Source organism: Prionailurus bengalensis, chromosome A2 (genome assembly GCF_016509475.1).
Source record: "Prionailurus bengalensis isolate Pbe53 chromosome A2, Fcat_Pben_1.1_paternal_pri, whole genome shotgun sequence".
Taxonomy (NCBI): Eukaryota; Metazoa; Chordata; class Mammalia; order Carnivora; family Felidae; genus Prionailurus; species Prionailurus bengalensis.
Genome location: NC_057348.1, coordinates 57,086,004 through 57,228,814, shown reverse-complemented (window position 1 = coordinate 57,228,814; position 142,811 = coordinate 57,086,004). Strand labels below are relative to the sequence as shown.

General features: G+C 45.8%; 2 protein-coding genes, 2 long non-coding RNA genes, 1 other non-coding gene and 1 pseudogene across 6 annotated transcripts; 5 read left to right on the top strand and 1 right to left on the bottom strand.

Annotated features, from left to right (window-relative positions):
* Positions 1-19,221: 19,221 nt before the first annotated feature.
* On the top strand, positions 19,222-20,492 carry LOC122487579 (serine/threonine-protein kinase MARK1-like). Its single transcript, XM_043588268.1, has 2 exons — positions 19,222-19,886; positions 19,989-20,492. Exons 1-2 carry the CDS (start codon positions 19,524-19,526, stop codon positions 20,451-20,453), a joined length of 828 nt encoding a protein of 275 aa, XP_043444203.1. The 5' UTR covers positions 19,222-19,523; the 3' UTR covers positions 20,454-20,492.
* Positions 20,493-46,922: 26,430 nt separating this feature from the next.
* On the top strand, positions 46,923-55,575 carry LOC122487578. The gene is made up of 2 exons (XR_006298408.1): positions 46,923-47,111; positions 55,110-55,575. It is a non-coding gene; the product is annotated as an uncharacterized LOC122487578 (long non-coding RNA).
* A 793-nt stretch (positions 55,576-56,368) lies between these two features.
* On the top strand, positions 56,369-128,096 carry RAB7A (RAB7A, member RAS oncogene family). Of its 2 annotated transcripts, none has more exons than XM_043588265.1 (6): positions 56,369-56,617; positions 108,154-108,214; positions 109,738-109,864; positions 119,754-119,972; positions 121,547-121,675; positions 126,618-128,096. In XM_043588265.1, exons 2-6 carry the CDS (start codon positions 108,162-108,164, stop codon positions 126,711-126,713), a joined length of 624 nt encoding a protein of 207 aa, XP_043444200.1. In that variant the 5' UTR covers positions 56,369-56,617; positions 108,154-108,161; the 3' UTR covers positions 126,714-128,096. The 2 variants fall into 2 exon arrangements, with proteins under 2 accessions (XP_043444200.1, XP_043444201.1); XM_043588266.1 differs by lacking the exon at positions 56,369-56,617 and adding an exon at positions 88,511-88,591.
* On the top strand, positions 109,871-115,206 carry LOC122487576 (annotated as a pseudogene).
* Positions 114,160-114,266, top strand: LOC122488901. Its single transcript, XR_006298789.1, has one exon. It is a non-coding gene; the product is annotated as a U6 spliceosomal RNA (small nuclear RNA).
* Positions 126,858-138,334, bottom strand: LOC122487577. The gene is made up of 2 exons (XR_006298407.1): positions 138,185-138,334; positions 126,858-126,911 (listed from the first exon to the last, which is right to left on the bottom strand). It is a non-coding gene; the product is annotated as an uncharacterized LOC122487577 (long non-coding RNA).
* Positions 138,335-142,811: the final 4,477 nt, after the last annotated feature.

Here is a 142,811-nt window from a genome sequence, read left to right as displayed (position 1 = left end):
TTGCTGTCGAGAGGTCTATATCCATGATCAGAGAGCCCCAGAGGGACATGTTGGCCCTGTGACCCCTGAACTTGGAGGAGGCCACACCCTCCCGACCTGTGTCCTGTCCATTGTCACTCACATTGACCTTCCAGACGTTTCCCGACTCGGGGGCTATCACCTGCCGGCTCCTCTGCCTCAACCCCAGCAGAGGGGCTGTGTGGTCCAGAAGTTACCGTTTCATTTGTGGGCTTTGCACGAATTCTATCAGACGGCACTTACCTATTTAGCACCGTGCCCTGTTTGGATCCCTGTGGTGTTTTCAAGCTTTGGCCGCGCTAAGAACGCCTGGAGAGCCTACACGCACAGGCAAAGGTGTGTCCCATGGCTTCTCGACCTTGCAGCCATTCGGCTCAGGATTCTAAACTCAGAGGGCTATGTGTCCACCCTGAGCTGGTCAGGGAGGCTCCCACCGAAGGCTGAGTCAGCAGAGGAGTGAGGACATTCCCTCAGAAGGGGAGTGTTTGCAGGAGGGGAGATGGCTGTGCGTGGCTGCCTGGTAACACAGGGAACACGCTCATCACAGCCTGGGGACTGCAGACCGGAGGGCGGTGTGGGCATTTGTAACGAAGGGGCCCCTGAAGTGTCCACAATTCTGACCCGTAATTCTGCCTCTTGCAATGCTCCTGAAGGATCTGCTCGTCGACGGAAACGAGGAAACGGCTGACAACATAGCTCCCGCAACTCCAAGTGTCAGCAAGAACACTGCTCTCTGAAAATAGGGGTGTCCATTCATGATTTACATCCCAGCCACATACTGGTGTTGAAGGGAGTGATTAAAACGGAGAACGCCTGGGTGGCTCAGTCGGTTGACATTGACTCTTGGTTCTGCGTCAGGTCGTGATCCCAGTAGCGCAAGATCGAAGCCCCACATTGGGGCTCCACGCTAAATGTGGAGCCTGCTTAAGAGTCTCTCCGTCTCTTCCTCTGCCCCTCCCTGGCTCCTGCTGTCTCTCTCTCTCTCTCTCTCTCTGTGTCTCTCTCTCAAAAAACAAAAGTAGAGTTTTTAAAACATGAGGCAGAAGGATGCTCATGAAACAGAGGTCACAAAAAAGCTAACACAACATGCCTTGAAAAAACGACCAGTAGAAAATTCACAAAAAGGCCGAGTGGTTCATTCCAGGTGGTGAGATCATGGGTGACTTTCGTTTCGTTTGTACCGTGCTGTGATTTTCTAGGTTTTTAGAATTTAAAGGCTGTAAGGTATCAGTGGCAGCATGAGGGGCTGGTCCCCTGGGCTCACTGGGTGAAGGACCCGGGAGCTTGGCTGCAGGCTGTGACAGGCCAGGCAGCCACACAGCGTGGGGAGGTACGGGTCCCTCGCGTGTCTTGCTGAGCCACATTCTGAGGCCAGCTGGCAGCGAGCCAAGGGCTCCATCATCTCGTCCGTGGCCACGGGGGCTTACCTGGAGTGACAGACCCAGCGGCTCAAAGTTCTGGGAGATCAGGCAGTCAGAGGCAGAGTCCTAGACCTTGAGTGGAGGTCCTGGCAAAACCATACTGTTAAGAAAGCACTGACCACCCTGAGGCCATATTTGGGGTTCCCTCTTGATGTTGGGCAATGCTTCCTCTTGGAACGTGAGTAATGGAACCCGCTTTGGTCCTAATCCTGTGATATCTGTCACCTACCCGCTGTGCGGCCTTTGGTGAGGCACTTGACCTCTCGGAGCCTGTTTAGTTCCTTCGTGCATAAAATGGAGACAGTAAGTCTCACCTGAACTGAATCCTGGGAAGATTAAACAAGTAGGAAGCATCTAACTGCCGCTGCCTTTACTGATCTGAATGATTCCTAGAGGGCCTGGACTTTGCCATTAGAGTGGGAAATGGTGTTGCTTTTCTCTAGCCACTGACCTGATCAGCCCTGGCTCATCTTTCTTCTGGCTCCTGGATGACCTCTGGGGTCACACGGAGGCCCCGAGGCCTCTGTTCCCTGGTGGTCACCTGAGCCAAGCCACACCTTCTTCACATCGAAAATGACAAAAGCAGCGAGGAGTGGCCGGGGATCTGCCAGCTTTGTGGCATCTCACATGTTCACTGTTGCTTTGGGCTGGCATTTCATTAAGATGTAAGTCTTCCCATAAAACCACCCGACTCTTCAACTATTTTCATCATTTCTGCTAACTCCGCACGGCTGGTTAGCTTTAATGGGCCACGGAGCTGGCATTGGACATCTCTTCTCAAGCAGATCTGAGATGATGTATTTGGGAGAAGTGGAGGCACACGTAGGATTGTGAGGGTGTGAACTCCAAGGCCTCGAACTTCCATAATGGCGGTTCCCCCCACCCCCCGACGTCTGTTCGGTCACTGGTTTTATGAATGTGTTTGGAGTGCGTACTCGGGGCCCAGCCACGCTCCATGAGAGTGAGAAGGGGACGTCATCTGATGCGGATGAATCGGGGGCCCATGGGCCGTAGCCCCCTGTAGGAGGCACCAGGCAGTGCAGATCCGTGCATTCTCCCCCAACACCCACTCATGTGCTCACAGCGGGTTAGCCCGCTGTGCCACAGGGAAGCAGCGTTGCCCCAGGGTTAAGGGCATGGCGTGGTGAAGGCTGAATTCCCTGCCCAACTCCTGCTGCTGTGTGACTTTGGGCACATTACTTGGCCTCATTCACCGGCACAATTTCGTGGAGCTGTGCTCAGGATTAAATGCGTAAAGAGCTCAGAACCATACTTGGCATACAGCAAGCGCTAAAGAAAAAATGGAGGCTGATTACCCCAGGCCAGATGCTGGGTTCCAAAATAAGAAGGGTCCTGTGCCCCAGGAGGTGGCATGGGGGTGGGGAGCTGGGGAGGCAGACACATGATGCAGAGTCACAGTGGAGGTAGGGTAGTGGGGGGAGGTGACAGGGTGGGTCACAATGGGGTGTGGGCAGCGGGAGCCCCGGGGGTGGGTCACAATGGGGTGTGGGCAGCGGAGGCCCCGGGGGTGGGACACAATGGGGTGTGGGGAGCGGGGGCCCCGGGGGTGGGTCACAATGGGGTATGGGCAGCAGGAGCAGCAGGAGCCCGGGGGGTGGGTCACAATGGCGTGTGGGCAGCGGGAGCCCGGGGGTGGGTCACAATGGCGTGTGGGCAGCGGGGTCGCCGGGGGTGGGTCACAATGGGGTGTGGGCAGCGGGGTCGCCGGGGGTGGGTCACAATGGCGTGTGGGCAATGGGAGCCCCGGGTCCCCTTGCAGGGACTGCCCACCTGGTGGGGAAGGAATGAGCTGGGTGGAAACACTCTGGATATCACCCTCTCTTTCCTGTGCACCCACTGGGGACCAGACCTCAGCCGGTGGATGTCCCAGCTCTCCCTCCCCCACCCTCCCCCCTGCTGTCCCCCTCCTCCCTTCTGCCCTGGCTCCGGACTCACCTGCTCTCACTGGCCACAGGTGCAGGGTCCATCATGGCCCCCTTCCCTTCATGTCTCACTTTGGCCACCTCCAGAAGCTGACTTGGATGACCACGCATAGCAGGCTCTTTTTGCCCAGAGGTTGGGTCAACAGTAATCCACTCATCTCACTGGAAAGTCTTAAGACACCACATAAAACCCAATCATGGCTCTGTGCCCTCTGTATACATGACACAGAACCCCAGTATAACAGACTGGTGAGCAAGGAGGTGGGGTGAGATCAGAGGGTCCCTAGTAATGGCCCCCGAGTTGTAACTACTGAGAGGCTTGTCACCTCTGGGTCCCCCAGGAGATTCACTCCTCTCTCCCCTTCATCCCCGACCAGAAACACTCCAGATTTGGGCCAGCAGACTGCTTGACTGTACTGTGTTTTAAAGGACAAGGAGTGCATAATTCACTCATTTGTTCACTCAACAAACACGTTTACATGATGGTATATATGGTGGAGGTTCCATGGGGCACAGGACCCAGTTCCTGCCCTTGAGAGCTGAGGCCACCGGGAATAGGTAAGGGAGCGTGGAGTGCAGTTCCAGAGTCAGGTTCAGATCGCAGCTCTACCGCTGACTCGCCGTGTGACCTTGGGGAAGTCACTTAACCTCTCGGGGCCTCAGTCTTCCCCCCTATAAAATGCATACACTAGTGATGCCCGCCTCGAGGACAGCTGTGAAATTGAAATAAGGTCATTTAGAGAAGCTCTGGGAACACTGCCCAGGGCAAAGTGCGGCAAGTATTTACTGCTCATTTAGCGGCCATTACTGAGCACCTACTGTGTGCCAGGCACCAGGGATGCAGCAGTGATGGAGACACTGATGGGGTGCTAGGCCCCGGAGGGGTAGACAGGTGAGCAGTGCGGAATACCCAGGAGACCCCAGGTGTGGGAAAGCAGAGGCTCCTGGGGATCACACTCCCTCCACCTTGTCCTGCCCTGAACCTACAGCTGCTGGCCCCTCCTGCTCACCTGCCAGCCAGACCCCATTGTCCTGCGGCATCTGGGGAGCGCTTTGCCAATTGCCTGCCTCAAAGGTGCACTTGTCCTAGCTCTTGCCAGCTGGGGGGCCTCAGGACACTGCCTTGGCCTCTCATCACGTGCTTTGTTTCTGTGAGGGAGGACCCAGCCCCTTCCACGGGGGTTCAGCGAGGAGCAGGGGACAGAGTGGATGGCATCCAGCCAGCAGGGTCAGCTCCTGCGGTGACCGGGAAGCAGCTGGTCAGCTTTAAACACACCTGCAGCTCCCCTGTGGCTCGTGGAGCCTCGTGGTCTGTGGTTTGCAGAGGTGGCCCAGGGTGGGTGATCTATCTGTGCCCCAGGTGTGGTGGAGGGGGTTAATTAAAAAGGTGGCTGGGAGATGAATTTCTGGAAACACAAATTGGAAACCAGTGGAAGCTACTGATCTGCCTAATGGGAAGCCAATGGTTTCTGAGCGTGCAGAGAGCTCCGGCACAGGCAGGTGGCAGGAATCGATGTGGCCCCTTCCCCCGAGCTGTCCCTGAAACCTGGATCCATGGTGGGTCTGGGCCTGCCCTGGGCCTCCTTGGCCCTGGAGGGTGCCCTCCCCGGTTTCTGAGGCTGAGCCAGGCCAGCCGGTGTTGCTCCTGTTTGCGGCCGGGGAGTCCCAGCCCCAGTTAGAGACTTCTCTCTTTTGTAGGCTCTAGAAATTCTGAGAAGGGCCCTAAATGGTGGGCCCTCGATTAAGGGGTTTCAGAAGGCAGGAGCCCCAGGGACGCCTTGCTTTGCGAAGCCCCTTGTGTTCCAGGGAACTGCTCTCTGTGGCCACCTCAAGATGAGGTGTTTTTGACAAACATGTGTCACCTGCATGACACTTGTAAGCAGTTATGCCATGGCCATAAATCTGGGCTTGTGCTGCCGAGTGCGATACCGGCTCCTGCATGTGGCTGAAGCACTGCCAACAGTGTCTGTGCTGGTTTGTCTGGCAGTGGGGGGTGCCAGGCTGCTTCAGGACACATCGGCTCCCAGTCAGTGGCTGTATGCTATGAAGGTCCCAACGCCGACGTCTTTCTCAGCATCTCACTCCCCTTCCTAACCTTCCTGGCTCCCACTGGATGTCTCACAATGTCGACACTTTTGCACCCAGTCATGCTAATTGCTCTGAAAAGAAATAAAGCGGGAGGAGTGTGCAGGGAGTGACACAGGCCATTTGTAAGAATGATCTGTGATCTCCGGTTTGTTTAACAAACCTACTGGGTCAGAGCCTGAAGGAAATGCGGAGGGCGGGTGGGGAACCGTGCGGGTATCCGGGAAGAGCATGCTAGTCAGGAGAGCTGCACATGCAAAGGCCCGGAGGTCAGGTTGGGTCTTATGGGTTGGAGGCAGGTGTGTCTGGAGTGCAGTGAGAGGCGCAAAGCTGGGAGCAGGGTGGGAGTAGGGAGCATCGTGTGGGATGGTGAGGCATTTGGCTTTCACCTGGAGTGTCATGGAAAGCGGCTGGAAGGCCCTGGGTAGGTCCAGGAAACCGCAGAGGAGGCCAGTTGGCTTAGGGGCAGCCACTCCCGGGCCAACTATACCTTGGTCGTAACTGTGCTGACTGTAGATCCTAGCTGTAGAGCAGAACCCAGGTAACAGCAAACATGAGGGCCAGGTGACGGTCCCGAGGCCAGCCAGTCCATCTGTCTGCAGCCAGGCCTCTGCCTATAGATCCTGCAGCCTGTGCATCCTGCCCAGAATGCTGGGATGCCGGGATCAGTTAGTTTCTGCTGCGGAATAACCACCCCGAAACGTAGCAGCTTGCACCAACTGTTGACTTGGCTGAGCAGCTAGCTGGTCGGGCAGGTCTTCCAGGCTCCCTCAAGCATGTGTGGTCAATGGCAGGGGTCGGCTCATTGCCGGCTGGCTGTTGGCCGGGGCGACTAGGGGCGGTGGTGAGTAGGCTACACGTGTCCCATTCTTCCAGGAGGCCATCTGGGCTTCTGCACATGGTGGTGCCAGGGTCCCGAGAGGGTGGGCACGCAAGGCCACGAGGCTCTTTGAGGCCTACGCCTGAAATTGGCACGGCATCATTTCCACCACATTCTGTCGGCCAGAACAAGTCACGGAGCCAAGGCAGATTCAAAGCGGGGGGATCTAGACCCCACCCCTGATGGGAAGAGCTGCCCCATCATAGTGCAAAGGGTACGGAGACAGGGGGGTGGAGGAACAGAGCTGTTTAGGGGTCAACCGCAGTGTCCCGTGTTCTGGAGAGAGGAGCAAGGCAGGAGCCAGGGCCCCAGAACAGTCAGCCATGGCTGTGTCTCTGTCGCCCTGAAGAAACCAGACCCCCAACAATCCAGGACTAGGCAGAGGAAGCTCGGACCATTTGTTCCTTTGTCACCAAATGCCACCTAGCCAGTAGCGATAGACTCAACAGTGCCCATGGAGGTGTCTTTTCTCTGGGATGCTTACGCCCAAGGACTGCGGAGATCATATGGAACATCGCACACCTTTGGCACCACCTCTTCCAGGAAGCCCTCCAGGCTTCTTCTGGGCTCTCCCAGGCTCACCACCCTGCCCCCGTCACAGAAGACAGTGTACTTGTGTCCCTCATTGGCGCATGTTTGTGTCAGCCTCCTGAGTCAGAAAGGCCAAGGCCTGAGGATGGGGCTGTGTCTCACTCACCCCGAATCCCTACTCCTAGCTGGGAGTGTGCACTGAGGATGAGGCTGGCAAGGTATGGGTATACTGGGGACATGCATTCAGTGCTGACTCACAGTTGATGTCTGCAAGGGAAGGGGAGGGTCACTGTACCTGGTAGCAGGCCCCAGATGAGCTTGGCCTGGAGCCGGGACGGGGGGTGCTGGGAACGGATGCTGGATGCAGGCGGCAGCCAGAGCTCAGCGGAGCAAGGGCAGAGACCACAGTCCTCTTGCAGACAGAAATGGGTCTCAAGCTCTGGGCGCCAGCACCAAGGCAGGAAGGCAGCCCACAGGAGAGCATGCAGAGAAGCCACTCCGGGTGTTCAAGGCCAGCACTGGGCAGATGGAAAGGCAGGCAGAGCCTGCCAACCCTGAGGAAGAAAGAAACATCAGCCACGTTTGGCTATAGTCAGCTTTTGTTTACTGGAGTTTCCCTTGCCTGAGATCCACTGTACCCAAAATCAATATTATTAGCATTAAAAAAGAGAAGCCAACTAGGATGTAGCAACCCCGAATGCACTGTGGTTTCGGTGCCATCACAGTGCAGGAGAAAAATCTTCATCACCTTCTCATGCATACCAGAGACAAGGGAGGGAAGAATGGAGGCGGGGGAATGGGGGGTTGCTGTCTTCACGAGGCCTCCAGGAGTGCCTCCCTGGGGCTCATAGTGAGTTAAGCCAGCCAGGCCTGCTAGTGTGCCAGCTCGTCCTGCCCACCTGGCGTCAGCACCATTGCCCCGGGCTGGGCCGGGCCGTCTCCCTTGGGGAGAGAGCTTGAAGCTTTTGCAGTTTGGAGTGGTCTGTTGTATTTAGAAACCCGAGCATCCCAGGGTCATAAATTACCTTGAACTAGTTTGCTAACCCTTGTGACTCGGTACAGCGCCTTCTCAGAGGCGGCCAGTTATGTCACGGACTGAGGGAGGTGTGGCCCAGTCCCCGCAGTGAGGCAGCGTGTGCCAGGCCTGGCGTGGATGGTAGCCACCCAGGACCACGGGGACGATGCAGGGAAGTGCCGCAGGTCTGTGCACGGCATTTCTGTGGAAATGCACTCCAGAGGGGAGAAGGGTCTGTGAGTCCATGAAGTGGGATTCTCACTCCCAGCACGTGGTCGTGAGAGCTGTACCACATGGAAGAGGCAGAGCGCACCGTGTAGTTCAGCATTCCTGTTACGTCCCTGCTGGAGGATCAGCTCCTGCTTGCACCTTCCCAGGGATGGGGGCTCATCGCTGCCTGAGACATTGCACACTGACAGGGAGTTAGCTTCCCGCAAATTCCAGCTCCATCATCTGGGTACATGTTCTGAATCCGTGCTTGCAACGGCCTGGACAGAGTGGGAGGCCGTTGCAAGGCTGCTGGCCAGCTAGGACGGCTCTCCCAGCCTTTCCTCCATTGCCACAGCCCTCTGGGCACAACAGGTGCTAAAGGGCCCATCTGGTTACACATTCCGAGTGTTACCCCTGCACTGCAAGTTCATTGGCCACGGCAATGTTGACATCAAGAGAAACACGTGTCATTTTCTCATCTCTACAAAGAGCTCCAACCCCCTCCCCGTTGTTGTATTCAGAAAGCAGAGGGGCGACCCACACTTTCTGGGGTCATGGTCTGGGGTCATGAGATTCAGGTGTGAAGGGAGCATCTGCTTGTGATGTGGGATCCAGTTCCAGGATCCCCTGGCGTTCCTTGAAATTTGCTGGAGAAACAGAACCCATTTGATGTTCAAAACCAGGCTTCCAACAGAATGGGACAGCTGAAACACCCCAAAAATGGACAAGCCACATGAAACAGGTTTTGAAGGCCGCAGCCTTTCTGGCAGTCTGAGCCTCCCCGAGCAGCAGGGAACGGGTTTTGCCGGGAGACGCCCGTTTGCGATGGCGCGCGCGCTCCTTTTCCCCCGGCCGAGACAGGTGCAAACTCAGATGGATTCATTTTCCACAAACGAAACGACTCGGTTTTGACCATGTTGCAGACTTAGGACTTGGCTCCCTTGTTCCCGGGGGGTGTGCGTCTGGTTTTCACTCCATTCCGAAGGAGCCTGTGGAGGCTCCCAACTTTGAACCTTCTAATGATAATGATTTACTGGTTTCAGGGGGTTTGGGGTGGGGTGGCGGGGGGGGGTGGGACAAGAAGAGTGATGGAGAGTTTGCAGTCTGAAGGAATGATTAGCTGCGTGGAGGGCCCGGGGCCAGTGCTGATGCTGTAGTTAAGGCACAAGGACTTTCTGCAGCGCCAAAGCATCACCTTTTGCTTCTCATCAACCCCTGGAAACGAACTCAGTCATGTTCACTGATAGGAATCAGTACCACGTAATGAGTGTCCGCCATGGGTCGGGGCCTCACCGCACCTGTACAACCAACCCCACCCGTTCAAGAGGGTTATGGTGCGCCCCAGTGTTTGAGCTCTGGGAGACTGGGGTAGAGAAATGCTGAACAGCTTCCCTAGACAACACGGCTTTCAAATGCAGATCTGAGACTTCCCACCCAAAGCCTTTCCAGGTCCTGTCCTTGGTGCCTGTGGAAGGTACAGATTTCCAGGCCCTGTCCTTGACGTGTCTGACTCGGTAGGGTCGGGGGCGGGGCCCGAGACTCTGAATTTTGCCCCCTTCCCGCGTGATTCCAGCAGGCAGCCTGGACACCCAGCCTCTGTCCAAGCAGGCCAGCGTCCAGTATTCGGCTGTGCCCAGCTCACCAGTGTGAGCTCAGAAACACCGAACCAAGCAGTTCCCGTAGATCCCCCCACCCCTGGCACAAGAATCCTAAACCCTGACTGGCATTTTCCAAAGGTCCCAGCAAGCTTCTCGGGACCCTGAGCAGCCAGCCAGTGAAACCTGAGGACTGCTTGTTTGGGGAGTGTGGGGGCTGCTTCTGGAGCAGGTGGGCTTGGTTACAAGTGTTGTCTTGATTGGAACGAGGACGTGGAAGGGAAAGCAATGAGTCCAAATTAATCCGTTTTCCTGTGAACATCTCCCACCACCCCGTGCCGAGGCGAGGCAGCCTTTGTAATTAACCGACTGGGCCTTTGCTCCCCCCAAACCCAAAATGGGAGCGTGCGATTTATTTTGTGTGCGAGGTGGTATGAAAATTGCCAAAGTTGGCAGATGAGGCTGGGATGTTGGTGGAGCTGGGTAAACAGGGCTGAGCTGTCTGTCACCTCCAGGTCGGAATGGGGAGCTGGCTCCAAAGCAGGGACAGGGGCTGGGGCCACGGAGGTGCTGTGCCCAGGGCTGAGCAGGTGGCCTTGGGAGGAGAGCAGAAACTTCTTAGCACTGTGGATGGGAGTAGAGGCACTACAGTTCTGAAATCAAACCCTTCTCCTCGTCCTACCCTGTGTCACCACGGACCAGACACTGACCTCTCCAAGCGTCAGAGTCCACGCGGGTTCAGCGGTCTTTACTGAGTGCCTGCCGTATGTAGTGGACCCAAGTTCATCTGCCTGATGCGCATAAAGACCATCACTGAGACACGGGGTATAAAGCAAAGCAAGAGTTTATTCCAGAGGCAGGAGGGCGAGCCTCACATCCACCTCCCTAGAGGAGGAGAGTCAGGGGTACTTAGTGGCGAAGGAAAAAGGTCAGGGTACAAAGTTGCGGCTGCTAGCCCTTTGGTTACCCTTTTCAGTCCGCAGGGTCTTTTGATCCGCCCTCATTCTTGTGGGTATTGGGACCACGACCCGGCCGCGGCCGTTACTTCCTGCTGAGGTGGGGTGGAGACTGGGGTTAGACAAGTGGAAACTTTGGGGTGGAAAGGAATGTCCTGCATTACCGGGATTTTTGTACTTTGGTCAATAGTTCCTGTACCATGTTGTGTCTAGGGTTTTAGGGGTACTGGAGAACGACAGGCAGCATGTTGTCCTCAGGGCTTGATTCCCTTGGACCAGTTCCCCCGCGTCGGAGGTTCAGGTCCGGCAGAGGCTCACTGGTCTGAGCCGGGTCCCTTTCGACCTCCTCCCTGCTGACAGGGTGTAGGGAACCTGTGGATTCTTGTCATTCCAGTGTGAATCCACGGCTCAATTCCCTGTAGTCTCGGGGGAGTGGGGGGTCAACGGCACCTCGCAGGGTCTGACGTGTCCAGTGAGGCTGGAGCTGGTCCTCTGGGCTCCCGCTCTTCAGGTCTTTAGTGACATCTTTAGTGACACCTTTGGATGTCACCAAGGGATTCAGGCAGCGTGAAGACACATCTGTGAGGTACATCAGCCTGCCGGAAGCAAACTCAGGCCCTGGATGTACCTGATAGTATCCAAATCGCTGGTGGGAGCCCCGCCAGCGACTCCTAGGTCACGAAAAGAACATAGAAAGTCTTGCATATAACATTCCACAGGGGCTTAAACCAAGCCCTCTTCTAGGGACCACTCTTTCCCAAAGCAGGGCAGATGGCACAGGTTGTTCCCAATGAAGTGGGTTTCTTGGCAGAGCTTTGCCAAAGTTCATTTTTTCCCCTTTTTCCACTCTCTCGGTGTCTCCAGGAAGCCTGTGATTTCCACTGAATGCCCAAGGCCTTGGACACTGTGGTTGTCACTCCATTGTCACTCTGAATTATTAGCGGCACTTCAAACCTAGAAATGATCTCGCTTCAAAGCATTTTGACCACTCCCGAGGCCTTCCCTGAACAGCAGGGAGGAACCTCAACCCCGTTGATAAAGGTGTCTGCAGATACAAGCAAACCCCGAGAATTTCCCATTGTTCTTTGCATTCTGGGAAAGGCTGCGTGCCGGTCTTCCCCAGGTTTGGGGCGTCTCAGTTGTATACCCTTGAGAACTTGTGGGCACCCAGTCTTAGGATTGGTTTTAGCACAAGCGTTGCCTTTTGTAGCATTTCGCCGAAATCGGAGCCCGCAGTATACTTCTGGATCCACTGGAGAGTGGCATCTTTCCCATAACGGGTGCTTCGAGGAATGTGGCTAATTATTTCTTTCATCAGATGCCCTAGGGTAAGGATTCATTCTGTTTCCAGCCGGGGTCAATGCCAGCACGGTGTCCAAACCCCCACTCCTTACTTAACTCCTCTTTGGTCCTCCAAGGGACGTTGGGGTCGATATGTAGTTAAGTCTATCTTTGGCACTAAAGCTCTTCCAGAGGGTCTTGGAGTCTTTGACGGGCTGCCAGCATGGTTCCCTTGGGCAGTCGGTCCACTGTGTGGCGTCTTCCGCAGTGGACGATGGCTGATGGGTCACCGCTGCACCCAGCTCTTCCTTGTCTTTGACCCGTGACACCGTCCCCATCCGTGAACACGTCCACGTCTGGATGCTCCGATGGCAGCTTGTCCAGTCGGGATGGCTGCGATCAGCTTGTTCAGCTTTCCGTGTGTCTCTGGTGATCTTTCTGAGTGGCCCTCAGATCACCGGGCCACTTTTCTCTCCCGTGTACCTCGGGTGGCCTGGCTTCGGTTTGCGGGGCTTCAGGGAAAAGCAGTTTCCGTTCTCAGTGCTTCCAGTCAACACGGTGGGAGAAAACTGGAAACCTTAGTTTGGAGAGTCAGGGTCAGACATTCAAGGAAACCAGAAGAATTCAGGACCCAGCCCAGGCGTATAGACAACCAACGAACCCTCCAAGACGGTTTTCCAACTCTGATCTTACATTTTCACAGGCGTGTTACTGGAACAGTCTCTCTCTCTGAAACCACCCTCATTTCCACCAAAGACAGCCAGATTAGGACACGTTTGTTTGTAAAATTGTCCAGTTGAAGCTGGGCCCTGTTTACACAAGCGCCATCACAACGGTGATTGGTCATATAGGTGTTTGGTTTTTTCAATCTGCTTCGCTGGAACTTTTCGTAAGGAATGTCAGATTGAACTTTTAACAGCCTTGTCAGGCTAAAGAAGCCAAGCCAGATACTGGCCATCAGCCTTTGCCTGCCATACCTATAGGTGTGGGTGGCTCCCTCTCTTCTCGAGATCCCCCAAATACCCTGAGGTTCCTGCACCTGCCAGGAAGTGACGACCTTCCTTATTCGCCTGGTAGGGCTGCTGGAAACTTTGTAAGCAAGGTACGAGGCAAGTTTTCCAAGGGGCTTCATTGGCTCGGCAAAGTCAACCTTAATTAGCTCCTTAAAGCTCTCTGATTGTAGCTGAGTCTAGGCATATCTCCCTCAACTATGACATTCCAGTCAAAGCCTTGGCAACATGACCAATGTTTCCAGTGGCGTCCTGTTGCAAGGAGAACGGATTCGTATCGAACTTCTGCAAATACATACACTGCCGTGAAAGTACGAGAATACTCCCTGAGAGTTTTGAATTCTGGTGGTACCAGGTAGGGAGAAAGGGATAAATGTTTCCTATCTGTTTATGAAGAAATTAGTTACCAAACGTCTGCCAAATGTCATGGGCAGACTTAAATTTAGAAGAGCAAACATTAGAGGACCAGCAATGTTTACACAAGTGTCTGTTTGAAAGCAGGTTCCCCATTAGTTCTGGGAATTCTTACTAAGCTTAGCTTGATGATCCTGAAGGGATCAGAGAGCTGTATTTGTCAATGCAGTGCAGCTGGCAAGGAGATTCTGTGACACACGATACTTCAGTAGTTAGTATTACAAGCGATGACGCTATACCAGGACATATCAAAACCTTAGGAATCTTATAAAATCTCTAGGACACTTAGAGCAATCACCCATACAACAAAGCCTAAGAAGGTTCCTCATCGCTTATTTGACGATGCCTCCCGTGTCATTTGACACACCGGGGAATAAGCCTAATTCGTCAAAAAGACTTCCATTCACAAGCTGGGTTTTTGGAAGTTGGTGAAATACCAGAAGGTTTCAAAACACGTGCCTAAATAGGATTACAGATCATTACAAAACAGGATACTTATTTAGCCGGGATGGCGAGAAGAGATTCTCAAGGTAAATGCAGACAGCAAGGTAACTGGAGCTGTGAGCAAACCTTAGCTCTCTTCACACTGAGCAGATTCAACTTTCTTAAGTAAGCAAAGACCTAACAAAGACAAGACATAGGAACTTTGTTTTTCTAGGCAGATTAAAGATAAAGAAAAACCTCTGTTGATAATGTAGACCCATCATCTAAGAAGCCTCTGTCACATGAACAGCGAGAAAACCCAAATTCCAGTCTTATACCGCTGTACTTTGGATATTAAAACTCATTCGTTGCAACAAGATGAATTTTTAAAAAGATATGCAGTCCGTTCTTTCTTCCTCCGTGTCACCTCCCACGTTGATACATACTTATTTGGACAAGGACATCCAGGGCACTGCATGGGTCTGAGTTCTTGGGGCGGGTGTTGGGATGTGCTGACCAGAATCTCCGGCAGGAACCCGGGTCTCCCAGCCATAGCAATGCTGCCTACAGCCTTCGACGCTCAGACATCATCAGGGATCGCCTTGACTGTAGGCAGCGGCCTTGCCAAGGGCATTGCCCGCTGCCCAGGTGGTCACATCCAAAGACGCTTACGAAGAGCCAGCCCCTTTCACCTAAGTTTGGATGCTTCCGAAGGGCAGTCCAACTTTCGGGACGGCTCAGAGAGTCGGCTAAGGCTTCCGTTGAAGTGTCACTGCTCAACTTCTGCCTGACATCGTTCTCTGCCTCCCCCTTCTCTTCCCCGGGGGTCGATCGCTGCCCTCATAAACTTGTTTCTTACATGCGAAACTCCAGAATCTCGGTCCCGACCATGCATAGCATTTCTTTCGAAAGATTCCCTTCTCGCAAACCTTCTGCAATTTTCCCTTTCGCATTCCTTCAGATTTTGTCCTACGTTTTCCCCTCTTTGTTTTTTTTTAAATTTTGTTTGAGAGAGAGAGAGCACAAGCGGGGGAGGGGGGAGAGAGAGACACAGAGAGACACACAGAGAGAGAATCTCAAGCAGGCTCCACTTGGAGCCTGACACGGGGCTCAATCCCACAACTCTGGGATTATGACTTGCGCAGAGGTCAGGAGCGGGATGCTCAACAGACTGAGCCACCCAGGTACCCCAAGTTTTCCCTCTTTGAATAACCAGTCTCACTTTCATTAAATACAGAATTTTTTCCCTTATTTTTTCAAGTAGCCTTAATTACATTTATTAAAATTATTTACATCTGTCTGTCTGTCCTTCGCTTGCCCGTAAAGCTTCAGAAGCCATTGGACAGGGCTCTAACGTCTTTTTCTTTTCCATCACATTTTGTGACAGTCACAACGCCAACAGCTGGTTTGACTTACAGTAAACACAAGCAGAGTGAAACTATCATATTTAATGTTGGCAATTCTAAAGACTAATGTCCATTTTCACTAAACAAACAACGTTACATCAGCTTTCATACCAAATATTTTCCAAGATCACTTGAACTTGAAAGACACCTGGGGTTAGTTTCTATCTTTCTGAGTTTTAGAATGCCCAGTTCTTTTTTTTCTTTTAATTTTTTTAATGTTTATTTACTTTTGAGAGAGAGAGAGAGACAGAGAGAGACAGAGTGTGAATGGGGGAGGATTAGAGAGAGAGGGAGACACAGAATCTCAAGCAGGCTCCAGGCTCTGAGCCCTCAGCACAGAGCCCTACGTGGGGCTCGAACCCACAGACCACAAGATCATGACCTGGGCTGAAGTCAGACGCTTAACCGACCGAGCCACCCAGGCGCCCCTAGAACACCCAGTTCTTACAAGCACTTGCCTTCAAACCAGCTAAGTAGAGCACTTTTACAAATTAATTTTCACAACCACCACCCGGAGGTAGAGAAACTATCTCACATTTACAACATACATAGACACACGTACCATTCCACAAGCAGGGTGCAAGCAAAACCTTAAAGGCCCAGTTTCCTAATATCTCCCTTTTACAAAACACAGCTAAGTGCGAGATGGTCTTACCATTTACGGATCCCTTCATCGGTCGTCTTTCTCAGGAGTCTGATGAATATTGTGGTGGAGCAGAGTTGCCAAAAACAAACGATGGCCTCGTTTGGGAGACACCAGCCCATAGGGCTGGATGTGCAGATAGATTGTCCTTTCCCAGTGTCCAACGAGGACATGGCTTGTTGTATTCAAAGATGCCCAAAGCAGTCAAAGCAGCTGACAGACCAACTGAAGCCCAGGTTACCTCCGTGAATTCTCCCCTCCCCACCCCACCCCCTGCCCCGCTTCAGCTGTGTCCAGTCTGCGGTGTGGCCCATCCGTTGTGGACGGAGGCTCGCAGAAGAGGTCCATAGATGTTCAGCCTGATTCTGGAGACACTGCTGGTCCTCTCTTTCCACAGACAAGAGAAAGGTCTCTTTTGTCGCTGAGAAAATAACTCATCTGGCTGGATATTTTAGAAAACTCCTCTGGTGACTGTCTGGAAGGTGGCCCAGAGATATTTAGGGTGCATCAAAGCAATGGCGGCCTGATAGAATTAGTTAGGAAGTGTTCTTTCCTGAATTTTTTGGAAGAGTTTGAGAAGATTGGTGTCAATTCTTCCAATGTTTGGTAGAATTCACCAGTGAGGCTGTCAGATCCGGGGCTTTTTTTTGTCAAGTGGTCTTCGATTACAGCCTCAATCTCCTCCCTAGTTATGTACGAATCTCTTCCGATTTTCTCTTTCTTTGTGATTTAGTCTTAGTAGGTTTTCTAGGTCTAGAAGTTTGTCCATTGTATCTGGATTCTCCAATTAGCTGGAATACACTTGCTGATAGCACTCTAACCCTTTCTACGTCTGTAAGGAGTCAGCAGCAATGCAGTCATTGAGTCTTCTCTGCCTCCACCGGCAATCCGGCTAGCAGTTTGGTGTTTTCAAAGGACCAGCTCTTGGGTCCATTGATTTTCTCTTTCGTTTCTCTAGCCTCTGTTTCATTTATCTCTGCTCTAATCTTTATTATTTCCTTCCCTTTGCTACCTTTGGCTTTTTCTAGTTTCTTAAGTTGCACGTCTATGGTGTTGATTTAAGATCTGTCTTGATGTTTACTGTGAGCGTTTACAGCTATAAATTTCCCCCTCGCCACTGCTTTGTTGTTTTCCAGGAGTTTTGACGCGTCGTGTTTCATGTCCCTTCACCTCTACGTATTTTCGCATTCCACTGTGATTTCTTCTTCGACACATTGGTTCTTGGAGAGTGTGTTTTCAGTTTTCACAGCTTTTTAAATTTTCCACTCTTCCTTCTGTTACCCATTTCTGACTTCATCTTCTTGTGGTTGGAAAAGATACTTTGTATGCTATCTATCTTGTAAAATCTACTGAGACTTAACTCGTGACCTAATGCAAAGACTGTCTCAGAGAAGGTCCCGCGTGCCGTTATTGTTGGGTGGCGTCCCGTGCCCGTCTGTTAGATCTGGTTGGGCTATCGTGTTCTTCAAATCTTCTGTGTCCTTACTTAACTTCTGTCTGGTTGTTCTGTCCATTATTGACAGTGGGATATGGAAGGCTCCAACGATTATTATAGAACTATTTTTCCCTTCAGTTCTGTCGATAATGGCCTCTCATTATGTGTGTAAATGTTTATCTTGCTGTACTGAACCTCTTCATTCATATAAAATGTCCTTCTTTGTCTCTTGTAACATTTTCTGATTTAACGTCTGTTTTGTCTGGTATTATTACAGCCACTCCACCCTTTCTTTTGGCTACTATTTGCATGGAGTATCTTTTTCCTTCCTTTCATGTTCAACTTTTTTGTGTCTTTGGATCTGAGTCCCTTGTAGGTAACAGATAGTTGGATCCTATGTTTTTATCCATCTCACTAATCTGTTTAATCTGCTTACATTTAAAGTCATTACTGATAAGGAAGGAATTCCTTCCGTGGTTTGCTCTTTGTTTTCTATATGCCTTAATTGCTTTCTGTCTCAAATTTTCTGCATGACTATCTTCTTTTGCATTTAGTTGATTTTTTTTTGTAGTGAAACATTTTAATTCCCTTCTCATTTCCTTTTGTGTATGTTCTGTGGCGTGTGTGTGTGTGTGTGTGTGTGTGTGTGGTTGCGTGTGGTTACCATGGGATTGCTTTTAACATCCTAAAGTTACAACATTGTAGTGTCAATTTATACCAGCTTAACCTCAATAACACATGAAAACTCAGCTACTTTACAGCCCTGACCCCACCTTCTGTCAGTTGTTAATGTCACAAAATTACATCTTTATGCATCTTGGGTCCAAAAGCATAGATGAATAATTAGGTTTTTAAATATATCAGTCTCTTAACATAGAGAACAAAAAGTAGAGCTACAGACCAAAGTCATAACAGTACTAGCGTTCATAATTGTCTGTCTGTTTACTTTTACCGGAGATTATGTCTTCAGAAGGCTTCGAGTTACTTGTTCAGTGCCCTTTCATTTCAACCTGAAGGACCCCCTTCACTGCAGGGCCGGTCTAGTCATCAGGGCAAGGCTTTCAGCTTTGGTTGATCTGGGAAGGTCTTCATTTCTTCCTCATTTTGGAAGGACAGTTTTCCCAAATGTAGGATTCTTGGTTGACAGCTTTTTTCCTTCAATGCTTTAAACACATCAACCCATGCCTTCTAGCCTCCAAGGTTTCTGATGAGAAATCTCCTCACAACCTTATCAGTGAACATATGATGAAAAGCAATCTTCCTCTGAGCTTTATAGATGTTAATAATGAGCCTTATCGTGTTTTACACAACACAACATTTCCTTATACGTTGTAGCACCATTTTGAGACCAGGAACTGGGTATTTTAAGTGTAGACATTACGAGGTCTATACAAGCCAAAATTACAGTTTTCTAAACTTGAAGTGAAAAGGCCACTGAACCATCTTATAGATGTTTATTTCTAACAAAGTAAATATCAATCTTGAAAAGCCCACACAAACAAACAAAAAGCCCATTGGGGGTCTTTTTTTTTTATTGAGTAAAGGGGTTTTGGGAATAAAAAGTGAGGAAACCACTGTGGTCTCAGACATCCCAGCCATGATTGCCTAATTGGCCCATTTCTTGCTGTGCCCTCACAAAGCCCCATTGTGAAGTCATGGCAAGACCTGTCTATATAAGACCCTGGCTCGGCTGGGTGTTTGGTCTTACAGCCCAGGAAGCTTTGGTGACCTGTCGGCCTTTGACCCTAGCTAGTTTGATTTCGACTTCTCTTTTTTTCATTTTGTTTATTTTTTTATTTTCATTTTTCTTTTTTCTCTACTCCTTTTCTCTCCCAATTTTTTTTGCCTTTTTCTGTTTTTACTTTTTTCTTTTTTTCTCCTTTTTTAGTTTTTCTTTTTCTCAATTTTTCTTCGTTTCCTCCCTTCATTTTCTTTGTGTGTGTGTGTGTGTGTGTGTGTGTGTGTGTGTGTGAGTGTGTGTGTGCGCGTGTGTTTTTCATTTGTTTTTTTTGTGTTAGCGTTTTAGTACAGTTAGTATAGTTCATATTGTTAGTATAGTTCATATTGTTAGTATAGTTCATAAGCATAGTATTGTTAGTATTGGCAAATTTTGTAGGTTGGTATTGTTGGTTAGCATAGTCCGTGTAATTAGCATTATTTAGCGTTAGTATAGTTAGTAGGTCACCATCCTTCAGGGGCGTAAGGCCATTACCGCATCTGTATTTACGAGACCACCAGTGAGGGCAGCGTCGCCACGATGAAGCTGACCCCGCACATCCTAACCGGGAAGCAGTCTGATGTGAAGTTCATCAGGAAAACCCAGAAGGACCCCACTGGCCTCCAGGGACTTTGTCGTGAAGCCCAGAATATGAAGACCTCAAGTCACCCAGGTATTGTCAAGTCACTCGAGGTGATCAACACCAAGGAAACGTTAGTCCTCCATGCAACATATGTAAGCAGAGACAACCTGTGTGACAATTTTACACACCGTGGCCAAGTGACGGAGGAGGTTCCAGAGAAATTCTGCCAGCTGTTATCGGTTGTGGAGTACTGCCACCAACAAGGTATGATCGGCGGGTATCAGAAGCTGGAGACACTGCTTTTTGGCAAGAAGCTGAAGGTAAAACACACGGGGGTTGGACTGAGCATCCGGTTTGCTGGCTACAAACTCCACACTTTCTGGGACAGCCCCCCTTATTCTGCCCCGCGACTCTTCCTGCAGCAAAGGGAGGACACCCCTTCCGCAAATGCTTGGAGCCTGGGGGTGGTTTGGTACTGCTTGGCCACCGGGTTTGAGCCGTTTGAGGGGGAAGTCTTCTGGGAAGCAGAACGAAATATGGAAAACAGGGAACAGAGTGCCCTGATTTTCATGTCCCTGGAGAGTGAAAACATGTGGTACACGTTAACCACTATCCAGCCCACGATCTACACACCAACCAGAGTCCGCTGCTGGAGCTCCATCGCAACCTGTTCCAGCACAGGCCTGTCCTCAGAGCGGAGTAGTCTGACCTCCGAAGGGACCAGCATCGTGACCACGATTAGCGGGCCCAGATACAACTCACCAGCCACAAACTCCGACACCAGCAGTGAATACAGGCAGCCAGGGAGGATGTCCCTAGAGCCAAAAAATCAGGTTCTCAAACCTCTTGAGAAATTCAAAAATTTATTCAAAAAAACAATAAAATAGAACCCCAAAAAATGGCAAATAAATGAGAGCCATAAGAGAGCCACGTGTCCGTGCCTTTATTTTATTTTGTTTTTGAACTTTAACGGGACTTAAATGTTTGTTTTGAAAGAGAAGGGACAGTGCGAGTGGGGGAGGGACAGAGAGAGAATCCCAAGTCTACTCTGTGCTATCAGCTCGGAGCCCGACGCGGGGCTCCAGCTCACAAAACAGATGGTGACCTGAGCAAGACCAAGAGTGGGACGCTTGGGCCACTGAGGCCCACCCAGGAGCCCCGTCCCTGCGTTTTAAGTGCAGGGAACGATGCTGAGCTCCAGGAAGCCCGGGGACATGGCACAGGAGATTGGCCAGGGCGACGGGTGGGACCAGATCCAGATCAGCTTCACAGGCTGGAGGAGTGTGGTGGGATAGTGACCTGCTGGATTTGGAGTTGTAGGAAGCACAAGGTGGAGGTGGTGAAGTTTTGGAGTGATGGGGGGTTCGTGGGTCTGGAGCCGATGGCCAAGGAAGAATTCGTGAAGAAGTCTTTGGTGCAAAAAGGTGATTTTATTAAAGCACGGGGACAGGTCCCATGGGCAGGGAGAGCAGCACTGGCGTCGTGACGGGTTAGGGGGAGAGCCAGAGTTCCTTGGAGACGTACTCTAGGACTCAAGGTTCCAGGACCTTGAGGGGCTAGCTGTTGCCAGGAAAATGCCATTTCTTGCCGTTTAATGAAACCTCAGCCATGAGACCCTTTAGATGGATCTGGGCAGGCCATAAGCGTGGAGGATGATTGCCAGCATATATGTTGCAGGGGTTGAGATGAAGTAGATTTGTCATTATTTGTCATAGTGGCGTGTGGGCAGCGGGGGCCCCGGGGGTGGGTCACAATGGGGTATGGGCAACGGGAGCCCGGGGGGTGGGTCACAATGGCGTGTGGGGAGCGGGAGCCCCGGGGGTGGGTCACAATGGGGTATGGGCAGCGGGAGTCCGGGGGGTGGGTCACAATGGCGTGTGGGTAACGGGAGCCCGGGGGCTGGGTCACAATGGCGTGTGGGCAGCGGGGTCGCCGGGGGTGGGTCACAATGGCGTGTGGGCAATGGGAGCCCCGGGTCCCCTTGCAGGGACTGCCCACCTGGTGGGGAAGGAATGAGCTGGGTGGAAACACTCTGGATATCACCCTCTCTTTCCTGTGCACCCACTGGGGACCAGACCTCAGCCGGTGGATGTCCCAGCTCTCCCTCCCCCACCCTCCCCCCTGCTGTCCCCCTCCTCCCTTCTGCCCTGGCTCCGGACTCACCTGCTCTCACTGGCCACAGGTGCAGGGTCCATCATGGCCCCCTTCCCTTCATGTCTCACTTTGGCCACCTCCAGAAGCTGACTTGGATGACCACGCATAGCAGGCTCTTTTTGCCCAGAGGTTGGGTCAACAGTAATCCACTCATCTCACTGGAAAGTCTTAAGACACCACATAAAACCCAATCATGGCTCTGTGCCCTCTGTATACATGACACAGAACCCCAGTATAACAGACTGGTGAGCAAGGAGGTGGGGTGAGATCAGAGGGTCCCTAGTAATGGCCCCGAGGTGGAACTACTGAGAGGCTTGTCACCTCTGGGTCCCCCAGGAGATTCACTCCTCTCTCCCCTTCATCCCCGACCAGAAACACTCCAGATTTGTGCCAGCAGACTGCTTGACTGTACTGTGTTTTAAAGGACAAGGAGTGCATAATTCACTCATTTGTTCACTCAACAAACACGTTTACATGATGGTATATATGGTGGAGGTTCCATGGGGCACAGGACCCAGTTCCTGCCCTTGAGAGCTGAGGCCACCGGGAATAGGTAAGGGAGCGTGGAGTGCAGTTCCAGAGTCAGGTTCAGATCGCAGCTCTACCGCTGACTCGCCGTGTGACCTTGGGGAAGTCACTTAACCTCTCGGGGCCTCAGTCTTCCCCCCTATAAAATGCATACACTAGTGATGCCCGCCTCGAGGACAGCTGTGAAATTGAAATAAGGTCATTTAGAGAAGCTCTGGGAACACTGCCCAGGGCAAAGTGCGGCAAGTATTTACTGCTCATTTAGCGGCCATTACTGAGCACCTACTGTGTGCCAGGCACCAGGGATGCAGCAGTGATGGAGACACTGATGGGGTGCTAGGCCCCGGAGGGGTAGACAGGTGAGCAGTGCGGAATACCCAGGAGACCCCAGGTGTGGGAAAGCAGAGGCTCCTGGGGATCACACTCCCTCCACCTTGTCCTGCCCTGAACCTACAGCTGCTGGCCCCTCCTGCTCACCTGCCAGCCAGACCCCATTGTCCTGCGGCATCTGGGGAGCGCTTTGCCAATTGCCTGCCTCAAAGGTGCACTTGTCCTAGCTCTTGCCAGCTGGGGGGCCTCAGGACACTGCCTTGGCCTCTCATCACGTGCTTTCTTTCTGTGAGGGAGGACCCAGCCCCTTCCACGGGGGTTCAGCGAGGAGCAGGGGACAGAGTGGATGGCATCCAGCCAGCAGGGTCAGCTCCTGCGGTGACCGGGAAGCAGCTGGTCCGCTTTAAACACACCTGCAGCTCCCCTGTGGCTCGCGGAGCCTCGTGGTCTGTGGTCTGCAGAGGCGGCCCAGGGCGGGTGATGTATCTGTGCCCCAGGTGTGGTGGAGGGGGTTAATTAAAAAGGTGGCTGGGAGATGAATTTCTGGAAACACAAATTGGAAACCAGTGGAAGCTACTGATCTGCCTAATGGGAAGCCGATGGTTTCTGAGCGTGCAGACAGCTCCGGCACAGGCAGGTGGCAGGAATCGATGTGGCCCCTTCCCCGAGCTGATCGGCCCCAGGTGCACTGGGAACATGGGTCGGGGAGGGGCCGAGGAGGTGCCCACAGCCTCCCAGTGGGGCCCTGGGGTACTGATTCTGGCTCAGAGCTGGGGAGCCCGCTGCGTTTCTGCTTGGGGTCCTCATCAGAGGAGCTCCTATCCTGCCTCAGTTTCCTCATCTGGAAACTCCTGACCCCTGGTATTATTGTCAGGTTAAGTGGGTTGTGACAAATACCGTCCTCAGTGCTGGGTACACGGTAGTAAATACCCTGGCCCACGTCTCAGCCCTCCTGGAGCTCACACTCTAGTGGGTGCGACACACAATGAGCAGATACAGTTTCAGGGAGAACTGCCTGTGCAGAAGCCTTGAGGGGGGAGGACCCGGTGGCCTGCAGTTGGCAACAGTAGCCTGTGATGTGAACAGACATCACCGTGGCAATCCACAGATACCCCCCAAATTTCAGATCCCCACACCCCCAGGGGATGCGGCCCCATTGCGGAGAACCAGTGATGTGGATCTGCTCGTTTCCTTTTCACGGAGTCCCTGCGGCATACACGTAATTTTATGCCCGTTACACAGATAAACAAAGTAAAGCTCAGAGACGCTTGGCCAGGGCTGAAGGCCACACAGCTAGGAAACCGAGCCCCCAGTGCAGGGCTTTGCCACAGCTCATGGAGTGGGCGTGGCTGTATTCCTTTGGTGTCCCCTCACTATCACAGCAGGGCTGGGCCCAGGGCCTGGCTCGCCAGCCCCGGCCCATCTTGGGCTGCGCTGCTCTAGAATGCAGGCAGGTGACTGTTCACACTGCCCCTGGTGAGTGGATGCCATTGAGGCGTGGGCAGACTTTATCAAGCTCCGGCTGGTGCCTGGGCTCCTGTCTCACCGCACCCCCTCCTTCCCTCCCTAGACCAGAGTCATTTTGAAAGCACTTACTCGTGAAATGCTCTCTCAGGATTTGGGTGGGGAAGATGGCCAGTGTTAGTCTGCTTATTGATCGCTGGGCTTTATAAGGGTTTATCTCTGAAATAATAAAACTGAAAGATGGCCTCTAAGTTTATATCTCCAGCCTATATCTCCACCGCCTCCCCCCCAATTCCAGGCTTTTTAGCACCAGTGGCCCTTCAGGCATCACACTGCCCATCCACCCAAGGGCCTCCTGGGTCTCCGTTTCCTTTCTACTGTCTCAGCAGGGGGAGCTTTTATAAGCACAAACCACATCATGTTGCTGGTTTGGAACACACGATGCTTTGCACTTTGCCCAAAATCTAGATTCCCCATCACACCTGCCCCGCCTCCCCCTCTACCTCCCCTGAAGGGGCACTCCCCTTCAGACACTCCGTTCCCCTTGCAGCTCTTCAAGTACACAGGGTGTTCTCTGGCCTCAGGGACTTTGCACTGGCCACTCCCTGTCTGAACCACTAGTATCCCAGGTCTTTGCATGACTGGTGCCTTGTCACTATCCAGGTCTCAGCTCACAGGTCACCTCCTTGGGAAACACTCCCGGACCATCCCCAGACACCTTCACGGCGTGTAGTGCCCTCTCCAAGTATTGAGTGTGCACCTGTGCACAAGCTTCCCGTCTATCCCTACCCCCATGGTAGCAGGAACTGTCTTTCCTACTTACCGCCCAATCCCCAGGGCCTAGGCCGGGGTTCGGTAAACATTTTTACAATTAATCAATGAACAGAGTGTGAGGCCTTGCAAAAATTCAGCCAGAGACACAACCTGACTTGGCCCGGAATTCTGGGCTTTGCTGGATTTACCCGCACTTGGTGGCATTGTGCTGAGTCTGCCCGCCACCCCCTCCACCAGTCCCAAACCACTGACCTGAGGATAGGTAACCCTCAGGGGCTGGTGTCCTCAGCCCCTGGCTCTGTCCCAGCTCGGAGGGCGGGCCTCAAGGGGATGTCCTGGAGGCCGGTCTGCACTGAAAGTCCAAGCCCTCTGTGTGTGTTGAGGGGAAATGCCTCACCCTGGGCTGCCAACCCCAGCAGAGGAAACCACCCCAACACCCAAGGGGTTAGGACTTGAGGATGAAGTTTCACCAGGCAGATGAGGAGAGAGGGAAGAGTGTCCTGGGCAGAGGGAACAGTGTGTGCAAAGGCCTAGATGTAGGAAGAGCCTGGTATAAAGACAGAAGAGGAAAGAGCCAGCCAAACCTCATTTTGGAAGGAGGACTATGGTCTTCGTCTGCCTCATTGGATCTCCCCCACCACTCTATGCTAAGGAGGAGTCGGTGGAGCTTCCCTCAAGGTCATGGGGAAGTCTTCTCCCATAGCCCCTTGTACCAGCCTCCTCCCTGCCCTCCCTGTTCCTGCCCTTGCCACCCTGCTATCTGTTCTCAGCACAAAGCCAGAGGGGCCCTCCCAAAGCTCCCACCTTAGAGTAAAGGTCAAAGCCATCCAAAGCCTGCACCAGCCAGTCCTCTGACCACCCCTCCTCAACTGTCCCCATCACTCCCTCTGCACCAGCACAGCGGCCTCCTCGCTGATCCTGGAACACACCAGGCCCACTCCTACCTCACTCAGGGCCTTTGCACGTGCTGAGCCCTCTGCCCAGAACCACCTCCTTCATTGCTGGTTCTGCTTTTATAGGGAGACAAGGTGAATTGGGCACGAACAGGAAGCACTTTGAGGTTGAGGGGACTTTCCTGGTATCTAAAGCTGCCCCAAGGGAGACCTTTTGGGGAACACTGATGGCTGTTTTCCTAAAACTTAGGGCCAAGAAGCCCTCCCAGAGCTGGAGCCCCAGGGTGATCTGGGAGAAGTCCCATTTACCTTGGCCTGCTTCATTCCTGTAAATACTGACTTTGGCTTCCCAAAAGATCGAGCTCTGCCAGTGATGTGACTTAAGCGGGGCCTCTAAGGGCTACGGATGCCTGGGCCAGCACTCAGGCACAGAATGGCCACTACCCGTAAGCCCTACCTGGTGCCGCCTCCGCTCTTTCTGAACAGAGGACGGTAGTGACCTCCGTGACCACCCGAGGGACCTGAGCCTGAAAAGCGTTTGTCCCACTAGCTCTGAGAGGATGCAAGTCTTAGTGGTTTTAAAACATCAGATTCTCATGAAATGCCATCCAGCACACCTGAAGCGGCATCCCTCCCACCCCACCGAGTACTTGTCAGCACCCCCAGGCCGGAGTCTGACACACCCACGTGCCCAACTCTGGCATCAACTTCCCCAGGTGGCAGACACAGGCAGCCTAGTCCAGCTGCACCCATTCCTGGACCTGAAACTCCACTCAGGTCTCTGCTCAAGTGTCCCCTCCTAACCCCCCTCCCCATCTTATCCCAGTTCCTTCTCCTTCAGGGCACTGTTGGCTACCTGACATGTGACATAGTCATTGTGCAACAGCTTCGTTGGTAGGTAATTTACATATAGAAAGCTCACCTGCTTAAAGCACTCAAGGCAACGGTTTTAGTATATTCAGAGTTGTGCAACCATCACCACTGTCTACTTTTGTGATGTTTGCATCACCCATAAACCTATACCCATTAATAGTCATTCCCCGTTATTACCCCCATCTTCCAAGCCCCTGGCAACCACTTACCCATTTCCTGTCTCTGTGGACTCACCTGTCCTGAATATTCCTATAAATGGGACCATGCGCTCTGTGGTCTTTTGTGACCGACTTCGTTCTTGGAGCAAAGTGTTATTTCTAATCATCCATTTCCCCCTACCTCAGGGCCTTTGCACTGCTGCTCCCTTTGCCGTGAATGTTCTTCCTCAGATACCTCTGCGGCTCCTTCCTTCACTCCCCTCCTCAGCAAGGGCTTCCCCAACCCCTATTTAAATGGGTAATTCTCGCCCTCTTCCTGGCCCTTCCAACCTTACCAGCTTTGCTTTTCTTCAGAGATCTTAGCTTCCCCCCCCTCCCCGACATTGCTGCACTTCCCTATGATTCTGTTATCAGCCTCCCCAAAAGCCAGGGACCTTGTCTCGCTCACTGCTCAGTGCCCCCGAAAATGGCTGCATGTAATAGCTGCTCTGTGTTGGTTGAATGAAGAAATTCCAGGGTCTTCTGGGATCCTTTTGACCTTATTCAGAGCCAGCCTAGGGTCTGGTGAGGCCATGAGCCACCTGGGGGCAGGCACGCATCAGGAGCGCTATCACCCTGGGATGCTCAGTTTCGGCCTCTAGATGCCGCCACAGTGCTCAGGGTTCCAGGGGCCGAGCTCAGCAAGGGCCTTAAGTGTCCGGGGCCTTCGGTGCCCACGAAGGGCAGCTGGGCATCTCCCACAGTGCCATGGAGCTGGCCATGAGGACAAGGTCTGCAAGCAGGGCTCAGGCCTCAGCCTTCCCCGGTGACAAATGGCTGATAATTAATGTTGGACCCGCACGTTATTAATCAATTTAAAGTCGAGTGCGCAGCCAGAAGCGATTCCGAGGAAAAAAATGTTCAGCCCCACATCCTCCTCATTCTTACTCATCAATCACCAATTTTGCAGGCAGCTTATTAAAATGTAGAGAAAAGCGTGGCTGGAGAAATAAAAAGCGCTTAAAGGCCCAGAGATGGTTTATCAGGGTTTTGCAGATGCGGAGGCAAAGGGTGGGGAGAGGGGTGTCAGGAATGGCAGAGCTGAGGGGCCAGGCCCCATTTCACAGAGGGAGGGGCTGAGGCCAGATCCTCAAAGGTGAAGGGCGATGGTGTGAAATCCAGAAGGGTTCATGCCAGCCCAGGAGCATGGCCAGAGGCTCGAGCCCCCAGGCCCAGGCCCAGGAGGGGGGGGGGGGGGGGCGGAGCTTGCATAACATGCCAGCAGACAGAACGAAGATCCCATGTGGAGGACTTAGTGACCGGAGGACAGCGGATCTAGGTCCAAATGCAGGGCAGGGGAAGACCATTGCTTTGGAGTTAGGCAGATCTGGATTCAAACCCCAGCTCTTCTCCCGACCAGTGGTATTAGCGGGTAAGCCGCTTTCTGTCTTGGAGCCTCAACTTCCTCCTGAGCCAGGAGAAAACCAGACCACTCTCAAAGGTTTGCAAGCATGGAAAGAGGCCACGTATACGAAGGCCTGGGAGACTAGGCAGAGAATAGATGCTCAGTAAATGAGAACTATCTCTGAAGGCCCAGAACTGGTCACAGACCACAGCTGGTGTTTCTTCCGTGTCTCCGGAGGGCATGAGGATGTATTTTGAGTCTAGAGCCAAGCAGGTTTGCCCTCTGCTAGGACAGTCTTTCCAAGTACCAGAAGCCTGCTATGCTTTTGCTTGTCCTGTTTCTTTTCTGGGAGTGTGCTTTCTTGTCTCCTTCCCCTAGGGAACTCTTACGCATCCTTCAAAACCTAGCTCATACGGCACCTCCTCTGTGCTGCCTTCCCAGTACTGTCAGTTGCTTGACTTCTGGGTTCCAAACATACTGGATTCTTGCTAGATTGTGAATCCCTTGTGGGAAGGGCCTTGCTTTGTGCCGCCTCATAGGCGGTGACATAATACCTTTAATTGGATGAATAACTAAAGGGATGAGCAAATAAATGAACGGCCATTTACCCCTTCCCTGATGTCACTTAGAGGCCTGTCCCTCGCCATCCTTTGCCTCCATGACTGTGAACTTCTCAAGAGCCAGAGCCTGGTCTAGGGGTCTTGCCTTTGTCTGTCTCCCACTGGCCAGGTCCGTTCTTGATACATACTAGCTACTCAAAAGATGTCAGAATGACCGAGAGGGAAAAGAGGAGACGGGAAAGCTGAGCCCATGCTTAGTAAGCACCTACTAAGAGTCAAGGGTGGTGCTGAGCATTTTTACCCGTATGATCCTTTTTTTAGCGTCATACCAAGCTCATGGCGCAGATGTGGGTACTGGGGCAGAAGGACCCAGATATGTGCAGGAGCCAGAATTTAAACCACAGAGTCTGAATGGCCCTTGAGAGCTGTTGCCATTTCATGATGATGCCTTCCAAAGGCGTTCATGCATGCATGAGTGACTTAATGAGTACACAGGTAAATGAATGAATTACAGAGTTCTCAGGAGAAGCCTGCTGCCTCCTTCCTGTCTCACGCCAGTCCCTCTGCCTCCTGCCCAGGCCTTTCTCCGGTACAGCTGGGTCGGCGCTTTTATTTGGGGCCGTAGAATGAGACCTGGCCCGCCCCATGCCTTTGCAGGACTCCTACCTCCCTGCAGATTTTCCTGCGCGCCGCCCCCCTCCTACACCCTACCTTTCCTCGCTCTGCAGCTGCTGGCCCTTCCTGCTCCCCTGCCAATCAGACCCCCATTGTCCTGCCACATCTGGACTGCTCTGCAAATTGCCAGCCCCGAAAGGCTCACTCAGCATTCTCTGCAAGCAGACGTCCAGGCTTCATTCATAAACACGCGTTCCTAAAAGGCTGGTGATTGTGTCCTCAGCATCCCCATTGGGGCCTACCTGGAGCCTTGGAGTGGCAGAAAAAGCCCCAGATGGCTGGGGAGGGAGGGGTGACGGAGCAGGAAGGGAGCTTGGCCTCTGGGAAGTGCAGGGCATGCATTACAATATCCTTTGCTCCATCGGCCCTGTGTTCCTGCCTCTCAAGAGGTAGCGTCTCCCTAATAGGGCTGCAAGGATGTCGGCGGGAAGGCTGTTAACACCCCGAGGGCTGGACCTGCCCCGGGGTTCTGGTTCAAGAAGCCTGGGGTGGACATTTGATGCTTTGGTTAGGGGAACCATGAGGAGGCTTCAGGAAGGGCGAGACCCTGCCCAGCTGGGCTCGCCTCTGGGGAAGGCAGTGACCATCTGGACCGGGTCACACGCAGCCCAGGGGACCCCAGGGACAGGGATGGTGGCAGTCTCTGGCTCATTCGCCTGTGCAGTAAGCCTAGAGCAAGGTGAGGAAGAGGGAGGGTGCTCAGAGAGCAAGATCTGACTGGTGCCAGCTCACTGATGACCATGGTCACTACCATGGTGAAACAGCAGCAGTGGCCCCTCTGAACCCCTACCGTGCGCCAGGTACAGAACACCTACCTCGCTTAGGGTCTGATTTGACATCAATGAAGTCTTTGTTCGTGAATAATCTGAATGTGCCCCTCTGCTTTCCAGGGAGGTAAGGATTGAACTGAACTCCCACCCTCCCTGAATTTCCAGTAGAAGCCCAGAGAGGGCAGGCACTCTACCCCAGGTCACACAGCTTAGCAGGTACAGGACTCACTGAGAGAAGGCCCTCACGAACATGTGGTTGCTGGAATCACTTGGCCTGGGTTTGGCTCCTGAGCCCCTCTGCTCAGCCGTGTGGCCAGAGACAGACCCCGAGCTTCACTGTCCTCAGTTTCTACTTCTGTACTATGGGCCCGAGGAGAAGAAAGAGGCTGCTGTGACCACTCACGCTCAACCCCCCATCAGTGGACGTGACTGCTTCTCTGCCACCACCTCCTTATGGCAAACCTGAGAGACGAGGAGCCTGAGGGTCAGGGTGAGGCAGTTCCCAGGGTCACACAGTGCAGTCCCCTCCCTGAGACATCGCTCCTCCTCTGGAAGCTGCTTTTAGAGGCTCGTGGCCTCCTGGGAGACCGTGTGCGGGCTATGCTCACCCTGAACCTGGTGTCAGAGCCGGGGTGAGATCTTCCTGAGCACAGGCAGGGCAGGGCCAGGCCTATAAGCTCCTCACAGGGCTGTGGGAGGCAGGACTCAAAATGCCTTGGGTTAAAATACATAAGAAAAACGGACAGTGGAAATTGATAAATGCAAAATTAGTGTCCTCAAGGTAGGATATGGCAGCTGACCAGGCACAGCCCGGCCCACCTCCCCGGGCTCTCAGAGCAGACTGCCGAGGGACACCTTGTGACTTAGGACCTGGGTGGGTCACTGAGAAGTGACAGTATCTGAGTGGGACCTTCAAGTCTGACTTAGTGCGTGGGTGAGGCCACTGAGGGGTGACTTTGGACCTGGGTGGGGCTAAAACAATCCCACCCACGGAGATGTTGCCAAAAGGATCCAATCTAGAAACAAGATGCTAGGGACTGGCGTGGGTGTGGAGGTGGCGAGTGGTCTCATGGGCAGGCCTGGGAGGGAGCCAGGTCTGTTGGGCCTCTCTGGACCTCCTTGAGTCCCAGAGGTTTGGGGTTTTGCCAGCAACTCTTTCCAGGACTGTGTGGCAGCCACATGCTGCCCTCTGCTGGGACATCGTAGTATCACACCCCATGACATTGGGCTTGGGGCAACACCAGGGCTTCCCTGAGAACTTCATGGGGACATCCCTGGGATCCAGAGTCCTCAGGGCTGGCAGAGGCTCCCAAGGCCTTCTTCTACCCCTGATAGATCCTTGCTTTCTTAGTCACGGAGACGGGGAGCTCACTCCTTTTTGCAGTCAGCTTCAACCCTGCACAGTGTGGATCAGCTTGGCCCCAGAAGGCGTTGCAGTTGGCTCCCTCCTGGTGTCATCTCTGCTCTCTGGGTTTCAGGACTGCCTGTAGAGCCTGGGGGTGCTGAGCTGCCCTCCACCAGGCTGCCCTGCTCCAGACCGGGCTGTCCGGTTCCTCCAGGCCCTGCCCACCCTAGCCCTGCACAAGCTACCTTATGCCTGTTCATCTTCCATGGGGGAGCTCCAGACCAAAGAGACCTGGCAGGAGCTCCGAACAGCTGAGCAACCCCCCCTCCCCTGGAGGGTAAGGCTTTCTCAGGAAAATCCCTGCAGATCTCTCAGACGTGCCTGTGTCTTTGTTTCTATGCCAGAGACGCTCAGTGTCCCTGGATCCAAAGGGAGGCTGACAATGGGCCAGGAGTTGAAAATGGCTGGATATGGACAAAGGGGTGAGTGGCCGGCTCAGAGAGGCCAGCCAGGGTGAGGCCGCAGCACAGCCGGGAGCTGGGACTTCTCTGGAGCATCATGGGCAGGTCCCACAGGGGGCTCTCAGGACCTTCCACGCCCAAGTTCCTGCTCCTGCAGGAGCCACAAAGGAGGGTATTCGCAGGGAGGCCAAGGAGAAAGGAGAGGGGAGGGGGAAGTTGGCAGGCTTGGTGGTGAAGGAAGAGGACCGATCACTTGAGTAAAAAGCCCAGCGACTTAATCCGTCATCATGTAAGCAGACTCGTTCATTTGCTCGTTCCTCAAATATTTTTTGAGTAAAGCACACCTTCCCTTATTGCGCTTTGCAGATACTGCATTTTTTTTTTTTTTTTTTTTACCAGTCGAAGGTTCGTGGTGACCCTGCTTTAAGCAAGTCGGTCGGCGCCCTTTCTTCTGCAGCATTTGCTCGCTTCGCGTCCCTGTCACATCTTGGTAATTCTCGCAGTATTTCAAATTTTTTCGTTGTTAATCTGTTTGTTCTGGCGATCCGTGCTCAGAGATTGTTGAATGTTGCTGCTGTAACTGATTTGAGGTGCCATGAACCGCGTCCATAAAAGATGGGGAATTTAATCGAAAGATGTGCCTGTTCTGAGCCCCTCCCCTTCCCCCCTTCCTCTCCTCGGGCCTCCCTGTTCCCCGAGACACAATAATATTGAAATCAGGCCAGTGAAGAGGCCTGCAGTGGCCTCTACGTGTTCGAGTGAAATGAGGACTCCCACGTCTCTCACTTTACGTGAAAAGGTAGGAGTGATTCCGCTTAGTGAGGCAAGCGTGTCAAAAACTGAGAAAGGCCCCAAGCCAGGCCTTGTGCAACAAATAGCCAAGGAACGTGGCTGTGATGCCAATGCGAAGGCAAAGTTCTGGAAGGAAATCCAAAGTGCTCCGCCAGTGAACACAAAAACGGTAAGAAAGTCACGCAGCCTGAACGCAGATATGGAGAAGGTTTTAGTGGTCTGGATAAGAGATCAAACCAGCCGCAACATTCTCTTAAGCCAAAGCCCAATCCAGAGCAAGGCCCTGACTCTCTTCAATTCTGTGAAGGCTGAGAGAGGTGAGGAAGCCACAGAAGAAACGTCTGAAGCTAGCGGAGATTGGTTCATGAGGTTTAAGGAGAGAAGCTGTCTCCCCAACATACGAGGACGAGGTGAAGCAGCAAGTGCTGATGTAGAAGCTGCAGCGAGTTATCCAGAAGGTCAGGCTGAGATACGAACGAAGGTGGAGTCACTAACCAGATTTCCAGTGTAGATGAAACAGCCTTCTGTTGGGAGAAGATGCCGTCTAGGATTTTCATAACGAGAGAAGAAAAGTCAATGCCTGGCTTCAAAGCTTCAAAGGACAGGCTGCCTCTCTTGTTAGGGGCTAATGCAGCTGGTGACTTTAAGATGAAGCCAGTGCTCACTTACCATGCAGAAAATCCCGGGCCCTTGACAATTACGCTTTATCTGCCCTGCCAATGCTCTCTACGTGCAACAGCAAGGCCTGAATGACAGCACATCCGTGTACAACATGGATTGCTGAATATTTTAAGCCCACTGTTGAGACCTACTGCTCAGAAAAAAAGATTACTTTCTAAATATTACTGTTCACTAATGATGTATCTGGTGACCCCAGAGCTATGAAGGAGATGTTCAAGATTCATGTTTTCATGTCTGCTAACACAACATCCATTTTGCAGCATGGGGATCAAGGAGTGATTTCAACTTTTAAGTCTTATTATTTAAGAAATACATTGTGTAGAGCTATAGTTGCCATAGATACTGATTCCTCTGATGGATCTGGGCAAATTCCATTGAAAACTTTCTGTAAAGGATTCACCCTTCTAGATGCCATTAAGAGTATTCGTGATTCATGGGAAGCGGTCAAAATATCAATATGAACAGAAATTTGGAAGAAGTTGAGTCCAACCCTCATGGAGGACTTTGAGGGGGTTGAAGGCTTCAGTGGAGGAAGTCACCACAGATGTGGTACAAACAGTAAGAGAACCAGAATTAGAAGTGGAGCCTGAAGATATGACTGAGGGACTGCAATCTCATGATCAAACTTTAACAGATGAGGAGTTGCTTCTTATAGATGACAAAGAAAGTGGTTGCTTGAAATGAATCTATTCCTAGTGGAGATGCTGTGACGACTGTTGAAATGACAACAAAGGATTCGGAATATGACAACGACTTAATTGATAAAGCAGCAGCAGGGTTTGAGAGTTTGGACTCCAGTTTTGAAAGAAGTTCTGCTGTGGGTAAAACGCACATCAAACAGCATCACATGCTAGAGAGAAATGGTTCATGAAAGGAGAGTCAATCAACGCAGCAGACTCCATTGTTGTCTTATTTTAAGAAGTTGCCCCAGCCACCCAGCCCTGGGCAACCTGGCTACCCTGGTCAGACAGCAGCCATCCACATTGAGTCACGATTCTACACCAACAACAAGGTGATGACTCCCTGAAAGCTTAGGTGATGGTTAACACTTTTAGCAATAAAGTATTTTTTACATTAGGTATATACATTGGTTTTTTTTCTTAATTTTTATTTATTTTAAGTAGGCTTCATGCCCAACACAGGGTTTTGAGCTCACGACCCTGAGATCAAGAGTTACATGCTCTACCAGCTGAGCCAGGCACCCCCCATACATTGGTTTTTTTAGACATAATGCACATTTAATAGACTGAAGTGTAGTGTAAACATAACTTTTACATTCGTTGGGAAACAAAAATTCATTTGACTGACTGGATTATGCTATTTGCTTTATTGTGGTGGTCTGGAACCAACCTTGCAATAGCTCCAAGGAACGCCTGTGTCTTGTCAGTTTTCAGCCAGGACAAACAGTAATATTTCTGGCAGTATTAAACAAATTCCTTCCTTGGATGTGAGAGGGGTCCCCAAGAGGGTGCAAAGGATATTACCTTCCCAAGATCCGGAGTCACTCCCAAAGGTAGCCAAAAGAAAGGACTGACAACCTGTATGCTCCAGGCAGGCAGAAAGCCAAGCCAAGTTCTTAGGACACAAAACTAGGCAAGAAAGAAGGCAATAGCTATTTCTGGGAGTGAAAGGATTGAAAACCAACAGGTCTGGGTTTGCAAGGGAAGGGACAAGGCGAAATTTTATTTCCCGCCATGTAGGAGACGTGATTTCTTTGGATGGGGATCTAGAATTTATCTGCAAAGGACATTGATAGGAAAGCCTGATGCTGGCAGAGCCTGATTGTAGAGCTCAGCAAACCAAGCCCTATTCCCTGTCCAAGGTGCTTCTACTAACTTCATTTCCTGACTTTTAGCACTTAAATGAATAACCTATATACCATGGGCCTGAAGATCAGGCCGGAGAGCTGTCTGTAAATCTTGTAGGGAAAAGGAAGTCAAAATACACAGACAGGGCTAGATTTTAAGAAGGAGAATTCGGGGCACCTGGGTGGCTCAGTCAGTTAAGTATCTGACTTTGGCTCAGGTCATGATCTTACAGTTTGGGGGTTCAAGACCCACACAAGGCTCTGTGCTGACAGCTCAGAGACTGGAACCTGCTTTGGGATTCTATGTTTCCACCTCTCTGTGTTCAAGCTCTCTCTCTCAAAAATAAATAAACATCTTAAAAAATGAGAGGAATTCACATTGGATTTAATTTTGTTTTAAGTCTAATTTGTGTTCCTTCATTTTGTTAAGGGAGTCCCTAAGACTAGCCATTATAACTTGTGTCCTCTTTTTAATTTGGTCTTTGTATGGGTACCAATAAGATACTTGTTTAGGATAACAGCTCTCTAAAACACTTTTTTTCTTTTAAATATAGCCAGTTCAAAGGCTCCATCGACGAATAGCTCCAACCAATAAGTCTTTTTCTTTTTAATTTTTTTAATGTTTATTTATTTTTGAGAGACAGAGCGTGAGCAGGGGAGGGGCAGAGAGAGAGAGAGAGAGAGAGAGAAACAGAATCTGAAGCACTCTCCAGGCTCTGAGCTGTCAGCACAGAGCCTGACGTGGGGCTCAAACTCACAAGCCGTGAGATCATGACCTGAGCAGACGCTTAACCGACTGAGCCACCCAAGTGCCCCCCAATAAGTCTTTTTATGACTTAACCATGAACTCAAGAGGTATTTCCAAAGGAGAGTATAAAAACTGCATCCCTAACAAGGTCCAAAAATATTCACTCCCAAAGTTAGCCTGAAAATGATCCAGCCGCAGATGGGGGTACGCTCACAATTCTATCCAGCAAAACTAGTGACAACAGAGATTGAGAAAACAAAGGCTCCTTATGGACCAGGACCCCTTATGTCAAATTCCCCTGAAAACTGGCACAGTTGGACAAAGAGAATTCTGCTTACGAGATCCACAGGCTATGGCTATCCACCAGATGCAAACCAGTACATGCACCCTCCAGAGTATTCTCGCTGTTGATAAAGCCAAGTTCTCAAGACATAGAACAGGAGAAAAGGGAAACCTCATCCAGTTTTTCTTATATACACGTTAACAGCTTTAGCTCAGCCTTGGGTCTCTCAGAGCCAAATTAATATGTAAGACGGATGTGCCTCAGGGTTGGGGATTGTGTGGTGGTTTACAGTGTGCCTCATTACACAGAAATTTTCTTAAGGCTGGCAGGTGACCTACGGTCAGCCAAACCTGTTCTGTAACCAGTGTATCGTAACACATGAGTCTTTGAGTTACGTGATGATCATTCTAACAGCGTTTAAGTGCTAGACCCGTGCCCACCAGTTTTGTGGCTTTGGCTTCCAAGATGTCCCTTAGCAACAGTCTTTATCTCATGTGAACAATTACCCACAGCAACGTTTGTCTAAGCGAACACGGGTCTGTTGAGAGCCATGGGCTCACCATTCTGGGAGGCCAGGTCAGACAGCAGGCTTACAGGCCCACGCCTGCATTCTTCCCTGTGGCTTTCTTCCTCCTGACAAATGACACAACAGAGACAAAGGAAAACAGTGACCATCTCTGGGAGGAAAAGGATCAACAAAAAAATCAAGGGTATGCCTATCAAATCTTCACCGGAGTCCCTAAATCCAAGGACCTAGCTGCACACAGATTTTCTCCTGCTTATCTAAATTTAGAAAAGGAGAAAAGGGGGAAAGAAAAGAGTCACCACTGTCTCTTCCACGAGTCTCTGTAGGCAGAGATCTGGGAGACTGAAGTGGTAAGAATTCTTACTGCCTGCTAGTGCTTGTCAGAGGTCCCAGGCCCTCTATGTTGCAGCAGCCTCAAAGCAAGCAGTTTCCAGACGGTGGGTCATCCTGCTGGGCAGGTGCCGACTGCTGGGGAGGAAAAATCTTTCTTGGTAAATTGATACAAGACAGATTAACAGGAGAAAAACAAATTTAGGGGCACCTGGGTGGCTCAGTCACTTAAGTGTCGGACTTCGGCTCAGGTCATGATCTCGCAGTCCATGAGTTCAAGCCCTGCGTCAGGCTCTGTGCTGACAGCTCAGAGCCTGGAGCCTGCTTCCGATTCTGTGTGTGTGTCTCTCTCTGCCCCTGCCCCACTTGTGTGTGCGCACTCTCCCTCAAAAATAAAATAAACATTAAAAAAAAAAGAAAAACAAATTTAATTGCATACATGTGGGGACCCCACAAAGACAATGAGATTCCAAAGATGAGTCAGTCAGTTGAGGCTTATATGCCCTCCGAAGCTAGGGAATAGGATGGGGGTCTGGTGCTTCAAAGGGACAGAGGGTCGTTCACAGGACAACAGGAAGAGTGGATGTTTGGTAATTAGGTGTTTGCCCTGCTCTACAGATAGATTTTTCAGATAAACAGCCACTTTTGGTAACAGCTCTCTTTCTGGGCCGGGACCCAATTCTAACTTCCTTTAGGTAGTTAAGGAAGAAGTGAAAAAAAAAAAAGTTTTTCTTGAATCTGCTGGTCTTGATTGCCTTCAGCTCAAAATAATCCTTGTGCCAAAGTGACTGACATATTTTGGGGTCATGTACTTTGCTCCCTCTCATACGATTCCATTCGTGTGAGGTTCCTGGAATAGTCAAACTCATAGAGTCAGAGTAGAATGGTAGTTACCAAGGGCTGGGGAGGGGAGAATGGGGAGTTATTTTTTAATGGCTACGGAGTTTTAATATGGAATGGTAAAAAAGCTCCGTGGATGGTGATAGTTGCCAAACAGTGTGAATGTACTTAATGCCACTGAATTAAACACTCAGAAAAGGTCAAGATGGCCAACTTCATGTGGCATGTACCCCACTACGATAAAAGTTTTAATTAAAAAATTTAAATCTACAGACTTGAATTACTATACGGTCATTGGAAAAAAAATGAAAGACCTTTAAGAGGCCGTTAAGTGGAAGTAGTTGACTTTTGTTTCCTTTTTTTAAAGATTTTATTTTATTTTACTTTATTTTTTAAGTACACTCTATGCCCAAACTGGGGCTTGAACTCATGACCCCGAGATCAAGAGTGGCCTGCTCCCTGGACTCCGCCAGCCAGGCACCCCTAAAAATGGTTGAAGACAAGAAAAATCAAAGGTTGCCCAAGAAAGGAAATGTAACCATAGTATGCTGCTTGGTTGTGGAGGTAATAGTGCTTATTTATATAGTTTAAATCCTATGAGCAATATTGACTTTTCAACTTTAGTTTTTAATTTTTATTTAATGTGTCATTTATTTTTCAGAGAGAAAGAGAGCATGGGGGGAGGGGAGTGGGCAGAGAGAGAAAGGGACAGAGGATCCGAAGCCAGCTCTGTGTGTTGACAGCAGAGAGCCTGACGTGGGGCTTGAACTCCAAACCTGTGAGATCATGGCTGGAGCCAAAGTCAGACGCTTAACTGACTGAGCCAGCCAGGCGCCCTTAAAAGTAGTTCAATAAGTTCAGTACAAGAAAAATCAAAGGCTGTCCAAGAAAGGAAATATAACCATAGTGTACTGCTTGGTGATGATGTTTATATAGTTCTAACCCTTTGAGCAATATTGACTTTTCAACTTTAAGAGTCAACCTATAGCCGCAGCAAGGAAGAGAATTTTGGTTACAGAACGAAACATAAGCACTCTCTGGTTTGATAGTGTAAAATTAAAATCAGAGATCACAGGAGTAGGCAGGTGGGAGAAAGAGGCCCAGGGAAGAGTAGATGGCAGAATAGCCATATCTGACAGACTTGGAACTTAGATTCCAAGTCTACAGTTCATAGAACTAAACGATCTCACGGTTTGTGGGTTCGAGCTCCTCATCAGGCTCTGCGCTGGTAGTGCAGAACCTGCTTGGAATTCTCTCTCTCCCCACCCCTTCCCCACTTGCGCTCTCTCTCTCTCTCTCTCTCTCTCTTTCTCCCTCTTTCTCCCTCTAAACAAATACATACATACGTACATACATGCCCAAACCTGAGGCCTAGAAGATGTTAGGGCAATGGTTCTCAATCTAGGACATAAAACAGAAGTTGTTTGTATTGTAGCAAGAGCAGTGGGCTGCAGGGATGCCCAAAAAGACCTTCTCCTTCCCTACTGGTTGGCCCTGGTCTGTAGCATACGACAGCGTTGAAACCTCTAGCCCAAGAAGCACTCCGATGGCCAATGGATCCCTGGAAAGGCTGGCTTGGGTCTCACTCCCTCGTCCATATGCTGCCCTGAGTGAGTCCTGGGGCCACATGAGTCATTGGCTTTGGACAAGGAGCTCTCAGCCTGTGCTCAAGCAGCATCTCAACCAACCCCTTATGCCATCTCCACTGCACTTTCTCTATTATTTTCCTGGAATATAGACCGTAGCCCACAGACGAGGGCAAGGAGAAGGAACAGAGACCCAGACAGGCCCCTCCCTCCTCTCTGGTCTTGAGCCTCCCAGTCTGCACACTGGAGGGTGCAGCAGATCTCCTGGAGGGAGGGAGAGAGAGAGCACGCAAGTGGGGAAGGGGTGGAGAGAGAGAGAATTCCAAGCAGGCTCTGCACCACCAGCACAGTGCATTCTCTGCAACAGATCAGCCCCATCAGAGAGGAACTGGGAGCTGATGGATGACCACAGCCACCAGGAGGAAGTGGCCTGGAAGAGTTTTCACTTCTCCAAAGTTATCCCTGCTGGTGGCTCTCACAGTCTGTATGTGACCAAGTGGGGGTGGGAGTGGGGTGGCCAGGAGCGAATCTCAACTTTGTCACTGACCACTGCCACCATGTCATCCTGACAGGTCATTTCTATTTTCTGACCCTCCGTGTCCATCCTCAAGTGGGGGAAAAAATAAGCAACTGTTACAGTTGTCAGGAGGACTAACTACGATCCTGCAGTGGGTTTTCCAAATCCTAGGAATTGCTATGCCACCTGCGTGGTTTGCCATGCTCTATTATTACTTACCTAATAATTCCCCCTACGTGGTTTGCCATTTAAACATGTCCCGAAGAGGGGCGCCTGGGCGGCTTAGTCAGTTAAGCATCCGACTTTTAATTTTGGCTCAGGTCATGATCTCATGGTTCGTGGGTTCGAGCCCCGTGTCGGACTCCAAGCTGCTTGGGATCCTATCTCTCCCTCTCTCTCTGTCCTTACTCCACTCATGTTCTCTCTCTCTCTCTCTCTCAAAATAAATAAATAAACTTTAAAAAATTAAAGTGTTCATGTGAGAATTTAAATAAAAACTTGAAACAAATAATAATAAAAAACAAAATGTTCATGTGTGTACCACATGAATGGTGGGGTGACGGATGCAGAGAGATCATTCCTTCCTCTTTGCTTATGCACCACCACCTGTCCCCACCCCTGCCTCCGCAGGCTCTGATTTAACATCCATGGCTTTGTTTGTACGGAAATAAAAGAGGCTCCAAATTTCTGTAATGGTAGGTATTTTAACACATTCAGTATGTCCTTGCAGAGACTCAAGTGGCCTGAGTCACGGCCAGGTCTCACCTGCCTTTGTTTACACAGCTAAGCAAGGTCAGGGCCAATTCCTTTTAGCTCCTGCCATATAAAAAAGAAAAAGACTGAAGCAGGGTAGCAAAATTTCTGTATAGCATAAAGGTTTTAAGTTTAGACTAGAAGAGACACTTGCTGTATAAAAGAATTCATGATCCAGGAGGTCCTGTGTGATTTTTACTCTATCTCGGGTGGTTTTTTTTTAACAAGATAACATGTTCCAGGTTTAAAGGAGTTCTAACAGGATACAAAATGGTCATTACATAGAGATGTCCATCACCGCAAAACATTGGAAATAACCTAATAATAAATCGACATGGAAGGGATTAAAGAAACAATGATTCATTCGTTCAAAGGAAAATTGCAGCCATTAAAATAATGACAATTATGTGTCAACATATAATGAGCTTTGAAGTTACGCTGAATCAAGAAAGATGATAAAATAGTCCTCAAATTGGGAATCTATGTTGAAAAAGCATGTACACAAAAAGAACAAAAAGCCATGAACACTTACAGTGTGGTAGGCCTTCTGCTGAGTCTTGAGGATACACAAACGAATGAAATGTGGTCCTAATACGGCTTTCTGCTATGTACCTGCACCCACTGATGTGCAGTTAAATATTTAGCAGCCAGCTACCGGTTGGGGGTAGAGAGAAACATTTTGTACTTTTGCCAGTTTCTGTGATGTAAGCATTTCTGCCATGGCCCATTTCAAGCTACCAATGGACTTTCATTGACCAGGGATTTGGGAAGAGAGGTATACAAGTGGGTCTTACGAGTCAGTGCCCCCTGGCTCCAGCATATCCCTGGAGATTTCCACCATCTAATGTCTAACAGTTGGGAGGCGGTTCTTCAAGCAACAATAATTTATTCATAGAGTGGAATGCAATTCAGTCATGAGAACATCATACTTCAGAATAATTAGTCATTTGAAAAAGTTCAGAGTTCATTTTCAAGTTAAAAAAAAAAAGGAGGTGTGAGTGAGATCAGTGAAAATGGCAATGTAAGGACTCAAAAAATTGTTTCCTCCCTAAAATCAACCAGAAAACTGAAAAAATGATCAAAATCAACTTTTTGAGGCCTGTGGAAATTAGCCAAAGGCTTGAAACAACCTGAAGAACACTTAATCAAGAGTAAATATGAGTGTCAGTACAAACAGTGTTTTATGACATTTTCCCTTGCCCTAGACCCATCCCTTGTTGTCCAGGTCCACGTAACCTTCAAAAATAACAACCTGCAGGCCTGGTCTGGTGTGGCAGCTACCAGAGGAAGAAGAATGGAGCTAGAAACTCTTTAAAGATGCATTCCTGAGGGGCGCCTGGGTGGCTCAGTCGGTTGAGCGTCCAACTTTGGCTCAGGTCATGATCTCACGGCTTGTTGAGTTCAAGCCCCACTTTGGGCTCTGTGCTGACAGCTCAGAGCCTGGAGCCTGCTTTGGATTCTGTGTCTCCCTTTTTCTCTGCCCTTCTCCCATTCATGCTCTATCTCTCTCTCTCTCTCTCTCTCTCTCTCTCTCTCTTTCTCTTTCTCTCATCAATAAACATTTAAAAACATTTTTTAATTGTTTAAAAGAAAATGTTCTGGAATAAGTGGTAGTGTTTCCACAACCTTGTGACTATGTCAGAAATCACTGAATTGTACACTCTAAAATTGGTGAAAGGTCAATTTTGTGGTATATGAATTATATCTCAAGTACACAAAACACCAGTAGGTTACAGAATAATGTTTTGTATAAGCTTTTGTATAAGCAGTAAGTAGGCAGCCCCTTACATGGCCCCCAGGGATTCTCATCTGGCCTTTTGGTATAGGCCAGATTTAGTGACTGGCTCGTAACAACACAGCTGAAGTGGTGGAACGTTGCTTTTGATACTACTTTGTAAAAAGATTGTGCCTTCCATACTGGAGACTCTCCATTTCTCTGTTTCTCCCTTCTCTCCTCGTTCCGGAGAAGCCAGCTGCCATATCATGAGCAGCTCTATGGAGATCCCATGTGGTGAGGAACTAATGTCCGCAGACAACAGGGCAGACAGAAGGCCTGCCAAAAGCCAGCAAGTCAGCTTCAAAGTGGATCCTTCTAAGGGGCGCCTGGGTGGCTCAGTCAGTTGAGCATCTGACTTCGGCTCAGGTCCTGATCTCTCAGTCCATGAATTCGAGCCCTGCGTCGGGCTCTGTGCTGACAGCTCAGAGCCTGGAGCCTGCTTCTGATTCTGTGTGTGTGTCTCTCTCTGTCCCTCCCCTGCTCGTGCTCTCTCTCTCTCTCTCTCTCTCTCTGTCAAAAGTAAAAATGAACATTAAAAAAAAATTAACAAAGTGGATCCTCCCAGCCCCAGTCAAGCCTTGAGATGAGGATAGTTTCAACCACCCCCTTGATTGCAGCCTTTTGAGAGAATCTGAGCCAGATGCACCCAACTAAGTTGCTCCTGAATTCTTGACCCACAGAGACTGTGAGATAATAAAGTGTTGATTTTTAGCTGCTGAGTTTTGGGGTAGTTTTGATATTTTCTAAAGTTAACGAATACGGTATGTTATGTTGTTACGTCAAACATGCACAAAAAACCAGTAATGATGTATGCCACGTATTATTTTGCTGGTTATCTCTAGGTAGTGTGATTGTTGATGCCCTATTTTCCTATTCACGGATTCCTGATCTTTCTAAACTGTTCAATAATGAATATATTGTTTGCATAATGAGGGAGAATAGGAAAGTGATAGCTACTTTTTTTTTTTATCATTTATTTATTTTTGAAAGAATAGGGGGAAAGGCAGAAAGAGGGAGACAGAATCCGAAGCAGACTCCGCACTGTCAGTCCAAAGCCCGATGCGGGGCTCAAACTCATGAACCGTGAGATCATGACCTGAGCCAAAGTCAGACACTTAACCGACTGAGCCACCCAGGAGCCCCAGTGACAGCTACTTTTAAGTATGCTTAGGGACTATTTGGTAACATATAAAATGGATTTGATACAATATTAGGTAAAATAAGCAATATAAAAATCGTATGTGTAATATATCACTATTATTACATAAAAACTCCTTCTGTATTTGGATAAGGTCTGGAAAGGAAAGCTCAAAACAGTTAATTCTGCTGGCTCAGTTAGGAGATCATGCAACTCTTGATCTCAGGAGTTGTGAGTTCCAGCCCCATGCTGGGGGTGGAGCTTACTAAAACAAACAAACAAACAAAAAACCACCACCAACAACAGTTAATTCTTCAGAATCTCCCTTTGAATTTCAAATTCATTGTTATCATGGTGTTTAATTATTGAGTTCCACTTGGCTAGAACGTTGAGAATGAAGAAAGATCACCTTGGCAGACCTTGGAGAAAGGCAGAGTGGAGGCTAGGCCCTGGGAGGAGAGTGGAATGGTAGGTCTGTATGGGGTGTAGAGATCAGAGGTTGGAGTAGAAAGAAGGATGAACCCAAGAGAGGATTAGGAGGCCATAGGGGTAGACCCTGGTGCCTGGTTAATAAGGAGGCAGAGAGAGATGACCAGAATAACTATCCCACACTTGACATAGTCTCTAAAGACCCCCGAGAAGGGAATTGATCTACTCTCTCACAGTGTCAATGTTACTAAGAGGTTATTTGAAAGCTGTACATAATTGTTTGTGTTCTATTCGCCTTGCTTTCCCCCAAGAATGGATTAGAGACCTGGCCCTTTCAGGGTGTTCACCAATACACACAATGGGTAAACAGTGTGATAGTGGTCGTTAGTATTCAAATTCTCCTCCTTTCAGGAACTTAGTAAGATCTTGCTTCCCTGCCTAATTGAAGCTAGTTAGGGCATGACAGGCTTTGTCTCAGAAAACAGAAATGGAGGCAACAGGTTTCACATGTGAGTGGGGGCCAGGGCATAATTTCCATAGCCACACCCCCATGACACAGCACGTGCTATGCCAGTAAGGGGAGGCCTGCTCCATCAGCCCAGGTTCCTAAATGAGGACAAGTTGGGGCAAGACATACCATTAAAAAACACACAGAATCTACGGTGGTGGATACACAAATCTAGACAGGAGATCAAATTACATAGAATTTAGTACACACACACACACACACACACACACACAAATGAGTACAAGTAAAAGTGAGGAACATTGAGTAAGATTGATGTCAGTAGGGGCGCCTGGGTGGCTCAGTCGGTTAAGCATCCGACCTCAGCTCAGGTCATCATCTCGTGGTTTGTGAGTTTGAGCCCCGCGTCCGGATCTGTGCTGACAGATCAGAGCCTGGAGCCTCCTTCGGATTCTGTGTCTCCCTCTCTCTCTGCCCGTCCCCTGCTCATGCTCTGTGTCTCTCTGTCTCTCAATAATAAATGTTAAAAAAAAGAAAGATCGATGTCAGTATCCTCACAGTGAGGCACTATATAACTCTGCAAAATGTCACCACTGGGGGAAACAGAAAAGTATACGAACCATCCCCGGATTATTTCTCACAACTGCGTGTGAATCTACAGTTGGCAACAGATGATAAAATTATTCTTTTTTCAGTATTTTCCAATCTTTCTGATTACCCAAAGTAGAAATTATAAATATGACAGCAATGTACCTTGTACACTTCTCTGACACTTGCAAATACCCCTTTTGAACAAAGAAAGAGCGAGGTTCATTCTTAAAATCTTCACCAGACAATATCTATCTATAATTCAATAATGCTTAAGCATGCTTATTTTGGCAGTTATCTTTATATGTTAAGAGAGACTCATTATCCCCTTATAATGGTGATACAAAGTTTTCCTTTAAAAAAATCAATTAAAAGACAATTTAAATCAACTCCCTTTCTGTAAAAAGCAGTATTGGGGTGCCTGCGTGGCTAAGTCAGTTAAGCATCCGACTCTTTTTTTTTTTTAAGTTTATTTATTTTGAGAGAGACGGAGACAGAACAATATGGGGAGGGGCAGAGAGAGAGAGAGGGAGGGAGAGAATCCCAAGCAGGCTCCGTGCCGTCAGCACGGAGCCCCGGTTGGGGCTCCAGCTCATGAACCGCGAGATCATGACCTGAGCCGAGACCAAGAGTCGGACGCTTAACCGACTAAGCCACCCAGGTGCCCCTGACGTGAAATGTTTTTTGAAGTGTAACATGTACAGAAGCAAGTATTCGAGTCCTAACTTTGTAACTTGGCAAAATTCTCCTCAAATGGATCTACGAATGCCATGTAATTCCAGTCAACATTTATGGCAGAATTTTTTGTGTGGAAATTGACAAGTTGATTCTAAAATGTATATGGAGGGGCGCCTGGGTGGCGCAGTCGGTTAAGCGTCCGACTTCAGCCAGGTCACGATCTCGCGGTCCGTGAGTTCGAGCCCCGCGTCAGGCTCTGGGCTGATGGCTCAGAGCCTGGAGCCTGTTTCCAATTCTGTGTCTCCCTCTCTCTCTGCCCCTCCCCCGTTCATGCTCTGTCTCTCTCTGTCCCCAAAATAAATAAACGTTGAAAAAAAAAAATTTTTTTTTAAAAAAATAAAATGTATATGGAGATCCAAGGGGCCAGCAAGAGCCAAGACAATTCAGAAGAGGAAGAACAAGGGTGGTGGACTTACGCTACCAGATACCACATACTTACTCACGTAAGTATAATAATTAATACAATGTAGTATTGGCATGAAGATAGGCAAACAGCTCAGTGGAATGGGACAGAGTCTAGAAATAGACCCATAAATATGCAGTCATCTGATTTATGAGAAAGGTGATACTCCAGAGCAGTGGGGAGAAGATGGTCTTTTTAGGAGATGATACAGGGCCGTGGCTGCTTCTCTGGCTATGCTCACTGATCCTTGACCTCTTCCGTGGGGTCTGCATTTCTAACAGGGTATGTGTGAGTTATGCACAGAACCCTGTGGGGTCTTCCCATAGATCAAAATCATAATGAGGGAGATCTGACTCAGCTCTGCTGAGGATAAACCCCCAATCCGCTTAAGGTTCCCCCCTTCCCTCACCAGCCCTTCTGGGTGAGAAGGCAAAACAGGGATGTGGTCTCCAGCCTCCACTTTGGGCCCAATGATCTTTACCTCCTGGTGTTCATTTCCTGCTGTAGTTTCCTCTTACACAGAATCAGAGCTGAACTGTATGGTGAGTAGAATTCTGTACAGGTGACAGTGTATGACTTCTGAGGCTTAGTAGTATCAGACATTACAGCTTCTATCTTGGTCCTTTGGGTTGTTTTCTCAGGGGGGAGTCAGCTTCCGTGTCATAAGGACAAACAGTCCCTTGGAGTGGCCCATATGGAAAGAAACCAATTTGTCAGCACCAGTTTGCCGGCCATGTGTGTGAGCCACCTTGGAAGTAGATTCTCCAGCCCCAGGTAAGTCCTTCAGATGATGGTAGCTTCTAGCTGAGGTCCCAGACATCATGGAATAGAGATAGGTCATGTGTACTGTGCTCCATCTGAACTCCTGGTCCACGGAAATCATGACATGATAAATGACTGTTGGTTCATGGCTCAAAGTTTTAGGGTATTTTGTTTTGCAGCAATAGGTAGCTGATACAGTGGCTCAAGCCTGATGCCCTTCTGGCCCAAACCCTTGATGCTGGTAAACTCCTGCCCATTAGCCTCACCCCAGAGGGTTTGTTGGCAGCTCCCCGGCAGCCTCCTCTTGTCCTCATGTCCCCGTCCTTTCTCTGTCCAGGGAGGCAGAGGGCAGGATCAACACACCTGCTGCCTAAGTGGAGGTTCCACTGGGAAACCAGATGCACATCAATCTTGCTCGTAGCCCCCCACCCCAGCTTTAAGAGTAAGTCTCATAGAATCCCCTCACCTTGGCGATGGTGGGGAAGGGAAAAAAAAAAACCAGGAGTCCCCAGTGGACCCTGAGCCTACGTGGATTCCCTGTCTCACCTCTTCCCATACTTTTGCTCATGGAGGGGCGGGCGAGGAGGGTGACTGTGGTAGGGCCAGTCCTGCCACTTCTCTGTATACTCCCAGGGCAGTGCCTGTTCTTGCCCCAGTCTTAGTAGACATCCTTAATCATCCTTAAATACGAGGTCCTCAACACTGTCCTCAACCTTGCATCTACTTCAATCGTCAATACCAGGAAAACAGGAAAAGGCCCCTGGCAACATCTAGGTCAAAGGTGTTCACATCCTATCATGACCTACTCTTTCTTCTTAGGTTTCCTTGCAGCTCTTGCTTTCTTTCCTCTAACGCTGTTTCCTAGGAACACTGAACCATCATCAATTTCTGGAATAAGTTATGACAGGGGGCGCCTGGGTGGCTCAGTCAGTTAAGCGTCTGAGTTCGGCTCAGGTCATGATCTCACGGCTCATGAGTTCGAGCCCTGCGTTGGGCTTTGTGCTGACAGCTCGGAGCCCGGAACTTGCTTTGGATTCTGTGTCTCCCTCTCTCTCTGCCCCTCCCCTGCTCAACTCTGTCTCTCTCTCAAAAATAAACAAACATTTAAAAAGTTAAACAAAATAAGTTATGACATGCTCTCTCTTTTCTCCAAACCTTTGCACACAGTCATTCCTCTGTTGGCAGTAACCTCCTTCTTCCTTTGCCCAGCAGATTCTTTCTTACCCTTCATGAGTCACCTCATCACTACCTTCTCTGGGAAGCCCGCCCATGACTCCTCTGTCTCTCAGGCTACATCAGGTGCCTCTCCTGGGCCACCCTCACCCCTTTGTTTCCTGTATGTAGCATGTATCATGCTGTATATGTGTCAGAGGCAGAAAGCTGTCCACCAAAGTTTCTTCTCCCACTTCCATGGCAAACAGCTGTTGCCAGAAGGCAGCTGCCTAACCCTGTCCTTCATTTCCCACCTCCTCTTGCAACTAGAGATGATATGGAGAAAACGATACCATGCAACAAGGCCATAGGATAAAGAATTACTGAGAAGTGCATTAGACAGGGTGATCCAGGGGGGTCACCTATAGTGTCATTTGAGTTAAGACTCAAATGGTAGGAAGGATCCAGCTGTGTAAAGATCTTCAGAATGGAGGAGAGGGGAAATAGTTGAGACAGAGGACCTAAGAAGGCAATGGTGGTAACAACTGTGATGTATTTGAGAACAGGAAGAAGACCAGTGTGGCAGGAGTGGACTGATCAAGGGAGAAAGGGAGACTAGCTGGGGGCACGGTCCTTCGCCAACCCCACTTCCCTACTGTATTTTTCTCCATCACATATCGCCATCTAGCATGCTGCATATTTCACTTATTATGGTTTATTATGGTTTATTTTCACTTATGGTTTATTTTCTGTGTCTGCCTCGTGTAAGTTCCACGAGGGCAAGGGTTTTGTCTGATTTGTTCACTGCTCTCTCTCCGGGGCTTAGAATAATGCCTGCCACACAGTAAGTGCTCAAACTAGGTTTGTTGCATGAATAAACGCACGAAAGATAGACAAAGGCCAAATGATGTAGGGCCTTGAAGACCATGGTATAGGGGCATCCCGGGCAAAGGGGACCAGAGGCACACACAGGGATGGGCATGTGTTGCTAAAGGCAGGACGAAGCACCCATAGCATTGCCGGGATGATGGCTTCAGAGGCTAGAGGGGGGCTTCGATCCACGCTCTAGAAAGAATGCCTGGGTGGCAGCAGGACTCCCTGGTCCGCGTGGTGCTTATTAATCTGAAGTGCAAAGTCTGGAACAAATACAGTGGTCCACCTTGGCAGTGGTCCCCAGGGCAGACATCACCCATATGAGAGAACACAGAAGGATCCCACGGCCCTTTAGCAGCCCTTTCTCCTAGCCTCATTAACTCAGTGTGGCAGGGGCCAGCTCTGGGACTCAACCTCCTGTCTTCTGGGGTGACTGCAGTGACCTACTACTGGCTGTGGGGTTGTTGCCACTTTGCCCTTCCTAAGGTCTTTGGACCTTCTCATCCATCCTAAGCTATCAGTGGGGTGGAAACTCCTATCCTCATTCCACAGAAGAGGAAACAGGCCGAGTTTTCATCAGGACTCTCGGATGTAAGTGACAGAAATCTAACTTGAACTGCCTTATGTGCAAGGCTTGGCTCCTAGCACATAGCACCTGAGAGCAAGCCTGACATGCTGCTGCTTTATTGTTGAGTTCAATACCTGGGCAGCAAGAGTGAAAGAAAAAGCAAAGTGAGGAAAGGAGAGGGGAGAAGGGAAAACAAACAGAAGGTGATGTGTTATCATACTGGTCACAGCCTCAGCAGGCACAGCTGGTTGCTGGGTCTCATACAGGCTGCCAGATTAATATAGGACACCCATGTAAATTTGAATTCCAGATGAATACGAATAATGTTTTAGGCCAAATTAAAAAAAAAAATTAACATTTATTTATTTTTTTCTTCCACGTTTTTTTAAATTTTTTTTAATTTATTTTTGGGACAGAGAGAGACAGAGCATGAACGGGGGAGGGGCAGAGAGAGAGGGAGACACAGAATCGAAAACAGGCTCCAGGCTCCGAGCCATCAGCCCAGAGCCTGACGCGGGGCTCGAACTCACGGACCGCGAGATCGTGACCTGGCTGAAGTCGGACGCTTAACTGACTGCGCCACCCAGGCGCCCCAACATTTATTTATTTTTGAGAGACAGAGAGAGAGAGACAGAGCACGAGCTGGGGAGGGGCAGAGAGGAAGAGGGAGACCCAGAATCCGAAGCAGGCTCCAGACTCGGAGCTGTCAGCACAGAGCCTGACATGGGGCTTGAACCCATGAACTATGAGATCCTGACCTGAGCTGAACTTGGACGCTTAACCGACTGAGCCACCCAGGCGGCCCTAAGCCAAGTCTTTTTATTTGCTAATTCTGACAACTTTAGTCCCATGAGATATCTCTAGACAGGCATTTGGAACCATCCACTGGGGAAAGATAAAAGCAAAACTTTACCCCTCAGTCCCCAAATCCTGACTCCCGTTGATCAGAGTTTATCCAGGGAGATGTTCACCCCCCTTCATTTCTGGGCTGTATTTCCTGCCTCTTCTGAGCAGTCCGTAGAAGAGTCACCAAAGCCTGTGTAAGTCCACTTGGGCGGGACTTGGGACCTGAAGCCGCTGTAGCTCCTGCTTGAGGCTGGCCCCTGGGAATGGCTGTGACTTTCCCTTAAACAAGTGGTGAAGGCTGGAGGGTGGAGTGGAGATGGGGTTGGGGAAATGGGGGAGGGAGGAGGCAGGTGGATTCAGGCATCACTGGATACAAGTGCCCAGATTTTAACCCTAAGACATGTCCCTCACCATCTCTTTGTTTTCCTCTGTTTTTATTTTTTACGTAAAACTCAGCGTGGGGCTTGAACACATGACCCTGAGATTGAGAGTTGCATGCTCTACCACCTGAGCCAGTCAGGCACCCCTGTTTTCTTCTGTTATTTAATAAGTAAAGACTCCCAGGCGGTCTGCCCTCAAGGTGACAAGAAATCCCCTAGCAATTCTAGACATGTCTTACTCTTTATCCACAGGGAAAATGTCTTCTCTCTTCCAAAAATCTGCCTTCCTCCACCCCAAAAAAGAACTGGACTTGAGCGGTTTTTAAAAAAATTTTTTTAACGTTCATTCCATTTTGAGAGACAGAGAGAGACAGAGAGAAAGCCGGGGAGGAGCAGAGAGACAGGGAGACAGAGAACCTGAAGCAGGTTCCAGGCTCTCAACACAGAGCCCTACGTGGGGCTCGAACTCACAAACTGTGAGATCAGGACCTGAGCCGAAGTCAGCCACTTAACCAACTGCAACACCCAGGAACCCCTGGACTTGAGAGTTATTAGCCTTGATTTCCCTGGAGCTGGTCGAGTGCCCATTCCTAACAGGGTTACTGTGGGCAGAGGGCTACAGTGCAGCCTTGTGAGCAGGAAAGCTCTGGAAAGCAGTCTGTGGCTAGTGTTATGGGAAGAGGAAGAAGACCTTGTGTAATGTGAGGTTGTCTTTTTGTAGGTACACCCCTGACCACATACACACACACACAACACTGGGACCTCTTGGAGCACCGGGACCGTGGCTGGTACATCTCTCTGTTCCTAGGGTTGTCCTGCAAGCTGAGGACTGATTTGTTTTGGATGAACAAGTGAATGGATCTTTGTTTCCTTCACTACATTTAGCAGGAAGATGCCTGAAGCCACCACCCCAGATTTTTCTCACCCAGCAACTGATATATAACTTCATTCATTCTCCTACTGATAGAGTACTTGATAAATCACTTTCACATCTGATTCCCACAATAACTCAGAGTTGGTGTTATCAATTCCATGTATTTATTTATTTTTAATGTTTATTTTATTTTTGAGAGAGAGAGAGAGAGAGATTGAGTGGAGGAGGGGCAGAGAGAGAGGGAGACACAGAATCCGAAGCAGGCTCCAGGCTCTGAGCTGTCAGCACAGAGCCCAACGCGGAGCTCAAACTCATGGACCGTGAGATCATGAACTGAGCCGAAGTTAGCACTTAGCCAACTGACCCACTCAGGCGCCCCACTACCATTTTTGAATGAGGAAATTGAGGCCCACATTGCTCAAGTGAGTTTCTCAAAGGCACAGGGGCTTAGACTGGGGAAGTACCAAAAAGGGAAGATTAGAGCAGGCATGGAGGAACAGCCAGCAAGTGACTCCTGGGTTAGTAGGAACTGCCAAGGAAGGAACCCTTGAGCAAAACTTGGCTCTGTTTCTTTTTTTTTAATTTGTTTCATTTCTATTTATTTTAGAGAGAGAGAGAGAGAGCACGCAAGCAGGGGAAAGGGGCAGAGGGAGAGAGAGAGAGCGAGAGTGAGAGTGAGAGCGAGAGAGAGAGAGAGAGAGAGAGGGAATCTCAAGCAGGCTCAGAGCAGAGTCCGTCATGGGGCTCAATCCCACAACCCTGGGATCATGACCTGAGCTGAAATTGAGAGTCAGATGCTCAACCGACTGAGTCACCCAAGTGCCCCTGAAACTTGCCATGTTTAAATAGCAAACTCCATGGGGTGCATGGGTGGGTCGGTCGGTTGAGCATCCGACTTCGGCTCAGGTCATGATCTCGCAATCTGTGAGTTCGAGCTCCGCATCGGGCTCTGTGCTGACAGCTGGGAGCCTGGAGCCTGCTTCTGATTCTGTGTCTCCCTCTCTCTTTGCCCCTCCCCTGCTCATGCTCTGTCTCTCTCTGTCTCAAAATAAATAAATGTAAAAAAAAAAAAAAAAGGAGTTGGATCCTTAACTGACTGAGACACCCAGGTGCCCCCGTCCCCACCCAAATTCAAAAGGAAGGGAAGTAGACTCCACATCTCGAAGTAGGAGCAAAGAATTTACCACTGCCTTTAATCTACAACAGACCACCTTCTAGACACAAATTATTTCTATTACTTCCATGTGCAAAAGATATTTACTTCCTCCCAAGGACCCTTGAAGTCTCATCCCAAAATATCATTGGCTCATAATGCATCTTATCATATAAATCAGGTCCAGGTACAGATCAGGTACAGATGATTCCTCAAGAACAGCTTCTTGAGTACTATTCCTCTTGATCTGAAGACGTGCAAGCTACGGACGGGTTTTCTGCTTTCCAGATACCCAGCAAGTAGAGTTGACCAGGCTTGAGCTCACCAGATCTCAAGCAGACACTTCTGTTCCAACAAAGGGGGAAAACGGGAGTGACGTGGCTACCCTGGGTCATAGCAATTCTGAAATCCAGTTAGGTATGCGCTGCCAGCTCTTAGATTCTGGTCCAATACTGCTTTCTGGGACCGATTCTCTGCAGCTCTTGACTCTACCCTCTGGTGAGTTTCTTCTGAGTCATCCTTTCTATTCCATAAGAAATAGCCCGTGTTTACATCTGAATAGCCTCCTCAGTCAGCTTCTTAGAAGGCAGGGGCTCACAGGTTTCTCCTTTTGTGCTCTGCCTTTCCCTGTGTTCTGTAATTGCTTATCTTCAATCCTAGCATTTTGTAAGGCTGCAGGATGGGGCGCAGTTTCCATAATTCTTGGCCTTTGAGACTATTTCCAATTTCTATTCCTCTGCGAAAGGTACTCCTTGAGCACCGACTGTGTCCTAGCACTATGCTAGGGATCAGGGACATAGCTATGAATGAAACAGACAAAAATGCCTGCTCTTATGGAGATGCCATTCTAGTGGAGAGATGGGCAATAAGCAAGTAAGCAATATAAGCAAACAAACAAAGCGAGCAGGGAAATAGCAAGTCGTATTTTGTGTCGGTAGGAAGGAGAACTTCTATTTTAAATAGGAAAGGCCATTCTCACTGAGGAGATGACATTGAAGTCAAGACCTGAGAAAAGTGAGAGTGGCCGTACAGGTATCTGAGGGAAGAGTCTTTCAGACAGAACAAAATACAACTGCAAAGACCTGAGTTAGATGTGTGCCTTCTCTTTTCTTAAACTAATGTAGTTTGAGCAGACCTATCTGAGGCCAGAGAGGTATTTGGGGATCAGATGGAGTAGGACCTTTTGCTTGTAAAGCTTTTAGTTTTAGTCTGATTTATGGGAAGAGTTTGACCAGGAGAATGACATGGTTTGACATTTTTCTAGAATTACTCTGGCTGCTGTGTTAAGAATTGACAAGGAGTGAGGTGGGAGCAGGAAAGCACGATTTTTTACTGCAATCCGGGGGAGAAGTGATGGAGGTGCAGAACAGGTGGTAATGGCAGAGATAGTAAGTGCTCATGCTCTGAATATCTTTTGAAGGCTGTGAATGAGGGGTACAAGAGAGAGGGGAGTTTAATTCATTTTCCAGGACTGCTGTAAACAAATCACCACCAGCTTGGTGGCTTAAAACAACAGAAATATATTCTCTCAAATACATCTCAAATAGAAAATTCAAAATCAAAGCCTCCACCCCCCACCCTACCCCTCCACCTTTTTTGTCTCTTTCAGCTTCTGGTGGCTGTCAGCATTCGTTGGCTTGTGGCTACTCACTCTGACCCCATCTTCATATGGACTTCTTTTCTCTGTGTGTTTGTACCCCGTGTGTATCTTCTAAGGACACTTGTCATTGGATGTAGGACCCACCTGGATAATCCAGGATGCTTTCATCTCAAGATCTTTAATTACATCTGCAAATACCCTTTTTCCAAATCAGGTCACATCCACAGGTTCCACGGTATAGGCTTACCTTGGCCGGTGACTATTCAGTCCACTACAGCAGACAAGAATGATTCCAACATTTTTTGGACCGAGCAACTGAAAGAATGAAGCTTTCATGAACCAAGGCAGGAAAGGACTATGAGAAGAGCATGTTGTCGAAGATGTTGATCTGAGTTCTGAGTTGATCTTAATGTGCTCAGATGGGGCAGGTGCTTGGTAGGGTGTCCCACCCTCCTAAGCTCAGAGAGTCTTGAGCTGTTGTCACCAGCTGGGCCCCAAAGCCTGACCTTTACTGCCTACCTGTTTATTGTACTCCCTGACCTTTCTCTCACCTTTTTCCTTAAGCTCTTCTTTCCAGCTTATCTCTTAACTCAGGCAAAAGACCTGAGGGACATAACATCCCAGATGGAAACAGAAATACCTCTCAAGCAATAACAACTGCCTAGACCACCCAGACCAGTTTGAACTTAACCCCCCACTCATGCCTGTGCAGATGGACCATGGAGAGATCCGTGGAGTGACTGACAGTTACAATTACCTCATTATAATAGTAAAATCTCTGCCCAGGGAGGAGCATACGCCTCATATACATAACATACGATGTATGTATAGGCATGTTTCCTTAAGGTGCCTGCGCCTCCTTTTGCCCCCCTCTACATAGGATGACAAGGCTTCCATCTAAATATTCATCCTAACCCTATAAGTAAAAGGAACCTATTCACCCTCGCTCAGAAAGTCATGGCTTCGGAAGTTATTCCTCAGCAATCTCCTTATTTGCTGCAAATAAAGTTTACTTTGTGTGACAGCTCCACCTGGCATGTCTGTGACTCACTAAGAAGTGACCTCATGTTAGTTGGATTACACTGTTTTTCCGTTTTCTTGGACCCTTTCTTCTGCCAGAAAAAAAAAGTTCTGGTAGTGTCTAATTTACCTCCATGTCTTTATCACTCTGTAACACAATTGGTGCAGTCATTTTGCCGTCTACTCGATTATGCACATTGACATCAGACATCCCTTGATTCACATCCCACTCTACCAATTACTGCGTGGAGCCATGCCGAGTGACCTGTAGTGGGTCTCTGTTGCCTATTTGCAAAATGGTGAACATAATCTTTCCCTAAAGTGGTTAAAATGGAGATGATCCAAAGGTATATAGTACAGGGTCACGGGAGATACTCAATATATGCGGGTGCCCTTCCTCAACCCATTGTGAGTTTGTCAAAAAACCACTCTCTTGTGTCTTAACACTCAGATTTCTCCCTAAGAAAGCCTGTTCCTACAGCATGCTTTGTGAATCCTGAAGAACTCAGGGCACACAGTAGGACTCTTTAGTTGTGATCAGGGCCTTCTGCAGAAGGACACTAATGGAAGAGCCAGTTTATTCACGTCCTCTCTTCCCTGGCATTCATTATTCCAGGGTAACAAGGAATGGCTGAGACATCCGTTTGCGGGTTCAACATGGCGCCGTCCTGCTCATTGTACGAGCCTCAAAGATGGCGACAACCACTAAGGGGCAGACATGTTTGTGCCACATGATCAAGGTTCAGCCCAGAGGCGGCCGGAACGTGACGGAAGATTGAGGCGGGGCTCCTCCCCCGCACTCTTGGCGTCGAGCGTCTCGTGACAGGTACTTCCGCTCGGGGCGGCGGCGGTGGCGGAAGTGGGAGCGGAGCCGGAGTCTTGGCCATAAAGCCTGAGGCGGCGGCAGCGGCGGCGTTGAAAGCTTGGGGAGTGCCGAGGAGTCCTCTGGAACCGGAACTTGGACTTCTCTGCCTCTGTCCTCCCTTGCATCTCCTCCTCGGTGGGAGCCCTAGCTACGCGCCCGGCCCGGAGCCCCCAGCGGAGCGGCCGCGGTAAGCATTGGGCCCAGCCCGGCCGGTGGCCTGGTCCCATCCCCCTCCTCAGCTCCTCGGTCGCCTGGGCCTCGCGTCGTCCGTGTCTTGGGCAGGCTCTGGACCCGGCGCAGGCCTCGCGGGGAAACTCCGCGTCGCCCAGGGCCCAAGCGCAGGCCCGGACCGCGCCCGGCCGGGGGGGAGGTCAGAGGTCGCCGGGTGTGACCTCTGGCCGGGTTGCGGACCCCGGGCCGGCTGTCCCGGACGCCTTGTTTATTGGTGGCGTCAAGACCCGCGACCCGGGAGGGTCTCCTGATTCGGGTGGCCTCTGGGCACTGGGGGCCCTGCGCCGCGGCGGGACGCGCTGTTGGGCTGGGGCTCTGGGAGTAGCTAGCCGGAGTGTGTCGGAGCCGACCCCGCCCGCTGACTTGTCCGGGGGACGCTGGCCCGGGACCCGCCGACCGCGCGGGCCTTGTTAACAGGCGCCCAAGGCTGAGCCACGTTCCTGTCTGTCTGTTCAGTTGAACAGCCCGACCCTGCTAATGAGAGAGGTTCCCTGACAGCAACTGAGTCAAGGCAGTGAGTCAGATCACGTGCACTGGGCTCTCCCCGAGCACTTGTATACATGTGAGACGCCTCTGGCTCTGGGAGACAGGGAGCTTTTTGTCCTAAGTATGTTGTAAATCCTGAGAGAAGTTTTCAAACTTACTGGGGGGGAAAGATGGTGTTTGGCTGTCGGGCTGTGTTGGGATTCCACCGCGTCGGGGGACCTTCTGCCGCATTAAATTGAACCTTGGTGCCTAGTGGTTCTTAAAAGTGGAAAATCGAGAAGAATAATAGCAAGCATTTGAGCGTGTGTTGTATTTTGGGCAGATGGGCAAGAACTTTGCACAGATCATTATGTTTAATTCTCGGAACGGCCCTCTGAAGTAACCATTATTGTCAGAGAACGGAGAGGTTAACTTGTTTGTGCAAGGTCACCGTAAATAACTTCTGGAGGGAGATTCGACCCCGGGCGGTCAGACTCCGGAGCACTCTGATCAGCCCCTGGGTTGTACTGCTTTCCCGTGCTGCTGGAGTTTGTGATCCATCTTTCGCCGTCTGGTGTATCTGCCTCTCTCTGCCTCCTTTGTTTTTAGTGATGCGTTTGAAAGCCTGTTCTGGTAGCTGCCTTAGTGCTCCCTCATAAACCGTAAGCTGTTCTCTGTGCGGTTGTGACTTTTAACACAGCTTGTTTGTAGCGTAGTGCTCGTAGAGTAGAAGCTCTACGGTTCCAGCAGAGTGCTCGATTGAGGTCTGAAGAATTTTGTTACTTAAGTCTTTGGTCGAACAAGTTAAGTCTGGCAATCCTGCCGTGTGGACAGCCTTTCTTCAAACCTTAGTGTGTGGGTATCTAGCCAGTTGGTTCTTTCCTGTTGAAAATACTGTATCCTCTCTTTGGATTCCAAAAGAACAGGCTCTTGTCTCTTCCTTGTGACTTAAGCAGCTGATTAGCCGCATGACTTCTCATCCACGGATTAATAGAGTCTGCTATTAGTGTGTTTGTCTTCAGACTTGGGAGAGTTTGCTCAGATTTGAGTCTAAGAACTGGAAGGTGAGTTGTGAGTGCTTCTGAAGATACTGTCCAAGCTGAAGCTTAGTCCTCACGACCCTGTTGTATTCTAATTTCTTTTTTTTTTTTTTTTAACTTTTATACCTGAACTGATATATTTAAGCGGGTGGTAAGTGCGTAGTACTTAAGTGGTAAGTCTTAAATAATGTTTGTGTTTAGAAGGGAGTAGTGATGAGCACTTTTTCATTCATTCGGATGTTTTGAGTATCTAGCATGTATTAGGCATTACTGGTTATTGACTCAGAGAGGCAGGTGTGGTTCCTGTCCTAAAGGAGTTTAAAAATGGTGTGTGATTGTGGCCAGGCGTTCTGTTGTGGAATGGCTTGGTGGTAGAACCTGAGGCTTTTGGAAAGAGTGGTTTCTCACCTTTTCCCAAGTGAGTTCATAGTAGGCAGTCTGGTGTTCCGGCCAACTCGAAGGCTTTGTTAATTGCAGTGGCATTTGTATGGTTTGCTCTTAAAGTACAGAAGATAATATTACAGTTTCAAATTGATCATGCTTTTTGAGGAGTAACCTTCAACACTAAGCTTGTTTCTACTTTTGCTCTAGTGGCATTTTGTTGTTGTTGTTCACTGGAGGGAGTTCATGTCACTGCCATTTGACACTGCAAACGTTAGCTGTTGCTGTGCTCTTTGAGCAAAGGCACATTTGGCATGCTGGATTTTTTTTCTTTAGCTGATGAAGAAAGTTTGATATAGTGCTTACCAGTTACAGTGTCTGTATTATACTAAACAAAACCCTCTGCCGTCCCTTCTTTTGCAACTGTTCTGTCTTCCCTTTCAAAGGAGATGTGAGTTTTGCCTTTGTGGTAGAACTGCTTGAGTAAACAAACAGAAGGGTGGAATGTAGGAGAAGGCATTCTAAAAATAGTTTTGTTAGTATATCTCTCCAGGTGATTCTTAGCAATCACTTGGGGCATTTGCTTGTTTTGTTATGTTTTGGGGGGCCAACCAGGCCTAAGCCCCCAACCCCATCATCAAAAAGCACTGCTTTATAGTACAGTATGGCTTTGCATCCGATTCCTGACCCCACCACTGAGTGAAGCAAAATGGTTTTGGTTATTTGATTAGCTTTTAATAAATCTCCAAAGAGAATTACACAAATAACATCTCTGCCCTTATATTTGGTATTAGCCTTTCGGTGCAAAGGTGTAGCAAATTCAGACCACACACATGTGATAGTCTTATACACTGTTCCTTTCTGAGATTTGACATAAATAGTTCTCATTATGCCTGTGATAAAATGTCCTAATTCTGTATCTATATAATTCAACAAATATGGCTGAGGATTTGACAAGATATTGGACTAGGAGTTATAAGCAAGGTTTTCCAGGGAAGTAAGGAGGTGGAATCCTCTTGAGTAAGGCTAAACAGTGGTTCCCTTGGCACTGATGTCATCCTCTGAAGGAGACTGAAGCTCTAGAAATTAGCACTCCCCCCCCCCCCCCCCCCCCCCCCCCCCCCCCCCCCCCCCCCCCCCCCCCCCCCCGCGGCTACTGGCTTTCTGCTGACTCTTATCTCCCATGTAAGGTTGCCATTGTATTCTCAGTCATCCATTCCTATGTGTTATCAAACATTTATCTGTTAATGCTATCTAATAGCTCCGTAGGGTTGTACCTCTGCAGTTTGCTGCAGAAACATTTTCAATGTGTTGATCTCTTCAGTATTTGCTCTCTCATCTTCCCTCTATTTTCTGACTTTTCATAAACACAGAAAAATAGTTTGTATTTATGTTTTAAAACTTTTTCATGGTGATTGTGGTCAGTGTGATTTGTGAATCAAAGGTAAAAGTGATGTGTCGTGGGTGAAATCAGAACAGGCCTTGTAGCAGTGCCTCTGACTAGTTTCAATTTTAGTACTCAGGCTGTGATTTCAAAAACAAATTTAAGAATAGCTACTTGCAGAATATCTCTGTGGGGGAGGAAGAAAGCTTGGGAGTTGGTTCCAGTGGTGACATACAGTGTTGGCCTCGTTCATTTGCCTGAAGATGCAGTACTTAATGCGGGGGACCTCTAGCCTCTCCTGGGCTGTCTGGTGATGTCATCGCTGCCGTGGAGATCAGTCTGACTGATTTTGTTGTCCATTTCCTGGTTGCCTCCGACTGTTGGCTTTAGGGGCAGAGTAAATCTGAAGCGTATTTAGGGAGGTCTGGGGACCTGGGCAGTTTAGGAATCCTGTAACCTCACTTGGCTCTCAAATGAGCTTGCTTGTGTGACTGCTGCCAGACCCAGTGAAGGAGCGTCTCTGTTCTCCCTGACTCTTCAAGTAACGACAGCTATGCTTGCTACTGGCTTTCCTGGAGTCACCCAGCCCAGTTCCGGAATCCTTTAAAAATTGCGTTGGGAGGTAAATAGTTAACATCGTTGGTTTCCAATGTTTGTATGCAATTTTAATTAAAAGTCTATTTCAGATGGATAAACTCTTAGTTCGAGTTAATTTGAGAATACATGACAGAGCCGAAAAAAAACCCAGTCGTAACAGCACAGACTTTATGAAAAGTAGTGCCTCTTACATATGGTAGTCAGTCTACCAACAGTGCTCTGTGCACTGTGCACTTAGAGATCTGGGGACCCCAGAGATAACTCTGGGTCATCTGGGCAGCCCACAGGGTAAGAGCCCCTCTGAAATCCTGTGACCTGTGCCAGCTGATGGTTGTTAGAGAGTACTAACGTTTTGTAGAAACGTTACTACGTGATACTTGTCTTTAAATAGATGCTCTTTAGTGTTTGTGTATTGCCTACCTTTTACATAAGGTTTCATTTGGTGCTTAGAACATCTCTGTACGCTGAGAGGATAGCCTTTTCTGTTTTTGTGTCTGAGAGAGCTACTGCTGGTGCTCAGGTGGCCCAGCTCCTAGACAATGCTAATCTAGGTCTGCTGAAACACATAGCTCAGTGCTCTTTCTGATACACCACCCTCCCTTTTTGATTATACATGATTGCCTTAAAGCCCTCGGCATTTGACTCCTTTTAAAAATGTATTTGTCTGGAGCTCTTGTGTGGGGCAGTCCAACTCTGGACTTCCTCTCAGGTCAAGATCAAGCCCTGCATCAGGTTTTGTGCTGATAGCGCAGAGCCTGCTTGTGATTCTCTTTGTTTCTCTCTCTCTCTCTCTCTCTCTCTCTCTCTCTGCCCCTCCCTTGCCTGCTCCTGCATGTGCTCTGTCTCAAAATAAATAAATAATAATAAACATTAAAAAAAGGTTTTTCTTCCACTACTGTTTATTTTACCGTTTATTTTTTTAAGTAATCTCTACACCCAACATGGGGCTCAAACTCACAACTCCAATCTCAAGAGTTGTATGATCTTCCAACTGAGCCAGCCAGACACCCCCCCAACAACCTTTTGTTTAAAATGACGTTACTCGGGACACCTGGGTGGCTCAGTCAGTTAAGTGACTTCGGCTCAGTCACTTGTGACATGATCTCACGGTTCCTGAGTTCGAGCCTTGCGTCAAGCTCTGTATTGATAGCTTGGAGCCTGGAGCCTGCTTTGGATTCTCTGCCTCTCTCTCTGTCCTTCTGCCTCTCTCCCTCATTTGCCACGCACTCTCTCTCAAGAACAAACAAATAAATAAAGCATTTAAAAAACTTCAGGGTGCCTGGGTGGCTCAGTCGGTTGGGCGGCCGACTTCGGCTCAGGTCATGATCTCGCAGTCGGTGAGTTCGAGCCCCGCGTCGGGCTCTGTGCTGACAGCTCAGAGCCTGGAGCCTGTTTCAGATTCTGTGTCTCCCTCTCGCTGACCCTCCCCTGTTCATGCTCTGTCTCTCTCTGTCTCAAAAATAATATAAATAAAACGTTTAAAAATTTTAAAAAAAATAAAAAATAAATAAAAAACTTAATAAAATGATGTTTCTCTTTTGCTCGTTATTAAATGAACCCGTTCTTTTAAAGGAAACACACACACACACACACACACACACACACACACACACACTAGGGAAATACAGAAGTAAAAAGGAAAAAACCACCATTCACTATCCAGAGGAAGACCGCAGAGTTAACTGGTTTTCTTCCTATGAATGCATCCTTTAATACCTTTCTTTTATGAAATAGACTAAAATATGGTGTGAGAATTTAACTATGACTGGGACTGGACACTTGAATCCTTTGACCTATGGGACTTCTCCTAATAAACACTGTGATGGGAAGCTGGGGACCATGAGGCTAGCTGTGGTTTTCAGATGTTTAATGGCAACAGGTGAAGAACCTGATGGATTCAGTTCCAGAATAAAGTTATTTGGCATGGTGACGCTGGATAAGTAAAATGTTGCCCTGATTTTTAAGTAATTTGTCATTTTTATATGCTGCTAAACTTTGAAGTTGAAGCTGAACATACTTATAGAAAAGTACACAAGTGAACTTGGAGACACTTATATAAATACTTTTTGGGTTTTTTTTTTTTAATGTTTATTTTTGAGAGAGAACACAAGTGGGGGAGGGACAGAGAGAGAGAGAGAGAGAGGGAGACACAGAATCTGAAGCAGGCTCCAGGCTCTGAGCGCTTAGCAAAGAGCCCGACGCGGGGATCAAACTCACGAACCACAAAATCATGACTTTAGCTGAAGTTGGATGCTTAACCGACTGAGAGACTCAGGTGCCCCAACTTGGAGGATTTTTGTAAATTTAGAAGCCCCCTTGTGCCTCCTTCAAGTCATTATCATCCCCTCGTCCCTGGGTAATGAGTCTGCTGATTTTTAGCACTGTAGTGTGATTTTGCCCGAATTGGACTTTATATAAATGGAGTTATACGCTATGTACTCTTCTGTGTCTGGTTTCTTTGATCCATTCTTGTTTGTGAGATTTTGTATTGAGTGCAGTTCTCAACTCCATTTTTATTGCTCAGAAGTGTTCCATTGTGTGGTATACCAGATGTATTTATTAATTTATTGATGTGCATTTGGGTAGCTTATAACTTTTGGCTGTTACAAATAATGTTGTATGAATGTTCTTGTGTGGTCAGAATGTTTTTCTGACTAATATGTGTTTGTATTTCTATTAGGTTAATACCCAGGAGTGGAAAGGCTTAATTTTAGGCTTAAAATATACATGTATTCTTTTGCTAAGGCTGCTGTAATAAATACCGCAGACTGAGTGGCTTAACAAAAAGAAAAAAGTTTCGCCATAATTCTCGAAGCTAGAAGCTCAAGATGCTGTGTTGTGTTGGCGGGGTTGATTTGTTTGGAGACTTCTCTTAGCTTGTAGATGGCTGTCCTGTGTCCTCACGTGCCTGTGTCCTAGTCTCTTCTCATAAGGACATCAGTCATATTGATTAGAGCTCACTCTCATGACCTCATTTAATCTTAATCACATCTTTAAAGTTCCTGTCTCTGAAGATAGTCATATTTTGAGGTATTGGGGCTTAGGACTTCCACATATGAATTTGGGGCGGATTACAGTTCAGCCCATAACAGTATCTGTTACACTTTGGTATAGATACTGTCAATTATCCAATTGTTGTACCAGCTTACACTCCCACCAGCAGTGTTTTGCATTTATGATCTGGATCCATTCCTGCTGGTGGAATGGGCCCCAAAGGATCATCTGTGCTTTCATTCAAATTCTTCTTTGCTTTGACACTTGAGTCCTTAAAATACTGGATTCCATCATACACATGCTAGAAATAGGTCTGTTTACATGTTCTGACTGACCATTTACATATTGGTGTTTGACCAACAGCTTTCTGGCTAAGTGATCTTGAGCTTTGTACATCCACTGTAGACCTTAGTTTGGTTGGAATGATATTACATGACTTTGCTTCCCCCCACCCCCACTCTAAACTCCTTGAGGGCAGAGATAAATTATTCTAGGATGGATCTTGAAATATTCAGTAAACTTAAAAAATTTTTTCCAGTTCTAACTTTGCACAGTAAATTACTATTTGTAGCATGTAAGTTATGCTTCTGGGCCAGTGATTAATATGTAGAGCTTTCCTGAATGCTGAACTGTGTTTTGTGTTCATTTGACAGATTTTTATTGTCTGCTGTAAGAAAACACTGCTGACAGCTGTGGGGAGTATAAAATGAAGATCACTGGAGGTTTAGGAATAATTGTAAAACAAGGCAAATGAGAGTCATAAAAATAGCTTAAAGAAAATGCTAGAGGTGTTCAAATGGCTGGGTTAGGTGGGTGCTGGGTAGAGTGTGGTATGGAAGGGAGACTTGGGAAACCCATTGTAATTGGAGAGACTGGCATAAGCAAATGAATGGAGGTAAGGAAATGCTAAGGCAGATGGGATGACTGCATTATGTCCAATTTGGGAATGAGTGTATGTACGGGGGCCAGATGGAGTGGGGGAGGGGAGGCACTCTAGTGCCTTCTTGAAGGGTTTATGTTTAACAAAGTGATACTTCAATAGATAATGCTAGGATAGGGCATAATCCTCTCACTTGAACGTCACAACCCTATTGAGTAAGGCAGGTGGTACCCCAGGTATGGGTAAGGAATGACTTTGATGTTATAATTTACCTAAAGAAACACACATTGAGAGATTAGTGGGGCTAGGAGTCAAATACAAATGTGTTTAAACCTTCAAAGAGGTGCTTCCTTAGAAGTGCATTTAACACAGATTAAAAGGAGTTGGTTTGGAGGGATGGAATGGAGAAGGAGCAGTTAGTTTGGTTTTCCTCATTAGCCAGCCAGCCCACTATGGGCTCCTTTGAGCAATTTATGAGCAATCTATTTTACTGGTAAATGCCTGAGATAAGCAAGGGTTGCTATAAAAGCTTTGAGTTATTGAAATGGTTCTGTGTAACTGTCTATTTTACTAGCTAGCTGCTTTCCAGTCTGTTTTATCAAAAAAGAAAAAAAAAAAAGGCAGTACCATCCGGGTCTCTGACTAAAGCCTCTGCTCTTGGTTTGGTACCTGCCTTTAGAAAGCTCGAGAGCAGTGAGCACAACATAGTGGAGAATCTATTGGGCTGGGTTGCCAAGTCCTCTTAACAAGAATTGCTTTTCAAGAAACTTGCTTTTTTAATTTTAATTTTATTTAAAAAATTTTTAATATTCATTTTTGAGAGAAAGGGAGACACAGAATCTGAAGCAGGCTCTAGACTCTGAGCTGTCAGCACAGAGCCTGATGTGAGCCATGAGATCATGACCTGAGCTGAAGTCAGACGCTCAACCTACTGAGCCACCCAGGCGCCCCAATTTATTTTTTTAATTTACATCCAAGTTAGTTAGCATATAGTGCCACAATGATTTCGGGAGTAGATTCCTTAATGGTCCTTACCCGTTTAGCCCATCCCCCTTCCCACAACCCCTCCAGTAACCCTCTGTTCGTTCTCCATATTTAAGAGTCTCTTGTGTTTTGTCCCCCTCCCTTTTTTATATTATTTTTTCTTCCTTTCCCTTATGTTCATCTGTTTTGTCTCTTAAAGTCCTCATATGAGTGAAGTCATATATTTGTCTTTCTCTAATTTTGCTTAGCATAATATTCTCTAGTTCCATCCATGTAGTTGCAAATGGTAAGATTTCATTCTTTTTGATTGCCAAGTAATACTCATTTTCTTCATCCATTCATCCGTGGATGGACATTTGGGCTCTTTCCATACTTTGGCTATTGTTGATAGTGCTGCTATAGACATTGGGGTGCATGTGCCCCTTTGGAAGAGCACACCTATATCCCTTAGATAAATACCTAATAGTGCAATTGCCGGGTTGTAGGGTAGTTCTGTTTTTAATTTTTTGAGGAACCTCCATACTGTTTTTCTGGAATGGCTGCACCGTTTGCATTCCCACCAGCAGTGCAAAAGGGATCCTCTTTCTCCGCATCCTTGCCAACATTGTTGTTGCCTGAGTTGTTCATGTTAGCCATTCTGACAGGGGTGAGGTGGTCTCTCATTGTGGTTTTGATTTGTACTTCCCTGATGATGAGTGATGTTGAGCATTTTTTCATGTGTTGGTTGGCCATCTGGATGTCTTCTTTGGAGAAGTGTCTATTCCTGTGTTTTACCCATTTCTTCACTGGATTATTTGTTTTTGGAGTGTTGAGTTGGATAAGTTCTTTTAGATTTTGGATACTGACCCTTTATCTGATATGTTGTTTGCAAATATCTTCCCCCATTCTGTAGGTTGCCTTTTAGTTTTGCTGATTGTTTCCTTCGCTGTGCAGAAGCTTTTTATTTTGATGAGGTCCCAGTAGTTCATGTTTGCTTTTGTTTCCCTTGCCTCTGAGGACCAGTTGAGTAAGAAGTTGCTGAGGCCAAGATCAAAGAGGTTTTTGCCTGCTTTCTCCTTGAGGATTTTGATGGCTTCCTGTTTTATACTGAAGTCTTTCATCCATTTTGAGTTTATTTTTGTATATTGTGTAAGAAAGTGGTCCAAATTCATTTTTCCGCATGTTGCTGTCCAGTTTTCCCAGCACCACTTGCTGAAGACACTGTCTTGCTTCCAGTGGATAGTCTTTCCTGCTTTGTCAAAGATTAGTTGGCCATACCTTTGTGGGTCCATTTCTGGGTTCTCTATTCTGTTCCATTGATCTGAGTGTCTGTTCTTGTGCCAGTACCATACTGTTCAAGAAACTTGCTTCTTTGTAAAACTTGCCTTAGTTTTTCCCCCTCTTCATGAGTGATACGTGGAACAAAGTGTGTATATATAATTATTCTCTTACAGAGCTCAACTGTTACCTTGTTTAAGCTTCACTTCAAAGTTCAATCTAAGCAGCATGTGAGTTATTACCATCTCTTTGCAGACACGGAAATGGCCTGAAAGGATGCGCTCAGTACCATGGAGTCCCCAGGTAGTGGGATTAGAACTGGCACTTCAGGGGCGCCTGGGTGGCGCAGTCGGTTAAGCGTCCGACTTCAGCCAGGTCACGATCTCGCGGTCCGTGAGTTCGAGCCCCGCGTCAGGCTCTGGGCTGATGGCTCGGAGCCTGGAGCCTGTTTCCGATTCTGTGTCTCCCTCTCTCTCTGCCCCTCCCCCGTTCATGCTCTGTCTCTCTCTGTCCCAAAAATAAATAAACGTTGAAAAAAAAAAAAAAAATCTTTAAAAAAAAGAACTGGCACTTCATATTCCAAGTAGCCAAATGTTTCTTTAACCCTAATAGTTGTGAGAAAAATAACATATAGAAGAAGAGCTTATGTAAATTTTATTTAGTTTTGTTTAAGGGTTTGTAAAAGGAAGGATGCTTTGTTCTCTTTTGATATGTAAATTTCCAGGTAGTGAATTTTCCAGCGGAATGAGACTGAATAGGCTAGGTTATTCTGCAGCAATAAATAACCTCAAAATGGTTGAAAGCAACACAGGTTTATTTTCTGCTTGTGCAGCATGTGCATCATGAGTTTTCCAGGGGCTCTGCCTCATTCCTACTCCACCTGAAGGAGCAGCGACAATATGGAATATTGCTGGGCATCTTGGCAAAGTGAAAAAGGACTATTGGAAGGTCTTGCTCCTGAAGTTAAATGTTCCAGCCCAGAGGGACACGTCACTTCTGCTTACAACTCACTGGCCAGAATGAGTCACACCACACCAGAGACCAAGAAGTGGGATTCTGCCGTGGGCTTGGAAAGCACAGAGTTGGAAATATTTAGAAAATAGTACTAGTTGTATCGTGGCTTGCTGTAATAGATAATAGGTGTTGGGGGAAAGACTGCCTCATAGATTCTTGCCCCAGTCAACTGGTAATTTAAATGCCAAAAGGATAACAGATTGCCTCACTCACAAATCACCTTTCTATCCTAAGAAATCTACTCCTTTAAATGGTGTATAATAGGGGCGCTTGGGTGGCTCAGTCAGTTAAGCATCTGACTTCTGCTCAGGTCACAGCAGGGAGCCTGCTTGGGATTCTCTCTGCCCCTCCCCTGCGTACATGTTCTCTCTTTCTTTCTCTCTAAAAAATTGATTTTTTAAAAAATTTATTAAAAAAATAAACAATGTGATCATCTCAACTCAAGTGTCTTGAAATGCCCTTTGCATGAAGTAGGTGTGAAAGAAACAGCCAAGTGTGAGCATTCCCTTGCCTGCCATATTTTCAGTGTTGGAATCCTATAGATACCCTAAATGTCTTTTTACTGATTTCTCACTCCCCTTCTCCCCCAGTCCTTCTCCTAAAGTGCTACCAGATAGTCATAGTCTTAAAAGTACTCCTAAGTCCTATTCTTTCCCTGCCCGCAGAACCCTTTGTTTTTTCAGTGCCCTTGGTTATTTCCCTCCACAAACTGCCTGCAGCTGGTCTTCCTGGTTTTGTGCTTTCTCTGATACAGACCCTTTATTGAGAGTTGTTTTACTTACCTTTTCCTTAGGACACTTTGTTCCCTGCTGCTTTCAGCTTGGTTCCTGCCAGGTCCCTTCATTTCTGTTACATCTGTTGGGATCCTGCCTGGCTCAGGTACCACCAGCTTCATTTTTAGCCTGTACTATTCTTAGCTTTCCTTGAATCCCTGTGACTTGTATTTCATGTGTGTGTCTGACACACACACATATATGCATCTTACCTACTCTAGGAGAGGGGCTTCGGGGTAGATCCTAGACTAATTTATGTCCCCCCCCCCCAAAGCTAATCATTTGAAAGAAAGAACTAAAAATATATTCTCCAAGTGGCTTTTTATACACACACACACACACACACACACACACACACGCACGCACACTCTATTGTGCTCTCTGGCTGAAAAAAAAAAAAAAAAGAAATTCATGTTTGAAATCAGTAGGCCAGAGGCTGTAGGGTGCAGAGACTTCCTTAAGCAGGGCCACAGGATGACTCTCAAGTGAGTTCCTAAGCTTCTGTTTCCATTTTTGAAAAATGAGAGTAGCGGATTGGCTGTCCTCAAGATCCTTTCATATTTTGGCTTTCTTTGGCTCTCGGTCATACTGCAGTGGCTTTTGCAATATCCCAACTGGCAAGATGACTTTGAGTACCCTTTCAGCAATTTCAAAGCTGTCACCTACATGGAGCCCTGCTCATTCACTTCTTTATGAGGAGCGAGAATAACCTCACTGTATAGAGGTGGTTAGATTTTTCCTGAAGTAAACTTGTTTCTAAATTACAGAAGCAAGCGAATAGGTTTCTGTCACCCTCCTGGATAATTTGGTGACTATATTTATCTTTGTCCACTTATTTGATCATTTCCTTATAATTGTTATTCATACTTAAAATTTGGTATATATTAGCATACAGCCTCCAAGAAGTTTGCGTACTTAACATTTGTAGCTTGAGAATGCTATTTATATAGTTGCCTATGTCAGTCATCAGTTTTCTTAATGGTTGCCAGTTCAGTGGGAAAAATTTAAATGATACCTCATTTCCATTTCATTGATGATAGATTAAACTTTTAAAAAATAGTAGCCATTTATTTTTCTTCTGTGATTTGACTGTTTTGTATAAAGCCCAAGTGAGACAGGTTTTTGTTTTAACCTAAACTTTTTATCTATAGCAAGAATATTGACACTTTTTCATGTTGCAAACGTTCCAGCCTTGTTTCTCATGGCTTGGTTTGGTTGATGGTGTGTTTTTGTAGTAAAGAAACTTTCCTGTAGTCAACTGTTGATTTGTGTGTGGGGGGTGGGGGGGTTTACATTATTATATGTTGGCCCAACCTATCCTGAGGGCAGTAAAACAATGTTTTCTCCTAGTATTTAGCACATTGGAATTCATTTTTTTTTTAAGGTTTTATTTATTTCTGAGACAGAGAGACAGAGAGAGAGGGAGACACAGAACCCAAGCAGGCTTCAGCCTCTGAGCTGTCAGCACAGAGCCCGACGGCGGGCTCGAACTCACAAACCGCGAGATCATGACCTGAGCCAAAGTCGGACGCTTAACCGACTGAGCCACCCAGGCGCCTCCGGAATTCTTATATATGATGCAATATGATGTCAATCTTTCCAAATGTATCGTTGTCTCAGTATTTCATTATATTGTCATCCTTTTCTCACTGACTAGAAATCTTTTTATCACATACTAATTACCCACCTACATGTGTCTTTTTTTAACTTTTCCATTCTTTGTCTCTGGGACAGTACTGCTGTCTTATTTGCTTCTGCTTCATAATACTTTTTTTTTTTAATTTTTTTTTCAACATTTATTTATTTTTGGGACAGAGAAAGACAGAGCATGAATGGGGGAGGGGCAGAGAGAGAGGGAGACACAGAATCGGAAACAGGCTCCAGGCTCCGAGCCATCAGCCCAGAGCCTGACGCGGGGCTCGAACTCACGGACCGCGAGATCGTGACCTGGCTGAAGTCGGACGCTTAACCGACTGCGCCACCCAGGCGCCCCCATAATACATTTTGATAAGTTTGCAGTTTTCCATCTTGCGTAGAACTCTGTTGAAGTTAGGCTCAAAACACGTTTGCTTCTGATTAAATTGGTACTCTTTCTACCCTTGGTCCCTTAATCAATTTGTAGGACAGTTTCATCCATCAAGTTTAGAAGAAGCTTTTACTAAGGTGCCCTCTGACAGAGGGAAGCAGTGAAATTCTCTCCCCTATGTATCTGGGACAAATACTGTATAATGGCTCATGTAGCCAGTAGGTTTCATTGAGCAGCCACCACGTCCGAACCCTTGTGCAAGGCAGTAGCTGTACGAATAGTAGAAAACCTGCTGGTTTCTGACCCCCAGTTGAACCTTGGATTTGGTGGGGCAGTGGTATACATCTTTTAGTCTTTTTTTTAGCGTGTTTATTTTTGAGAGAGAGAGAGAGAGAGAGAGAGCATGAACGGGGGAGGGTCAGAGAGAGAGGGAGACACAGAATCTGAAGCAGGCTCCAGGCTCTGAGCTGTCAGCACAGCCCGATGCGGGGCTCGAACTCACCGACTGAGCCACCCAGGTGCCCCACATCTTTTTTTTTTTTTTTTAATTTTTTTTTTCAACGTTTATTTATTTTTGGGACAGAGAGAGACAGAGCATGAACAGGGGAGGGGCAGAGAGAGAGGGAGACACAGAATCGGAAACAGTCTCCAGGCTCTGAGCCATCAGCCCAGAGCCTGACGCGTGCCCCACATCTTTTAATCTTAGTATCCAGATGCCGTATGTAAAGGATTGAAAAAGGACACTGGAAAGCAAGTATTAGGTTTTAAGTTATGTTCATGAAGCTTTTATGTATTTCTTTTTTTTTTTTTTTAAGGTTTATTTATTTTTGAGAGACTGAGACAGAGTGCTAGTAGGGGGAGGTGGGGGAGAGAGACGGAGACAGAATTCAAAGCAGACACCAGGCTCTTGAGCTGTCAGCGCAGGGCTGGGCTCGAACTCAAAAACTGAGATCATGACCTGAGCCCAAGTCAGAAGCTTAACTGACCAAGCCCCCTCATGTTTTGTCTTCTGTGGTCATTTCTTGCAGCATTCGAACATACACAGTTACTTATAATCTATATTCTAGATGGATTTTTTACTAACTTTTCTTGTCTAACTTGGACAAAATAGATTTGTTTGTCACTCCTGGTAGAGGGTTGTAATAGCAGATTCCATAGGAATGTCCCAAACTTGGCAAGAGTTAAAAATGTTTTTTTCCTTTTATTAATTAATTCTAATATATAAGGAGGGAGTTAATTAATTTTCACAGATGAAGATCACACCATTGAGCCAGTCTTTATTTTCAGGATTGTTAAAGGAATGTTAGTCTGAATTGGTAAAAAATGATTGCCTTTCTACAGGAAAAAACTACACTGGGTCTGCCAGTTCTTCCTTTTTTCCCTTTGCTTATTATCTTCTAAAGTTATAGCTAATCATTTTGCATGACGTCAACATGAAATTCTGTGTACATACGACTGGCCACCGCTCTGGCAAATGGCAGCCTTCTATGGCTTGCGGTTCTCTGAGCCCATAAAGTCGTCTGGAGTTATAGAGCACCCACGATCTACTTGGGGGAGAGAAAGGAGTGGTGTCTCTGTGAAGGTTGGAACCTTGTGGCCAGATTTCTGTTAGCCCACTGGAGCCATGAGGCAGTAGCAAGATTCCACTTGTGAGTTTGGGAAGGGGGTGGGAGGTTAGAGGGGAGTGAGGAGGAAGGAGCTCATGTTGGCCAGCCTTGGAATGTACCCCCTCCCTAGACACATGGTGTACACACACATTTAACGAATAACTTCACCTGTGGTTGTTCACAGGCCAAAATCAAACAGTCCATGTCAGAATCTGAGAAGGGAGTTGGTTTTTCTCCTTCTTACTGCTCTGGTAGGGAACAAGTTCTACCCCTGGTGATACAGGGGAAGTGGACGTGTAGTTATTCAGGCATGCAAGTATCCAAATGGTGCTTCGTGCCGAGGGCTACGCTAGGGAAATGCCAAAGGAGTAAGATAGTTCCTGTCCTGGAGTAATTTTTCTTTTTGACTGCATGACACATGAGGAGCCACCCACAAAATGGGGTGATGTAGTATGAAAAAGATTTGATAGGCGGCTTTTGGACAGGTGTTGAGTTTTTGGATGTGAGGAGGAGGTAATGATACACTTCATAAATCTAATTGTACAGAAGGAAACCTTGAAAACAAATATTTTCATACCTCAGTCCCTCCTACCTTAGAGACAATAGTGAACCCTATAAAGTTGATTGGTTTTGACCAAACATGACACTTTCATAGGATTCAGCCTAATAAACACAAATGGAAACATTATCTTGTTCTGTACCATACTTAAAGAAAACCTGAGGCACCTGGGTGGCTCAGTTGGTTAAGTGTCCAACTCTTGATTTAGGCTGGGGTCGTGATCTCATGGTTGTGGGATTGAGCCCCCACGTCAGGCTCCACGCTCAGCATGGAGCCTGCTTAAGATTCTCTCCCTCTGCTGCTCCCCTGCTTGGGCACATGTGCTTGCTTGTGCTCTCTCTCACAGAAAAAATCTAACTACATTTTAGAATGTTCACTCATAATACATGTAAGTCTGTCCCTGTGTGTATTTATGTGTTTTGAATATGCATTTTGAAGCAAGGGCAGATTTCTTTTCCCCACTTGTATTTTCTTGGCTGAGAGAGATGCATCAAGGAAAGGGGAGAAGTGGACTTATGACCTTCCAAATGTGTTAATGTGGCCAAACCTGGAAGTAGGTGTCTAGATTTTTGGCAGTGATTGATTTGACAGGACGGTAGGCCTTAAAAATGAGGCAAGACTGGGGCAATACAGTAAGAAATCCAGGTGGTATGCACCGCTGCTCAGGTAGTTCCAGGTGCGGCAGGCTTTGTGTTTTTCAGGTATGTTACCGTTCAAGAGCGTGGGCAGGAAGCACTATGATGTTCTGTAAAGGCAACAGATTTTTGGTACCTCTCTTTTTCACATTAACCACATCTCGTCATGATAATCTATCCATATTTACGTATTTGAAAGGAAAAGGCAAGAAAATATGAGGGACATTACTCTGGTTGAAAGGATTTACAAGTTGTATAGAATGGGTATGATGCGTATAAGCCTGGTCTAAGATGGTGACTGTGGCTCTAAAAGCAAGAATGCCTATTTGACAGGCTTTACGCAGATAGGGGTCGGCTTGGGCAAGCATAGCCGAGTTGGTGAAAGAGGAAGCAGAGCTAAACTGCTCCTGAAAAGACAGGATTAACCAAAGATGCCTAGGCAGTGCTGGCATGGTGTGGTGCCCTGACTTGTATCCATTTCTGGTGATACTGAAAGGAAGTTCTCAACTTCCCCTGTTGCTCCTAACCAGTGATTATGTCCTATTCATGGTGAACTCATTTATAGTTACAGCCTCTAACTGGTTAGCTGTTGATGTAGTTTGGCTGTTTTTGGAGGAAGAATTTGTTTGATGGGAATCGCTGACTGTTAGGACATTAATTTTCCAACCATTGTAACTCTCAGCTTATCCTACTGATAGAAATTTCTTACTTCAAAAAAGGCATGTTTTAAAGAGAGAAGGTTTTTGGAGTGAGAGCTAAGTACTTTACCTGTATGGAGCATTCTTTGTATCCTTTCTTATGTATGCATCCAGAAAGATGCTTCTATTAAGGCAAAGGAATATTCAAGTTCCTAATGTGTGCTGAGCACAGAGAAGTGTTAACTCTTCTTCAGAGCCCTGGACGGTTGAATAATGACTCTTTTTTTGTTGTTGTTAATTTTTTTACGGTTTTATTTTAAGTATCTCTACACCCAGTGTGGGGCTTGCACTCACAACCCTGAAATCAAGAGCTGGATCCTCTACCAACTGTGGCAGCCAGGTGCCCCCACACTCAACAGTTTGTTTTTTATTTTTTAAAATTTACATCCAAATTAGTTAGCATATAGTGCAACAATGATTTCAGGAATAGATTCCTTAGTGCCCCTTACCCATTTAGCCCCTCTACCCTCCCATAACCCGCCCCCCTAGTAACCCTCTGTTTGTTCTCCATATTTAAGAGTCTCTTCTGTTTTTTTCCCCTACCTGTTTTTATATTATTTTTGTTTCCCTTCCCTTATGTTCATCTGTTTTACTGTTAAACTCCTCATATGAGTGAAGTCGTATGTTTTTTGTCTTTCTCTGACTAATTTCACTTAGCATTAATACCCTTCAGTTCCATCCACGTAGTTGCAAATAGCAAGATTTCATTCTTTTTGATTGCCGAGTGATACTCCATTGTATGTATATACACCACATCTTCTTTATCCATTCACCTGTTGATGGACATTTGGGCTCCTTCCATACTTTGGCTATTGCTGATAGTGCTGCTATAAACATGGGGGTGCATGTGTTCCTTCGAAACAGCACACCTGTATCCCGTGGATAAATGCCTAGTCGTGCATTTGCTGGGTCGTAGGGTAGTTCTGTTTTTCGTTTTTTGAGGAACCTCCATACTGTTTTCAGAGTGGCTGCACCAGCTTGCATTCCCAAATAATGACTCCTGAAGTGAATTCTCTGCCATGTTCCCAGTCAACTACCTCTTAATACGACATTTCACTTCTAATATTTTGAACAGTACTTAAACCCAGGAGCCACTAGTTTGATATTTTGAGTCTGTGCTATTAGATTATGTTCGTCTTGGGGCGCCTGGGTGGCGCAGTCAGTTAAAGCGTCCGACTTCAGCCAGGTCACGATCTCGCGGTCCGTGAGTTCGAGCCCCGCGTCAGGCTCTGGGCTGATGGCTCGGAGCCTGGAGCCTGTTTCCGATTCTGTGTCTCCCTCTCTCTCTGCCCCTCCCCCGTTCATGCTCTGTCTCTCTCTCTGTCCCAAAAATAGATTATGTTCGTCTTCTGCCGCATGTCAAATCTGTTCCTGCGATGGTCTTCTGTGGTCACAAAAGTTTAAGGAAGAACTTACATTTAGGGAAGGAATGACTCATTCTGATCCCTTACCAAAACTAGAAAACAAATCATACTTCTGTTCAAAAAATAGGCATGTACCTGGCATTTTCTGCTGAGAGAATTAGCAGTGATTCAAGGACTTGATTGAGTTTGGTCAAGGACTAAAAATTGGACGGACTCGTTCACTGATACTTAAGACTATAGGAACACCTGGGTGGCTCAGTCAGTTAAGCATCTGGCTCTTGGTTTTGGCTCAGGTCATGATCTCACAGGTCGTGAGTTTGAGCCCCGCATTGGGCTCTGTGCTGACAGTGCAGACAGAGCCTGCTGGAGATCCTCTCTCTCCCCCCTGCCCTGCCCCTCCCCTGCTTGCTCACTCTCAAAATAAACTTTAAAAAAAGTAAGGCTACAGACCACAGTGATATCACACAAAATGACAGAGTGGGAAGCTTTGGAGGTCAGTCCCTCTACCAGTCAAAGCCATTGACCTAGAGAGAGTGGTTAGAATCAACTGTTTTGAAACTCTGGAACCTGATTGGATGGAGATGTGCTTCACGCAGGGGTAGGCTACTGATCTTTCATAAGTGAGTGGTGTGCTTACAAATGGACGGTTCCAGCTTTCAGCAAGCAACAATGAGCAATCCCTGATGAACAAGAGAGTGAGATTTCCAGGATACCACATTATAGTACTCAGAATGTTCATTTCTCAACAACAACAAAAATCTGAAACATAAAGAAACAGAAAAGTGCGTCCCATTCACAGGAAACAAAGGAATTGGACAGAAACTATCTTGGAGGAAGCTCAGACATTGGAATTGTAAGTCAAAGACGTTAAATTAACTGTGTTAAGTATACTCAAAGAGGTAACGGAAACCATGGACAAAGAACTAAAGGAAATGGAGAATACAATGTCTGAACAAAATGAGAACATCAAGAAAAAATATATAAAAAGCAAAAAATTCTGGAGCAGAAAGGTACAGTAACTGAAATGAAATTTATTAGAAGGGTTTAGGAGCAGATTTGAGCAGACAGAAGAGAAGATCAGCAAGCCGAAGATAAAACCATGAAAATTATTCAGTCTGAGGAACAGGAAAAAGAATTACAAAAAGTAACACAGCCTGAGTGACCTGTGGGACACCATCAAGCATGCCAAATATACTTCCTAGGAGCTCCAGAGGGGGAATATATACGAGGGGTAAAACATTTTTGAAAATATAATGGTCCAAACCTTCCAAAATCTAATGAATCTACGCATCTAAGAAGCTTAATGAACTCCAAGTAGGGTAAACTCAAAGGAGATTTATACCAAGGCACATTTATAGTAGAGTAGTAACTTGAACTTTCAAAGCAACAAGGACTTGAAAGCAAGAGAATCAACTTGTTATATATAAGAGATTCTAAATAAGATTTTAGCAGCTGATTTTTTTTTATTTCAAGATTTTTTTTTAATGTTCCCTATTTATTTTGAGAGAGGCAGGGGAAGGGCAGAGAGAGAGGGAGGGAAAGAATCCCAAGCAGGCTCTGTGCTATCAATGTTGAGCCCAACAAAGGGTTGCATCTCATGAAGTGTGAGATCGTGACTGGAGCGGAGATCAAGAGTTGGATGTCTAAGCCACTGAGCCACCCAGGAGCTCCCAACAGCTGATTTTTTATGAAAAATCATGGATGCCAGAAGACAGTAAAAATGGCATATTTTGAAGTCTTGAAAGAAGAAAAAAAAATAATCTTATCAACTAAGAATTCTGTGTCTGGCAGAGCTATCCTTTAAGAATGAAGGAGAGGGGCGCCTGGGTGGCGCAGTTGGTTAAGCGTCCGACTTCAGCCAGGTCACGATCTCGCGGTCCGTGAGTTCGAGCCCCGCGTCAGGCTCTGGGCTGATGGCTCAGAGCCTGGAGCCTGTTTCCGATTCTGTGTCTCCCTCTCTCTCTGCCCCCTCCCCCATTCATGCTCTGTCTCTCTCTGTCCCAAAAATAAATAAATGTTGAAAAAAAAATTAAAAAAAAAAAAAGAATGAAGGAGAAATTAAGATATTTCCAAATGATGAACAAAAGTTGAAGGTATTCCTTACTGGTACGCCTGCCCCACAGGAGATGCTAGAGGGAGTTCTTCAGGATGAAGTGAAAAGACACTGGATGCTAACTCAAAGCCATAAGGAGAAATAACACTGGTAAGGATAACTATGCAGGCAAATTTAAAAGCCAGTATTCTTGCTCTTTTTGTTCTCTTTTTTTCTTACATTTATAACATGAAAGTTATAAATTTGTCATAACAGCCACACAGTGTATATAGATGTAATCTTTGATAATATAGAGAAAGGACAGAGATTAGAACAGAGTGTATACTATTGAAACAAATCGATATTGTTTAAACTAGGTTATTATAAGTTTAAGATGTTAATTGTAATCCCTGACGTAACTACTAAGAAAATGATAAATATACACAAGAGGAAAGAAGAGGGAATTGAAATGGTATGTAAAAATTACATTAAAAATTCAACTAAATACAAAAATATCAGTAAAGGAAGAAATGAACAACAACCAGAAATAGACATTTAGAAAACAAATAGTATATGACAGAGGTAAAGACTTCCTTATCAATACTTACCAACTCCTCTTGCCCAAGCGTCTTGCACACACAGCATGTACTTCTTACATTGCTCCTGCCCACAGGTCTTTGTGTCCAGTCTCTGGTTGGTCTGTACTGTGTTGCCAGGCTCCCTGGAGCTCAGCATCTTCTTTCTCTACATTTAAAATGCAGGGAGCACAGCTCAACCTCCCCACGGTCTTTGATTTGATTTCTGCCTTGGCCATCCACCATGAGAAATTCAATTGGCTTCATTCTGTTTTGTTTGCTGTTCTGATTCTTGCTGGGCAGCCTAAACAGAAGTGTCTTAGAATAAACTTGAAGGACCTGCCCCCCCACCCCCACCCCTGCCCCCCTTCCCCAGAGGCAGAGGCTTGGGTCATACTATCAGGCTGTCTGGTTTGCAGCAGATTTTCTTTCAATGACACACCTTGAGGACAGTTGGTTCCCTCTGGCGCCCTGCTACTGGTGGTGGAGGAGGAGGCCCACCAATGCTAGGGGGCTGAGCTGGGGATGGTGGTCCTCAACTCCAGCCTGGGTAGGGGATGAGAAGGCCCTGTGGCCTTTTATCCTGACTCCTGGTCCTCCTCGGTCCACTGATTCTCTGCCTTGGAGAACCAGATGGGGATAGCAGGCTTGCTGTAGGTATTCTTCACTTCATCGTTAGCCACCTGCTGAACCTTCTGGGTTGGGGAAAGAATGCAGCTGTTGGAGTCAGCAGAAGGGGAGGGCCTTACTGTGATGGGGTGGCCCTCCACCTTGGATTTCTTGAGCTTGGGATCACTTTGGTGGCCATCACACTGTCATACATCCAGCCTGTTGATGGGTCCTGGATCTGGTCCCACCCATAGCTCATGTTCATCATCACCTTGGTCACACCAGCGGTTCTTGTTGTCATGGGGCAGCTCTGTGTAAGATTAATATCTTTTTTTTTTCTTTTTAAGTTTATTTATTTTTGAGAGGGAGAGGTAGAGAGAGAGAGAAAGAGAGAGGGTGGGCAGGGGAGAGGAGGGACAGAGAGAGCTAGAGAGAAAGTCCTAAGCAGGCCCCATGCTGTCAGCGAGGAGTCTTGCTCAATCCCATGAACCATGAGATCATGACCTGAGTTAAAATCAAGAGTCAGACGCCACCTAGGCGCCCCCCCCTCATAATATCTTCTAACGTTCTACTGTCACTGGGGTGGAGGGCCATCAGTTTTCTCAAGAGGTTTTCACATTAAACAGATAAGAATATTGGAATGTGGTATTGCCCCCTCAGGATCTGCTTCCATAGCTGCCAGAAGTCCTCTCCCACAAAAGGCTGGGACACTGGTGACCATGGTGCCAGAATGACTCCTATGCTCCACACATCCACCATGGTGGATCGTTGTACTTTTTGGCACAGGAAGAGTTCTGGGGTAGCATAAGGGGGGCTGTTAGAGTAGGTATTCCACTTATGGCCAATGGTGAACTGATTGCTAAAGCCAAAGTCTGAAATTTTTATATTTAGCTGCATGCCACAAAGCAGGTTCTCTGGCTTCAGGTCCCTATGGATTGTACCATTCTGATGGCGGTACTGCACAGTGGATAGTAGCTGCTGGAATTTGCCTCTGGCCTCTTTCTGTCATGTGGCCATGGTTCAATAAATAACCGAACATGTCTCCTCCACTAATGTACTCTAAAACAAGGAATAGTGCTTCCTCAGTGTCACTCACCTCAAATAACTTTACAGTATTGGTATGATTCAAGGCCTCCATGCTGCGTGCTTCACAGCAAAGTCCCTGCAGGCTGGAGGAGCTCTGCTCACTCTTCTTAATGACCTTCACTGCCTCTGTCCCAGTCAAGATGTGCTGGGCCAACCTCACTTTGGCAAAGTTACCCTGGCCAATGGTCTTGAGGAGCTCATAATTGTCGATATGGGTAGTATGTTCACAGAGATGGCCGTGAGGCCCTGCTGCATGATGATCTCCTAACCCAGTTGTACTAACAACACTAATGATACAAAACAGTAGTTATGCTTACTGACTATGCTAATAAAAGAAAAATGAGAAAAATGAGAAAAGACAAAAAGAATGAAAAAAATTTAAGAAAATAGAACAAAGAAAAATAAGAAAAAGGAAAATAGGAAAAAATGGGAAAACAAAAGAATGGAGACAATAAATAAATAAGATGGAAAGTTTTTAAAAAGGAGAAGACAAGCTGTCAGGTCACCAGAAATCAGCTTTCTGGGCTATAAGGACCAAAAACCTAGGTGCAGCCAGGGGCTGATTGGGGTGTTTGTGATTCCATCACCAATGGTGCAGAGCGAGACATGGACTGATAGTGGCTAGAGATAATCTACAGGGGTTTTCTCACTTTTTTGTCTCAAGACTTTTCGTTCTTTTTTTTTTTAAAGGGACTCCAAAGAACTTTTTGTTTTAGGTGGGTTATTAGAGACTAATATTTATTTTATTGAAAATTAAAATCTGGGGTGCTTCAGTAGGCTTTTCCTTTCTAGTTTGGAAATCTGTAATAATTTTTGGCTTTGAAGACCTCAGTGTTTATACCTAAAATCTTTGTTTCCTTTTGCTTAAGCTCTGATTGGCGTTAAAATGAGGCTACAACTATGTTTGCATCACAATACTATAGGAAAGGGTTTTGTGGCATAAGACGCAATAAGGTACGTTATTAACATCTGTAGCATTGAGAGGAAGATAGCTTTCTTTCATCTTGTTTTCACCAATGTGATTGTGAGTAGATTTCTGATGAGAAACCTTGGAGGCCAGAAGGCATGGGTTGATGTGTTCAAAGTGTTGAAGAGAAGAAGCTGTCAACCAAGCATCCTGTATCTGGTAAAACTGTCCTTCAAAAATGAGGAAGAGATTAAGAGATTCCCAGATAAAGCAAAGTAGACAGACCATTACCCCTATACCTGGCCTACATGAAGGGAGTCCTTCACCTTTGAAAAGAAAGGACACTAGACAGTAACTCAGAACCTTATAAATGAGTAAGGATTTCTGGTAAAAGTAAATACCTGGAAAATTATAAAAGCTAGCACTATTGTAGCTTAGGTTTATAGCTCCACCTTTTGTTTTCTTTGTAATTTAAGAGACTATATATGTATATATTTTTTAAAAAAATTAGTGTTTATTTTTGAGAGGGGCAGAGAGAGAGGGAGACACAGAATCTGACAGGCTGTGTCTGAGCTGTCCACACAGAGCTGACATGGGGCTTGAACTCAAGAGCCGTGAGATCATGCTCCGAGCCAAAGTTTGATGCTCAACTGACCGAGTCACCCAGGTGCCCCTGTGTGTGTGTGTGTGTGTGTGTGTGTGTACGTATATATATATTTTAATATTTATTTATTTTGAGAGAGAGTGAGTGCGTGGGCAGGGGGAGGGGCAGAGAGATGCGGGGGTGGGGGTGGGGAGAGAAGACCAAGCAGGCTTTGCACTGTCACCGTAGAGCCCAATGTGGAACTTTATCTCATGAACCATGAGATTATGACCTGATCTGAAATCAAGAATTGGACGCTTAACCAACTAAACTGCACAGGCACTCCAAGAGACTAATATAGTTTTTAAAATTAATATGTTTTTGGATGCATAGTACATAAAGATGTGACATCTGTAACTGAAAGGGGGTTGGGTCAGAGCTGTAAAGGAGCTGAGGTTTTGTGTTACTAAAGCTGGTATAAGTGCACATAAAAGTGTTATAACTTTAGGATGTTAAATGTAATCTAGGGGTAATGGCAAAGAAAATAGCTATAGAATACACACAAAAGGAAATGAAAAGGTAATTAAATATTTCACTACGAAAAATCAACTAAACATAGAAGACAGTCATGCAGAATGACAAAAAAGCTCTAAGATGCATAAACACAAACACCAAAGTCACAGAAATAAATCCTTCCTTGTCAGTAATTTATTTTTTTAAATATTTTTTTAAATATTTATTTTTGAGAGAGAGAGACACAGAGTGTGAGCAGGGCAGGGGCAGAGAGAGAGGGAGACACAGAATCTGAAGCAGGTTCCAGGCTCTGAGCTGTCAGCACAGAGTCCAAAGCAGGGCTCAAACTCACCATGAGATCATGACCTGAGCTGAAGTCAGTGGCTCAACTGACTGAGCCACCCAGCCGCCCCAGTAATTACTTTAAATGAAAATGCATTAAACTCTCCGTGTAAAGCAGATGGGCAGATTGAATAGAAAAAAACGTGATCCAACTATTTGCTGTGTACAAGAGACTCAATTTAGACCCAAAGACACAAAAAATTTGAATGTGGAAGAATGGAAAAAGATAATCCATGCAAATCTATGTAACTGAAAGAGAGCTGAAATGGCTGTACTGGTATGAGTCAAGATAGATTTTTATTTTATTTTATTTTAATTTTTTTTAACGTTTATTCATTTTTGAGACAGAGAGAGACAGAGCATGAGTGGGGGAGGGTCAGAGAGAGGGAGACACAGAAGTGGAAACGGGCTGTCAGCACAGAGCCCGACGCTGGGCTCAAACTCATGGACCGCGAGATCATGACCTGAGCCGAAGTCGGCCGCTTAACCGACTGAGCCACCCAGGCGCCCCAAAGATAGATTTTAAATGAAAAAAGTTAATAAGAGACAAAGAAGGACATATGTTAATAAAACGTTCAGTACAGGAAGAATAAAATAATGATAAACATTTACATGCCTGATGACAGGCCATCAAATTATATGAATCCAAAACTGACAGGACTGAAGGGAGACATAGACAATTTTACAATGATATTGGAGAGTGGCTAGAACCGGAGAGAAAGTAAGTGAGGAAATAGAGAACTTGAATAACAATAACCCAACCAGATCTAAGAGACGGGACCCCACCCAACAACAGCACAAGTTCTTCTCAAGTACCTATGGGACCTTCTCCAAGACACACCTGCTGTTAGACCACAGTTTAAGTCTCAGTAGATTTTGCAATGTAGATATCATATAAAATGTCTTTTCTGACCACAATATTGAGATAAAGTTAGAAATCAGTCACGGGATATGGCACCTGGGTAGTTCAGTCAGTTAAGCATCTGACTTTTGATCTCAATTCGGGTCTTGATCTCAGAGTTGTGAGTTCATACCCCACATTGGGTTCCATGCTGGGTGCAAAGCCTACTTTAAAAAAAAAAAGGAAATCAGTCACAGAAGGAAAACTGGAAAATTCACAGATTTATGGATATTAAACAACACACTCTTAACTAATGGGCCAAAGATGAAATCACAAGGGAAATTTTAAAATACTCAGGTTAATTAAATGAAAAGTCAGTACACCAGAACTTTGGGACACAGCAAAGCAGAGCTAAGGGGGAAATTTATGGCTGTGAAAAAGAAGAAACCTCTCCAATCAACAACCTAACTTTATTTCCTAAGGAACTGGAAAAAAAAAGAACCAACCAAAGCCAAAGCCAGTAGAAGGAAAGGAAATTGTAAAGATTAGAGCAAACTTTTAGCTAGATTGACTAAGGGGGAAAAAAGTTCATGTTACTTAAAGTCAGAAATGAACGTTGTGGAGATGTTACTACCAATTCTACAGAAAAAAATGGATTATAAGAGAGTTGTATGAACACCTATACACCAACAGATTCAATATCTGGATGAAATTAATAATTTCTAGGAATGTAAACTACCAAAACTGACTCCATAAAAAATTACACTTGTCAAGTAAGGAAATGAAATCAGTTGTCCAGAACCTCCCAACAAAGAGAAGCCCTGGACCTGATGTCTTCTCTGGTGAATGCATTTAAAGAACTAATACTGATCCTCAGATTCTTCCCAGAAATCAGAGGGGGAACACTTACTAACTCCTTCAATGAGGGCAGCATTGCTCTGATACTGAACCCAGGCAAACACTACAGAAAAAGGAAAACTACAGTGATTGAAAAACTCCTGAACGGATACCAGCAAATAAAATTTCCCAGCATATTAAAAGGATTATTTGCCATGAACAAGTGGGATTTGTTCTTGGGATGCTAGGATGATTTCACATTGAAAAAGTGATCAGTGTATACCATATACGGTACTTATACACCACATTAACGGAGTAAAAGGAACAGCAGCAACAAAAACAAAACATCATCTCATTTGATGTAAAAAAAAAAAAAAGCTTTGACAAAATTCAGCTTTTCATGACTCAGAACACTAGGAATAAAAGGCAGTTACTTCCAACATAATAAAAGCCATATATGAAAAGCACTCAGTGACCATGATAATGGTGAAAGGCTGGTAGCATTTCCTCTTAGATCAGGAGAAAGGCAAGGATGCCCACTGCTGCCACTTCTATTCATAATAGTCCTGGAAGTTCTAGCCTGACCAAACTGGCAAGAAGAAGGAAAAAAAGGCATAGGAATGGGAAAGGAAAGAGTAAAATTATCTCTGTTGTAGATGATAGGCTCTTATACATGTAGAATATCTGAAGATTTCATACTAAAAATAAATAAAAACCCGTTAGAGCTAATAAACTAATCTTGCAAAGTTACAGGATAGCAAATGCACACACAAAAAAACCAGCTGCATTTCTATATACTAACAACAAACTGTCCAAAAAGGAAACCAAGAAAATAGTTCCACGTAAAATAGCATCAAAAAGAATAAAATCAGCTTGTTAGGAAAGACAGGTACCATATGATTTCACTCACATGTGGCATCTAAGAAATAATTGAGCAAAGGAGAGACAAACTAAGAAGTGGACTCTTAACTATAGAGAAGGAACTGATGGCTACCAGAGGGGAGGAGAGTGGGGGGATGGGTGAAATGGGTGATGGGGATTAAGGAATGCACTTGTAGTGATGAACATTGGGTGATGTGTGGAAGTGTTGAATCACTATATTGTACACCTGAAACTAGTATAAAACTGTTTACTGGAATTTAAAATGAAAAATTTTTAAAAATTGGTACGTGAAAGGCCTGAAAACTATAAAACTGCTGAAAAAATTGAAAGAAGATATAAATAGAAAGATAGCTCATGTTTTTGGATTAGAAAAGTCAATTTATTAGGATGACAGTATTACTCAAAACCATCTACAGATTCAGTGCAGTCTTTATTAAAATCTCAGTGACTTTTTGCAGAAATAGAAAAATGCATTCTAAAATTTATATAGAGAATCATGGGACCCTGAATAGTCAAAACAATCTTGAAAGCTCAAAACGAAGTAGGAGGTGTCCCACTTTGTGATTTCAAAACTTACTACAAAGTCACAGTAATCAAAACATCGTGATATTGGCATCTGGATACATGTGTGGAATATAGAGCCCAGAAACTGACCTTCACATGCATGGTCAGTTGAACTTCCACAAGGGGGCTAAATCCACCTAGTGGTAAAAGGACCGTGTCTTCACCAAACGGTAATGGTACTGGAAAACACATACCTGCCAAAGTGACCCTTAGCTATGACTATGAACAAAAATTAAAACTAATCGGGGGCGCCTGGGTGGCGCAGTCGGTTAAGCGTCCGACTTCAGCCAGGTCACGATCTCGCGGTCCGTGAGTTCGAGCCCCGCGTCGGGCTCTGGGCTGATGGCTCGGAGCCTGGAGCCTATTTCCGATTCTGTGTCTCCCTCTCTCTGCCCCTCGCCCGTTCATGCTCTGTCTCTCTCTGTCCCAAAAATAAATAAAACGTTGAAAAAAAAAATTTTTTTTTTAATTAAAAAAAAAAAAAAAAAAAACTAATCGAAGACTGGGGTGCCTGGGTGGTTCAGTCAGTTAGGTGTCCGACTTCAGCTCAGGGCATGATCTCGTGGTTTGTGAGTTCGAGCCCCGTGTTGGGTTCTGTGCTGACAGCTCAGAGCCTGGAGCCTGCTTCGCATTCTGTGTCTCCCCCTCTCTCTGCCCCTCTCCTACTCATGTACGTGCACTGTGCTCTCTCAAAAAATGAATAAACATTAAAAAATGTTTTAAGCTAATCAAAGACTTAAATCTAAAGATTAAAACTATAAAATTCTTAGAAGAAAACATAAGGGAAAGTTTTGTGCATGGATTTGATAGTGATTTTGTAAATGTGACACCAAAAGCACAGGCAACAACAGGAAAAACAAGTAAATTGGACTTGATCAAAAAATCTTCTGTGCTTCAAAGGACACTATCAAGAGAGTAAAAAGACAACCCTCAGAATGAGAGAAAATACCTGTAAATCATACATCTGATGAGACATTAATATTCAGAATATTTGAAGAACTCCTACATCTTGCTGGCTCAGTCTGTAAGAGCTGCGACTCTTGATCTCACAGTCATGAATTCAGGCCCCGTGTTGGGCATGGAGCTTACTTACACACAGACACACACACACACACACACACACAAACACACACAACTCCCTACAACTCATCAACAAACAACACAATTCAAAAGGGGCACAGGACCTGCATAAACATTTCTTCAAAGATACGCAAAATGCACATCACCAGTCACTAGGGAAATATAAATTAAGCCAACAGTGAGATACCACTTCACAGTGACTGTGATGGCTATTCATTTTTTTTTTAATTTTTTTTAATGTTTATTTATTTTTGAGACAGAGACAGAGCGTGAACAGGGAGGGTCAGAGAGAGAGGGAGACACAGAATCTGAAGCAGGCTCCAGGCTCTGAGCTGTCAGCACAGAGCCTGATGTGGGGCTCGAACCCACGAACCGTGAGATCATGACCTCAGCTGAAGTCGGACGCCCAACCGACTGAGCCACCTAGGCGCCCCTATTCATTATTTTTTTTACGTTAATTTATTTATTTTGAGAGAGAGTGTGAGTTGGGGAGGGGCAGAGAGAGATGGGGGGAGAGAGAATCCGAGGCAGGCTCCGTGCTGTCGTCACAGAGCCTGATGCGGGGCTCAATCCCACACACTGTGAGATCATGATCTGAGCCAAAACCAGCCGAGCCACCCAGGCACCTCAGTGATGGCTATTATTTAAAACACAACAGCAACATGAAGAATACATGAGGTGAGGGTGTGGAGAAATTGGACATCTTGCTGTTGCTGCTGAGAAGGTGAAATAGTGCTGGCCCTGTGGAAAGCTAGAGTCAGAACCCAGACTCACTGTATGTCCTGGCAAAGCCACTCTCAGGTGGATGTGAAAACAGGATCTCAGACAGATATTCACACAGTCGTTCGCTGGAGAATTGCTCACAACAGTCCAAAAGTAGGAATAACCCACATCATCAGCAGATATTTTATCTGGATATAAACCAAATTTGGTATTTACATGCAGTGGTGTGTTATTCACCGCCTGAAGGAATGAAGCGTTCACGCTGCAGCGTGGATGAACCTTGAAAACGTGCCAAGTGAGGTCAACCCAACATGAAAGGATGAATATCGTATGATCCCACTCACGTGAGCTCTTTAGAAAAGAAGATTCATGGACAGAAAGTGGACATTGCTAAGGGCTAGGGGAGCGGCACCTGGGGAGTTCTTGCTTAATCTGTATGGAGTTTCTGTTTGCTGTCATGAAAAGTTCTGGAAATAGACGGTGGTGATGTTGCACCACAGTGCGATGTTCTTACAAATGAGGAAATTAAGATCAGTAGCTTCTCTTCATACACACTCTTCCTCTCAAATAAAGCCAAACTGCATCTTAACGGACAGATCTCTGCCCTTGAAATATGATTTCATAGTTACATTGAGGCTAGTAAGCAGCAATGGGGAAACGGAGAAGCTCTGTTCTAAACCAACTATCCCAACCAAGGAAGAATAAAGTTACATAAACTGATTTACCACCTCGTGGTGTGCTCACCCATGCAGTGTGGTGTGGTAGAAAAGCACATAATTATGGAATGTGAAGTGTTCATCCCTTTTCCTTTTTTTTTTTTTTTTTTTTTTTTTTTTTTAAATTTTTTTTTTTCAACGTTTATTTATTTTGGGGACAGAGAGAGACAGAGTATGAACGGGGGAGGGCAGAGAGAGAGGGAGACACAGAATCGGAAACAGGCTCCAGGCTCCGAGCCATCAGCCCAGAGCCCGACGCGGGGCTCGAACTCACGGACCGCGAGATCGTGACCTGGCTGAAGTCGGACGCTTAACCGACTGCGCCACCCAGGCGCCCCATCCCTTTTCCTTTTTTATCAGGGTAGCTGTGTCCTTCACCTTGAGTTAGTATTCAGCAGTGACCTCTCTAAATGTCCAAAGCAAGCTGTCTGTTGGCGATCCTGTTTGGCGGGTGGATCTTCATTTTGCCAAAATTGTGTGAGCCCGGTGTTAGTCCTGTTAAACCTACTCTTCGGTAATGTAACCCTTGAAATAGAAGCAGTGTTGTGAAACTTGTGACATTGCTGTTCGTTAGCATTTCCTTCTCAGCCCAAAGAGCTGGGCCTGTGCTTGAGCATCACGGTTCCTCATTTCACCTGACTCTGTTAGCTTTCTGTGCCTACCCCTTGGCCTGGTGGCTTATTTTGTGTCAGCCTGACTGGGGCCCTGATGCCCGCTTATTTGGGTAAAGCGTTACTCTGGCTCCATCTGTGAGGATCTTTCTGGATGAGATGAACATTTGAATCTATAGACTGAGCAAAGCACCTTGCCCTCATCCAATCAGTAGAGTCCTGCCTAGAACAAAAGGCTGAGCAAGAGACAATTCACTCTCTCTGAAGGTTTTCTCCTGCCTTCAGACCCTGCCTGGATCTTAACTGTTGGCTCTCCTGGTTGTCAGACCCTCACACTGCAGATCTTGGGACTCCTTGGCCTCCTTAATCATGTGAGCTACTTCCTTGTAATAAATGCATATGTAGAAATTTTATGTATGTGTTTATATACTCACGTATATATTTATATTATCGTATACATTGTATATATAAATCTCATATGTATATGAAGTGTATTATATTTGAAGTTTATTTTTAACAACATATATATATTTTTTTAAGTTTATTTTGAGAGAGAGCAAGCAGGGGAGAGGAAGAGAGAGAGGGAGACAGAATCCCAAACGCCATCAGTGCAGAACCTGATGCAGGGCTTGAACTCACGAACTGTGACACCATGACCTGAGCCCAAATCAAGAGTCAGATGCTTAACTGACTGAGCTACCCAGGTGCCCCTTAACATTATATTTGAAATCTCACTTGAAGGTAATTGGGAAAATTTGGACTTTTTATGGTGCCAGCAGAGCCAGTAAGTTCTTTTTCTCCATCTGGTGGTTCTGATAGTTCTGGTGGTTCTGTGTTTCTGGAGAACCCTGACTAATGAACTTGGCATTAATAAAGTCACTCTTTCCTAGAGATAGGTCCCAGAGTATCCTTATATGATCCTTTACGTAGTTCTGTTTCTCAGATAGTTCTTAGAATTCAGGGAACTAGTGTCTGGTTTTTGAACAGCCAGCTGTATTCTGGCAGAAAGTTTAGTCACTTAACCAACAGGCTTTTTTGATAGTTAAGCCTTTGGGTAAAAGTGAAGAAGTTCATCCAGCAACCATAACAGAAGTGAGATGTAGAAATGAAAGGATGGGTAGCTTTGGGGTGAGTGAGAGCTATAGGAAAACACTCAGTCTCTAGGTTAATGGATTCAAAAACATATGGGAATAGTGTTAACTGAAATCTTTTAAAATCTCATCCTGTTTGTAGGAGAGACGAGGCAAGAATCATATTCTCTACTGTCAGTCCCATATTGACTTCAGAGAAGTTGTATGCATGTAAAGTGTTTTATTGTTTACAAGGCTGCTTTACCTATTCACACGTGGAATCCTCCCTACAACCCTACAACCAGTTAGAGGTGGGCAGGAAGTCTCTCTCTTACATGTGAGGAAGGAAATTGAATTGTAGATGCGAAAATTTGTTTATAAAGATAGTAAGGTTAGGGGCGCCTGGGTGGCGCAGTTGGTTAAGCGTCCGACTTCAGCCAGGTCACGATCTCGCGGTCCGTGAGTTCGAGCCCCGCGTCCGGCTCTGGGCTGATGGCTCAGAGCCTGGAGCCTGTTTCCGATTCTGTGTCTCCCTCTCTCTCTCTGCCCCTCCCCCGTTCATGCTCTGTCTCTCTCTGTCCCAAAAATAAATAAATGTTGAAAAAAAAATTAAAAAAAAAAAAGATAGTAAGGTTAAAATGGTAAATTTTATGTTCTGCATATTTTGCCACAGTAAATCATAATAAAATAAAGTAAGAATGCTTTCTATAACTTTATGCTAGTAAATTTGAAGAGCTGTTGGGGTGAGGATAGTCTTGGCAATATTGAACTAAAAATGATGGGTCAGTTTGTTCTAGGCTGCAGGTAACTTTTGTTGTGTGGAGGTTAAAGATGAAAAAGGCTAAGGGAATAAGGGAAGGGAAAACAATGGAAACTTTAAGGATTTCTGCCCACCGTCCCTCAGGAATCAGAAGGAATGTTTACTGGGGTGCCTAGGTAGCTCAGTTGGTTAAGCACCTCACTCTTGATTTTGGCCCAGGTCATCATGTGAGATCGAGCATCTCACCACTTGGTCAGGCTCTGTGCTGGGCATGGAGCCTGCTTGAGCTTCTTTCTCCCTCTCTCTCTGCCCCTCGTCTGCTTTTGCTTGTACTCTCATTCCCTACAGGGGGAAAAAAAAAAAAAAGAATGTTTACTAGAATTTGTGCCCTTTCAAGCTCTTCTGTCTCAACACAGTAAACTAAGCAGACCATGTTATTTATTATGCTTTATTACAAATCCCTCCCACACTTCTTAACTTTCTGAAGTCTTATCACAGACACAACCCTCTAAAACAAACAAAAAAAAATGGGAGGGAATTGTATGACTAGATGCAAAGGATTACTTAAATCTGAACTAAGTGCTCAACTGTCTAAGCACACCTGCAGTACTTTGGAAGGTTTTATTTGAGGCACTTCTGCATGTTGAAGTTCCTTGGCAGGTCTAACAGCCCACGATGAAGTTGGGGAATCCTGGGGGTTAAGTATCAGAATGTGATCTGGTCAGAGGTCATGCTCTAACAGTACTGCTTCAGGAAGCCACTCTTCCTCTAATGTGGAGTAGCCATCTCTTTTTCACATGTTCTATTCTGGGGGCACCTGGGTGGCTCAGTCGCTTAAGCGTCGGACTCTTGGTTTCAGCTCAGGTCGTGATCTCACAGTTTGTGGGTTCGGGCCCTGCGTTGGCCTCTGCTCTGACAGTGAGAAGCCTGCTTGGGATTCTCTCTCTCCCTCTCTCTCTGCCCCTCCCCTGCTCGCTCACATGCTCTCTAAATAAATAAATAAACATCTAATAAGTTAAGTGTTCTGTTATGAAAAAATTCAAGTAAATAGAATCATAAAATATACGAACACACACACTCCTACCTAAATTCAGCAGCTGATCCTTGAGCAGTGCAGTGGTTAAGGGTACCACGTCCCCATGTAGTCAAATTCAGGTATAACTTCTGACTCCCCAGAAACTTAACTATTAATAGACTACTGTTGACCAGAAGCCACACCCATAAACACTTGTATGTTACATGTATTATATACAGTATTCTTACAATAAAGTAAGCTAGAGAAAAAATGTTAAGAAAATAGTAAGAGAAAATATAGTTACAGTACTGTCCTGTAAAAAGTACACATATAAGTGGAGCCGCACAGTTAAGACCTGTGTTATTGCAGGGTCCAGTCTGTTTGCTCTATCTGTTCTTTTGGTTGACCTAATACAAAATAAAGTAGATATTATCATGACATTTCACCCCTAAATGCTCAAGTCTTTTCATCTAGACTGTGATCCCTTCCCCTCCCTGCTTTTATGTCATTAACTTTGAAAAGATCAAGCCAATTGTCTTAACAGAATGTTCCACATTCTGGGTTTGGCAGGTTGCATCCTTTGATAGTCAATGTGTTCCTCTAGCCCTGGTATTTCTTGTGTCCTGGAAATTACAACTAAAAGCTTGGGTAAATTTAGGTTATGTGTTTTTGACAAGAACATTTCATAATGTCTGATTATCCCACTGTTGGTGGGAATAAGTTTAATCGCTGTATTAGGGTAGTCACAGTTCTGTACTGCTCTTCCTTCCCAGCCTCTGTGATTAGGAAGTGATCTGTGAAATGCTGTTTCAGTGCCTTGTGGATCTTTAATTCCCCACCCACCTTTCATCTATGGTATTAGCATCATCGATGATCTTGACCTGAATCTTTCCTTTTCATTCAGGGTTGCAGAATTTTTTTTTTTTTTCTATTTCAATCATTCCTTCTGGCATTCATCTGTTCAAAATTTTTTCCTACTTGTCAGCTGGTACAATTCCTATTAAAAAGGCAGGGTACATTGCTTTCCTCTAATTACGTATCTTCAGAATGAGGAATTATATGAAATAATCGTTTCTTGAAATAATTTTGTTCATCACAATTTACACTTTATGATGCTCTTGGTAGCTGATTATAAAATCATGAAGCCAGAAAGGAATCACATGGTACATTTAGTCCAGTCTTGCTGCTGTGATGAATGACCTACCTCCTGTTGCCCGTGACAGTGTTTACCAGTGTTTAACAGTGGTTACCAGTGTTTTTTGGTGTAGCCTGCTTTTTATTGAGCAACTGGTAGTTACTGTTCGTCATTTCGAAACTTAATTGTTTTCTTTACTTAAAAAAGATTTTTTGGGGACGCCTGGGTGGCTCAGTTGATTAAGCGTCCAACTTCAGCTCAGGTCATGATCTCACGGTTTGTGGGTTTGAGCCCCGCATGGAGCTCTGTGCTGACAGCTCAGAGCCTGGAGCCTGCTTCAGATTCTGTCTCCTTCTCCCTCTCTGCCCCTCCCCCACTTGTGCTCTGTCTCTCAAAAAAATAAATAAAGATTAAAAAAAATTTAAAAAGGATTTTTTTAATGTTTATTTTTGAGAGAGAGAGAGAGAGAGAGAGACACATGGAGCACGAGCAGGGGAGGGGCAGAGAGAGCCAGAGACACAGAATCTGAAGCAGGATCCAGGCTCCAAGCGTGTCTATCAGTAGAGCACATCAATGTTAGTGATAATTTTCTGCATGTGTGAGTAGAGAGGCCAACTGAAGACAGAAATTTGTTCAGTTTTGGAGGCGTTATTTGTGTTACCCAAGGATGGTGAGAAGGAGCAAGAAGGCCTTTCCAGTTAAGAGCAGTGTCAACTGGCAGAGTCAGAAGTAGAAATGTCTCGGGCACTGGAAAGGGATTGAATTTGGCAAAATGAGAAAGTTGTGGCTAAGAGCTGTTTCTTTCAAGGCATGGGAATAGCTTATGCAGTCAAGGCTGTCTCTGTCCTGCTCATCACTCACGTGGACTGGCTGGGAGGAATTACCACAAGGATACTGGGGAGAATCTCAGGGAAGTCTTTTTCAGCCCAGCTTAGCACGAGTGGGAAGGTTGTCATCTCTGTGGAACATCTTGTGGTTGCTCATCTCTCCTCCCTTGTTGACTTTTTTAGTTTTTCTAAGGGCCCAAATTATTTTTCTTACTGGGAGTTTGTGCTCTTTACATCAGTTGGTACCATTTGGGTGGTTTCCTCTTTTTTGGCTATCGTGAATAACGATGCTATGAATATTTGTGTGCAAGTTTTTGTGTGGACATGTTTCATTTCATTTCTCTTAGGTTCATATCTAAGACTGGAATTGCTGGGTCATAAGGTGACTGTTTAACTTTCTTTTTTTTAAGTTTCTTTTTTTATTTTTGAGAGAGAGCATGCGCAGAGGGGCAGTGAGAGAGGGGTACAGAGGATCTGAAGTGGGCTCTGTGCCAACAGAGAGCCCAATGAGGGGCTCGAACCCTCACACCATGAGATCGTGACCTGAGCCAAAGTCAGATGCTTAACCGACTGAGGCCCCCCACCGGTGCCCCTATGTTTAACTTTCTGGGGGACTGCCAGCCTTTTGCAGAGCAGCTGCACAGTTTTACCTTCCCACCAGAAGCCCGGACTGTGTGGGACTTCTGGTTTCTCCACATGCTCATCAGCACTTGTTACTGTCTGTCCTTTTGATTATAGTCATCCTAGTGGATATGAAGTGTGTTCTTCTGTTCTCTCTACTGACACCTGGGTCTGACTTGCGTGTTCTGCATCCTTTGTGCCTAGTATGTGGCACTGCTTAACCAAGCTGCATGCTGGCATTGAGATTCCATTGAGAATGTCAGTGGTTCAGCACCTACCGTGTGGATCAACAGCTTCCGTCAGTTGTTTACCTCTAGGCTAATCAGGAGTTGCTGGGTTTGGCTCATAGTACAAGAGGGATACTCCTTGTAGGATCCGGGGCTGGGAGAGTGTGGAGAGGCAGGTTACAGTGGAAGGGGAATTTGGATGTGGTCAGCAAATAGACCAAAAGGGAGCAGGGGCCTATCCTGGGAAGGCTGTAAGAGTTAGTCCAAGGAGCTCTGCCTTTGGTAGCTAACATTGTGTATGTACGTTATGTATAACATTATGTAGCAAAGCAGACTAAATAGAGCAGGGGGACTCTGGGGCTAAGGAAATAAAGTGCAGGAAGTAGCGAGGATTCAAAGTGAGGTTGTTCCAATGGAAAGGAGAGGTTTGGGGAGGATTAGTTATGGGTGGGACTAGATCAGATGTAATGCTTAGAGTAAAGGAACATAGGAAATAGTGTTGAGTCCTCGCACAGGAGAGAATGTTCCTCTTGAGAAGGACAGATTTGGGTGGGTGGATTTCTGTATGTAATGTGACTTTAGATGCTGACAGAACACATGACAAGTGTGTGTGCAGCAGATAACCTAAACTGGAATCTGGATTTGATGTCCTCGATGAGGTGGGAACTGAAGCATCGCAAGGTCACCACTTCTTCCATGTCATCCCCTCAAATATCTGCAGACAGCCTCTGATTACTTTCTCTCTCTTTTCTTAAGTTTATGAACGAGGGAGAGGGAGAGAGAGAATCCCACGCAGGTCAACGCACAGACTTATGAACCTTGAGATCATGACCAGAATCAAAGTCAAGAGTTGGATGCTTAACCAACTGAGCCACCCAGATGCCCCTGTTACCGTCTCTTCTTTTAGAACACCTTAATTGAGGTATAATTGCCATATAGAAAATGCCATACCTGTTTACGCTATACACGTTGAGTTTGACACAACACAGTTTGACATCTGTGAAACTATCGCCACAATCAAGACAATGAATGAATGTGTTACCCCGAAAAGTCTCCTAAGGCTCCTTTGTAAATCCTCCCTCCTGCCTACTTCCCCTTCCTTTACCCATCCCCAGACAACCACTGGCTTGCTTTCTAGTTTGCATTTTCTGGTATTTCATTTCAATGGAATTGTGTGTGTGCTTTACATAGATGTGCATTCTGTGGAGGTACTTTTGGGGGAGAGGTGTCTGCCTTTTCACTCAATGTCATTATTCTGAGATTCATGAATCCATGTTGCATGTATCAGATGTGATGCGGCATTATCCTGCTGTAGTAATCTTATGAAAAATTCAGACAGAAAGTTTGCTATTGAAGAACCAGTATTTTTATTGTGTTGTCAAGAATGAAAGGTGGAAGGTTATCGATAATGAAACAAGGAATGGCCATAAATTGAGATTTGAGATGTTTGAGGACTTGTATCCTGGTGAAATGCTCCAGAATTGTTTAGACCAGCACTGTACTATAAAACTTCCTGTGATAATGGAAATGCTCTATATCCGCACTGTCCAGTATGGTAGGTGCTAGCCACAGCTGGCTATTAAGCACTTAGAGTGTGGCTGAGGAACTTATTTGACTTCACTTAATTTCATTTAAGTAGCCACCTGTGGTTAGTAACTACTGTGTGGGGCATGTAGTAACTACTGCATAGGACATGTGCACTGTCCAAGCAGTCATTATTTGCCAAGCCCTCGTGGGCCATGCACACTGTTGGAGTTGGGGATCCAGGGATGGAGGAGAGACTGCCTTCAAGGAGAGCTTTCCTCTTCCTCCGCCCCCAGTTAGGTGACAGACAGACACTCAGGTAAGTCACGATTCCGTATGATAAAAAGGGACATGGGACCCAGATGCCCTGGGGCTTGCGGAGTGGTGTCCCGGAAGACAGGCCGTCAAGACCACCTCGACATTGCCCCTTCTCAGATGAGCAGGCTCCTGGGTACATGATGGGGGTGGGACCCTGGGGAAGGAGCGCCAAGTGCACTTGAGACACGAGGCCTGTTGGGATGGAAATGGTGCCTGTTCTAGAGAAATAGTGTAAGGTTTGGTCGTCTAGAGTGCCCATGGCGAGAGAGGCTTTAGCTTTTTTGTGCCAGCTCCAGCCATGGTGGATTCGTCCCCTTGGGCCCTGTGCGCATCCCAGCTGTCTTGACCCCAGACAGTTCTTTTTGATCCCTCTGATGTCTAGCTGCTCCTCAGACCTGACCCCTCACAGTCTTGATCTTCTCATTTCAGCCTTTTAACATCTCCCACTGAGCTTCCTGGGAACTTCTCTGAGGCTAGTAAGGAATGGAAAACAAGTAAAACATCCTGACCAATTAGTTTTGACACGTTGAACACTCCTTAGGCATTGTGGGTACAGCTGTTCAGTCTTGCTTTTGAAATGTTCCAGTATTCCTGCTGATACAGTTCTCTCCCTTGCCATACAGCACTCTTAAAGTACTGTGTGTATATGCCCCGTGTAATGATGATGTCTTCTTGCCTACCAGGCAGCAAACCTCTAGAAGGCAAGGCCAGCCATCTATTATTCTTTGTACTGCCCTTGTGTGCCCGGTGAATGCTGACATTCCCATTTTAGCACAGGCATCTAGACTGAAGTCCTAAAATCCTAACACAAACAAGTATTCCCTCAGCAGTGAAATTTGAGATACAACTGAATACAGTGTATCTTAAAAATATATATATATATACATACATATGTATATATATACATATATATACATATATATATGTATATATATATACACACACACATACAGGGGCACCTGTCTGGCTCAGTTGGGAGAGCAGTCTTGGGGTGGTGAACGCGAGCCCCACGTTAGGGGTAGAGTTTACTTAAAAAAAAAAAAAAAAAGATTTGACTGCAGGGTTACTCCAGGCCCTCTCATAGGAGGAAAGGGGAATATGATAAAACTCAACTGAGCTCATATTTTTCCTAGACTTGGAAATCCCTGTAAGCTGTAACATGAAAGTAGTTGATATATGAATTTCAAAATACACGTTCCTCATCAGATCCTTGACTCTGTTAAAGCAGTGGCTCTTGAACTTTCCAGGATACAAACTACTTCAGCAGGGCAAGAAATTCCACAGCCTCTGCCCACTGCCCATACATTTATGTCCCAGGCGTAGGCTCCCTCTTGGGGCAGATTCCACTCTAGGTTGGTCATAGCTTAGTCCTACCCATAATATCTCTTCATTTATTGGGTGGATATAATGGAAACTGGCAGAAGGAAGACTTGAGTCTGTCTTGGGCCTTGGGAAGGCTAAAGGAGGCTTCTTGCTGAAGGCAGCATTTGACCCAAAAGGGAAAAACTACCTACAAACTCTGGTGCCCTGGGCACAGAGAACCTAGATTTAAGGTTTTACAGTTATTGTGAAATACAGTTGTGTTGAAAAAAGGGCATTAAGAGATTGGCCAGTTGAATGGCAGGGAAGGTGCTCTAGGCCAGGCAAGTGACTTTATTCAATAAAAACAAGACAAAGGTTAGTTAAACCTAAGAGTGGCTTGCTTGCCTAAATGCCTGTTGTGCATCCAGAGATAGTGATTCTTCTGACCTGGTTGCTAAATTCTGCTTTCCAGCCTAATCCTGTTGTCTCAGTTTCTGGAACACCAGCACTATCCTGAGCTCCCCCAAAGTGACTTCATGATTCCACAGAAAGGGCTTTTGTCAAAGCCCTCCACTCATCCCCTTCCCTCCTCCTTGCCAGACTGGCACCCTGCCAGTCCTGCCCCTTGCCCAGAATGGGCCTTTTCCTCTCTCATGCCTTACATCCCCTCCTGGAAGTGTATGACTGTGACCTACTTTTTTCTCTCCTTTGCTTTCCTGTACCTGCACCCGGTTCTTGTACCATCTGATTGTGGGGTTTCCAAACAACTCCAGTTTCCATCTTTCTTGTTTGCTTATTGGAGGGACATTTTTGCTACCGTTTGAAATTGTGGCTTCAACTTTAATTCAGTAGCTCTCACAACCTCATTTGGTGATGTTATTTCTCTTGCCTTTCCTCTGGGCCTAGAATTTTGAAACCATTTTTATGTTTAACTCAGGCAATCTGTTATGTCCCTCTCCTTTTTCCTCTTTCTTTTAGTAGAGGATTTCTCTGATTTGCTAATCCTTGAATTGTTAGAGTAGCCACACTTCAACTCTCCTCCCCAAAGGACACTGAACACCCTTAAACTGTCCTGTAAGGAACACTCAGTTATCTTACTCTTCATGTTTACCCAGATAAGATGCTTAGTCTAGAGACAAGCACACAATGAGTTTTCAGGAGAAGCACTTGGTAATGTTTGATCTTAGGCCTCTGTGTAGCTAGTCTTCCTTCACTTCCTTCACTGTATTTCCTATGCCCATCTAACAAACCTACCTTCTGCAAACCAGCATAACTTCTTTCTTCCACCTTCTGGCTTGGAGTGCTGGTGAGAATTGTTTTTATTTACATTTATGACATTGCATGGCTGTCTCGCTACTGTAGAACCCTTATGCAGTGTCTTTCAGCAATTGGAATTGGCTAGGTGATATTATCTGTTGAAAATTCTATTCTTTGGGGGCCTGGCTGCCTCAGTCGGTAGAGCTTGCAGCTCTTGATCTCGGGATCATAGTTTGAGCCCCATGTTGGGGATAGAGATTATTTTTTAAAAATCTGCTCTTTTTCTAACTTTTCACTTTTTTTTTTTTTTTAAAGCTTATTTATGTATTTTTGAGAGAGAGCACACAAGAGGGGTAGGGGCAGAGAGAGAGAATCCCAGACAGGCTCTGCACAGTTAGGGCAGAGCCCAATGAGGAGCTCAAACCCACAAACTGTGAGATTATGACCTGCACTGGAGTCAAACTCTTAACTGACTGAGCCACCCAGGCACCCGTTCACTTTCGCTCTTAAGCTGCTCTGTTGTAGGAATCCAAACTCCTATTATCCTTCTCCCTTTCTTTCTCAAACTGATCTTAAAACAAGTTACTTTGGGGGCACCTGGCTGGCTTGGTTGGTAGAACATGTGACTCTTGATCTCAGGGTCATGTTGGGTGTGGAGCCTACTCAAAATAAAAAGCTACTGGGTGCCTGGGTGGCTCAGTCATTTGAGCTTCTGACTTCAGCTCAGGTCATGATCTCGTGCTTGGTGGGTTCCGGCCCCACATCTAGCTCTGTGCTGACAGCTCTCAGAGCCCAGAGCCTGCTTTGGATACTGTGTCTTCCTCAGGGGCGCCTGGGTGGCGCAGTCGGTTAAGCGTCCGACTTCAGCCAGGTCACGATCTCGCGGTCCGTGAGTTCGAGCCCCGCGTCCGGCTCTGGGCTGATGGCTCAGAGCCTGGAGCCTGTTTCCGATTCTGTGTCTCCCTCTCTCTCTGCCCCTCCCCCGTTCATGCTCTGTCTCTCTCTGTCCCAAAAATAAATAAACGTTGAAAAAAAAAATGGATACTGTGTCTTCCTCTCTCTGCCCCTCCCCACTCATGCTCTGTCTCTCAAAAATAAACATTAAAACAAATTTTTTTAAGTTCTTACCAAAGTCATAACATTATTTTTTATATAGTCTTCCTTTTTTTGAGAGAGAGAGAGAGAGAGAGAGAGAGAGAGAGAGAGAGAGAACGCGCGCACACGCGCGTGTGTGAGTGGGGGAAGGGCAGAGAGAGAGGGAGACACAGAATCCCAAGCAGGCTCCAGGCTCTGAACGATATAGGCTTCCTTTTTAGAAGGTATGTGCCGTGTTTCCAACCTAAGATTTCTATGGTGACAAAACTAACAGTCGGCTTGCCCTCAGACCAAAAGCTGATCATCACAGATGATGATTTATCAAGCCTGAATCTGGGACACATTTGCCATAAAAACTTGCCACAGTATTTTTATTAATGAAAATAAATTTACACATTCTTGATTTTTTCCTCCAGATATTCCTAATTTGTTAAAAGTATGAATTGTATTTACAATTTTTTATGGAAAATCTCAAATATGTACAAAAATAGCATGAGCAGTACCATGCGCCCAATTTCTCAACATGTTACTGGCTCGTGCTGGTCTTGTTTTGGCTATACACTCCATCTCACCCTCTGAGTTATTTGGAAGCATGAAATGCCTTTTTGATCTTGGTGGGCAACCCAGTGTAATGGCTGAGATGAACAAGGTCTTTGTAATTGGTCGTGGGCTCCAGTCTCACATCTGAATATTTTTACAAATCCAGTGACCACCTACGAGCTTCTGTTTCCTCATGTGTTAAATGAGAATAAGACCTTATAGGCTTGCTGTATTAACTGCGTGACCTTAGTGAAGTCTATAATGTAGTGCCTGGTTACAGAGTGCATTCAGGAAGGGGTCTTTTATTCTGTGCTCTTCAACTGTTTAGGCCCTAATCTGATTCTTGACTTTGGAAAGTTAAAAAGAGCCTACCTACAGTAGACATTACTGTTCAGGTTGATAACCAGCACAATAATAGTATATGACTGCAAATGCCTTCCTGGTGTCTCCCCTGTGACCTTCTCCAAAATTTTACCAGCACATGTTGCTTGCTTATTTCATTCTGACCCTTCTATTTGTTGGTTTTGAGGACAGGGTATGCTGCTGGGTCTTTAATGGCAGGTACAGAGCATGGAGTCTTGGAAGAAAATGGGATGGAGCTGTTCCATGCTGGTTAAAGTTTAGAATGGTACTTTTGAATCCGCTCAGAAGCCTACAACTTCTGGAATCTGCGTCCCCATGATGCTTCCCTTTCAGTACTATATTTAAACCATGTATGCAATAAATCACATTATGGTAGGTAAAACAGAGACTGTCAAAGACAGCTGAGAGATACCTGGTTGAAATGTTTGACCTCTGCTAATCTAAAGAAATGCAGGTGGAACCAGTTGACCCTCTTTTCTAGCTATATGACTAACAATGATTTGTGCTAATGATAGCTGGGGTATGGTGAAATGGAAATACTAGTTCACTGCTGGTGTGGGTGTTAATAAAGCTGTTCTGGAAAATAATTCGTCAGTATGTTTCAAGGGCCTTTAAATTTTTCATACTATTTTGTTTAGTGATGACACATTTGTGTGTCTGCTCAGGTTATGCTGACAGATCATACACATAGGTTCATCTCATAATTAAAAATAACTGCATGCTTAATAACAAGGGAATGAGCGGGACTATCCGTATGCTGAAATAAATCATGCAACCTTAATGTTAATAACATGGGAGGATATTTAATATACAAAAAAAACAGGATGAAAAGTTACATACAGCATAATCTCAACCATCTGAAGGAACACTAGAAAGACCTATACTCTGATGCTAATAGTGATCGTTTCTAGATGAAATTGTGGGTGCCTTTTTGTCTTTGCTTCATTCTTTTGTGTACCTTTCTGAATTTTCTGCAATTCAGTACTTTATTTGGGGGACAGGGAGAGACAGGGTAGCAGAAAAGTCAACTGTATGATTAGGACCTACGTGTTACAGGTAGGCAACTTGGCAGCACCAAGCAAATAAAACTATCAGCTGATTTCTCTGTCCCATCCTTGTTGCACCTTTAGCATTTGTTCACATATTTAGTGCTGTCATTGCATCAGACACACATGCAAATCACAACGGCAGTTATGACCTCAAGTCAGTGGTTTCCAAACCCTGTGTGTGTGCCTCAGTTGCCAGAGGGAACTTTTCACAATGCCTAACTGAGGACTGATTCCCCACCCTGGTGAAACAGATCCTCTTTGCTGTGAGAGCTGGTATCACAGAGTGGCATGATGGTTGATTGTTGGGGCCTGCACTGACATGCCTGATAATTCTAGCTCTGTCACTCAATTGCTGTGTGTCCTTGGACATGATACAACACCTCGTCCACTTCCATTCCCTGCATTTTACACTGTTGTCTTAATGGCTTTGCAGATGCTTTGCTTTCAACTTTTTTTTTTTAATCTTTCGATATTTTTGAGAGAGAGAGAGCATGAGGAGGGGAGGGGCAGAGAGAGAGGGAGAAGAGAATCCGAAGCAGGCTCCAGGCTCTGAGCTGACAGCACAGAACCCGACGTGGGGCTCGAACTCACGGACAGGACAGTGAGATCATGACCTGACCCGAAGTTGGAGGCTTAATCGACTGAGCCACCCAAGTGCCCTGCTTTCAACTTCTTAATACTGTACTTCCTTAGAGCCTCACCTCCACTTGACTGCAGTCATTGTGAGTTTGTGATCACCACGCAAAATTGCACTGGCCAGACTTTGCAGTGGCCTGCTGACCCCCAACTTTTGCCCCTTTCCTTTTGGTCCAGTTTTTTTCATATCAGTTCTTTGTTTTCACTGCCCTCCACCTGACCATTCTCGGTCAGGCCTTTTCTGACTGACCCTGACAGGCCCTCGCTGACCCTGCCCAGCCCAGACACCCCCACCCCCCTATCGGCTTTTTTTTTTTTTTTTTTTTTTTTTTGAGAAAGCAAAAGGGAGCAAGTGAGCAAGGGGCAGAGAGAGAGAGAATCCCAGGAGGGGCGCAGAGAGAGAAGTGGGGCCCACCTGAAGTGGGGCTTGAGCTCACCCAAAGCAGGGCACAAGGTCACTCTGTATGGGACTTGAACCCACGAACTGTGAGATCGTAGCCTGAGCCGAAGTCAGATGCTTAATGCCAGAGCCACCCAGGCGCCCAGTCCAGCCCCTTGAACAGTATTTTCCTGACCTTTTCTACTTACTTGGGCTTTCTTTGTTGTTGGGCAGTTGGCTTCTCTGCTTCAGAGATGAAGAAAGTGATAACTTCAGGCTAATAGAGGAAAATTCTAGCTATTGATTTATTATACAAGAAAAATTATCCTTGAGGGAAAGAATTGATTCAGCATATGGAATACTGTTAGTGTTTGCTCAGAAAAAAAAGTGACTATTGGGGTGCCTGGGTGGCTCAGTCAGTTGAGCATCGACTCTTGATCCTGGCTCAGGTCATGATCTTACAGTCTGTGAGTTTGAGCCCCATGTCAACACAGAGCTGCTTGGAATTCTGTCTCCCTCTCTCTCTCCCCCTCTCCCGCTTCCTCCCTCCCTCCCTCTCTCTCTCCCTCTCTCCCTCTCTTTCTGCCCCCTCCTCCACTTGCATGTGTGCATTCTCTAAATACATAAATAAACAAACAAATAAATAAATAAATAAATGTTTAGGGGTGCCTGGGTGGCTCAGCCAGTTAAGAGTCCGACTTTGGCTCACATCATGATCTCACAGCTCATGGGTTCAAGCCCTGCATGGGGCTCTGTGCTGACAGCTCAGAGCCTGGAACCTGCTTCAGTTTCTACATCTCCTTCTCTTTGTCTGAACCTCCCCCACTTGCACTCTGTCTCTTTCCCTCTCAAAAATAATAAACATTAAAATAAATTTAAAATCTTTTTTTAAAATTTTCCCCCCTCCACAGGTCACAATAATATAGCATAAAGAAAACAAAGCTATTTGTAATTCTGTCACCCAGGAAAAACCTGCTAATATTGTGTGTATTCCTTTCAACTTCATTTTTACATTTAAATTTTTACTCCTTTGGGAATCTGTTTTGGAACATGAAGTATAGGGATCTTAATTCTCATCAGAATTTTTCTGGCTCCCTTCACTTAGTGAATTTTTTTCATCCTTTTGCTACTGAATTTTATAATGCTATATTTGTCTGAGTTGTTCATTTCTGGGCTCTTTTTCTGTTTAGTCCTATACCAGACCCATACTTTTAATACTGTATAACATACTTTCCAAGACTGTTAAGGCAAGTCCTCTATCAATATTCTTTTGGGGAGAGGAATGGGAGGGACTCCTGTGCACTTATTTTTATGAATAAAGTTAGATTATCAAGTTCCAAAACAACTCTTAGTATTGTTTCAGCAGGGGAGAATTTTTGTCTCTGTATTAAGGATTTCTGTTGGGAATATCTCTTCATTTATTCAGATTCCCTTTGTTTCAATAAGATTGTCATTTTAAGTTTTTTTTGTTTTTTTTTTTTAATTTTGAGAGAGCAAGAGAGAGAGAATCCCAAGCGAGCTCTGTACTGTCAGTGCAGAGCTGGATGCAGGGCTTGAACCCTCAAACCCTGAGATCCTGACCTGAGCCAAAACTGAGAGTCAGGCACTTAACTGACTGAGCCACCCAGATGCCCCGAGATTGTCATTTTCTTATTTAAGTCCTGTGCTGCTGTTGGGGCACCTCGGTGGCTCAGTCAGTTAAGTGTCCAGCTTTTTATTTCAGTTCAGGTCATGATCTCACAGTTCACGAGTTTGAGCCCTGCATTGGGCTCTGTGCTGACAGTACAGAGCCTGCTTGGGATTCTCTCTCTCCTCCCTCTCTCTCTGACCCTACCCCGTTTGCTTTCTCTCTCAAAGTAACTAAACTTTAAAAATTTAATTAAAAAATAATTTTAAAAAATTAAGTCCTACTGCTGTTAACCATTGCAACAGTTGCAGTGTATAAATGTGGAAAATCCTTCAGGAAAGTGAGTTAGTGAAAGTCATGAAGATGTTTATACTTTTGACTCAGTAACCCCATTCCTAAACATTATCTATAAATTAAATTTAAGAAAACCTTTTTTCCTGTGTGAGAATTTGACCTTTGGTTAATTTTGTTTCCTGGGAACCTGATAAAGACAGATTGTTGCTTCTATTGCTGGGCACTGTGGCTTATGGTTAAATGTCTCCTGGTTGGTAATTGCATCCGGACAGGGAGAGGCTGTGCGTCATACTGATGGGCCCCCATGCTTGGGCTTCACAGAGCACAGTGGCTCTTGTGCTGGATGTGTCCCTCACATGGAGCCAAAGAAGCTATTCAAAGAGATGATTGGCTCCCCTCAGCAGTGAAGGTTTTAAGTCGGGTCGAACCTACACTGTCTCCCTGTACCTGAGAGCTGCTATGTGGATTGTTGCACGAACAGCTAGCAAGCTGTGTTCCTGTCCCAGTCCTCAGTAGACAAGTGCCAAGTATGGCCTGTGATAGTCTCGTGAGTCTAAGAAGATTGCTGTGTCCCAAAGAAATGATCCCACAAACTGAAGTTCAAAGATGTTCTTTATAGCATTACTTTCCCCAGATTTTTGGTATAATATGTAAAAGGCAGGAATGGCTGTTTAAACACTTAATTCACTCAAAGGAATATTAGACGTGAAGACTATAACAGAAGCAAGTACTAGCAACAAGGATAAAGAATAATATAGGAGGAACAAAATACAGATTGTGTGCTGGGGATGTGCACCTGCTCTAGTGGGCACTTAGGAGACTTTAGTACTGTGTGTTCAGGTGTTTTCTGGGATCACCGTGACTGAAGAAAACCCTCAGGGCTCTGCTGCTCAAGAGAGTCAGCCTAACAAGGTAGCTACACAGGTGGGCTTGCCTGCAGCCTGTGTGAGCAGAAACACAAAGGAAACAAACATGAAATCTGTCATGTGGGAACAGCAAGGTGAAGCGCATTTCTTGGTGTTTTTTAAAATAAATTTAAAATCATCATTTGTTAAATTAGTATTTATAATATTTACTTTTAAGCCCTCTTTATTATTTTTTTAATGTTTATTCATTTTGGAGAGAGTGCAAGAGTGCCAGAGAGCTTGAGCCGGGGTGGGGAGGTAGGCAGATAGAGAAGGGTACTGAGGATCCGACGCAGGGCTCGAACTCACGAACCGTGAGACCATGACCCAAGCCTAAAGTCGGACATTTAACCGACTAAGCCACCCAGTTGCCCTTTGTTTATAATATTTAAAAGCCATTAAGTAATTCTTGGTACATCAGTGAAATTCACTAAACCAAGTTATGGAAATCCCTTTTCACATTCTCATAATCCTTCCTAAATATTCTTCAAGGCTTTCTTTGTAAAGTTTCTCCTCTTTTTTCATCCCTTTCCTTAATTTGCCCTTCAAATTTGAAACTTGTCCAACTGTCATAATCTGATCTCTACCCCAAAATGTAGACCAGACCTGAGTTGATTTTTTTTTTTATAACTTGTTTTATTTTTTATGGTTTTAAATTTACATCCAAATTAGTTAGCATATAGTGCAACAATGATTTCAGGAGTAGATTCCTTAGTGCCCCTTACCCATTTAGCCCATCCCCCCCCTCCCATAACCCCTCCCATAGCCCTCAGTTTGTTCTCCATATTTATGAGTCTCTTCTGCTTTGTCCCCCGGGTTGATACTCTTAAACCTTGGTCAAGGCAGTCTCTGGGGAGGAAGGGAGGGGGTGATGGGGCTCCACAGGTAACAGGTGATTTGGGGTATACCTCTCACTGGGGGGCAGGAGGCACGGGAAACTGGGTATGATGGAAGACTAAAGGAAACAGGTTTTGTACAAACTCAGCTCGTCTTGTACTGCCCCCTAATTGGCACTAATGGGAGTTTTATAGACAGATACTGGTGGGCAGAGATGGTGTCTTCAGCAGACCTGCCAGGGGAGTGAGGCTTTGGGCGGTGAGAGACAGCATGACCCTTGGGTGTGTCATGGGGCCTGGTTTACATGCCTGGTAAAACTGTCTTCTGGTCTCGCTCCCACTGCTGCACTCTTTGAGAAGCCATGGAAAACGCCACCCTCAGGGGCATAGGATTCATTATCTAACCCTGCCCTATGGGGCAGTAGTCAGTTGTAAAATTTCCTTTTAGTTTGTGGTCTTTGTTGCAGTGCCACCTGTTGAAAGAGCAGTTGACAGCCAAGCACCTGGAAATGGGGGAGCGTGGCTTCATTACCTTGTCTAGGCTCTGTGATTTCCTGGTTCTCTCAGTGCCTTCTGGAGTCTGTTCTGTTACACATCTCTGTATTTGACACTCATTAAAACGGTAGCAGCCAACTACTTAACTACTTACTATAAGTTAACTACTATAAGTTACTATATAAGTTACTATATAAGTTATATATACTTACTATATATATATATATATATACTTATACTTATATACTTATATACTTATATATATACTTATATATACTTACTATATAAGTTACTATAAGTTAACTATAAGTTAACTATTTACTATATTCTAGTGACCGTCCAGAGCATTTTAGTCACTCAGGCCTCATAGTATCCTTAGGACATGATGGCTATGATCCCTGTATCCCCATTCCAACAGAATGGTTCGATAATTTGCCTGAGGTCACACAGCTAATAAGTAGCAAAGCCAGAGTAAAAATCTAAGTAGTCTGGGAACAGTTTTTGCATGCTTAAGTCACACTGTGGCCAGTACTATCGGCTTCAGCCTTCTGGAAGCTCATTGGTTAAAAATAAAACTAAAAAGTAGCTTTTCTAGGACCCAGTCCTGACTGCCTGTTCTCCCAAACTGTAGAAGAATAACAGGCTTTATTGAACACACTTATTTACTTTTTTATATGTAAACACTTATTTCCCCCAGTTCCACTGGAGGCAGGAGGTAGAGTTGACCCTGGCCTTGTTACTTGTAGTCTGCTGCCCTAGCTGTTTCACTGTCTGGTGAGGATAATGGGCCAGAGCTTGGTAGTGGTTCTCAGAAGATGTAGATGTCAATCTTGAGGCACTCACATTCAGTCTTGAATTCCTGATTCTGGAGGAGAACATGGGCCTCCTGCTGGGGATTCCAGCCGCGCCTGAGGAGTGTTCCTCCAGCAGTCTTAGATAAGTCGCTGCCATTGGGGTCCAGAATTTAGGACTCCTACTTTCCTGGAAGTCACTGAGTCAGGTTTGGGACACCAAGGGATCTTATCAAGGAACCCTGTCTTGATAAGTAAACAGGGGCAAGTTCTGGAATAAAGATGAACACAGATTAGGCATCTGACATATTATATGGTCAGTGGTAGGGAAGGCTGCCTAAAAGATGTTCTAGAAAACAGTGATCCCAGGAGCTACAAGGTCAGGTATTATTCTCACGCTAACCCAATATTTGATAATAATTCTCTACTTGGCACGGGAGATGCAGCAGGGAATACATCTGTCTTGGCAGAGATTATTGGAAAAGGAAGAAGATAGACAGATGTAATAGATGCAAATGTGAAGTAATGGTAGGTTCTCTGAAGAAAACTAAGGCCACGTAAAGGGATAGAGAGCAGATAGGGAGAGGGGGTGCTACTTTAGATAAAGTGATCACCTCTCTGATGAGGTGCTATTTGAACAGAGACTTGAATGAAACAGGACTGAGCTGTTGAGTAAGTTGGGAGCATTGATCCAGACTGATCCAGGAGGGAGAATCCATTCTTTTAGGCCATTTCGAGGGGCAGGATGGCCAACAGGAAGGCTCAGGACACAGTTCTCCTGCGGCACTTGAGAGGTTTGTGCCAGGGGAGGTGGTTTGCCTTGGTAATTCTGTCACGCTCACAGTGTGTTTTCCTTTCTCCTTTTAGTTTGAAGGATGACCTCTAGGAAGAAAGTGTTGCTGAAGGTTATCATCCTGGGAGATTCTGGGTAAGTGGCTCTCACCATTTGAACTGACACATTGGTTTGGATGAAGCCTCCTTTGAAGCCCGTGCCCTCCACGCTGACACCTGCCACTTCCTTCTCTAGTAGTGGTGGCATGAGGGCCCTAGGTCTCCAGCTGTTTTGGGCACAGCAGAAATGTGAACGATCTCTTGTTATATAACCCTTCGTTCCATGATCTTAGGCATGATTTGGGGGGAGGGGGGGCTATTTAAACTCAAGAGCAGTTTCATGGAGTCCCTTTTTTCCAAGCTGGTTAGACTAAGGAGTGCTGTTTAAGTAGATTTGTTGCCACTGACGCCATGCCTAGCAGCTGTGGGGCCTAGCAGTGGCTCAGAAAAGGAGACTTTTCTGAGGTGACCTGTGAAACCTTAGACCAACTGAAAGCTGGGCCTTTTTAAAAATAATGATAATAAACACGGGTGTGCCTCTGTATCCCAAAGTCCCCTGCCCTTTAAAAAGGCAGTGATTTTTCTACTCTGGCTGGCTTTTTCAATTGCCTGAGGAGCCTTTTAAAAGTTGGTGTTTTTCCAGACCAGTGGGTAGGGCCGAGTTGGCAGTACCTTAAATACACACATCTGTCTGTCTGTCTGTCTGTCTCCCTCCCATACTCTTAGTGACTCTAGTGTGCTGTCAGGATTGAGAGATGCGGTGTTAGGCCCAAACTTGCCCAGAAAGAATCACCAGGCCTTTACTTGATTCCAGATCTCCTGGCCTCTCCCCTGAAAATTCAGATGCAGGTGGCCTGGTTTGGAGAACACTCACTTCCTTAAGCCGTAACTGTACTTCCAGGTGCTCTGCATATACAGATAAGAATGTTCCTTAGTGAGAAAGGAAGGTGATCCAGTTGGCTTTGAAGAAGGCTTTTGCATCGTCTTCAGCCTGCCCTAACTAATCTCATCACCAAGAAATCCATTGTCTCTTTGCTGAGTTCTCATACTGGGGCGGGGGGAACATCCCTGGAAGAGCTTACTTTGAGGTAGATTCTGATTTGGTGGAATACTGGTGCTTTCTCCTTCAGATTTTAGACTTTGAAGCAGCAGGTGGCTGACTGGTGTATATGTCTGCTCTCAGCCGATGACTTCCTCCTGCCATTACTTTCTTGGACTGAATAGCAGCCTCTAAATGGAGAGACACCGAAGACATAAGGGATATTTTTGGAATATTGGAACGATCTTATTACTGTAGCTTCTTTTAGAAGGAGAGTATTTGCTGACATCTTTCTGGAAGGAAAAAATAATATTAGGCTCTACCATCTGAGGTGCTTGTACCAAAACTTACAAGCAGCTTTTCAACATCTGGACTACATTTGTACCCTCTATTTTTATCCCAGGAGAAAATACAACCTCAAATGAATAATGCTGGGCAGTTTGCTGGCACTGCCCTCTGTTGTGATTACAGTTCTTTGTTTTCTTTCAAGATAGGCAAGTCTCTTCAGAGCTGCAAATACCAGAATCAGTTTTCAGTCCCTTCCTAGTTGACCTATACTTGTGGTTTTTCTCCAATTTCAGAGTTGGTAAGACATCACTCATGAACCAGTATGTGAACAAGAAATTCAGTAATCAGTACAAAGCTACAATAGGAGCAGACTTTCTGACAAAGGAGGTGATGGTGGATGACAGACTAGTTACAATGCAGGTAAGCACATGTCACAACTTTGCCAATCAAATCTTGTTAGTTCATTCATTCTGAACCCTTTTTTTCATGCCTAGGCATTTCCCCTCCCTGTTCTTCAGTTACCACTACTATATTCATGGATAATTTTCCACAGGTGGTATTGCCGAGAAAATACAGGACATCAAGTATGACCGTATATTGCATGAGACATACTAGAAATTTTTCACTGTCGTTCCAAAAAAGTTCAAATTTCATTGGACTTCTGTTTTGGGGTTTTCTTTTTGTTTTTGTTTTTGCTGAATTTGAAAACACACAGTCCTCTGTCTTATTGTGTCTCCAAAATGTCTAACTCATGCCTTTTTTAATATCCTTGCATAGTTTTTTAGGCCAGAACATCTTTGGGTCTCTCCTAGGTTCTTACAGTAGCTATTAATGTAGTTCCCTGTTTTTCTGGCTTCTTTTCATCTGTCCTGCCTGTAGCCACCAAAGTTGAGTTTCTTTTAAGCCAGCCTGGCTTTTGCATGTATCACCTTAATCTTTCAAGGGCTTCTCTTGCAACAGTTAGAATAAAATACGGGTTCTTTCATACGGCCTTTGGAAAGCCTTTGCGTTCTGGCTACAAACTGTTCTTCGCTTTTTTGTCTTTTGCCAGCTCTTCCAAACCATGTGCTGCTCTTAAAACCCTGTCCTTGCACATGTCTGCTTCCAGCCCAGCCCCTTTGTCCCATCTCAGCCCATCCCCAGGTCTCCAACCTTTAGCCCAGGTGTTGTCTTTTCAAATTCCTACCTCCACAGCAGTTATTTCTTCCTATATTAAATGATGCCCTTGGCAGACTCAAGCCTCTTGAGACAAATATAGTTCTTATCCCACTGTAGTCCTAGCAAACGCCAAGTTTGCTGAAACGTTTGAATGATCCAGGCGTTACAGATGGTTTTTATGCACATTGACCTCAAGCTGTGACGTGCTCCCAGAGGATAAAGACTCTTGACACTTCCTTGACTCACACCTCCAGGATGCAGTTAATATGGATTTCCCCTCCCCACCTCCCTCACACATACACATAGAGATGTTTAAAATACAACTAAAGTTTTTTTTAAGTTCTAAGTTTTATTTGACAGAGCGCATGCGCTCACATGTGCATGTGAGCCGGGGAGGGGCAGAGAGGGTGAGGGAGAGAATCCCAAGCAGATTGCCAAACTGACAGCCCGAAGCCTAGTGTGGGGCTCAAACTCAAGAACCATGAGATCATGGTCTGAGCTAAAATCAAAAGTCGGATATTTAACCAACTGAGCCACCCAGGCTCAGACTAAAGTTTTAAAGGCCAAGCTTGAGAGAAAAGGTAATTTCCAGGTTACAGGAAAGAAGATGGAACTGAGAACTAGTGATAAGCCCAGGGGCTTCCGTCATGATGCTTTAAAAGTAACTTTATAACCAGGACTAGAGTTTTATCACTCACCATGGGCAAGAGAAGTGACTACAAAAGGTGGGAGAGCTGGAAGCAGGAATCCCCTTGGAGAGAAAGAGAGAGGGAGGGAGAGAGACTCCCACTCATATAGGACCTTGGAAAGATGTGAAAACAGGAACAAATGCCTTAATCCAGTGAAGTGGCAGAGCTCAAGCATGAAGTAAAAGCTTGGGGCTTTTGCCTCTTTGCCTTCTTGTTGGAGACGCTCAGTCCCACTATGCTCATGTGTGGGTTCTGAGCTTATACTCTACATGGTACAGAAATGTTAAAGAATTTGACATAAACCTATAAACCCCTGCCACTCCTGACACAAGCAGAGTCAAGACCATTTTATAGGAAGACTTGCAACCTCAGAACAGAAGGTGAGCTCATAGCCACATGAGGAAATAACGTACCACAAAAGATGTTCACAATGACTAGAGATTTTTAGAAAGGGAATAGAAACCATAGAGAAAAAGGACACTATAAAAAATGAGGATATGGAAAACATAGAACTTCAAGAAGTGAAAAGATGGTCATTGAAATAAGCCAAACGAACAGTTAAACTGCAGGTTAAAGACACCTGAAGAAAACAGTAAGCTGTAAGAACTGAGCAAATTACCTGGGGAACTCAAAACTGCAGAACACCAACAAGCAAAATCTGTCTCTGAAGAGAAGAGACTGATTACTTAACAACAGTTAGAGGAGTTCTCAGAGACCATAGAAGGCAGAAGGGAACAGAATAGCTTCAGGGTACTAGAGTAAAGTAGCACCCGAGGATTCCACATGTGTACCAGCCAGACTAAAAGCTGCATCCTGTACCTAGGAGAAACAGAGCTATAGGACCAAGCTGTGGTTTTGACGGCGATGTGGGCTGATTCAGAAGTCAGACCCCAGGTCCTCCTGGGTTTGGGGCCATTATAATAGAGCCCACATACCCTACTAAGCTTGCACCCTATACTGTTGCACTACTGGAGTGAACACCATCTGAAGAACCACTGGTCACTGGAGTCTGGAAACAGTGGGAAAGAGAATGTGTTCCTTTTTTTTTAAATATTTATTTTTGAGAGAGTGCGAGCAGGGGTGGGGGGGGAGGGTGGGCAGAGAGAGGGAGACACAGAATCCGAAGCAGGTTCCAGGCTCTGAGCTGTCAGCACAGAGCCCAGTGCGGGGCTCAAACTCATGAACGATGAGATCATGACTTCAGCTGAAGTCAGACACTTAATCGACTGAGCCACCGAGGTGCCCCAGAGAACGTGTTCCTGAAAGGTTGAAAGGAAAAGCTGGCCCTCATGCTGTTGCAGGCAGCTTGAAAGACTAGAAGTAAATGAGAGTCATCATCTCTGGACAAAGGCGTCATCAAGGTAGATCTTGAAGAATCCTCACATATTTTTCACGGGCTTTTAGCAACATGCAATAAGATGATCCGAATAAGAAAACAAGACAAGAACCAATGGAAAGTTCCCTGATCTTTCAGAGTGGTTTTTATATTTCAGAGAAATAAGACAATCTTAGATATCTGGAGAGAAGAAACTAAACAAGTGTGTAAGTTAATAGAATTTATAAAAAAAAATACAATAACCAAAAGGTGGAAATCCGAGAATGTTTTTAGCAACAGATCAGTATGCTAGAAGAGAGCTGAAATGAAGAATGGTAGGAAAGAGAGGTACAAACAGGATTCAGTAGATAGGTCAGACTTCCTTTTAATCAATCTCAAAACAAAGATCAAAGATAATATTTGCTGAGAATTTGCTAGAACTGATGTGGCACCAATCCACAGATTGAGGAAGCCCGAACTCCAAGATGGATAAATAAAAAAGAAATCTCGATGAATCATAATGAAATTACAAAAAAAAGGGGGGGGGGGCGCGCCTGGGTGGCTCTAGATTTTGGCTCAGGTCATGATCTCACCGTTGTGAGATCGAGCCCCACATTGGGCTTCATGCTGAGCATGGAGCCTGCTAGGATTCTCTCCCTCCCTCTCCTGCCCCCCTCCCCTGCGTGCACTTGGTCGTTCTCTCTCTCCAAAAAAAAAAGACAAACTTGAAAGCATCCAGAGAAAAAAGATGATCTTGAAAAGGAGCGAAAATGAGGCTGTTGACTCCAAACAGTAACCGTGAAGATCACCAGGCAGTGGAATATATTCTGAAAGAAACCTTGACCACAGTATTCTGTCTCTACTAAAAATACTAAGAATGAAAGCATATATCCTTAAGTTCCACAGTGAAAATTCTAAAAGATGTACTTCAGACAGAAGGAAAGTGATTTCATTTGGAAAGGTTAGGAAGATAAATTGAGGTCAACTTTAATTGTATACATGTATTTATTGTTAGAATTATGACCATAAGAGTATGTTACTTCTAAACTATCATAGAAAACCAGGATTGGACCTCTGTAATTTAATGTGTGGAGGAAGATTAGTGACTGCTGTGGGTTTTTTAAATTCCTTATATGGTTCAGGAAGAAGCTAGAAATCAGTCAGTAGTAAACATTAGATGGAATCAAGTATGCATGAAAAATTTAAAGGTAACTTACTCTGAATCCATAGCAATTTAAACTGTGATATTGTCAGAGTCAGATCAAGGGAACGGAGAGCACACAAACAAGCCACCCCCAGCTGGACACTGAGTAGAGAGGTGGCTTCCAGAAGACTAGCAAAGTAGAGTTACACAGTAAATGGGACGGGCCAGTGGTTTTCCCTTTAAATGAGGAGGAGTAACCAAGAGGGAGGGTTCAAGACCTGAATGAAAAAAATACAAAATGAAAACTTTAAAAGTAAAAAAAAAATTCTTTTAACCTTTGGTGTTTAAAATAGAGAAAGCGAAAATCCTAAAGGATTGACAGTAAAACTACATTAAAGTAAACATTTGAGTGCTCGCTTCGGCAGCACATATACTGAAATTGGAACGATACGGAGAAGATTAGCATGGCCCCTGCGCAAGGATGACACACAAATTCGTGAAGCGTTCCATATTTTTAAAAAGAAAGGAAAAAAAAAGTAAACATTTGAATAATAAGACTCCCTAATGACAAAAACAAACCACAGACCAGAAGAAAATGTTAATAATGCATCATAGTATCCAGTCAACAGACAACCCACTGGATAACTGGACAAAAGACATCAGCAGGCAATTATGAGAAGAAGCCTTTAATTCCAATGGCTTCACTGCAGGGAATTGCAAATTTAAAAAGGCGACAGGGCGGGCTGGACCACTGTAGGTGCAGGGAACACCTCCTCTTCCTTACACCCTCCGCTTCTCCGATGCTATCAAATGATGCCTTCGGGAAAAACTTGCCAGCAGTTGTGTGGCTTAAAGAAACTCCCGTGGTCCTGTGACTCCAGATACTTCTGGGCCTGGTTGAATAAAGTGGATGTCAACCCTGAAGGGACAGCATCCATGTGGCTACTGTGCGGTGGAGCCGTTCTGCGCTGCCGTGGCCAGGAGAGTTGACAGAAGGACTATAACGACCTCTCAGCAGGCTCCCTAGACAGACAGGATTCAGGCAGTTGATGCACCGGCTCTTAAATCCTGAGCATCGGGATTGGTCCCATGGAGCACTAACAGCATGCTAGAAACATAAGGTCATGTACGTGTCATTATATTGAGGATCACTGTTGAGACTTTGTAAACTTAAAAATTTACGACAAAGTGTGTTGGAAATGGAAACAATTCTGTGTGGGGCTATCACAGACAAAGGCATCATTTCTCTGCATCACTTAAGTAAAACCCTCAAGTGTTTGCTGTTAAGTGATCTTCCTGGAGTAAGAGAAAAAGAAAACCTTGTCCAAGCCTTTAAGATAGTACTGCCTTCTCTGGAACTAAAATTAGATTTGAAGTAAAATTATAATATTCAGTGAGTGTTTTATTTCATATGGAAGCAGCCCAAGTGTCCATCCACAGATGAATGGATAGACAAGACGCGTATACATACAATGGAATGTTACTCGCAATAAAAAAGGAATGAGATCTTGCCATTTGCAACACCATGGATGGGCCTATGCTAAGTGAAATAAATCAAAGACAAATACCATATTTCACTTGTCTGTGGAATCTGAAAAAAACAAATGAATAAACAAAAACAGACTCATAAATACACAGAACAAACCGGTGGCCACCAGAGGGGAGGGAGGGTGGGAAGTGGGAGAAACAGGTCAAGGTGAAGGAACAAACTTCTGGTTATAAAATAAGTAAATCATGGAGATGGGAAGAAAAGTGTCTTATTTCAATATAAAGTATTATCTGAAATTGTTAATGGTATAAATTAAAACATTAAAAAAATAATTTAAAAAAAATGGGGCGCCTGGGTGGCTCAGTCGGTTAAGCGTCTGACTTCAGCTCAGGTCATGATCTCACAGTCTGTGCGTTCAAGCCCCGCGTCAGGCCCTGTGCTGACAGCTCAGGGCCTGGAGCCCGCTTCGGATTCTGTGTCTCCCTCTCTCTCTTCCCCTCCCCTGTTCATGCTTGGTCTCTCTTTGTCTCAAAAATAAATAAAAACATTAAAAAATAATAATAATTGAAATTGTTAATGGTAAACAGTAACAGATATTCTATTTACCGTCCATAGGACTAAAAGAATGTCATACTGTAACTTTTTTTTTTTTTTAACTTATTCATTTTTGAGTGAGAGAGAACACGAGAGGGGGACAGGGTGAGAGAATCCTCAGCAGGCTCCATGCTGTCAGCTCAGAGTCCTACACAGTGCTTTGGCACTTGCTCGCAAACTGTGAGATCATGACCTGGGCTGAAACCAAGAGTTGGATGCTTAACCGACAGAGCCACCCAGGAGCCCCTTTACCATAACATTGTAAACAAGGAGTCCATCATGTAGAAAATAAATATTCAGACATGACTTATTATTAAAGTCACTGAGTTGCAAGTGAGAGTTTATATACATTTTAAGAAAAATGCAAACTAGATAGCCTTTTAATTCTAATATATTCCTCATTTTATATAGATCTCTCTTGATGTAGATAGAGTTCTTTAAAGTGATTCAGATGTACTACCCAGATATTCTTTATTGTATTTTAACAGTAATTTGTTACATTGTAATTTAAAGTTAAAGCATGGGGCGACCCAGACTCGAGTCAGTTGAGTGTCTGACTTCAGCTCAGGTCATGATCTCACAGTTGGTGAGTTTGAGCCCTGCATCAGGCTCGCTGGTGTCAGTATAGAGCCTACTTCAGATCCTCTGTTTTCCTCTGTCCCTTGCCCACATTGTGTGTCTGTCTGTCTCTCAAAAATAAACATTTTTTAAAATTTTAAGTTAATAAAGTGTGTTACTATAAATATGTACACATGAAGGGACACCTGGGTGGCTCGTTCAGTTAAGCGTCCGACCCTTGGTTTCAGCTCAGGTCGTGATCTCGCGGTTTGTGGGTTTGCAGAGCCTGCTTGAGATTCTGTCACTCTCCCTCTCTGTTCTTCCCTGCTTGCATGCATGTACATGTGGCTTTCTCTCCAAATAATTTTTTTTTTTTAATGTGCAGACATGGAAAAAAAAGGCTGACAAAATCAAGTTTGGGCAGGAATATAGGGAAGCAGAATATTCTCAAGCTGTTGGTGGGATATTAGCTCTTCTTAATAGAGACTACCATTTTGCTTTCCATTGTTGAACATGCGCAATTCTCTGTCTAGGCAGGTAGCCTAGAGAAATTTACCTCTGGGCACAAGAAGAGAAGCCTAGGAAGAATGCTCATTGCAGCTTTTTTGAAAAACTGCAAACAGTTCAGATGACCAGGGAATAAAGGATGTATATTAAGAAAGTGGAATACTATATAATCATTAACTTTTGGAAAAGGGGAAAAAAAGCAAATTGCAAAAAAAGATGTATAGGATAATACCATTTGTCTAAAAAGTTCTTCAGGAACCATTTACTTCTGGGGAGGGAGGAAAGGGAATGCTGTGAGGAAGGGTTAACTCTGTTTCCTTTTAAAAGGGGGGATGGGGTAGGGGGCTAGGTGGCTCAGTTTAAACATCTGACTCTTGATTTCAGCTCAGGTCATGATTTCAAGGTTCATGAGTTTGAGCCCCATGTTGGGCTCTGCACTGATGGTGGTGCAAAGCCTGCTTTGGATTCTCTCTCTCTCTCTCTCTCTCTCCCCCTCTCTCTGCCCCTCCCCTGCTCGCTCTCTCTCTCTCAAAATCAATAAATAAACTTAGAAAAAATAAATAATTTTTTAAATGACTAAAATTTAAATAAAACTAGACAATAAAAAAATAGTAAAAAAAACTGACATGAAGGTGTCAGTGTTAATATTTGTCACATTCAAGTAGCAGGTAGTTATATGGGTGTGTTTTGAATGTAGAAAACAAAATATTTCAGTTAAAATACTAAAAAGTTTTAAAGACCACAGTTATAGGACTATACTTTTCTAGGTTTGAAGATAAATTTTTGAAAGTTGCTAAGAATAACTCCCCAGCTTTTCAGCTTTTCTTTTTAACAACCCCTTACTTTGCCTTCTCTGTGTTTTTGAGTTCCAAATACCCATTTGGTTCCACCCAAAAGTGGTAGAGTTCTTATGTAATTCTCCTGTTGGGATTCTGTCCTAAACAAGCACCTGAAATACAGAAGAGGCTCTGTATGTTAGCATTCATTACTAAGTTACAAGTACAGAAAATTGGCAGCCGGGGTGGTTTTTTTGTTTTGCTTTTTTTTAACAAGAATGAAGTTGTTCGCTGAGTTTGTTGGGCATCCATAAAGGTGTGAGTCGCTGTCAGAGAAAGTGCTGCAGTGTTTCACAGGGCAGAGAGGAGTGACGTGTGGGGGAGGATTTCAGCTACATAAAACCCCACAGCACGGACACCTAGAGTAATGGTCTCGTGGGGCAGTGTGTGCCAAGTGTTTGGAGGGCTCTTTTGGCTTTACTTACCCAGATGTTTACATAAGAACAATGTTACTCACTTCTCTAATGGAATTTTTTTTTTTTTTTTTTTGGTACAACCCTAGATTTAAATTCTGGTTTTAAATCTTGTTTTCTTATTTTCTCTTTATAGGAATAGTTGTCTGTTTCTACTTTCCTTCTTGTGTGACCAAGCTCTTGAGTCCCCCTTCGTCCCAGTCTCTCTCTTACGAGAAAGGGTTCATTTTTTCACTCAGAGACGCACATTCAGTGTAGGATGTTGGGAAACCCGAAAAGCACAAAATCAGACCTCACCAACAGCCCCTCTGCTGGGGATCCAGTGACACTAGAGATCATGTCGTGTCTACATGTGTGTACTTAGCTTGTTGTCTTGGGGGTGGGGCAGCATTTAGTCCTCCAACTCTGATGAGAGGCAGTTAGACTAATAGGCTTTGGGTTTGTTTCTACTGCCCTTCAGCCTCGCACCTAAGTCATCCTAACCGGGCATCCTACCCTCATCTTGTATGGTGCTCTTCTTACCTGAACTGAGAGCTCAATCTTTGTATGGCCTAGGGACACTTGACGTGTTGCCCAGGTGTTCCAGATCACCTGGAGTGAGGCAGGACTGGCTGCCTGAGAAGGGCTTCACAGAGGAGCTCAACCATCTTTCTGCAGAATCTGGTTCTGGAGATAAAACCATAGTGGTCCAATCCACACTCCATTTGGGTTCAAACCCTGGGCCTTTGGGGTGGTTGGCCAGTGATGTGGACGTAAAGCTGGTATGTATCTGGGTCGTAAGGATGGTCCAAGTTCTTGTGTTCTGAAGCTGAGCAGGTTCCCTGCCGACAGTGAATCCAGTAGTGGGGGGGAGACCCGTGTCAGCTGGAGGTAATAGTATGCTGCTTCTGACCCAGCCACTTTCTTAAACCTGGTGACTGGCTGGGGGATGTGGGACCATTTCTCAAAACACCTGTCATCTCTCCAGGCTGATCAGGGTGGCCTTGTTAGGAATCTAGGGCAGCGAGGGAATCCATCTTCGCGCTCAAACCTAGCAAGGCAATGAACAGCGTGAAGTTCTTTGAGCTGGTCAGTAGTACATGGTGTTCAGATTGAAAGCCGGCTTTCACCTATATTCTAGAGTATGTTCTTGTTGTCTGTCTTTCCCTTCATCTCTCTCTGTCAGGGGTTTTTGTTTGCTTTTTTTGTTTTTAAGTGAGTTATAGTATAAATAAAACATGCTGATTTTTTTAAGGTAAGCTTAATAGACAGTAAAATGTGTAAATTTAAATATACAATTCAGTGAGTAATCACCTCCCTGTAATTCTGTCATCCCCAAAAAGTCTCCAGAGTACATAAACCTTAAGTTTACATGAATTTCACATAAATATCTGTTCGTGTGACTTACCACCTGGATCAAGGTAAAGACATTTTCTAACAGAGTTCGGACTCAGTGTCACCCCTCACAGACACATGCACTCGCACATGCTGTCTGTCAGGGCTCTTCTGGATACTCTGGTTCTGAAGTCACTTGTCTCTGAGTGTCTCCGTGATCCAACTCGTTTCCTCTGGTGTCCCCCACTCCTACAGCCGTGTCCCCCAAGGAATAATGTTTTGTCTCTCGCAGATCTGGGACACAGCAGGACAGGAACGGTTCCAGTCCCTCGGTGTGGCCTTCTACAGAGGCGCAGACTGCTGCGTTCTGGTATTTGACGTCACTGCCCCCAACACATTCAAAACCCTTGATAGCTGGAGAGATGAGTTTCTCATCCAGGCCAGTCCCCGGGATCCTGAAAACTTCCCCTTCGTGGTGTTGGGAAACAAGATTGACCTCGAAAACAGACAAGTAAGTGCCAAAGGTAGTGACAGTCGAAAATGTGGAGGCTTGCGAATCTACCCTCATTTAGGTCGTGGCTGCTGGGCCTTCTTTTAAAAGTAGCAGCTAAGTTTCAGATGGCTACTGTTTTTAGTTTTGATTAGTAAAAAGCCACGTGCCTTAAGGACCAATACCCAGTATATCTGTGTGTGTGTGTGTGTGTGTGTGTGTGTGTGTGCGTGCCCCATACTGGGGGAGAGGGGAGAGAGAACTAGTTTCCCATCCAGCCCTTGGAATAAAGCCGTGCTTCCTAACCGAGTAATGGCATACCAGTTTTGCTTTCTCTGTGGCAACACAGGGACAGTGAAAGTCTGCAGTGGTTTTCCCTTTGAGATTATGCCAGCAAAGTAGCAAGTCCATCACTTTTGGTCCCCATGAAATAATTGGACTTGAGGCTGGGTTGCAGTCTGCATTTTGGTCTTTGGGATTTAAAAGCAGACTTGCATTTAAAGCCTGGCTCATGCACTTTTAATTTGGGAATACTTCTTGGAGTCTGAACGTTGACTCCTGTAACAAGAATACTCTGAGATCAGGTGACGCTGCACCTGAAAGCCTGGCACCCAGGAAGAGCTTGGAAAATGGTGGCTTTCTATGGGCCCGTTGTTATTTTCCCCTCCTGTGAGAGGCACTGGCTTCCACGGTGCCTTGTGGTTTGGAGGGTTCTTTGCTACACTCAGAATGGCTCTAGAAAGGTATATGTGGGAATGTGAACTACATTTTGGCCAGCTGCCTTTGAGGACCAGGGCTCAGGAGACCTGGTTTAAATCCCCACGCTGCCCCTGACCGGCTGTGACTTTAGACCATTGCCTTTGCCTTCTGAGCCTCAGTTCTTCTTCTGCACTTGAAAGGAAGGGATTAGATTTTGTAATTCTGCTCTCCTGCACCTCGGGGGCCTGCCTGGATCTCCATGTGTGCAAAAGATTGCGCTTTGGGCTTTGAGTAAAATTGCTCTGGTTCACTTTCAAATAGCATTTCTCTTGGGAACATAGACTCTTAATTATAACTAGGTTTATTTCTGGCCATTGATCTCATTTTCTCCCTTTTCTAAGTGACAGTCCCCTCATGCCTGAAAATAGGCTAAGGCTCGGGGAAGGAATTGGGGTAGGAGAGGGTAGGGGTGCTGGTGAGAGCAGCAGGATTCTGTGACACAAGATTGTGACACAGGTGGTTTAATATGAGCAGTAATGGGTAAGGGACAGTGAACCTTAGAGACCAAGCTGCCAGGCATTTCCTGGGCTGGGACCTCTGAGGTCCTAGGAGAAATGATTCAATACTTCTTGGGCTGGCTGCTTACTCCTTTTAAGTGTAGCTAAGGGTCAGAAACTATGGATTATAGAATGGGCTTTGGGTTTGAGGTCTAGCTGTGTTATGCAGAGCCAGCAGGGTGACCTTGGACAGGTCTGCAGCTGTGTCCCTGCACACCCTCACCCCCTAGGTCTGCTCCCTCACCTATGCTACCTATAGACTAGGGACCATGATCCTTCTAGAGAAGGTTGAGGCCGTGCTAGATTAGGAGCACACATACACCCTGCTTCCTCTTCCAGGTGGCCACAAAGCGGGCACAGGCCTGGTGCTACAGCAAAAACAACATTCCCTACTTCGAGACCAGTGCCAAGGAGGCCATCAACGTGGAGCAGGCGTTCCAGACGATTGCACGGAATGCACTTAAACAGGTGGGTCTCCAGCAGCTATCTGGCTCCCTCTGCTGACTGACCATCAACCCAGCCCCTGCCTGGCTTCCTTGTCCGTAATCTTCTTTCCTAGCTCTTTTGTCCGTGTAGCCAGAAAACCCCATGTGTTTATCTGGGAAGGTAATGAGGCATTTTGCTAAAGCTCCCAGAAATTCCACCTCTATAGGACAGGGGCAGTGAAGACAGGCTGAGGGCCACCCTTACGGGTATGTGCTTATTCTCCCGCATGCTGTTAGGAGATCAGACCGCTAGGAGGCCCCTGGCCACATTGCTCCTTCCATTGGAGGAGAGCATCAATTGGAATTCAAATCCCAGGTTTGCTACGCATCATTAAATTTAGTGGTGGTGGTGGTGGTGGTGGTGGTGGTGGTGGTGGTGGTGTGTGTGTTTCATCTCTGAACTTCAATCCCCTCATAAAAAGAGAATACTTGCTTTGCAGGATGGTTAAGATTGAATGAGGTGGGGTCACTCCTGTCATCCTCATAAATGGTTATATTTGATCACCAGAAGGAAAGCTTACCCAGAAACTCGAGGAAATGTATTCCTTGAATGAGAATTTCTTTCTTAATGTTGTTTACTCAGCTGTTTCCAGAAAACAAACAGTTACTTCTTGTTGTTGGCATGTGGGAGTTGAAGGCTCTTTTGATTGAGTGGCTCCGTTAGGGCCAGTGAGTTAAGGGGCATCATGAGGCATCGTCCATCATCTGTGATAGTCAGACTTAGGGGGGGAGTGAGTGTCAGAGGTGAGGTGCCTGCCAGAGGGTGCGGAGAACATTTGAGGAAGCACGTGGTGGCTGTGAGGGGCAAGGCAGGTTCTGCCAGCTCCAGGAAACCAGGTTTCTAGAATGCAGCAGTTCTCAGCAGGATGGGGCATCTGGACCTGTGGGCAGGGAGGTAACTGGAATGGGTTGTTCCCATTCTGGAACAACTGGAGGCTGCACTGAGGGTTCCGTGATGAAAGGGGACGGTCTTGCCTGACGAAGAATTGATCGACCCAGAAGGCCAGGATAGCCCCTGTTGAGAAACGTGGATAACAGGGTGCAGGCCTGAGGCCTAGGCCTCCCTCTCTTCCGCTTCCTCTAACCCACCTTCGCACCTAGGTCAATAATAGCCTGCTATGTTTTCCCTAATGTTCCTGATACTTGCATGCGAATCTAAACAGGTATGGGGAGTTGCCTTCAACCAGTTCCCTGTTGACTGGCATCACTGTCAGTTTTTCTCTCTGAATATTGCTGTCTCTGTAGCCTTATTATAATGCTTTTTTGTTCCTACATGCTAGCCTCTCAGGAGTAAGATTGTTAGATTGAAAGGTATGTGTGCTTTTAAAAGATGGTGCCAGGGACACCTGGGTGGCTCAGTCGGTTAAGCGTCTGATTCCTGGTTTCGGGTCAGGTCATGATCTCACGGTTTGTGAGTTCGAGGTCCGCATCGGGCTCTAAGCTGATAGCAGGAGGCCTGCTTGGGATACTCTCTGCCCCTTCCCTGCTTGCACGTGCGTGCTCGCTCTCTCTCTCAAAATAAACTCTAAAAAGTAATTAATAGTAAAAGATGCTGCCAGAACGTTTTCCTCGAAGGCAGCAGTGCTTCAGCCCTTTCTCTTACCTGCTGACCAGCGAGCAGTCGGCACCATCTGTAGGTCTGCTGCTGTGCCGCCGGTCTGGGGGTTCCCTGTCCTGTAGGCCACCACTGTGCGGCACTGGGGCCTGGGCACCTGTCGCTGATCATGAGCACTCTGTGAACAGGAATTAACTTCACCTGCATCGCATGTGACTTTTCCACTTATGCTTTATCCCTGGGCCATAGGAAAAGAGTAATTTTTTAAGACAGGTATGTCATTTTAAATTTCTAGGTTTTCTATATCTAGTTTATGTGTTGTCTGATTCAACTGGAATTCATCTAGGCTTATAGGCGAAAATAGAGTCTCACCTTTCTCTTTAAGAGGGATAGCCAATTATTTCCAACATTAGTTGCAAATTGTTAAAAAACCACTTACCCCAGTGGATTGAAGCATTACCTTTATGTGGGTGAATATTCATGTATACTGGGATCTATTTCGGGTCTCTCCAGTCCATTTGGCAATTGTGATTGGACCGTCTTGATTTGACTGCCTTTATAGTGTATCTGACCTCTGATAAGGCAAGTCTCCCCCCATTCCTCCACCCCTCCAGTCTTGTTTGTATTTTTTCCTTGGCCATGTTGGTGCATTTTCCATTTAGGCTGAGAATTTTATTATAGTTCCACCTTTTTTCTCCCCCCCACTCCCCGCACCCAAGCAGAAAACTTTATTGAGATTCTGACTGGGATTGCGCATTACAGCTATCTTATTAGTATGCTCTGGATGCCGTAACAAAATACTATAGGTGGCAAAACAGCAGGCTTTTATCTTCTCTTGGTTCTGGAAGCCAGAGGTTTGTAATCACAGTGCCAGCAAATTCACTTTCTGCTAAGGACTCTCTCCCCCATTTGCTGACTGCTGTGTTCTCGGGTGCATGGCTTTGCCTACGTGATCACAGACAGCAAGACCTAGAGCAAGCAAGAGCCCCCTCTCTCTGGTGTCCCTTCCTTCAAGGACACACTAATCCTGTCCGATCAGGGCCCCAGCCTTATGGCCTCATTTAACCTTCATTTCTTATTCCTAATGCTAGCACACTGGGGATTAGGATTTCAATGTAGGAATTTGGGGGAGACACAAAGATGCAGTCCATAACAGCTATTATTTTAGGTCTCGTGTGACATCCTTCAATAAAACCGTATCATTTTTCAGATCCTTTGCCTTTCATATTAAATACACTCCTGGTGGGAATGTAAAATAGTGCAGCCAGTATGGAAAACAGTCTGGCAGTTCTTCAAAAAAGTTACACATAAAGAGTTATCTTTTTTTTTTTTTAAGTCTATTTATTTTTAAGAGAGAGCGTGGGCAAGCAGGGGAGGGGCAAAGAAAGAATCCCAGGTAGGCTCTGCACTGTCAGCATGGAGCCCAGTACGGGGCTCAGACTCAATGAACCATGAGATCATGACCTGAGCCGAAATCAAGAGTCAGACACTTAACCGAAACCGACTGAGCCACCCAGGCACCCCAAGAGTTACCATTTGACTCCACTCCTACGTATATACTCAGGAAGAGTGAAAACATGTACATCCAAAATAGCCATAGTAGCCAAAAAGCAGAAACAAACAAATGTCCATCAAGTGAAGTGTCCAAAATAGGCGGATCTATTAAGACAAAGTAGATGGGGGCACATGGGTGGCTTAGTCAGTTTAGCGTCCAACTTCAGCTCAGGTCATGATCTCACGGTTTGTGGGTTTGAGCCCCACATCGGGGTCACTGCTGTCAGCGCAGCCTGCTTCAGATCCTCTATCCCCGCATCTCTGCCCCTCTCCCGCTCATGCTTTCTCTCAAAAATAAATATATTTAAAAAAAAAAAAATGTAGGGGCACCTTGGTGGCTCAGTCGGTTGGGCATCCGACTTCGGCTCAGGTCATGACCTCGTGGTTCACGGGTTCGAGCCCCGCGTCGGATTCTGTGCTGACAGCTCAGAGCCTAGAGTCTGCTTTGTGGATTCTGTCTCCCTCTCTCTCTGCCCCTGCCCAGCTCATACTCTGTCTGTCTGTCTGTCTCTCTCTCTCTCAAAAATAAATAAAACATTAAAAAATAAAAATTAAAAAAATGTAGATGAGTGGTTGCCAAGGCTTAGGGGTGTCTGATGGGGATGGGGAATGACTGCTAATGAGTGTAGGGTTTCCTTATGGGGTGAAGAAAATGTTCTGGAATTAGTGGTGATGGTTGCCCAACTTTGTGAATACACTAAAAAACCACTGAATTGTACGCTCTGTATACCTCGGTAGACCTTTTACTTTTTTTAATGTGAATTCTTGGGGGTTTTTACTTTTATAGCTATTGTGAATAGTATAATTTTCCCTAGAAAACTTTGTTTTTAATTTTTTTCCGTGTTGATTTTTGAGAGAGAGTGTGAGTGGGGGAGGGACAGAGAGAGAGGAAGACAGAATCCAAAGCCAGCACCACACTATCAGCTCAGAGCCCGACAGGGGGCTCAAAACCACGAACTGTGAGATCATGACCTGAGCAGAAGTCAGACGCTCGACTGACTGAGCCACCCAGGCCCTCATTCCCTAGACAACTTTTAGCAACTAGAAACATTGCTTGCTTCATCTCCATATCCTAGAACAGTTGCTGGCACATAGGTGTTCAGTGTTTAAGTGACAGATTGTTTTCCTACACCAGGAAGTAGAAAACTGCTCCTCACTGGATACTTGTTAATTCAGCAGAAAGTCACACTAAACTGATCACAGTCCATCTGCTGTGACCTCACAACCACAGTTGATGATACAATTAATCCATAGCTGGTTTCTGAGCACGCAGCACTTAGAGACAAAAACCCTCTTAACTTTGGAAGAAAAAGAAAATAGACTGTAAGTCCAGAAAAATGAATGTCAGATAGGGGCCTAGTGGAATGTTTGGGGACTGAGAGGGCAGCCAGCACTCCAGCCCCAGCCCCTTCCTGCATTGTGGAAGGGCTAAGAGCTGCCAGGATCCAGCCCATGCTGAAGTCTGACTTCTGAAGTGTTGGCAATGATACGATACGGACCACTCAAAGCATCTGTGAGCTGGCTGTGGTCCCCAAGCCACCAGATTTCGATTATGATGGAGAGCATGAGTCAGCTCTGTCCTGAGTGCTCAGTGTCGATTGCTGCCCTTCCTGCTGAATTTCTCTCTTCACCTTGTCCCAGAGTTATTGCAAAACCTGTCTTCCCCCAGTTTGGGCCTAGAGGGTTAAATGCCTTCCACCAGAGCCCTCCGTTCACTGCCAGGTCTTCCCACTGTGCCCAGTGGAAGAGGGCCAGAGCTGAGCTCAGAAACTCCCCATACCCTGAGTAACAGGCCTTTCTCTCTCTCCCTGCCCAGGAAACAGAGGTGGAGCTGTACAACGAATTCCCCGAACCCATCAAACTGGACAAGAACGACCGGGCCAAGGCCTCGGCGGAAAGCTGCAGTTGCTGAAGGGGCAGTGAGAGCAGAGCACAGAGTCCTTCACAAACAAAGAACACACTTAGGCCTTCCAACACAAGCCCCCTCTCCTCTTCCAAACAAAACATAAAGTCATCTCTCAAATCCAGCTGCCAAAAGAAACCCCAACAAACATACTCACCCTTACACACACACACACACACACACACACACACTCACACACACACACCCCTATACCTACACCTGACACAAGCAGACAGACTCCAGCCCAGGCCTGTGATGACTCCATCGGGGTCTGCCCACCCACCACATCAGCCCTCGTATGGCAGCCAGGACAGGCAAGCTGTAGAAATCGTTCTGGTGTGGAGTCGGCATCGGAAGCTTATTCTTTTTGTCCACTGGGGAGAGAGAACTGTTTACAGTTAATCTGTGTCTAATTAGTTATCTGATTTTTTTAACGGTCTTGTGGTCTTTTTACCCCCACCCCCACCCCTCCCTCCTGTGAAGGCTACCACTTGGGAAGGCTGGTGCCCCATGCTTCATTACAGGCTCACACCCAGTCTGATAAGGCTGAGTTTTGTATGTATCTGTTAATGCTTGTTACTTTTAACTAATCAGATCTTTTTACAGTATCCATTTATTATGTAATGCTTCTTAGAAAAGAATCTTATAGTACATGTTAATATATGCAACCAATTAAAAATGTATAAATTAGTGTAAGAAATTCTTGGATTATGTGTTTAAGTCCTGTAATGCAGGCGTGTAAGATGGAGGGTTGAACCCTGTCTGGATTGCAGAGTGTTAGCAACTCAGAATTCAGAAATCCAGCTAGAGGCAGTATTCTGTACAGTAGACACAAGAATTATGTACGCCTTTTATCAAAGACTTAAGAGCCAAAAAGCTTTTCATCTCTCCAGGGGGAAAACTGTCTAGTTCCCTTCTGTGTCTAAATTTTCCAAAAGGTTGATTTGCATAATACAGTGGTGCGTGCAATGGATAAATGGTTGTTTCAGAAATTAAAATTCTCATTTTTCCTCCCCTCCCCACTTCCACACTTCGATCCCCTATAGATCAGCATCCTACTGATAAGAGGGAAAGGAAAATCCTAACAGATCTGTCCTAGTGATTTTACCTTTGTTCTAGAAGGCGCTCCTTTCAGGGTTGTGGTATCCTTAGGTTAGCAAACCTTTTTCTCCTTTTCCCCACCGACTCCCAGTCTTGCCCATTATTAATTAACCTGTTTCTTTGGTATGGAACCCTGGCAGTTCTGCCCCCTCCCTAGGATCTGCCCCTGCATTGTAGCTTGCTTAACGGAGCACTTCCCCCTTTTCCAAAGGTCTACATTCTAGGGTGTGGGCCAAGTTCTTCTGTAAAGAGATGAACGTGATGCCAATAAAATGTAACAAGAACAAAGATCATCTGCCTTTGCCCTGTCTTTTTTCCTTCTTCTAGACCCTTGGCTCGGTAGAGACCATGTTAGCTAATCATAGCCAGTGCTTTAGCAAGCTAAAGAGCCCTCCATAACTGGGCTCATGTGGTGCTCTGAGGCAGAAAGACCTTGTCACATCCAGCTGTGCAGTACCTATCCCTAGTTTTGGGTTTGTTGTTTTTTTTTTTAAATCACAGTGATGGGGCCTGGGGACTCTGAATGGAGAAGAAGTTGTCCCTTTAGAGGAGCAGCTACCAAGTGTTGGTTGCCTGTGGACCATGCACAGCCTGTGGGTATGACTATAACTTAGCCTTTGTGTTCTTTTTGTTCTGTGTTGTGGTTGGCATAGTTGCTGATACTTAGATACCACATAGTTCTGGATTTCTGATTTTTCGCAGGAGAGGAAGATGGGGGGCAGCAGGGGCCCCGTGTTCAACATTCTAGGTCACCAGCTGGAACTGAATAGATGCCACGTCAGAGGGTTGGCGTAGGTTTTGCTTCTAGAAGTGCCCCCATTGACTAAGCTCTTGGATTCTCCTTTGCTACACGTTTCTACATTCCCACGTCTCAGGCTCCTCATTTGGTTCCTTCCCTCGCGCCTGCTGTTGGCTCCATTTGTGTGTTACAGATAGCATTCTCAGAAGCGCACAGTTACAACTCTACCTTGGCTGGTGCCGCGTGGCCTAGATCTTCTCTGGTTATGGACCCTGGGTGATGCACTCCTCTACAGACCAGGCTCCTGTTCAGCGATCTTGTTCTCTGGTCCTAACCTTAAATGTGACGTGGAGATTCACCTTGACCTCTCATCGCAACCATTATTCTAAGATGGATAATCATCCTGGCCGTTTACAGAAAGAAGGAATGGCTGACACTGAACTCTGCGCTAGTACAGTATCTTTTTTCGTATTCCCACGTAGATTCCCCATAAGCATGTGCTTTTGAGCCAAACAGGTCGATTTGCTTCAACAAGCGGTAAGGATTTATTTTGAGGAGGATGTGCGGGATGGAGTTTGTTTTCATTGATACTTAGGATTCTCTTCAGTAACACTCCTCGGGTTCATTTGAATGTGCTCTGCCTCCCGGTAAGAACGTGAATGGAGACGGATGCTGTTGCTGTGCTCACGCTCATCTCCTTTTGCTCTGACAGGGAGATGTTACTTTTGAGAAGAATGGGAATGCGTTTGTTGCGCTAACACAGATTTGTTTAAGTAGTATGCCTTAGTTGGACCCAAAGTCACTGTGTGTCACAGTGTGAGTGTGGATTGCTGGGTTTACTGGTGGTTTGCTCCAACAACCTATAAGGAGTCCCAGGCCGATTTTGTTGCATTGACAGGAATTCTTATCCCAACTCCTCTTCAGGTTGAACCTAATTCCTCCCACTTCTCATTTAAAATATGCCTTTGAGATGAATGTGTGTTGCATTGCTTATGTTCGTGTTAGTTGATACTAACTAGGTAATGAGGTTTTGCCTTTAGGAAGAATGCCTGAGACCGAGCTCATTTGAACTAATAATGATGCTTCTCAATAGCACTAATTAGATTCGTGCTAATTCACTCTACCTCCCAGTAAGAATGTGCCAAAGAGATGAATGCATGGAGCGCACTTCTTGTGTCCATCTTGGTTTAGACTGACTTGCAGTTAGGAGTTACATAAATCAAATGAATCAGACTGAGTGTGCTTACACTAATTAGACTCCTCTTAATTGGCTCAGACTCTCAGACCTGGCTCTTGACGTGAATTTATATTGCTGAGTTTTCCTTCATTTGTTTCACTAATCCTGACCCAGACCCTGATGCTCAGCCAGACATACTCTCAAGACCCATGATTTGGGGGCGCCTGGGTGGCTCAGTTGGTTAAGTGTCTGACTTCAGCTCAGGTCATAATCTCAAGGTTCATGGGTTTGAGCCCCACGTCAGGCTCTGTGCTGACAGCTCAGAGACTCGAGCCTGCTTCGGATTCTGTGTGTCTCCTCTCCCTGTCCCCCCCCCCCCCCACCTCTCCCTTGCTTGTACACACACACTCTCTCTCTCTCTCAAAAATAAACTAAAAAATAAATAAATAAACAGGGGTGCCTGGGTGGCTCAGTCAGTTTAGCATCCAACTTTGGCTCAGGTCATGATCTCGTGGTTTGTGAGTTCGAGCTTCATATCGGGCTCTGTGCTGACAGCTCAGAGCCTGGAGCCTGCTTTGGATTCTGTGTCTCTGTCTCTCTCTGCCCCTCCCCCACTGTGTTCAGTCTCTATCAAAAATAAATAAAATGTAAAAAAATAAAAAATAAAGACCCATGATTTTGCCCCCAGTCTGATCTTGAACATGAACTTGATGCTGAACCTCTTAACCTTCACTATGACATTGATGATCTTCCTGGCTTTGAAATGACCTTGAAACTCATTCTGACCATGTTTCACCCTTTGAACCTGACCTGATACTGCCCTGATTCTGACCATGTCTCATCCTGATTATAAGTTGACTCCGTTCTTTACCTCAAACTGGACCTTTTCTGTGAACCCAACCTTGACCCGCCCTGGCTATAAAGTGATCTTGGACTTGGTTTTATGCTAGAATCTTCCCTCGATCCTAACCCTGATCCAGTCTCTCACCCTTTGGATATCATGTTTCTCTTGAATTACCTTCATTTTGAGCTTGACCCTAAACATCACATTTAATATTCATTACAACTTTGGAATGAACTTGAACTTCAATTTTTTTTTTTCAACGTTTATTTATTTTTGGGACAGAGAGAGACAGAGCATGAACGGGGAGGGGCAGAGAGAGAGGGAGACACAATTGGAAACAGGCTCCAGGCTCTGAGCCATCAGCCCAGAGCCCGACGCGGGGCTCGAACTCCCAGACCGCGAGATCGTGACCTGGCTGAAGTCGGACGCTTAACCGACTGCGCCACCCAGGCGCCCCATGGAATGAACTTGAACTTCAAAATTGACCTTCAGCCTGATGCTAGCATGCTAATTAACCAAGATCAATGCTGAACTTACCCTTGAATTTAATCATGAAATGACCATGAAGTTAACCCTTGTCCCAGCCCTGATCATCCTCCATCTCACAGAGTCCTTGGTTTTAACCAAGAACCACTTGATCCAGACCTTGTCCTTCTTACACTAATGATCCTGACTATGATCCCCTTGACATGACCTTGGGTTAACTTTAAAATTAACCTGGCATCTCACCCTGATCCACTAATGTTCTGACTATAGCTCACCCTTTGAACTTGACCTTGATCTTCAACCTGTACACTGATAATCATCCTGACTTTAACTCTCCCTGAAATTGGAATTACTACGAATTTGACCTTGAATTTGAAAGTGGTCCTGAACCAGGCCCTAATTCTAACCCTTGTTTTCATCCTAACCATCATCCTTACCATATTTTGCTCTCAGTTTTAACTTGTCCTTGAAACTGACCTAACTTAGGACACAGAACCAAATGCTGACACTGATGCCTTCAACCTAAATCTGAAACATCCTGATTATTGTCCTGGCCATCTCATGTCCTAAGTTTATATTTGACCTTGATTCTGTCACTGATGATATCCCTGATTTTGAGCTGCCATGAACTTAAAATGTCTTTGACCCTGGCCCTTATCCTTCACTTTATTCAGACCTTTCAACAGACTCTTAACTCTGATGCAAACCACCACCCTGACCATATCTTACCCCAAATTTGTACTTGATCTTGAAATGACCCTAATTAATTCTTAGTATTCTTTTTTTTTTTTAAGTTTGTTTGTTTGTTTGTTTGTTTTTGGTAATCTCTACACCCATCATGGGGTTCAAGCTCATTAGTCCAAGGTCAAGAGTCTGGACACTTTTCTGACTGAGCAAGTCAGGTGCCCATTTGAGACTCTTGTCCTGACACCAAAACGTTCTGTATTGTGAGACACCCTGGCCTTGAGGTGAATGTGAGTTTGAATTTTTCCTTGAATCTGACTCTGGTTCTGACCCTGATCATCATGACTATATCTTGCTTTCATTTTGAACCTGACCTTGACCCTGCTCTAGATTCTCACTTTGATATTGACAGTCATTCTAACCTTTCTCAACTTGACCTTGAAATAACATTACCTGCCACTGTATTAACTGACCCACGTAACCTTGAACCTTACATCGTAACCATCCTTTGGACACAGGCCATGATCCATACCCTGTCTTGAAATAATTGATAATTCTCCTTAACACTGACCCTGATCTTTGTCCTCTTACCTTCATCATGACAAATCATGATCTGACCTAACACTGACCCTGATCTTTGTCCTCTTACCTTCATCATGACAAATCATGATCTGACCTACCACACCATGAACTTTATCCTGAAGCCAACTCTGAACCTGACTATGATGTGCCCTCCTAGAGTCCTTTTCCCATTTCCCAAACTATTTTCACCTCCCAGATCCCATTGTGTTCTTTGGCTCTTCTCTTGGATATGTCCTGTATTAGTTTGCTAGGACTACTGTTACAAATATGCAGAGTCTGGGTGACTTAAACAAAAGAATGTTATTTTCTTGCAAGTTTGGAGGATAGAAGTTTGAGATTGAAGTGTCAGCAGAATTGGTTCTTTCTGGGGGCCCTCTCCTTGGCCTGGCCTATAGGTGGGTGTCTTCTCCCTGTTTCTTCACATTGTCTTCCCTCTGTGTGTGTCTGTGTCCTAATGTCTCTTTACGAGGACACCAGTCATACTGATACTGGGTTAGGGCCCATGCATACGACCTCATTTCAACTTAATTACCTCTTGAAAGAATGTGTCCTCACATTCTGAGGTACTGGGGGTTAGGATTGCAACATGTGAATTTGGGAGGGGACACAATTCAGCCCTTAACATATGCTATCTACATGTGTTAGCTCCCTCGTCTCTCGTTACCTTTTAACATATAACTTTCATTTTTTTAAGCTTATTTTGAGAGAGAGAGAGAGAGAGAGAGAGAGAGAGAGAGAGAGAGAGAGAGAGAATCCCAAGCAGGCTCTGTGCTGTCAGCACCAGCGTGACGTGGGTCTCAATCCCACAAACAATGAGATCATGATCTGAGCTGAAATTAAGAGACAGATGCTTAACTGATTGAGTCACCAGGTGCCCCAACTTTTCTTTTATTTTTTTTTTTTATGTTTATTTTTGAGGGCAAGAACGAGAGTGCGGGAGCTGGAGAGAGACGGGGAGGTGGTGGGGAAGACAGAGGATCCAAAGAGGGCTCTGTACTGACAGCAGAAAGCCCAATTCGGGGCTCAAGCTCAAACCATGAGATCATGACCTGAGCTGAAGTCACCTTTCATTGCTTAAAACTGGCTTCATGCCAGGTTTCCTCTTTCCTGACTTAAAATTTTCCCCTTTCTTTAAAACCTTGAAAAGTGAGGGGCTCCTGGGTGGCTCAGTCGGTTGAATGTCCAACTTTGGTTCAGGGCATGAGCTTGCTGTTTGTGAGTTCAAGCCTCGCGTTGGGCTGTCACCACAGAGCCTACTTCATATCCTTGGTCTCCTCTCTGCCCCTCCTTTGTTTGTGCTCTCCCTCTCAAAAATAAACAAACGTTAAAAAAAAAAAAAAGAAAACCTTGTAAGGTACAAACTACCCTATGTAAAGAGGAAAAAAAACAAGTTGAAGAGAAAACAGCTTGCGTAAAGTTGGCTGGCAGAAGGTTCCTTTCTCTCAAGCTTAGCTGTGTATTAGAATCAGCTGGAGGCCTGGGCCCCATCCGATTCACTGAACTTGACAGTGCTGGGGTATCCCAAGTAGCTTTTTTAAGATTTTATTTTTAAGCTCTACACCCATCATGGGGCCTGAACCAAAACCCCAGTATCAAGAGTTGTGTGCTCTACTAACTGAGCCAGCCAGGCGTCCCTTTTAAAACTTTTCCAGAAGGGGAAACCAGTCTGGTTCCATTAGTTGAACTTCTGACTCATGGCTCAGGTCATGATCCCAGGGTTGTGGGATCAAGCCATTTGTTGGGCTCCTCGATGAACGTGGAGCCTGCATAAGATTCCCTCTCCCCCTCCCCCTCCCTCTCCCTCTCCCCCTCCCCCTCCTCCTCTGTGTGTGTGTGTGTGTGTGTGTGTGTGTGTGTGTATACACCCCTCTGCTCCTCTCCCCCACTTGTGCCTGCTCGCTCACTTGCTCGCTTACTCTCTCTCCAGTAAATTAAAGAAAAAAAAAAAAAAGACAATGGAAAACAAAATACCTCCTCAGGTGATTCTAACGTGCAGCCAGAGTTGAAGTGGTATAAAAATAATACCCTAAAGTATTTTGAGCTACAACTAATGTGTAAGGCCCACAGAGAGAAGAGGATTTAGCCTTAAAAAAAAAAAATTTAAAGATATCAAATGCGTGCTCTAGCCAGCCCCTCTCCCCACCACTAAGCTTGCAGTCCTGCCCATTGATTGCCTCCCACAGGAAGGTCAGTCTCACAAGCCATGAGATCACAACCTGAGCCAAGATTAAAAGTTGGACGCTTTAACCAAGTGAGCCACTCAGGCGCCCCCTGCCTGTTAACTTTTGATTCCACTTTCCCTACATGCATCCAACCAATATATATATATTTTTAATGTTTATTTTTGACAGAGAGAGAGACCGAGCATGAGCAGGGGAGGGGCAGAGGAGGAGACACAGAATCCAAGGCAGGCTCCAGGCTCTGAGCTGTCAGCACAAAGCCTGACGCGGGGCTTGAACCCACGAACTGTGAGATCATGACCTGAGCTGAAGTTGGACGCTAAACTGACTGAGCCACCCGGATTCCCCATCCAACCAATATTTTTAAACTGGAAGATAGCACACAATATCCAGTTTTCTAGCTGCTCTTGAAGTAGAGGAAAGGGGTGCCTGCCTGGCTCAGTTGATAGAGCATCCAACCTTGACTTTGGGGGTGTGAGTAAAAGCCCCATGTTGAGTTGTAGAAATTACTTTAAAAGAATTTGGGGCAGGGAAAGTGGGTGATGGGCATTAAGGAGGGCACTTGGGATGAGCACTGGGTGTTGTATGTAAGCCAATTTGACAATAAATTATATTTTAAAAAGAAGAATTTGGGGCACCTGGGTGGCTCAGTCAGTTAAGCATCCAACTTCGGCTCAGGTCATAATCTCACAATTCTCAAGTTCAAGCCCTGCATCGGGCTCTCTGCTATCAACACAGAGCCCACTTCGGATCCTCTTGTCCCCGTCTCTCTCTGCTCCTCACCCGATTACACTCTCTCTCCAATTTTTAATTTATATTCAACAATTAAATATATATATATATATATATATATATATATATATATATATATATATTTAATTGGAAGAGGAGCACCTGGCTGGTGCAGTTGGTTAAGCGCCTGACTCCTGATTTCGGCTCAGGTCTTGATTCATGAGATCAAGCCTCAATTCTTGAGATCAGGCGTTGAGTTGGGCTCTGCACTGACAGTGCGAGGCCTGCTTGAGATTCATTCTGTCTCTTTCTCACCCTCCCTCCTTCCCCTGCTTGCATTCTCTCTCAAAATGTATAAACATTTTTTTTAATGGGCAGAAAATGCAATACTGTGATCTCATTCCTGAATACCTCAGAATGATCATTAATTGAGGACCCACCTCAGTTAAAACTTGCATGCACTGCTCATATGTTGTAAAAAAAAATGCCTTTTGCAAGTGCTGGCTGAGAAATCTGAGTGGAATACACGTGCATCAGGAGACCTGGTTATGGGTGTGAGGCGCTGGCGGGACTTCTTTGCCAAGTGGGCTTAGCCCGTCCCGCTCTACCGGCTTTCCATGGCCTTCGTTTCCTGAACCAGCTAGAAAATCCTGGCCGTCTGAAAGATAACCTGAGCACCAGCATGGTGCACCCTGTTCCTCTCTCCTTCCAGGAGAGGAGCACTGTGCCCTCACAGTACCTTTCCTGGCCCCCTTTCCTCTGGCAGAAATCCCACCTCCGCACTGCAAGGCTGAAGATGCCCCCTTCTGCTGGGGCGCATGTAATTTTCCTGGAATTACACGAAGGGAGCCAGTGCTGGAACTTTGTCAGCCACTTAGGCCATAGTCTGGTTCATGGGTGGATTATTACTGCCTAGTCTAGACCAGGTAGGAGAAAGGGTAAAGGCCGTGATAAATTTCTAGCCTGAGGGGAGGAAAAAGCTACCTTGGCCTACTGAACTAAAGTGGTGGATTCAGTAGTTGGGTTCGCATCTGTGTATGTTGCTTCTGCTTTGAGAGACTTGCATGGCTGTCAGTTCAGAAAAATACTCTGGCTCTGGCTCTAGTCATTTTTCCACCCCTAGCAAGCACTGTTTGGGGGTTGTTTAGGAGTTGTGGAAGGACAGGGAAACGTCTTGCTGTCTTTTCATTCCTTGCCATGGGATCGGATCCTCCAACTCTGACATCACTTCAGGTTATCCTGAAGAGCACCAAATTAAAAGGATTATACACCAGGGCCAAGTGATATTTATTCTTAGAATGCAAGGGTGATTCAGCATGAAGATCTATCAATGTAATCCACATTTATAGAAGGAAGGAAAAAATCCAACATGATCCTCAATTGATGCAGAAGAAACACTGAAAAGTATTCAACAAGAATTGAATATGGGGAAAATAGTTACACATCATATTCTCATAAGGAGTATTAACCCCCTTGGATATATATCCAAGATACAGAAAGGGTTATAACTCAATAACAAAAAAAAAAAAAAAATCCAATTAAAAAATGGGCAGAGGAGCTGAATAGACATTTTCCCAAAGATAGATAGCTAACAGGTATATGAAAGGGTGCTCGACATCACTTATCATCAGGGAAATGTAAGTCAAAACCACAATGAGATCCCACCTGTGACAATGGCTAAAATGAAAAAAGTGTGGCAAGGATGTGGAGGAAAAGGAACCCTCGTGCGCTGCCGGTGGGAATGCAAACTGGTACAGCCGCTCTGGAAAACAGTATGGGGGTTCCTCAAAAAACTAAATCCAAAGGAAATGAAAATACTAGCTCGAAAGATCCCTGCACCCAATGCTCACTGCAGCATTATTTATAGTAGCCAAGACATGGAAGCCACAGAAGCGTCCATCAATCAGTGAATGGATAAGGATGTGAGCGTCTATCAATCAGTGAATGGATAAGGATGTGTGTGGGGGTGTGTGTGTGTGTATATATATTCAGAGCCACAAAAAGGGAAATTTTGCCATTTGTAACAACATGGATAGACCTTGAAGGTATGCTGAGTGAAGTAAGTCTGAGAAAGACGGAATACCCTATGATCTCACATGTGGAATCTAAAAAAGCAAAAAACCAAACTCATACAGAAAGCAGATTGGTGGTTGCCAGAGACAGGGAGTGGGAGGTGGGTGAAATCAGTGAAAACGGTCAGAAGTACATACCTCCGTTACAAAGTACGGAGTACAAAGCCCATCATGTAGTTAATGTACAGTATGGTGACTAGAATTAATACTGTGTTACATGTCTGAAAGTTGCTAAGAGTAACTCTTAAAAGTTTTCATCAGAAGAAAAAAAAAATTGTAATAGTGTTGATGGATGTTAACTACATTTGCTGTGATCATTTTACCATATACACAAATAACCAAACCATTATGTTGTACGCCTAAAATTGATACCATGTTGTATCTCGAAAAAATTCAACATCTTTTCATTATTAAAACACTGAAAACAATAGAAGGAAGTTTTTTGACATAACAAAGGCCATACTATGGCAAAAGCCATTTACCTAAAATCAGGAGCAAGACAAAGATGCCCACTTTCTATTCAACATAGTGCTGGAAATTCTATGCAGAACAATTAGGCAAGAAAAAAGAAAAGACTTCCTAATTGGAAAGGAAGAAATAAAATAGCCCTGGTCACAGGTGACACAGTCATGTACATAGAAAACCCTTGGGGCGCCTGGGTGGCGCAGTCGGTTAAGCGTCCGACTTCAACTCAGGTCACGATCTCGCAGTCCGTGAGTTCGAGCCCCGCGTCGGGCTCTGGGCTGATGGCTCGGATCCTGGAGCCTGTTTCCGATTCTGTGTCTCCCTCTCTCTCTGCCCCTCCCCCGTTCATGCTCTGTCTCTCTCTGTCTCAAAAATAAATGAACGTTAAAAAAAAAAGAAAGAAAACCCTAAAGGATACACACACACACACACACACACACACACACACATATACACAACATTAGAGGTAATAAACTAAGTAACATTGCAAAATGCAAAATCAATACACAAAAATCAGTTGCATTTCTATACACTGAAAACAATTCAAAGTAAATTAAGAAAAAATCATGGGGCCCCTGGGTGGCTCCGTCAGTTGAGCATCTGACTTTGGCTCAGGTCATGATCTCTGTCCACGAGTTCAAGCCCCGCTTCAGGCTCTGTGCTGACAGCTCAGAGCCTGGAGCCTGCCTTGGATTCTGTGTCTCCTCTCTCTGCTCCTCCCCCACTCATGCTCTGTCTCGCTCTCTGTCAAAAATAAACATTAAGAAAAATAAAATAATTTCATTTACAACAGTACCAGAAAGAATATTTTTAAGTTATAAAATACCACTTTTTAAAATTTTTATTTTTTTATTTTTTAATTTACATCCAAGTTAGCATATAGAGCAATAATGGTTTGGGGAGTAGATTCCAGTGATTCATCCCCTATGTATAACACCCAGTGCTCATCCCAACAAGTGTCCTCCTTAATGCCCCTTACCCATTTAAGCCCATAACCCCTCCAGTAACCCTCAGTTTGTTCTCTGTATTTAAGAGTCATGTTTTGTCCCCCTCCTTGTTTTTATATTACTTTTGCTTCCTTTCCCTTATGTTCAAATGTTTTGTATCTTATATTCCACATATGAGTGAAATCATAGGATATTTGTCTTTCTCTAATTTCATTTAGCATAATATCCTCCAGTTCCATCCACATAGTTGCAAATGGCAAGATTTCATTCTTTTGATTGCCGAGTAATACTCCATTGTATATATATACCACGTCTTCTTTATCCATTCATCCATCGATGGACATTTGGGCTCTTTCCATACTTTGGCTATTGTCGATAGAGCTGCTATAAACATTGGGGTGCACGTGCCCCTTCAAAACAGCACACCTCTATTCCTTGGATAAATACCTAGTAGTGCAATTGCTGGGTCATAGAGTAGTTCTATTTTTAGTTTTTTCAGAAACCTCCATACTGTTTTCCAGAGTGGCTGCACCAGTTTGCATTCCCACCAGCAGTGCAGAAGGGATCCTCTCTCTCCGCATCCTCGCCAACATCTGTTGTTGCCTGAGTTGTTCATGTTAGCCATTCTGACAGGTGTGAGGTGGTCTCTCATTGTGGTTTTGATTTGAATTTCCCTGATGATGAGAGATGTTGAGCATTTTTTCATGTGCCGGTTGGCCATCTGGATGTCTTCTTTGGAGACGTGTCTATTCCTGTCTTTTGCCTATTTCTTCACTGGATTGTTTTTTGGGTGTTGAGTTTGATAAGTTCTTTCAGATTTTGGATACTAATCCTTTATCTGATGTGTTGTTTGAAAATATCTTCTTGCATTCCGTTGGTTGCCTTTTAGTTTTGCTGATTGTTTCCTTCGCTGTGCAGAAGCTTTTTATCTTGATGAGGTCCCAATACTTCACTTTCGCTTTTGTTTCCCTTTCCTCAAGAGATGTGTTGAGTAAGAAGTTGCTGCGGCTGAGGTCAAAGAGATTTTTGCCTGCTTTCTTCTCGAGGATTTTGATGGCTTCCTGTCTTTCATCCATTTTGAGTTTATTTTCGTGTGTGGTGTAAGAAAGTGGTTCAGGTTCATTTTTCTGCATGTCGCTGTCCAGTTTTCCCAGCACTACTTGCTGAAGAGACTGTCTTGATTCCATTGGATAGTCTTTCCTGCTTTGTCAAAGATTAGTTGGCCATACGCTTGTGGGTCCATTTCTGGGTTCTCTATTCTGTTCCATTGATCTGAGTGTCTGTTCTTGTGCCAGTACCATACTGTCTTGATAATTACAGCTTTGTTATACAGCCTGAATTCCGGGATTGTGATGCCTCCAGCTTTGGTTTTCTTTTTCAGGGTTGCTTTGGCTATTTGGGGTCTTGCCTGGTTCCATACAAATTTTAGGATTGTTTTAGCTCTGTGAAGAATGCTGGTATTATTTTGATAGGAATTTGCACTGAATACGTAGATTGCTTTGGGTAGTATCTACATTTAACAATATTTGTTCTTCTAATCCATGAGCATGGAATATTTTTCCATTTCTTGGTGTCGTCCTCAATTTCTTTCATAAGCTTTATTTTTCTTTTCTTTTTATTTTATTTTTGAGATAGAGAGAGTGCGAGCAGGGAAGGGACAGAGAGAGGGGGGAGATGCAGAATCCGAAGCAGGCTCCAGGCTCTGAGCTGTCAGCACAGAGCCCGATACGGGGCTTGAACCCACTAACCGGGAGATCCAGGCACCCCTGGATATTAAGGCAACAGTACTACCCAAGATTATACAAATTTAATGCAGTCTTTATCAAAGTCTCATAATGTTTTTGCAGCAATAGAAAAACCTGTCCTTAAATTCATATGGAAGGGACGCCTGGGTGGCTCAGTCGGTTAAGCATCCGACTTCGGCTCAGATAACAATCTCACGGTCCGTGAGTTCGAGCCCCACATCGGGCTCTGTGCTGACAGCTCAGAGCCTGGAGCCTGCTTCGGAGTCTGTGTCTCCCTCTCTGTCTGCCCCTCCCCCGCTCATGCTCTGTCTCTGCTCTCTCAAAAATGAACATTAAAAAAAAAAATTCATATGGAAAATCATGGGACCTTGAAAATTAAAACAATCTTGAAAAAGAACAAAGTTGAAATTCTCACGCTTAACTTCCTGATTCAAAACTGAATACAAAACTACTGTTGGCAGGGGCACCTGGGTGGCTCGGTTGGTTAAGCAACCGACTTCAGCTAAGATCATGATCTCACAGTTCGAACCCCTCATGGGCTCTGTGTTGTCAGCTCAGAGCCTGGAGTCTGCACTTGATTCTGTGTCTTCCTTTCTGCCCTTCCCTGCTCTCATTGTCTCTCTCTCTCTCTCTCTCAAAAATAAACATTAAAATTTTTTTTTAGTTTCAGAGTATATAAAGAACTCCTACAACTCAGTAACAAAAAAATCAAAGGACTTGAAAAGACATTCTTCCCAAGAAGATATACAGATGGCCAATAAGCACATGAAAAAGATGCTCAGTGTCATTAGTCACTTGGGAATGCAAATCCAAACCACTTCACATTCATTAGTGTGGCTATTATACAAAGTGGAAAACAAGTGTTGAGAATAATGTGCAGACATTGGGGCCCTTGTGCATTGCTAGAGGGAATGTAAAATGGTGCAGCCGCTGTGGGAAATAGTTTGGTCATTCCTCAAAAAGTTAAATGTGGAATTACCATATGACCCAGCAATTCCACTCCTAGGTACACACCCCAAATAATGAAAGCTGGGACTCAGAGAGATACTCCTACATTGTGTTCACAGAAGCATTATTCACAATAGCCAAAGGGTTTGGGGCGCCTGGGTGGCTCAGTTGGTTAAGCGTCCAACTTCACTCAGGTCATGATCTCACAGTACGTGAGTTCGAGCCCCGCATCGGGCTCTGTGCTGACAGCTCGGAGCCTGGAGCCCGCTTCAGATTATGTGTCTCTCTCTCTGCCCTGCACCCGCTCTGTCTCTCTCTGTCTCTCAAACATAAATAAACATTAAAAAAAAAAATAGCCAAAGGGTGTAACAACCCAAGTGCCCATCAGCAGATTAATAGGTAAACAAAATGCAGTACATGTTCACACACACACGGAATACTATTCAGCCATAAATTCTGAGTCATGCTATCACATGGATGCACCTTGAAGGTGCTATGCAAAGTAAAATAAGTCTGACATAGAAGGTTAAGTAATGTATGATTCCACTTAGATGAAGTGCCTAGAATAGGAAAAATCCAAGACCCTGAATGTAGGATAGAAGTGGGGGCGGGGCAAGGGAGAGTTAATATTCGGTTGATACACTTTCTATTTGGGCTAATGGAAATAGTAACTATGGTTGCACAACATTGTGAATACACTCAATGCCACTGAACTCTGCTAAAAAAGGTTAAGATGATCAATTTTATGTTATGTACATTTTATTTTTAAAAGGAAACTATTGATGTAAAAAAGTCCAAGGCAATTAGTACCTAAAGTCTATGACCCTGAAAATAGGGCTTAGCCTCACAGAAACCCCAGCTCCCTTGTATAGATAGAGTGTGAGCTCCATGCAGTGTTGGGGAGGAGTTAAGGAGGGATGATTTCTTTGGCCATAATGCTTTGAGAGCCTGTGGACCATCTGCCACCTTTGCTGGTGGAAGGGGGTATAAGCAGGAGTGAAAAGAGAATTCCTTTGGGGCACGCTTCCCCCTGCTCTCCTGACCGGTGAAATGGTCCGGGAAAGTGTGGTGTCCCCCGCCCCCCAGATTTCCCTGTTATCCCAGCTTCAGATTGCTCTCCACTGTTGGGAGTGCTGCCATTCCAGAAACTGGGGTGCCCAGAAGTTTGTCCCTTTGACCATTAGGAGCCCCTGGAGCTCATCTCCTTAGGCTGGGCCACAGAGTTTGAGCTGCCAAGGCAGTATTTCACATGTTCCAAGACTGTCATTCTCCGCCTTGGTGATGCCCAAGACGGTCATTCTCCCCCCTACACTTGTGTGGAGGGCTAGAACTTTAAGATATTTCATGGGGTGCCTGGGTGGCTCAGGTGTTTAAGCATCTCATTTTTTTTTTTTTCTCTCTCTTT

Bases quoted from the DNA above. Each gene is read 5' to 3' on its own strand.
- LOC122487579 (XM_043588268.1), top strand. From the start codon at position 19,524: ATGAAGCTGACCCCGCACATCCTAACCGGGAAGCAGTCTGATGTGAAG. The intron at 19,887-19,988 runs GTAAAACACACG...CTCTTCCTGCAG, and splicing joins TTTTTGGCAAGAAGCTGAAG to CAAAGGGAGGACACCCCTTC.
- RAB7A (XM_043588265.1), top strand. From the start codon at position 108,162: ATGACCTCTAGGAAGAAAGTGTTGCTGAAGGTTATCATCCTGGGAGAT. The intron at 108,215-109,737 runs GTAAGTGGCTCT...CTCCAATTTCAG, and splicing joins ATCATCCTGGGAGATTCTGG to AGTTGGTAAGACATCACTCA. The intron at 121,676-126,617 runs GTGGGTCTCCAG...CTCCCTGCCCAG, and splicing joins CACGGAATGCACTTAAACAG to GAAACAGAGGTGGAGCTGTA.